Below are 131,516 nucleotides of genomic sequence, written 5' to 3'. Positions count from 1 at the left end.
TGGTGCTGGCCGGCCGCTCGTGTCTGCGGCCTGAGCAGGCCTGGTTGGGGGTTCCCCTTTCTGCCTGTCCACTGGGGGGTCCCAGCTTCGGGGGAATGACACTTACAGGTAACTCTGCCAGCTCCCCCAGATTTTATCTTTGCACATAAGCCATAACCCATACTCAAGGCTGGTGCAGGCAGCAGGGAGGCCCCAGGGTCAAGAGGGTGTGGCCAACTCCCCGTCCCCCCAGCAGATGAAGCCCTGAACGTCAGGCCAGGCTGTGTGCACCCTTGCCACCTTCCACGAAGACAGACTCTTTTTGTAAGATTTTGTTAATAAAACACTGAAACTTCTTGGCGTGCGTGTGCTGCTGTTTCTCTGCCAGCCGGGGCTGGCTGGAGGGGGGCTGCAGAGGGAAGCAGCTCGGGGCGGCCAGCTCCTAGAGCCCAGTGAGTACAGACTGAAGGGCCTCTGGGGACCTGAGACAGCCAGCGGTGGGAGTGACTGGGAAGGGCCGCTGTTCACGCGGAGCAGAGGACAGGCCCCCCGAACCCTCTGTACACTCTCCCACCCACTGCCCGCCGGGGTGGGCGTGGCGGGGGTGCTGGGCACTCGTCTGCTGCCAGGACTCAGCCCGCACAGAGGCCTGTGGCCCAGGGGGCCTTCTTAGGCCCTGGATCCCTGGTGGGTGGGGAAAGACCCCTGCTGGGAGGGGACCCTGGCAAGTCCTGGCTGCAGGGTCATAAGCTTGGTCTCTCTGGGCCTCACATTCCCCATCTGCAAAACGGGCGAGCCATCGGTAATATAATCCATGCTGGGGCCCAAGACCTTAGAAATGAGAGCCGTCCTCGCTGGGGGGGTGGTCTCGACCTCACCTGCCTTCATGGGGGATGTCAGGTCCCTGAGAGAGATGGAGACGTGGCCTGGAGCGGGCTCGGACCCAATACCAGCCACTTGAGTGAGAAGCAGGCCTGGGGAGGTTAGACACCGAGAGCTTTGCTCCGAGCAGTTGGCTCACTTGACCGTGGGGTGGCGGGGCCAGTCCAGAGTCCGCAGGGCAGGTGGGACTCTCAGGCACGGGCTGGGCTGCCGTCCACAGGTGGGATGTCTCCCTTGGTGAAGGCTCAGCTCTGCTTCTCAGGCCCTTCAACCGATCGACCCAGGCCCACCCCGATTCTCACGGACCATCTAGCGTCAATCACACCCACAAAAGACCTTCAGAGCCACGGGTAGATTAGGATCTGATGGAATGCCTGGGGGCGGTGCCTAGCCAGGCTGACGGGAAGAGTCCCCTCTCAGCCACCGTGGTCATCCACGGGTGCTTGTCGTCTGCCCTCAGAAGGGGCTGCTTTGCCGGGGGCGCCCGGCCAGGCGGTGCCAGCTCAGCCCCCCGCCCCCCGCAGGGCGGGGCTGCCCCTGCTGAGAGGACGCAGCCGGGACGGGACGCACGGGGGACCTGGGGGCAGGGCACCATCAGGAGCCGAGAGCCGCCCGCTGGCAGGAAAGTCGCCACCCTCCACGCAGAGGGCGGCCCGAGTGTGATGCTCCCCGGTGGAAGGCCGCCTCTTCCCTGTTCTCCTTTATTCCTTTTAAATGATGAAAGCGCTGACAAGATGGGGAAGGAAACTGACAGGAACAGGAGGCTGGGCACCATGGTGATTCCTGAGAGGCGGTAACTTCTCCGGGAGAAGTACTACTGCTCACATCAAAAGCTGGGAGCTGTAGATGCCTTTTCCTTTTAATAAAAAGTTCCTGTCTGTAATTGGATGATTGCGGAACAGGCAACCTGAGATGCAGCTCTGTGTCTCTGTGTCCCAAGAAAAGAGGTGGGAGGGCGGAGTGGGGTGTGGTGGCGGGGGTCGGGGGCCAGACCCCCAGCAGACATCACGAAGCCCACAGCCCAAGCCCCGGGACAGGCCCGTCCTGCCCATCCACATATCACAGACCCGGTCTCCTCTCCTCCGTGGAGGGCCGGGAAGCTGAGGCCTGGGAGGCAGAGCTGGGACTGGGGCTGGGGGTGCCAGGAAGCCCTGAGAGGCTAACCCTGCACACCCAGGGGGCTTCTGAGCCACGTGGGCTTGGGCTCACGTCCCAGGGCCACTCTTTCTATAAAATCAAGTCTGCCTACATAGCTGATGTGAGGGTTCAAGGGCACCGTGCCGGCCAGAGCAGGCGCTCAGGATGTCACGTGCGGCTGCCCCCGAGGCCCAGCCCAGGCCGTCAGCAGGGCCCTGTGCCCCCGGTGGGCTTTCACGGCCCGTCAGGTTGGGTCTTATTGTGTGTGACTTGGTTGGCCACCAAGGGGTGTCACAGACTCTCTGTGCCTGCGGGTGGGGGGCGCATAGCCAGTAGCTGGCCCACCTGAGGGTTCCAGAGGCCCCCCTCACTGGGTCCAAGGTGTGATGTGTGCTCCAGCCTCCCTGGGCCTCCCACCGGCCCTCTCCCTTCTCTCTGCCTCAGTGAGCCCACACCCAGCCGTCTGGGCCTGAGACAGGAGGCAGGAGGCTGGGGACACCTAAAGCCACTCCCCACGGTGAGACCTCAGGTGCCCCCAGGTGCGCCGGCCCAGGGGACCAGGGCAGGTCTGGCTTGGGCAGTGGAGCTCAGGGGCCCAGGGCACTGCTGTCTCTCTGGATGGGCCCTGCCTCCTCCTGGGATATCTGTGGTTTCCCCACCCGCAGGAAGCTGCCCTCCTCCAGGCCAAGGGTTTCCCCTACTGCCAACGCCGGGGTGCAGCATCAACTCTGCCAGCAGAGAGGTGGCACAGAGGAGCTGCTGGGGCTCCCCGATGATGGGCTCCGCCCATGACGGGGTCACACACGACGGGCCCCTTTCCACAGCCCCACCTTCCCAATGCCGAAACTGAGGCTCGGGGAGATGCAGGGACCTGCCCAGGATCCTCTGCCCTCCACGCCTCCTGGAACATGCTCAGAATACTGACTTCCTTGAAGGCCTATTCCGGAACCCACATGTGCCTGACTCTGAGATCCAAGCTGGTTCTACCACCAGGGCTGCTGCTTTAAAGCCTGCTTCTCTTCCTGCTGGGGACAAAGAAAGAGGCAGGCACTGAGTCTGCAGTGGCTCTGCTGAGGGTCAGAGGACCGTCTACTGGAGGACAATGTGCTTCCCGGTCCCCAACGAACCCTGGCCCTGGTCACCCACGGACCCCTCCCCTGGGCCACTCATGACCCCTGCTTCTGACCAGTCGCTGGCCCCGGCCCGGCCTGCCCACCGGCCCAAATTACAAGGCTCCCCTCGTGCCTCTTCCTCACTTCCGGTCCCCACCCACCCGCCCAGGGGCCCCCGCAGACCCGCCAGCACCGCTCAGGGGCTCTCCCACGCTGCCTGCCGAGCTCCCAGCTGGCGCCCCACTTCTGCAGCAGCCGGGGCGGGTGGCATACATTAGCCTGTTTCCTCAGGAAGGAGGCCAGGCAGCCCCAGCGCCCAGCCCTCGGGTCTGGGGGGACCCAGATGTGAGGGCAGCTGGAGGGGGCTCCTCTGGCCCTCAGCTACCACTCCTCTCTGTGATGGAGACTGAGAGCTGGAATGGCCTCTCCTATGGATGGGGAAACTGAGGCCCAAGAGAAGCAGGAGCCCCCAGGTGCACCAAACGGCTTCCTCTGCACCTCTGCTGGCCTCGGGCTGGCCCATGGGCCAGGGGCAAGGCCGAGGGAGCCAGCGTTCCTTCCTCGGGCGCCATCCTCTGGGTCCCACCTGCCCTCTGTCAGTCACCCTGAACCGGCGTCACTCTGCCCATCCAAACTAGCTGTGCTCTCCTCTGTACCTGCCACAGAGAACTCGTCATCCGCCAGCTTCGGGCATCACGGAACCCGTCCCAGAGCGGCACGCCTCCTGCCTCTCCCCAGGAGGCCAGATCGCCATCTCTGCGAACTTCACATTCCGTGTTCAGTTATCCCAACCTGGCATCTTCCAGGCCAGAGAATTAGTTCTCCTTTCTTATACAACGTTTTGTTTCTTCCTGGGATCTCGAATAGCTCCTCTCGTTCTATCTACCATCACCACACACTCGCTTCCCCCTCAGCGATGCCGCCGTATGACACGTCCCACTGGGGTTTGCTTGTGCATTTAGTTTGCATTGCTCTGTTTCCCGGAACCCCCTTCCTGGGATAAAAAGATCTTTAAAGAATAAAATCGCTACCAGGCAGGTCCTGAGCCCAGCTCTCCAAATGTCTCCCAGAAGCCCTAGTTCCAAGCCAGCCCCCAGGGCCCCACAGTGGAAGGTGACACCTACTCCCCGGCCCCCCTTTTGCAGCGGTCCCCATCCCCCCTTGTCCCCTCCTTCTACACCCACCCCTCTGCCTCTGCCTCCTCTGTCTCCTGCCCTCTGGTTCCTCCCCATCCCTCCAGGCACTGTCCTCCCAGAATCCCTTAGAAGCAAACCTCTGCCACCATTCTCTCCCAAAGGCCCCTGCCCGCTGCCGGGCTCTCATTAGCTGTTTCCTGCCGCCCACCTCTGGCCACCAGGCACTGCGGCAGAATGCCTCCTTCCTCTGACTGCTCTCCGTGAAGGAGCCCTGGACCTCGGGCACGGCCCCATCTCAGGGCCCTCCAAGCACAGCCTCTTGAGCTCAGCACCAGAAAGGCCCAGGGCTGCCAGGTGTCTGTCCCCTCCCATGTCCATGGCTAAGCCCCAAGCTTGGCTCTGACCCATGAAGCAGCCTCGAAGGCAGCTGGGGCTCAGCTGGAAAGGGCAGGGGCGGGGGCCAGCCGCTGCCCTGACTCCGAGCCATAGCCCCGTACAGAGCACGCCAAGCCTGGCTCAGGGCACCCACGGGAGGAAAGTCTTGCCTGGAGGCTGCTCCCCAAAGAAAGAAGCTTCCCGAGGACAGAGTGAGCTCCCCACACTGAGGGTCACCAAACGGCTCAGACCAGGGACCTCGGAGGCCCCCTCCGACACCACGCTTGCCTGCCTGTCTGACTGTCCCACTGGGAGCTGCCCATGGTACTCCTGCCTCCACCCCTTCTGCAGGGAATGGCCTGTCTGCCAAACTCCTACTCATCCTCCAAAGCCCTGCTCTCCTCCTCTCCTCCACGGAGACCTCCCTGCCCCCCACCCTTGATGGCACCTCTTGGGTCCTCCCCATCCCATCCCTCCTTGTCCCGGAGGTCTTTCCCGAGCACAGAGGCCCCCGTGCCAGCCCTGCACCCCTTCCTGGCCCTTGCGCACGCCAGGGGTCTGCCCCTCCTCTCCTCGGACGGCCCTGGGCTCCGTGCTCCTGCTGCTGGATTGTCTGGCATCTTCCGTGCCAGGAGTCTGGGCTGTGAAGGAGGCTATTTTTAGCCTCTGTTATCCCCGTAATTATCTTGTCTTTATTTTGCCCTGATGCTTTTGGTACATTTCTGCTGGAAAATGTTAGTCTGTCTCTGTGCACTCAGGAGAAATGGGGACGAGGGGCACCTGCCCTGGAGGGAGGGTGTCAGGCATGGTGGTCAGAGAACCTCCTCTGATCACACTGTTCTGTCCGCTGTGGCTCCACTTACAAAGGCCAGGAGGGGGCCCTACAGGAGGTTCTGACACCTCCCAATCAGAGGGCACCGGGGGTCCCAGACGATGAGCCACTCTTGTGCTCCCATAGCCTCAGGAACAACCTGGCGGGGGAGGTGCACTGGAACCATTTGTGCAGTGGATTCTCCCCAGTGAGGATTCGGACCTGGTTTGGGGGGCAGAAACACTGCTCTCCTCTGGTCCCTGGATGAAGCAAGAGCGTGTGGTCCTCTCAGACCCCTACATCTCCTGGAGCCCCGTCCTTGGTGGGAAGGACCCCGTGTTCCTGCCGCTCCTTGAAGCCTGTGAGGCGACCTTACCTGGGGTTTGCTCGTTTTAGCAAGTGTAGGAAAACCCGTTGCTCTGCGGGGCTTCCCCAGCAGGAACAGATGGGGCGTGGGCGCCCACACTGCAGGCTGGGGCCGGGATTCTGAGTCCTTCCTTGGGCTGGAGGTACCTATGGGAAGGGAACATGAAATGAGGCGTCTCAGCCAGTGGTGGGGGGCAGGTGACACACCCAGAGATCTGGGGCCAGCACCCGCCCAGGATTCCAGCTCCCGCCCCCCAGACCACAATGCATCCCCTCAGACCTGCCTCCTGAAGGTGTCTGGTAGCCCTGCTCCTGAGGTACCCCTGGCACCCTCCTTCGGCCCCCTTGGCAGGTCTGCAAGGCCCTTCACCCGCTCCACCCCATCCCCCCCGCCGCCCTGTGCAGACCCCACGCACTGCCTGGCGGCTTCGCTTGGTCACGCCCTCCTCTAGCCCACTGCTCCCACCACAGCTCCAATCCTTCCATCTTCTGCAGGCAGACGCCTGGGCTGCCTCCTCTAGGAAGCCTGCCATCATGCACACTCTCATCCAGGTGCGCCCAGCAAATAAGTCACCTCTGACGAGCCACTCACATCACAGCCCTGCTCCGGTCCTGCCGGTCTTCCCACTGCAGGGACAGCAGAGGTCTCCCAGGCTGGCACTCCAGGCCCCCAAGACCAGCTAATCCCTCCTCCCCTCAGGATACTCCTCCCACACACCCGGCCTGGCCACCCCCACGACGGACTCAGTCACGTTGCATGAGCTGGTCCTCTTCCAGCAGTGCCGTTCTGCGGCCAGCGCTGGCCAGTGGGTTTGTGTGAGTGACGGGCAGAGGTGCCCTCAGCCCAGGGCTGGGCCATCCCTCCAAGATTATTTCCCCCTGAGTGCTCATTTTTTAAAGTTGTTGTTCTTTATTTAGTGTTTCTCCGCATTTCCACTCTTCTCCCCTCCCCCACCATCTAGGTGTTGCTATGGGAACCAGGCTGTGGTACCCACAGCATCTGTGATGGACAGATTTCGGGGCACCTGTGTGTGTGCATGTGTGTCTGTGGGTGTGCATGTGTGTGCGTCTGGAGCGTGTGTGTGTGCATGTGTGTGTGTGTCTGTAACTGCGTGTGTCGTGGTATGGTGGGCGGGGCTTGAGAAAGGTCCCCGAGGTTTCCTGATTGGGGTCAGGAGGTCCAGAGGGGGGATGGGGCTATTAGACCCCACATTCCTGTGATTCTCCCGCATCCCCACCAAGGGCACACCCCGTCACGGCCACCCTCCCCTTCCTCATGGTTGCATCGTCCTTGTCACCATCCTGTGGCCCCGGGTGACATCAGCCTGGTCATCCCTGTCCAGGAAGGCCACGGCAGCAGCGTCGCCCTGTCCCCACTGCCCTCGCTGAGGTCCCGCTCCTTTGGCCTCTGGGGGGAGTTGGGTGGCCCTGGCTGAACCAGCCCTCTCCCTGTCGCGGCTTTGGGATGGTACTGGGCCTGTCTCCCCGGCAGGCCGCGGTCAGGATCAGATCAGACTCAGTGCCCAGTGCAGGGACGCTGGCCCGGCTCCCCACAGACTCTCTGGGGACCAGTGCCTGCTGTCGCCTTGGCTCTCCTCCTCCCTCGTCCGTCTCCCCATCCCTGCCGCGGCAGCACTGGCCCGGAGGGGAGGGGGCCTCTGTCAAACGGCCAGAGCCCTCTCGGGACACAGGCCACCGGACCCAGGGGAGCTGAGGGGAGAGGGGCTCCCAGCCAGGGTGGGGTGGGGGAAGCGGGGGTCGGTGCCTGCACTGCTGACAGCAGCCCCCGCCCGTCATCTGGCCTCCCGCCCACCTGGGAGCTCCGTGCCTGGAGTCCCGATGAGCTGCGTGGGTGGGAGAGGAGAGCCGGCTGGGCAGGGCGGGGCTGGGCCTTGCTGAGCTGCTGCCTCACTCCTCCCTTTACCCCGCCTCCCACCCCGCCCACCCAGCCAGTGGATGGGGTGCCGGGGGGTGGAATGCAGGCCTCAGGGGCTGGTGGGGCTGCTGCAGAGCCAGCCAGTAGACGGGGTCTCATCCCACGACAGCGCTGTGTCTCCCTGTTCTGTGCCGTCAGCCATGTTCCCCCACCAGCTCTGCACACCTGACAAGGGGCCATCCTGATCGCATCTGCCTGGAGGATGGAATACTTCCTACACTGTGTAATATTTTGGATATATTGGGTTAAATAAAAAGTGATTAAAATTAATTCATCTCTTTGTTTTTTTTGGTGACTACTAGAAAATTTGAAGTCCCAGTTTCGGCGCACTCTGTCTCTCTTTCTCTGCCTCGCCCAGAGTGCAGAGGACAAGGACCTCCACTGGGGGGCGCTGAGCTTCCTTCGAAAGCTGGGGGTGGGTGGCGAGCAGGGCCGTCCAGGGGAGACCTCAGGGCAGTGGGGGGCACCGGGTTTGCTGATCCTGACGGCCCTGGGGGAGGGCTGAGTACTGGGGGGTCCCTGGAGTTCTGGCTTCCCCACCTGTCAACCTGGGGACCCCAGAGGGCTCCATGCTCTGGGAAAGGCCCTGCCCAGGCTCCAAGGCGGCCAGGATCTCCGCGGGGGTGCCGTTCCAGAGCCTGAGGCCCTGAGCGGTCATTGCCAGTGAGTGACTGAGGACACCTTGGGGCGCCAGGCTGCAGCCAGGTCATCCCCTCTCCTGGCTTCCAGCGCCTGAGGCCAATTCCACACCGTCTGGCAGAGGCGTCCCTCCCAGATCAGACTGGGCTGTGGGGCTGGAGGGGAGTCTGGCAGCCTGGTGCCACCTCGCCGACCTGCACAGGGTGTGCCCAGCCCTGGCTCTGCGCGCAGGCCCGTCTGTCACACCTGGCCCTCCCTCTCCGTGCTCAGGGCTCAGCTGCCCCTGGGGTCAGTCTCCCTGACCCAGGGGCTCCCGGCCATGGGGAGGGGTTTCTGGCCCCAGATGTACAGGGACGCCCCTCATAGGCACTTCAGCTCCCGGAGCTTGGGTTAGAGACGCAGATTCCAGAGCCTAGCCCGAGGCCAGCTCTACCAGCATCTTTTTGGGGTAGAAGGGTGGCATCTGACTTTCAGGCCCTGTGGGGGTTGCCCTGTCCCTTCCACATGGAGGAAACCACATGACGCCATGCGCTCGGCCTGGGCACCCTGATGGACAGTCCTCGCCAGTCTCTCCCCTGGGCTGGTTGTGGCCCTTTTGTTCTTGCCCCAGGGCTTGGCCCAGAAGACCAGCAGGGGCTCAGCCAGGGACGCCTGTAGCCTCCGCCTGGATGGTGACCCCTTGGTCCAAAGAGGCACCCCTGTAGCTGGACAGGAGGGGTCTGGGAGGGGTCTCTGGGCCCAGCCCACAGAGTGGACCCTTGCTCATGACCTCCTCTGTCCCCAGGCCTTGGACACCAGGCCTGGTGTGAGGGCTCTGCCACCTGCCCTGTGGGAAACTTCCTAACCCAGATGCCTGTCCCCAAGATGCCAGCTGTTCAGAGCACCCAGCCTCAGGCTGCCACGTCCCCAGTGCCCGGGCCCCAGCCCCACCCTCTGTCTGCACTTCACCACTTCACCAGAGAGGGTGGACCACTGTCCCAGGTGGCCTCCACCTTCCATTGACTCAGAGCTACTTACATGTCAGCCGGTTGTAGAAAACCACCCTCACACAGGTGATCGTGGCCCACAGGACACACGTGGCTCTTGCTGCGTCTCTTTGTCAGGTCATTTCAGCATTTCTTCCGCCCTGTTTATGTGTGTTCCCTGGATTTTCCTTTGAACTGGTTGCAACATTTTCCTGGGTCCCTCACTGGTGAAGGAAATAACGCCTTTGACACGTGTGCGTTTCATCGATGGCCAGAAAACCAGAGCATGGGCTTCCTTTCACCCACAGAGACCTGGCCCTATTTAAACTCAAGCTTCCCTGGTACCTCAACCTCAGGTGCCTCAGGCCTCCCTGGGGGGTCGCCCCTCTTCTCCTGGAGAGAATAAGTTAGGGTTGTTCCCAGGATGCAAGGCTGGCTCAATATTTGAAAATCAAGCAATGTAATCCACTATGTTAGCAAGCTAAAAAAGAAAAGTCACATGATCATATCAGTTGATACTGAAAAAACAGTTGAAAAAATTCAACAGTCAAGTCATGATAAAAATGCTCAGAAAAACAAGAAGAGCGGGGAATGCTCTCAACTTGATAAAGAGCATCAAAAAAACAAACAAAACAAAACAAACAAACAAAAACAACAACAAACCAAAACCTGACAGCCAACCGCATGCCATTGGGGAGAAAGGCTGAATGTTTTCCTGTGATCAGGAATAAGGCAGCGATGTCTCTCTCTCCACTCTCATTCAACACAGTAGTGGAAGTTCTAGCCACTGGAATAAAGCAAGAAAAATAAATAAAAGGCATAGAGATGGAAAGGAAGAAACAGAATTGCTCCTGTTTGCAGATGACATGATTGTCTGTGTACAACCTCCCAAGAAATCAACAGAAAAATCTCCTAAAGCTAGTAAGTGAGCTCAGCAAGGTTGCAGGATGCAAGACCAACGCACAAAAATCAACTGTATATTTCTATGTATTAGCAGCAAACCTCCCTCCCTGCTTCATTCATGTGCCTGGAGAGAGAGTAAGTTCCCCAGCCTTGGAGGTAACCAACCGATGGCTGGCGGAAGGGACTCCTTTCGAGGAGGGTGGGGGACTGGCCACGAAAACTCTCTTCAGTAGGTTAGGGAAGCTGAGGCAGCTTCTCCCAAAGTGAGCTGGTCCTTTCCAAGGCTGATAGGTGGGGCCAATTCCAGCCTCAAAGAGGTGGCCAAGGGAAAGGTGAAGGAATCAAGTGACTGTCCAACCCTGGCAGATGGAGGCTGTGGGAGCCTGGCCCCCAGAGGAAATACCCACCACCTTCCCTCACACAGCTGTCACCCCACACGGTCACCGGTCGCCAAGGTGGTCCTTGAAGGAGAAACAACGCCTGTCACCAGCTCTGACTCAGGCCAGGACTTGTGGGTTATGCGTGTGAAGCATTTTAGGGCAGCATTAGGTCGCTGCCCCAATACACTGCTAATGATCCTGGTGCCCTACCCGTGGCGTCTGGGGCGTCCACTTGCTTGTGCTGTGGCTGAGGTCGAGGGGGCGGAGGATGTGACCCCAGAGTCCACACCCCTGGTGGGCGCCCAGCCCATGGAAGTCCTCACACAGGGCACCGTCACTGACCCCGTGCTGGGGGCTCAGAGGTGACTTGAAGGGCTCGCGGTCAAATGGGGGGACGGGCCACACTGGCAAACTCAGTGTGGGCCACTTGGACGCAGTGCCCAGGGAGCAGGTGAGGACAGAGTCAAGCAGTGAAGTGGGAGAAGCGGGGGTTTCTAAGGAATCATCACAAATAATAACATCTACCTCCCCTGCTGCCTGCCTGACATCCGCGCCCCTGTCCTTCCTCCCTGAAGCCCTGACTCTGTTTGAGGCGGCCATGTGGCCCTTCACAGAGCCCCTCCCCAGAATCTCTAGCCATGTGGCCCATTTCTTGCCAATGAGGAGTAAAAAGGCCCTGGGGAGGGCTTACAGAAAGCTCTTGTTTTCATCTGACACAGACCCTTTCACCCTTTTTGCTGCCTGGAGTGGTGATGTGATGGTTGGAGGCAAAGCAGCAATACTGGAGGTAAGAGGTATAAAAAAAAATTTTGTTTTTTTCTTTTGCGATACGCGGGCCTCTCACTGCTGTGGCCTCTCCTGTTGCAGAGCACAGGCTCCGGACGCGCAGGCTCAGCGGCCATGGCTCACGGGCCCAGCCACTCCGTGGCATGTGGGATCTTCCCGGACCGGGGCACGAACCCGTGTCCCCTGCATCGGCAGGCGGACTCTCAACCACTGTGCCACCAGGGAAGCCCTTTTTTTTTTCATTTTAAGAAGGTAGAAGGAGGCAGGGTCATTGTTGGGGCACAGAGCTTCCAAACCAGCCCTGGGCTGCCCACTCCAGACTTCTGATTATATGAGAAGAATACCCACTGCCGCTGGGTTGGGGTTAGCCCCTGCCACACCCTCTGAGCTCATCTCTGACTTCTGCTACAGCGGACGGCAGCACCTGCGCAAGCTCATGACTTTGCATTCAAGCCTCCCCCTTTCTTCCTTGCTCAGGGCTACCTCCAAAGAGCAGGGCTGGAGCTGCAGGCCTGGCCGGGAAGTGCAGAGGAGTCAAGACCGGCAGAGGCCGCCTGCACTCACGCGGGCAGCAGTGGGTGGACAGGTGGGCCACTCTCCTCTGAGTGGCCAGTTGACCACAGCACCGAGCTCCGGTCCCCCGTAAGCTTTCTGTCCTTAACTGACGAGCTGCCAGCTCCAGGGCCAGTTGTCCTGCCTGAGCAGACGGCTCGGGGCTGGTCTGCGGCTGGAAGGCAGGTCTAGCTCCCGACCCCTGACACTCGTGCAGTGGGTACTGGGGAGGTGGCGGGGTGGGCCAGGCTGTCAGGGCTGGGCTGCCGGGGCGCACATGACACAGCTGGGCTCGCCCGGAAGCGCTGGAGACCCTGACGGGTGGGGAGGTCTTAGTGCCGCTGCTTTAGCAAGGGCAGTCGGGTCATCTGGGGGCTGCCGACGGCCAAGGCCTGCTGGGAGAGCAGCTGTTTGAGGGATGGCCCGGGGCTGAAGGAGGCTGACCCTGGCCCTTCAGACTCGGCCAGCCTGGGATGACCACATCCTGTGCGGCAGAGGCCGGGGCTGGGGACGAGAAGGCTTGGCCCACCCAAAGGGCACTTAAGGAGCCTGTGCCTGGCTCCACGTCCTGTGGACACATATCGGAGGAGGAAGAGGCAGCAGGATGGACGGTCATCCCCAGAGAGAGCAGTGACCGGAGGCTGGACGTGCCCTGGAGCGCGTGAGCCAGGGAAAACACACACACTGACGTACGTGCAATCCCATTCCATCCTGAGCTGCCAGAGCCGCATGGCTTCTCACAGGTCATCCTGTCCAGCCTCCACCTGTCAGACAGCGCCTGATTCTGCGAGCTAATCACTTCCAGCCCCCTGCCTGCGTGTCCAGCCTCCACCTCTCAGAGAGCGCCTGACTCTGCGAGCTAATCACTTCCAGCCCCCTGCCTCCGTGTCCAGCCTCCACCTGTCAGAGAGCGCCTGACTCTGCGAGCTAATCATTTCCAGCCCCCTGCCTCCGTGGAGGAAGGAGAGCAGGTTTGCCAGCAGACACGGTGCCCGCCCCTCGGCCGGAGCTGGGGAGCCGGGCAGCGTCCAGTCCTCCACCATGCCTCCTGGGAGCAGGGTCTACAGGGGAGGGTGACACACAGGCCGTGGCTTCTCCTGCACCAGCCTCCAGGGTGCTGGAGGAGGTCTCCCCCGCCCACTCCAGGTCCCCGGGCTCTGGGGAGGCAAGGCCTGGCCCCGGGCGTGCGCTCTGGAGCCTGGACCGAGCGGAACAGCTGGGAGGACGGTGCTAGGTCAGCACAGATAGCGGGAGGCCCAGGGGCTCTTGGGCTCTGGGCCAAGGGCTCCTGGCGTGGCCAGAGCGGGGCCTCCCCACCGCTTCCACTCCCCATGAGCCGGACTTGCTCCAGAGCCGAGTCCCCGCCCAGGTGTCAGGCCTGGCCGTGGCCGGCCATGCACACGCCAGCTGTGCCCCGTCCTTCTGCTCACCCACCTGTCCGTCCTCCCACTCGTTCATTCAACGCTCATGGCGCGTCACAATGTGCCAAGAAAGTAAGACAAGGACTCCTTTATTCCCAGCTTCCTCGAACCTCCTGTGAGAGAGACCAAAAAACGAGGGAAGAGCCTTCGCAGGTCAGATGTTATTGCCATGAGGGCAAAGAAACGGAGGGGTTGGGGGCACCGTCCCCTCTGAGCTGCAGCGGCTGGTCTTCAGGCGGTCCTTCGCGCCTTCACTCCTTCGTGCACTCCTTCCACATGCTGGGCCCCCGTTAGTTCCACAGGTCAATCACGTTGACAGACGGAGCACCCTGGCTGGCACTGGGACCCAGCGGTGGACACAGTCTCTGCCACCACGTGGCTGCGCGTGGAGGCGTGGGCGGGACAACCCTAAGGGGCAGATGGCCGGGCTCTGAGAGCATCGTCTCATTCGACTCCGTTTAAATTTATTTATTTTATTTATTTATTATTTTTGGCTGCATTAGGTCTTCGTTGCTGTGTGCGGGCTTTCTCTAGTTGCGGCGAGCAGGGGCTACTCTTCATTGTGGTGCGTGGGCTTCTCGTTGCAGTGGCTTCTCTTGTTTCAGAGCATGGGCTCTAGGTGCGCGGGCTCAGTAGTTGCGGCTCGCGGGCTCTAGAGCACAGGCTCAGTAGTCGTGGCGCATGGGCTTAGTTGCTCCGCGGCATGTGGGATCTTCCCAGCCCAGGGCTCGAACCTGTGTCCCCTGCATTGGCAGACGGATTCTTAACCACTGCGCCACCAGGGAAGCCGTTGACTCTGTTTAATTCCCATGTGATCCAATGGCAGATGAAGACACAGGCTCAGAGGGAGGGCTTGCCCAGGGCCCTGCAGCCCAAAGGGACAGAGCTGCCCCTCTTCCCAGACACCCTCTCCCTCCCGGGGTCAGCCCCTCGGACTCTGCTCCCCACCCGCCCCTTCCCAGGCCTCCTTCCTGCCGCCACCCACCTGGGACAGCATCCTGGGCTGGGAGGCATCTGCGAGGTCCTCCTCGGCCTGCCTCAGGGCACAGCTCCCACCCCCACAACGTGGGAGCCGCTGACCTCACCACTGACACCAGCCGCGTGCATCGTGGGCCGCACCCTCCGATTTCTTCACTGGGGAACCCCATTTACCTGGAACAGGCACAGACGCTCATGCCGTGTCCTGGGTCACCCAGCTGGTGAACCATGGGACTGGCCGGGGTGACCCCAGCGTCCAGCTTTAGAGCCGAGAACCTGGTGGGGCTCTTTCCAGTGGGCTCTGGGCCGCAGGTGAGGCCCCTGCAGGGCACCAGGTGGACGGCACCCCTTCTCCACCTGCCGCCCGCTTACTCCTTTGCTTCTCCCCTCCCCAAGTTGGCCAGGATCCCCCTTTTTCTACTGGCCTTCTGTCGGTTGGCCTGTGTGGGGACCCGCCGGGACCCTGCAGGTGGAATAGGGAGGCAAAGATAGGCCGGCGCTGTGGTCCATCCTCAGGGTGTACTCCCTTAGCCAGCGAGCGACTGCAGGTGAGTGGGCTCCGTGGGCCGTAGCTGACCAGCCTCGGTCCCGGGACCGGAAGGCTGGCTGTGATGTCAGGCTGGGGCACCTGTGGCAGCTAAACCACTGGAGGCCATCTGTGGCAGCTAGACCAGGAGCCCCGCGAGACAGCAGTCCCTCCCCCACTGTGCTCAGGGGGGCCACCCCAGTGCCTGGCCTGTGCTGGGCACTCATTTGACATTTACCAGGTGAAGGGAGGGAGGGAGACAGGAGTGGAGTGAGGACAATAAACACTTCTCCAAAGCAGGCTTCATCTGGCCGTGTGGCTCCCCTGCCTAGATCTCACCCGCTCCTCCCCGTCCTGGGGTCGAGGCCTTGGCTGGCCCCTGCGAGGCCTCTGGTGCCCGTGCTTGTCTCTGCCTGGAACCCGCGCGCCCGGGCCCTCCAACCTGTGCTTGCCGGCTCCTTCCTATCCCCGCCCAAGCACCACCATCTCAGACATCATTTTCCCGTTTACCAAACCCGAGGACAGTGGCTGCGTCTCTTCTAGCCCCTTGTCCCTCCCCCACCCCTACCACACCTGACGGTGACTCAGGGCCTGTGCTCCCCTTCTGATTTCGTATTTCTATCCTATTTCTAGCAGAGGTGGTTCTGAGCCCAGGGCTGTCCCTGTGCTTTATAAATAAATGCTCAGTTAATCTTCATCACAACCATCACAAAGAGCAGGTGCTGTTTTACAGGTGGGGAAGCAGAGGCACAGAGTGGCTCAGTAGCCTGCCCAAGGCCACACAGCCTGCAGTGGAGGAGCAGATCTGAGCCTGAGCTCGGAGCAGGAGGGGCCTGTGGGACTGGACCACAGCTGGGATGACCACAGGAGGAGCCAGCCCAGGCCCGGGCCACTCGGCCGTGAGCACCTTGATGCCCCCCATTCCCCACGTCCCAGGTCCCTCCCCAGCACCCGCTGGAGTGTCTCTGCCCAGCCTGGCCTCCCCCTCCCGCCCCAACCTGGCCCCCCTCTTACCCTTGGGTGTCTGGGAGGAGAGTCGGGAAGAAAGGGGTGGGAAGGAGGGAGGAGTGTGAGGTGGGAGGGGGGCCCTGGGGAGACAGACGCAGGAGCAGCTGGGCCTGGCATGGGCCGGAGCCCGGCTGGAGGAGGCGTGTTAGCAGCACTGCCCAGAGGTGGGAGAGTCCTGGAGTCTGGTGGGGCCCCTTGACGCCACGTGCTCTCTGCTGGCCTGGGCCACGTGGACGCTCAGAGTGACCACGGAGTGACTGCCCGAATCGAGCGGAAGGAAGAAGGTGGCTGGGTGGCTCCGGCCTGTCTGGCCTCTACCTGGCGGCCCTGCTGGCTGGCCTGCTCCATCAGGCCGCCCCCTGATTGCCCCACGTGACCTTCCTCAAATCAAAGCCCCATTCGCCACTGCTGCTCTGAAACCCCAGAAGGCTCCCTACTGCCAAAGACAGAACCTAAATCCCAAGCCCTACATGTTAATAGGACACCAGCCCACTCCCCCTGCCACGTGGGCCATGTGACCCCCCCACAAGCACCTCCTTTGCAAGAACATCCCCCACCCCAACCCTGGGACTTGCCTTTGCTCCCGTCCCACCTGCCCTGAGACCTGCTGGGTTTTCCCAGCTCCACGCCTTTGTGTGCCATTCCCTCTGCTGCGATTCCTCTTCTTTCCTCAACATCTGGCAAACTCTTATGCATGTTTCAAGCCCCAGCTCAAATGCCCCTTCCTCTGCAAGGCCTGACCTGAACTTCCCAGGCAGAAGTGGACTGTTTCCACTGAGCACCTGTCTCTTTGAGTGGCTGTCCGTTTATGAGTCTGTCTCCCTACCAGGCTGTGAGCCCCTGGGGGCACAGACTGCCTTGCTCACATCTTTTTCTTCCTTTTCCAAGCTGATAGAAGACAGTACATTCTGGGTGCTCAATTATATGTTGAATAAATGAATGAGTCAGATGGTGACAGCCTGTCATGGGGAGCCGTGGGCTGCAGCAGGACTCAGAAGAGCCTGTGTCGTTTCCATCCTGTCTCCCCACCAAGATGGGATCCATCTGAAACTTGAGTTCCATGCAGCCTCCGACATCCTGCCCAGCCCTGCCCCACCCCCACGTGGACTGTCTGGCAGCAGGGAGCAAAGCAATCGCGTAAGATGCGCCAATTCCCAAGCACCAGCACAGCGTGTGCCTTGGGCAGAGCCGGCCCCTCGAGGGGGGAGCAGCCTGGACTGCCAGACCCCCAGCCTCTGTGAGGGTGACCGTGCCCCGCGCTGCTCTCCCCAGCGCTCATCCAGATTTCTACATGCCAGACTCTGGGCTTTCCAGCTCTGTGGTGACCGGTGCACACTGAGGGGTCAGAGGCGAGTTCCGGGGCGACAGGGGGCACGCAGGGGGTGGGTCTGTCTTCGCCCCTCCTCTGGCCCCCAGCCTCCTGGGGTACCCGGGGGCTGGAGCCTGTTCCCTGGGAACACTCGGGCCACCCCAGCTTCTCCCTTGCATGGGTGCCAGCACCTCCTGCCCGGGTAACTCACAAGTGCTTGAACTCCAGCAGCCGCAGGGGGCATCCTCCCCCACCCTGAAGCCTGCTTGTCCCTCGCCGCCATGCTCACCTCTGGATTCCACCAGTGCAGCGTCCGTCCGTAACACCCTCCTCCCCTCCCCCGCCACTGAGCAGGTCGCACCACCTCCCAGGTATTGGCACCCTCCGCCCTCCAGCCACACGCAGCTCACACCATTTCCCCAAGAGCGCCCTCCCGCCCCCGGTCCTCTGTCCCTCTCCTGCCTCCGCCAGAAGCCTTCCCAGGCCGTGCGGGCTCTGTGTCCTCCCCATGGCAAGGGGCATCCCCAGCTCGCTCGGACCTCTGGATCCTTTGTCCCTGGTCCCCAGACCAGAGCACACTGGCAACACCACAGGCACCTGAGCTCTCCTAAGAATCGCCCTTTAAGCCCTGGTCACCCACTAATGTCTGACCCCAACTGCGATGGACCCTGTCACCTCTATCCCAGGGTCCCTGAGCCTCCATTTCCCCACCTCCTCAGGCCCAGCCTCAGGCCTCTGTTTCCTCTCTTCCTCCTCCCAGGACGCCTCCATCCAGGCTGGTTGAGGGCTAGGGGCAGAGCTCTCTGGGGGAAGGGCGGATGTGGCCTTGGAAGGGGGCTGTGCTGAGTAGCCCCTCGGGGCTGTGCTGGGCAGCAGGGCCCTGGGTGGAGACTTGGCAGGGGGCACTTCCTAACTCTCGTCCAGGAAGGGGTCGTGCTGTGTCTGCCTCAGTGACCCCCTCTGCTCAGCACTAGGGCTGCACCCCTTGGTGTAGACCCCCTGCGCTGAACCTGCCACTGGGCAACTTGCTTTGCCCTAAAAGGGGCTGCTCCCACCCCCCACCTGCCGTGGTGCTCAGAGCTTCGAAACAGAGGCCCCCAGTGCCCATGTATCACCAGGGCCCTCAGCTCAGCCCCTCCCCCTCAGCGGCCTCTGTTGCCATGGAAATGGCACCAGCCTCCAGGAGCCCCACGGACGGAGGTGCTGATTCAGATCTGGGGCCTCTGAGGACCATGCATCCTCCAGGGTCACGTAGCCCCAGTGTGGCCTGGTGGGTCCAGCTCCACCCCGCTGGGATCTGAGGGGTATCAGGGGTCTTTACAGGTCCCCCCGTTACACACCGCCGGGGCCCATTCTGGTACCTCTTCCAGTGGCAAATGGTCCTGCCACAAGCCCAAAGGGTTTGCAGGGACCGGGAGACGCCCGTGTGTCCCTCCAGTGCCCCAGAGCCTGGACTGGGCTGTGTCAGGGTCGTCTGTCCTCCCCCAAATACCCACAGAGGCCAGAGCGACCCTGCGGGCCCTCGTCTGAGAGCATCGGGCAGGGCCGAAGCCTCCAATGTGTCCCCACGTCGCTGCCACTCCCAGGAGGCCTGGTGCTGTGGGCCCTCCCTCTATAGTGGCTTTCTGGCTGCAGGGAGACTGGCCAGCTGCCCGCGCCCCCCGCTCTTCCCGAGCCCCGGGGTCCACCTCTCCAAGGTGCTGTTGGCATGGGGGCACTTATGGTAGAAACCCCCCCAAGTGATCGTCTTGTGGGCTTGCCCCCTGGGTTCCTCGGGGACCTTGCTGGCGGCTGCGGAGCCCCGAGAGCCGGGGTCACTCTTCTCGCCTCCCTTCTTCGTCCCCCCACCTGCCCAAGCCTCAAGCCACCTGCGGGCCCACCCCAGTCCAGCCCTCTGTCCGCGGGTGGGCGGGGGCCCTGTTTTATCTCAACGGTGTGTGGCTCTGAGGTTTCCTCAGCCCCAGGAATCGGGGAGCCACGCTGCCGGGCAGAGATTCCCTCCAAAGCATCCCAGACGCCAGCTGGAAACCTGCGACCCCCTCTCTGAATGGGCAGGGCGTCCCGGAGGAGTTATCCCTTCAGACTGCTACAAGAAAGAAAGGCGACAGGGCACAGACCCTGCTGCGGAGCTGCCCTGTGCTAGGGTGTGGGGCAGGGAGGAGGGTTTCCTACAATTTTGCAGATCCCTGGAGGGGTTGGGGGGCCCAGGCAGGGATGGGCTGCTACCCAGATGCCCCGCCCCAGGAGGGAGGAAGCAGCTGGTGTAGCCACGCCCCCAGCTGCGCTCCGGGGTGTGACCGGTGGAGGCGCCAGTCTTGCGGGGAGTACTAGCCGGGTCTGGCCAGGTTCCTGCTCTCCTGGTGGCTGAGAGCCAAGGCTGAGGTCAGGGAGGCAAGGGGGGGACCACACACTCTGGAAGGAACCCGCGAGCCCAAACCCATGGAATGAATGCAGGCGGGCAGCACCCAGCGCTGGTGGTGGGGACATGCGCCGGGCCCTTCCTGCTGGCTGGCGGGAGTGGGCGCGGGAATCCGGAGAGCGGAGCCTGGGGCGGCAGGGCCTGTCCTCGGGCCGCCACCGTCTCAGGGAACTGTCTGTGCCCGGATCGGATCATTCTGGGCCCCAGAGAAGCAAATTCAGGGCCACGCACCTGAAGGACCCCTCAACTGTCACTGGCAGCGGTTGGAGGATGGAATTCTTACGCAGGGTGGCCTTTGGGAAGCAGGAACTGTGGCTTCAGGAGCCCTGGGACAGGACTCGACTCACAGAGGGGTCTTTCGGGAGGTACCCACCCTACCTATGCCGGCCCCCCCCATCCCCCGCCGCCTGCCCCCTTCTGGGCTCCCAGCGTCCCCAGACCCCCCCACCGCCAGGTGCCCATTCAGCTGCTTTGCTCAGAGAGTGACACCTGCCTGCCACCATTGGCGACATTGACCATGACGTTGGTCTGCCCACTTCAGTTGTCCTCAGTGGGCCCTCCTGACCTCAGAATGACCTTGAGAACCTGCACACACTGCTCCTGGTCGGGGCCGCTGGGTCTTGGGACCCTGTGGCTTGTTTCTGCCCCCACCCTGTGAACTCATAAAAGTCCTCAAAACCTCCTGCCTTGGCCGTCATCAGCCGGGCTTTCTCCGAATACCTTCCTCGCTGCTCTGCCGGCTGCCAGCGTCAAGTGGAAGCCGCAGCCACGTGGACCCAGGCCAACCCGCAGGGTCCTGAGTGACCTCGGGCACAGCCGCCTCCTCTCAGATGTCCACAGGGTGGGCAGCACGTTTACCACCGGCCAGAGGGGCTGGGGTCCTGCCCCCTCCAACCTCTCCCGCCACACCAGCCCCTCCGCGGCCTGAGCCCGGCATCGAGTCCTGAGCCCTCTCCATCTTCTCAGGACCCTTAAGGCTGCCAGGCCCTCTGGACCTCAGAGCTGGGCAGAGCCCCGTGCCAACTCCCCCTCTGGCCCCCTGCCCAGCCCGTCCCCAGGACCTAAGATAGTGTCTGCTGACGTTTTTCTTTTTTTGCTTAAACCTCACGTCATCTTTGGTCTTAAATAAGTATTTTTTTTTTCTCATAAGGGTAATCCATTCTCATTGCAGACAAGTTGGAATTTGAAAAGGGTACAGGAAGAAAAATCCCCCCACTCCCAACACCCAGAGATAACTCTTAATTTTAAATTAGAATCGTATGGTTTTTCATTCCACGTGGGATCCACCTCGTTCATCTTCAGAAACAGGATTTTGAACCACTGCCTCTTCCTCCTGTATTTTTGCACATGCGTGGCTATTTTAAACCAGAGAAGAATCCTTGAGTAGTGAATTTTGTATGGAATTCTCATTCATTCCATTGATTGAATTCCCAGAAGTGGGATTCTCGGCCAACTAGTGTGTGCTCCTGGGGGGGTCTTATCAGAGACTCCCCTCTGGGGGAGGCTGTTGTCTTTTATAACCTTTTAAACAATCATTACATTTGAATAGCACCTTCTGTAAGTGATTTCCGCGCTTGCCTGGAGCTCATTTCTGAGTCCAGGGCTGAGTCCTTCTCCAGGCACCTGACCCTCGTGTTTGGGGATACTCTTCCCTGCTGTGAACGTAAAGCTTCAGGGAGACAGACTGAAGGCCCACCCTAAAGGGGGATAAAGGGAACCCCAGGCTTGGAAGGATGGGGAGGACGGGGGGTGGGGGGCACACAAGGGGCAGAAGGGCAGGAATGTTCCAGGCATTAGCACAGCTTGTGCAAAGGCCCCGTGGCAGTGGGAGTGGCAGGGCTGAGTGCAGGAACGGAAAAGAAGGCCTTTATGGCCTTTGTGGGCGGGCCCTGGGGGCCAGCAGTGGCCAAGGCGGCAGGATGGGCAGGCTCCACGGGGCTGCGGCGGTTCCCTCCCTTTGACGGCAGAGGGAAGCAGGTGGAAAAGGAGGAGGATAGTGTTGGTGGGACCAGCGAGCAGCGGAGCTCGAGGCGCCCGCGCTCTCCCCTCCGCCATCTGCTTTACCAGCGGACCTCTGCTCTCCGGCCAAATTATCCTCTCTGGGGTTCAGTTACCCTGGGCCACCCTAACATTACCTCCTTGGGTTCACCGTCCCCTTTGCTGACTTGGGTCTTACCTCCGCAGACTCTTGCCCACTGTGACTTCCACCCCAGGTGTGGAATGGATGACAAGGGCCTATCCATCCTCCATGAAGGCGGTTTGGGGAACCAGTTTGCAGAAGGGGGGGTTCAACCTCCGGAGAAAACTGTCTCCTCTAAATAGGGCAACAGCCCCCCAGCCAAAGCCAAGAGCCGGTGTGCGTGGAGGCGGGCGCTTCTGTGGGCATGGCTGCTGAGGGGGCACCGCTAAGAGTCACACGAGAGTGGGGACCGCTGGGTGGGCAACAGGGCCGAGGGAGGAGTGGACGCTGCCACTGAGGGGGAAAGGGCCAGCTCAGGGGCGGTGGGGAGAGAGGAGGGTGGGGCAGGGCCTGGCACCTGGTGGGGCTCGGAGTGTGAACCCGGAAGGGACAGGGCCCTGGAGGGTCTGGACAGGAAGGGCGGGCCAGAGGTGTGGGTTCGGAGGGTGGGGCTGGGATGAGGGGAGAGAGGTGGGAGGGGAGGGAGACCTGTGAGGCTGCAGGAGTCCTGAGATGCAGGTTGGGCGCATTGAACTGGGGGTCCCAAGGACGAGGGTGGGCCCCACCCACCCAGGGCGCCGGGCTGGGCGGGGCAGCGTGCAGGGGTGGGTGCCAGGCATTCTTCTGGGGGTCCTGTGGGAGGGAGGGAGGGAGCTGGAGCGTGGGCCATGTGCACTCAGCTAGTGGGGGGCCTGGAGGGAGGTGCTGAGAAGAACCAGGCTGGGGCACTGGAGCTGAGAGGTCAGGGCCAAGAATGAATGGGATGGCGGCATCAGGGGGCATCAGGGTCTCCTGGGGGCCTGGGGAGAGACAGCGCAGTGGGATGGGCTGAATGGGCAGTTTCGGGGAGTCCTTAGGAATTACGGCTGGAAGCGGAGGGAGCGGGGGTGGGGTGGTGGGTCGGGGCGGCTGGTGGTCACGGAGATGCCGCCTCCCAGGGGAGGAGCTGTGCTGTCGGGGCCCTGAGGGAGGTACACCTGCCGGGTCTGCAGCCACTACCTGGGTCCAGGTCAGCGAGGGACCTGTGGGGCCTCCTCAGCCACCCGAGACGGGCAGCGTCTTGTTAGAGACGGAGGCTTGTTAGAGACGCAGATTCTGGCCTGGCCCAGACCTGCCTGGCCAGAAGGGGCAGCGGAAGATAAACGCCTGCCACCCGTCATGCTGGGAAGCGCAGTGGAAGCGTGGGCGGGGAGGGAGTCCCGGGGGCCCCCAGGGGTCGGCACCGTCTCCCAGGGCAGGTGACCTGTCCACCCGGGCCCAGACACCCGGGCGCAGTCTGGAGGTGGGGCGGGCTGGGCACCTGGGCTCTGGCCAGCGGGTCCTGTAGAGGCTCTGCTGAGCTCCTCGGGCCGGCCCTCAGCCCCTGTGCCTGGCGGCCCCTGTGGTGGCCACGCCTGAGCTGTGGGTCTAGGCGTGAGGGGCAGGTGGCCACTGCCACGTGGACTCCAGACTTGGAATCACGGAGCCGCTGGGGAAGGGAGCCTGCGGGGCCGGCTGGGGCCGAGGGGCCTTGGAGGACGGGCAGCGTGAGGGAGGAGCTCGAATGTCAGCCTGAGTTAGGAAACAACTCCTTGTCCTTCCCCAGGTCCCCTGGAGGCCACGGAGCCGCTGATGGACTGTGACGGCCTGGTAGGTCGGGGTGAGGACCCTGTGGCAGGAGGCTGGCAGGTCGGGATGGCTGACTGAGGTGGGGGACCAGGTGGGCTGGCCCTGCTCCGGCAGGTGTGAGCGATGTCGCCCACCCTCTGTCATCCCAGGACCCGTCCCCCAGGAGGGGCCGCTCTCGATGGCAGCCACCCCGGCGACGGCTTCCACCGCCCCCCCGGCGGTCCTACCGCCTCTCGCCCGAGGAGCCAGAGCTGGACACTGGTGACAGGGCTGGGCGGGGCCCCGGGAGGCCCGCTGAGCTGTCTCTGGGCAGCGCTGCCCAGCCCCCGGGGCTCCGAGCGGATCCCCTCTTCTGGGTCTTGGTTCCCATCACCATGGCTAAGCATTAGCTCTGTTCACACCCTCCCCTCCGGGATTCTCTCCCGACACTTTGTGGGGGAGCGGCAGACAGAAACTTCTGGAAGGGCTTCAGTGATCACCAGGGACCAGCCTTACAAGGCAGGCGAGGTCTCCCCCGTCACCCTTGAGCCCAGCAAAGGGCCACAGCTGTCCCTGCACCCAGGAGGTGAGCCCAGGGGCCTGTCGCCCGGGCTGCGAGGCACCTGGTCCCCCCTCCGTGCCGCCCTTCCTCTCCCCTGTGAGGGAGGCACAGGGCAGTTACCCATCACCCTTCGAACTCTGGGGGCACAGACCCTCCCCAAGAGCCAGGTAAACACGAGCCTTTTGCATTTGTTTGGGGCTCCAGGGCCTGGCAGCTCACTGCCAGCAGGGAGGCCACCTAACAAGCGCCCCTGCAATGTGACGTGGCCCTGGCTGTGGGTGGCAGCTGGGGCCTTCCCAGAGCAGACCGCCGCCTGGGCCAGCACGAGCCCAAGGCTATGGGGCTGGCTGGGGAAGCGTGGGGCCCTGCAGAAGGTGGGCGACACTCGCACCTGGCCACAGGTGGTACCTGAGAGGGCGGGGCCCGTGTTGCACCTGACCACCTGACTTGTTTCCATTCCCAGCGGGACACTGGCTTCACAGCCCTGTTTTTTTGGATCAAAGAAATATTGATTATCTTTGTGAAAGTGAGGGACAATTAGAAACCCGTCCTCACCGTTATAGAGCTTCCAGGCTTTCTTCTGTCCATGAGAGAGGAATCCTATCAGCTGAGCGGTCTGAACATGCTTTTTATTTGCATTTGAGAACGGTTGCTAAATTATCTTTCAAACGAATGGTTCCTCCTCCCACCCCCAGCCGCATGAGGAGGTCTGTCTTCACACTGGTTCATCTTTGTCTCGCTGACAAGAAAAGAGCCTCTCTCCTCATTCCAGTTTGTGTTTCTTTCCTCACTGGTGAGGGGACCCCCTTTTGGTTTAATTATTGGCCAGCAGGATTTCTTCTGGAAGCGTCCTCTCCATCCCCTTTGCCTGAGTTTGAAATGATGGTGCAAATCCTTACCAACTGAGAGATAGGAGCCTTTTATAGATTGGTAGTAACCCTTTGTTATAGATGGCACAAACATTTTTTCAGTGTTTAACCAGTAAACACTGAATATAAGGCTTGCTTGGGCCCCAAGTTCACGTCGCCAGCTCTACAAGTTCCTTCCCTTCGGTTTCTGCCTTTGCGCCATATTTAGAAAGCCTTTCTCTATCCCAGGATTCAGAGATACAAACCCCTCGGTCTCCTCTGAACGTTCACGGTTGTAGTTCGGAAATTCAGATATCAGGACGGTCTGCTGTTTACCTTGGTGCGAGGAGCAGGGTTGGGATCCAGGTTAATTTGGGCCCCAAATGATTAGCAATTCCTTGGCACCCCCTTCTCCCCTTCATCGGAGGTTCTGAGTTCCTGCCCTGCGCCGTGTCCCCCTTTCCTGGACTGGGTGCTGGTTCGGCACCGCGCCTCCTGATTGAGTCTCAGCTTCTGGGGAGGCGTGGGCCCTCTGATGCTGTGTTTAGAGTTTCCTGGCTACATTCACAGCAGGTGCCTTGTGCACCAAGCAGCTGGGCTGCTGTGACTTGGGGCTCCAGCTGGAGCTGGAGCCGGGAGGCCTGGCTCCTCCTCGGTGCCCCCAGCACTGCCGCTCTGCTTCTCTGGGCTCTGCAGACCACTCGGGCAGCGTGACTCTGCACAGGCCCTTGAGCGGCAGCCCGCCCGGGGAGGAAGCCCTCGTCAACGAGATCAGGACCCGGTCAGCCGTGGAGAGGAGCTGGTGTCGGAGTGCGATCTCTGCTGCGTCCAGCAGCGCGGCCAGGTGGGCCGCTGGGAGAGGCCTGTGCCCTCGCGGAGGCTCACACCCCCCCTCTGCCGCTGAGGGTGGGGTCTTCTGGGCCTCGGGGTCCACTCCGCCCCTTGGCTACCACTGGCCTCTGCAGTCCCTGAAGCCCCTGACCTCCTGGCACATGCAGGGGAAGGTTCCCCAAGGCAGGAGGGAGTCAGGGCACGAGTGGAGGGCAGGTGGGCACACGACCCCACACGTCAGTGCCCATCAGCCGGGCGAGGGCCTGGGCGCCACCTGGAGCCAGGGCCCCGGGGCCCTGGGGGCTCCCGACGACTGGGCGGCACTGGCCCACCTCTGCAGCGCGCAGGCGACTCCTCGGCTCGGGCCTCCTGCGGGTGCTCTCAGACCGATGCGAGGGGACGCCGCCCGCGCTCCGGCCCTCTGTCCAGCGTGAAGGCCTGGGCTGCCGCCGGACTTCATTCCTGTCCCAGATTCTCTGGGGGTCTGGGGCTGATGGACAGGACCAATGGGGAGGGGTCACAGCAGGGCGCGTGTGCTTACAGAGGGGGACAGGCTCCAAGCATAGCTCGGCTCTGCCTCAGGGGCCGGGAACCTGGCTGACGGCTGACCCAGGCACAGGAGATCTGGCTCGGGGTGGGGAGAGCTGTCCAGCCATGGGAACAGCCTGTGCAAAGGCCGTGAGGCTCGAGACAGCAGCACAGAGGGGGGGGGAGTACTCTCTGCAGATACTGCAGGGCCAGGCCGGTCTCACCAGCCACATCAAGGGACTGGGCCTCTGTCCTATGGGTAGCTGGCTGCCAGGGGTCAGGCAGGGGTGGGCATGGCCAGAATCCACTTAGAATGAGCGCCCTGGAGGGTTGCTGGAGGGGTAGCATCCTGGCCCTCACCTTACCCGTTCTGGGAACAAGTTGTGTGTTCTTTGCCTGCCCAGGGGTGACTGCTGGCCCTGGAGATTCCCAGCGGACTTGGCCTCCAGCTCCCTGTCTCAGTCCTGGTGGGGCCCTGGCTGCCCTGTGCACTCTGGTCTCTGTCCCGTCAGCCTTGGGGGTGGGGGGTCTGTGCACTGCGCTCTGCCTGCAGCTCATCAGGAGGGAGAAGGTTCTAGATGCCAGCATCCAGGAGCTCCTGGAGCCCTTGAACCTGGACTTCAAGTCTCCTTTGGAGAAGGTCGGTGCCCAGGTGGGACTGCCAGGGCTTCCCACGGGTGTGGCTCGGAGACCCCTGGGGGGCTGTGACTGCACAGATCACCCCCCCGTTCCCAAATGCCAAGCCCGGCCCGGAAAGTGCTGGAAAGACAATGGAGAGGCGTTGCTCATACCTTGGCAGCTCCAGGACACCCAGACCCAACCAGCGGGGCAGGCCACCACTTTCTTTGACGTTCAGATCTGTGAAAACAAAGCCAGCCAGCCATAAACCCTGCTCTGGCCTTCCCCATCCTAGGAGCCCCCATCACTGAGAGACAGCAGATGGGGAGGCAGCCAAGCAGGCACCTGGGCTGGGCCCCTGGGAGCAGACTGTGAGCTGGGAGGCCGGTGTAGATGTTAGAAGACAGGTGGGGTCCCAGGAGAAGTGGGCCACCTCTGGCCCTGGGGACACTCAACTGGGGCATTGTCCAGCCCCTGAGCTGACCAGTCACTGGCTATGGCTCCCTCGGTAAAGGGGCATAATACTGAAGGGCAAGCCCGAGCTGTCGGCAGCCAGGAGTGGGTGCCTGGATCCTGGAGGGGGCCTGGGCCAGCACGCACGTTCACCCGTGTGTCTAACTGGAGCCAGTCCTGGCGCATCGGAGGAAGGGCCACGGGACGTGACACTGGGCAGGCACTGGTTTTGGTTTTTTAACAGATTTGACAGTTGAGGTATAACTGGCATACCAAAAACTGGACATATTTGAAACGTACAATTTCACACGTTTTGACCTATCACTGTGAAATTATCACCCAAATCAAGATAATGAGCAGATCCATGACCCCCAAAACTTCCTTGTACCACTGTGGAACCCCTCCTTCTCCCCCCCTCGCCAGTGAAGCCACTATCTGATTGCTGTCACTATAGATCAGCTTGTATTTTATAGAAGCCTGTACTAATGGAATCGCACACACACAGTTACCCTTGCCTGGGGTCTTCGTACTCGGCACAATGAATTTGAGATTCGTCCACGTTGTACGTGCATCAATATCGATAGTTCACTCCTTTTATTGCTGAGCAGTATTTGATGTTATGGCTTTACCACCATTTGCCGATCCACTCGCTGGATCATGGGTGTTGGTTTTGCTCCCAGTTTGGGGCTGTTACACACACCGCTGCCGTGGGATTCATGTAAGGTCTCTGTATAGACATATGTTTTCACCTTTGTTGGGTGAGTTCCTAGGGGTGAAATGGCTGGGTCATTTCAACCAGTTGCCAAGTGTCCTCCCACCCCTCAGGAGCGAGACTTCCAGCAGCTCCAAATCCTCACTGAGACGCGGTAAGGTGGGTCTTTTAAATTTGAGCCGTTCTAATGGGCTTGTAGTGGTGTCTCGTTGTGGTTTAAATTTTCATTTCTCTACTGACTAATTTGGGGGACATCTTTCTATGTGCGTTTTATATCCTTATATCTTCTTTGGTGAGGTGTATGTTCAAATTTTATGCCTAAGTTTTAAGTCGCTTTATTTGTTTGGCTATAATCTCTACGTGAGCCCTAATCAGTTATGTGATTTGAAAGTATTTTCTCCCAATTAGTGGCTTGTCTTTTTATTCTCTCACTGTCTCCTCTGAAGAGCAGAAGTTCTTAATTTTGAGGAAGTTCAACTCATCTATTTCGGTTTTTGGTATCGTACAGTTGACCCTCTGCATCCATGGGTTCCACATCTGCAGATTCAACCAAACTCAGATAGAAAGTATTTGGGGAAAAAAATTCCATGAAGTTCCAATAAGCAAAACTTGAATTCGCCAGGCTGGCAACTATTTCTAGCATTTACATAGCATTAGGTTACTTATTACTCATAAGTAATCTAGAGACGATGTCCAGTGTATGAGAGGATGTTCATACGTTGTGTGCAAATCCTGTACCATTTTATACACTAAGGGACCTGAGCATCTGCGGGGGTCCTAGAACCAATCTCCCACGGACACCAAGGGATGAATGCATCTAGGAAATCTTTGCTGAACCCAAGATGAGAGATTTTCTCTATATTTTCTAAATTACGTTTTCTTCTACAAGTTTTGTAGTTTTCGGTTTAACACTTAGGTCCGTGATCTCTTTTTTTTTTTTTTTTTTTTTGCGGTACGTGGGCCTCTCACTGTTGCGGCCTCTCCCGTTGCGGAGCATAGGCTCCGGACGCGCAGGCTCAGTGGCCATGGCTCACAGGCCCAGCCGCTCCACGGCATGTGGGATCTTCCCGGACCAGGGCTCAAACCCGCGTCCCCTGCATCGGCAGGCGGACTCCCAACCACTGCGCCACCAGGGACGCCCCCATGATCTGTTTTGAATTAGTTTTTATATGGTATATGGTATGGGTTGAGGATGAATTTTTTGCACGTGGATACCTAGCTGTTCCAGAAGCCCACTTCTCTATTGCATTAACTCTGCACCTGTGTCAAAAATCAATTGACCACAAGTCTGGTTCTGTTTCTGACCTCTTTATTCCGTTCCACTGATCTAGAACTGTCTTTATGCCAACACCACATTGTCTGCTCATGGCAGCTTTATGATAAGTCTTGGAAGTTGAGCGGTATGAGTCCTTCAACTTTGTTCATCTTTTTCAAAGCTCCTTCTGCTATTGTAGGTTCCTTGCGTTTCCATATGAATGAGAATCAGCAGACTGGCCGCTACTGAACAGCATGCTGGAATTCTGTTTCATCTCTAGATCAGTTTGGGGATAACTGACATCTCAACATTGTTTTACCTTGTGCTCTGTGACCTCTATCCACCTCTCCAGTTACTCAGGCTTCTTTAATTCCTCCAGACCATGCTTCTCATTTCTTGCATATCTTTTGTCAGATCTTTCCAACGTATTTCATGCTTTTTGGACTTTGCTGATGATATTTAAAGTTTTTATTTTCCATAAAAATTAAAAAAAGAAGAAATATTTTAATTTCCAGTTGTGCCCTGTTGGTATATACAAATGCAATTGATTTTTGTATATTGATCTTGTACCTTCCTGCAACCTTGCTCAACTCACTTATTAGCTTTTTGGATTTCCTGTAGATTCCATAGGATTTGATGCATGACTTCTGTGCATAAAGGCAGTTTTATTTAATAAAGTCTTCCTCTCCAATCTCAGTGCCTTTTCTGTCTCATTCTTAACTTCCTGCACGCGCTAGAACCTCGAGCACAGTGCTGGCCAGCAGTGGTGAGAGCAGACCTCCCATCTTGCTCCTGATCTGATGGAGAAGGCACCTGTCTTTCCGCTCAAGCATCTGCTAGTTGTGGTTTGTGGTGGGTTTTTAGAAGCTCCTCGTCAGGTTGAAAAACTTCCCTTCTGTTCTTAATTTGTGGAGAGCGTTTATGAGGGTGGAGGTTGGACTTTGTCAAATGCTTTTGCTGTAACTACTGTGATGATCAATTTTGATATGTTGTACTTTCCTTTTCACTTAGTTCAAAATACTTTCTAAATTCAGTTTAGATTTTTAAAAATTTGTTCTATGATTTATTTAGAAGTACGTTAATTAGGTTCTAGTTTAATTCCTTTTTTTGTCAAAGAAAACACTTTATACAAGTGTGAATCTTTTAAAATGTATTAGCCCAGACTACAGCCTGTGTCGGTAAACATGCTGGGCAGGCTGACAAAGGCGGTGCCTCCCACTCTCCCTGGGGCGAGCCCACGAACGCCAGCCAGGTGAAGGCGGGGGTAGCGCTGTTTAAATCTTCTGTGTACTCACCAGTTTTGTCTCTTCTATCGGTGACTGAAAGGGGTGTGGAAATCCCAGTACAACTGTAGATTGTCTCTTTCCTGTAGCGGCATCAGGTTTGCTCCGTTTACTTTGAAGCTCTGTTCCACAGGTGTCTTAGGACACCTGTCCTCTTGGAGTAGGGACCCCAGAACCACCATCCTCACTACGGGTCTGTTCTTTGCTCTGGAGTCGACTTTGTCTAGTGTTAATGTAGCTTCTGATGGTGTCAGCATTACAGGCCTTTTTCCTTTTAACCTATCTGTGTCTTAGAGTGGGTTTTTTTTCATGGGAAGCATAGAGTTTGGTCTTTGCTCTTCGGATGAACTGCCCGTAGGGGGAGGGGAAAGATGGTCCTCCTGTGATCAGGAGGTGCTGGAGAGGAGGTGGCCCTCCCCTGAGGAGCACTGCCTCCCAGGGACAGAGGTGTGAGCCCCACAGCACCCTGGCAGCATGGACTCAGCGGGAGAGGCTGAGGGCTTTGCAGAGCGAAGACCAGTCAGGTTGTTCCCAACTCAGCAAGGAGGGAGAGGCCAGGCTTGGGAATGGGGCCTGTCTTAGCCAGCTTGGGTTGCCGTAATGAACCACCACAGATATTGCCACTGAGATCCAGACATCGGCAGGGCTGGTTCCCCTGAGGCCTCTCTCTTTGGTGTGTAGACAGCCATCTTCTCCCTGTGTCCTCACGTGGTCGTCTCTCTGTGCGTGTCTGTGTCCTGATCTCCTCTTCTTACAAGGGCACTAGTCATACTGGATTAGGGCCACTCTCATGACCTTGCTTTAACTTAATCCCCTATTTAAAGACCTTTTCTCCAAATACGTTCATATCCTGAAGGACCGGGGGTTAGGACTTCAACACAGGGGTCTTGGTGACACAATTCTGCCCATCACGGAGATGCAGGGACTCTCTAAAGGGGTCGTGAGACCAGGGCCCGTGGCTGCTGAGGACTGGTGAGTGAAGGGCCAGCACTCTTTCCTTGGGCGCCCGTCCCCTGGACCTTGAGAGAGGCCGTCGGGGTTGGGAAGGAAGTCTCCGTGGCCAGGGCGCCCCTAGCCTCTCTGGAATCTTCCTGTGAATCGGAACAGGATACCCACAGGGCTTGGGGAGTGCAGACTGTCATCGGGGCACCGCTTCCACCCTCGCGAGCACAGCTGCGAGTGGGGTGCTTGCCGGGCCCGGGGCCTCAGGCAGGGCCAGGGGGCACGTGGGCCCCCGCCCGATGCCGACCCCATCTCTCCTCCCCCCCGGGTGGAAGGCAACTGCAGCAGCGACCACCAGTTCCTCCTGCAGGCGCTGGTGCCCCTGGACAGCCCCGACAGGCGCCTGAAGCTCCCGGCCAGGCAGTTCATCGGTAGGTGCCGGCCGCCACCCCGCCTACGTGGCAGCCACACTTCTGGGCCCTGGGGTCCACTCCAGCGGGCAGTCCCGTCAGCCAGGCACCAGCCCCCTGTCCGTGCCCGGCTCGCCTGCCGGGGCACCACACCTCCACCCTCCCTCCCCGCAGGGGGCATCCTGCAGGACTGCTTCACCGATCTCTGCTTCTGCCTGAAGAAGGGCGACGTGAAGACCCTCGAGAAACGTAAGCACGGGGCCACCCTGAGCCGGGCTGGGACCCCACACGGGGCCTCTCGTCTGACGCTGGGGGGCCTCTGCTGGCTTGTGTCCAGCCTCAGCCTCACCCACGGGCAGGCCAGCATCTTGTCCTTGAGAACTGCTTCCGGGACAGGCCGTGACCATCCCCCGACACACACACCCCACGTGGGCCCGGGGACAGGCCGGGACTCCCCCATGGACCCCTGAGACGGAGCCCCCTGGAAGGGCAGTGTCTGCACAGACCGAGGTTTCCCGTCCCCTCCATCCGTGCCTGCCCTCGGCACCACAGCAGGCCGCGCTGCGGCGGGAGTGGCCGTGCAGTTGGGCACTTGGGTCTCCTCTGCAGACTTCGAGATGCTCGAGCAGGACCCAGGCTCCGTGAGCCGTAAGTTCTATAAGAGCTTCTTCGAAGACATCGTGGAACCGTCCCAGCATGTGCTGATCTTCTGAGTCCGTGGCTGCTGATGGCTGCGGTTGATTTCGTCGTGTTGCGTTGTGTTTTTTGGTTCGGTATTAAATGTGACAAATTCCCTCCGGCCTCCCTGGGCTCTTCCCCCGCGCCCTCCTGCTGCCCCTTCCTCAGCCAGGCCCTGGCGGCTCCCCCTCCAGACCCAGACACTAACTGGCCCTGGGGCCCAAAGGGCCTTGCGACACAGGGTCCTCAGCAGCTCGGCTGGGTGTTTCCTTTGGTCGCATGAGCCAGGGACTCACCCGCGGGCACTGGGCCCAGAGCCTTGGGGGTCATCGTTGGCACCCATTCCCTGCCTCTCCCCGGCCTTTCCAGATCCAGGGATGCTTTCTCCCAACTGCTAGAATCTTCCCACATGCTTCACGTTGGTCCAGGGCCACGAGCCTCCTGCCCTGCGCCCATGCATTTCTAAATGCACGTCCCACCCCACGCCTGTCCTGCCCTCAGGGTCCTGTTTGACTCTGGAGCGTGGCCCTGGGACCCTTGGCGATCTGGTCCCCGCCTTCCACTGCCTTCTGACCTGAGGTCTTCTCCCTGCCTCCCCAGTGCCCAGTGGGCAGTGCCTGGACCTTTCCAGAGCGGTCCTGCTGCCCGACCTAGGCTCCACCACTTCCAGTTTGGGGTCTTCCCTCCTGCCCCAGGCCCAAGTGGGGGGTCCTCGAGCAGTGTCCCACGGCCCCTGAGCTCCCCGAGGCTGGTCTGGGAATGGCATCTACAGCTGCTCCGAAAGCTCCTGGCCCGAGGTCATCCCTCAGTGAACGCGAATCCAATGAACGAGTGAGGACGGTGCCAGGGATGCGGTTCGTGTCTGCACGGGGCACCATAGGCCATTTTGGGGAGAAGCACAGACGTGCCCCGGACAGCTGTGGGGAATGGACCGTGTCGAGGCCCCAGCATCCCCAGAGACTTCCACATCCAGCCAGGGCAGGGAGGGAGCTCGGTGGGAAGGGCCTGCTGTCCCCGGCCTGGAGGAGGTCCACACTGAGGGACAGGGGGTGCTGGAAGGCGCTGAGCTGGGAGCCCGTCTGGGCAGAAGGTGCTGCTTGAGGGGAGGGGAGGGTGGATTGTGGGAGTCCGGCCGGAAGGGCAGGCCGGGGCCAGGCTGGCAGCTGAGGGTGCCCGCCTGGGGGGTCTGGACCTGCGTCTGCTGAGGATGTGGGCCCGCGCGGGCACTGGGCGGGAGAAAATCCCCCCACGGCCCTTCCCCGACGGAGGCCAGAGCGCTCCTCCTAACAGTGCTGGTCCTTGGGTGCTCGGCCGGCCCCACTGCGGCATCCAAGCTCCATGTGAAGGTGGTGCTGAGGGGCGGGGGCACCAGTGCACCTGGCCGGGCAGAGAAGCTGAGGGCAGCAGGTGTGGGCCTGGCGAGGGAGCTGTGGAGAGGCGCCTGCAGCACCAGTGCACCTGGGCCCCAAGGAGAAGCAGGCCGGCCAGCGTCTGAGGAATTCCTGCTTGTCAGGGCTGGATGGAGGAGAGCAGCCCAGCGGGGACGCTGCCTGAGAGAGGAGGGAGCGGGGCAGCGTGGGGCCTCAGGAGCCGCTAACGGATGCATCTTCAGCCAGACGGGGGGCGGGCTGTGCGGAGCGCTCCCGAGGCTGGGGATGAGGAAGGCGAAAGGGCTGAGCTCTTCCCGAGGTCACTTCGGGCTCAGCAGGTGGGGACGGAAGTTTCCCACCTCCGCGGCGCACAGACTAGATGCTCTGAAGATGCCTCCCACCAAAATACAGCCAGATCTTGGATAAAGTACAGTAACTGTACTTTTTAATGTATTGCTGCCTCTCAGAAACACTGGTGTGGGCAAGTGGAGAGCAATCTGACCCCTGGACCAAACTAAGAACACACGTATCTGATAACCCAGGGATCCCACTTCTGAGTTTACAAAACAGAGCAATCCCTGCCCAAGTCCAAAAGGGGCTCGTTGTGAGGATATACGGCACAGCAGTGCTGGTGATGGTGAAGCGTTTGAGAAGCGGACAGACGGAACACAGGGAAAGCTTGCCACGTAGATCCCCGCCCGAGACAGTAAGAAATAATGGAGAGAACCAGCCCCGATCTGGGCAAGAGGGGATGAGCACCCTCCACACTGCTATCCTGTGAATGCAGCTAAAATTCCTGGACCACGTGCACGGAGCAGCTCCCTGAGGACTTTGCAAAGTAGATACCAGCATGTGGATTGTGGAGCTCCAAGTACCGCTGAACTGGTGATAAATGTCCTGCTTTATCCTCTGGTATTTCCAGACCTGGATGCGTTCACCAGGTGTAGACAGAAAGAGCTTCAAGAGAAACCCTCGAGGTCTGGTCCAAAGAGCTGGAAATTGGGTTCCTACGTGGCAGGGGAAGAGGTGGGGACGTCTTAGGCTTCTGTTTGTTTTCTGTTCTCTGCCCCAGGCCCCAGAAAATCTGCAATGAGGCCGTGGTTGTGACCGAGCCTCTGGCAGTACAGGCACCTAAAAGCGACTGTGGGGAGAGAGGGCCCATTGCTTTTTTGTTTTGCTCTTTCTATTGTCTTGGCACTTGGTGTGGGAGAAAGAACCACACGCAGAAGGTGCACAGCAGGGCGGGAAGCTAAAAGCCCAACTTTCTAACCAGAAGGCCAGGATGGGGGTGGGGGTGGGTCCCCTAAGAGCCAGAAAGTATAGGGAAATCACACAGAGGGTGGAGTTCAGGGGAGCAAACACACGAAGTTGCATGTGCACCCTTGGGCTCCCCCGATCTCACTGTTTGCATCCGACCCTAAACAACGTACCATAGCCTTTCAGAATTGATCTAAAGGGTAGACTACTGCTCAGGTCCCAGACTTGCCAGTGGGTGATGCATACATAAGACACATCTGAATAGCTCTGGAAACCTCTCTGACCTGAAAGTGGGACCACAGCTCACAGAAAGTGGGACCAGCAGCTGATTGCCCACAAAAACAAACCCCCAAATCAACATTCTTCATGGAATCTGAACAAGACCCAGAGTCTCACAACCAAATATTTACAATGTCCAGGAGGCAGTCCAAAATTACTAGGCATATGAAAAACCAAGAACGTCTCAACTGCAAGAGAAAAGGCGTGCAACAGATACCAACTAAGAGATGACACGGACGTTGAAATTGTCAAAGACTTTAAAGCAACTGTTGTAACCATGATCTAAAAAGCAGTGCCGCGAACAGAAACCTAGAACAGAGAAATGGAAGACAGACGAGAGTAAAATGCCAAGACTGTGGTATTGGCGAAAGAATCCACACGTGGGTCAATAGAACAGAACAGAGGGCCCAGAAACAGACCCACCCAATTACACTCAGCTGATACTCGATAAAGGGGAAAAGTCAGTTCAACAGAAAAATGATAGTCTTTTCAATAAATTGTGCTGGAACAATTGGACATCCATAGCAAAAAAAAGGAAGAAAAGAATCCAGACACAGCCATTCACAAAAATGAACTCAAGTGGATCTTGGAGCTAAATGTAAAATACAAAACTATAAAACTTCTAGAAGTTTACATAGAGAAAATCTGGATGACCTTGGATGTGACAATGAGTTTTTAGGAAGAACACGAGAAGCACAATCCATGAAAGAAAAAAATGATGTTAGAGTTGGTTTTAAAATTAAAAAATCCTGCTCTGCAAAAGATACTGCTGGAAGATTGAAGAGACCAGCCAGGGACTGGGAGAAAATACCGGCAAAACATATATCTGATGAAGAGTGTTGCCCAAAATATACGAGGAACTCAAACTCAACAATGAGAAAACGGATGCTTCCGGGCCCCACTTGTGTGAAGGTTATGAGTGTCTCCCTCTAGACCCCACCCCAGTCCTACTGGCTGCGAGAGTTATACGTTGTCAAAACTCATCAAATCCTTAAAATGGGTGAAGCTTCTTATATATACATTGTACCTCAACGAAGCTGAATAAAAAAATGTAAAATTCAAGGATATACATCAGCATTAGTTATTATGCACAGAGAATGCCGTTATGTACAGCTCCATGTAATCTGTGCTACACGTTTGGCAGGATTTTTTATTAAAAGAAACTATGTCAAGAAAAAAAAAGAAAAAGAAATAACAGATCAGATGCACACATAGCAACCCAGATGGATCTTTAAGAAAAAAAGTGCTTAGTGGAAAAAAAGTAAAAAACAGAATGAGATATATAATTTAGATAAATTTAAAATATATCCCCTTGGTCACTGTGGTTATAGAAGATGCTCACATTAGACGAAGCTTGCAAAGGGTGTAAGGAAACTCTCTATACTATCTCTGCAACTCTTCTTTTTTTTTGGTTAAAGAAGAATAGTTTTTAATATTAATTAATTAATTAATTTTGCTGCATTGGGTCTTTGTTGCTGCGCGCGGGCTTTCTCTAGTTGCGGCGAGTGGGGGCTACTCTTCGTTGTGGTGCGTGGGCTTCTCATCGTGGTGGCTTCTCTTGTTGCGGAGCACGGGCTCTAGGCACGTGGGCTTTAGTAGTTGTGGCGCTTGGGCTCAGTAGTTGTGGCGCATGGGTTTTGTTGTTCCACAGCATGTGGGATCTTCCCGGACCAGGGCTCGAACCTGTGTCCCCTGCATTGGCAGGCAGATTCTAAACCACTGCACCACCAGGGAAGTCCTATCTCTGCAACTCTTCTGTAAGCTAAGATTATTTCAGAATAAAAAACTTTCAGAAAACACTTCTTTTTTTTCCCCAAGAGCACTTACACACCAAAAAGGGCACATTAACTAAATTAGGATAGTTGCTTATAGGTTGGTGGGAGGATTACGGGGATAAAAGAGAATAAATAAACACATAAATAAGCCGGAATGGGACACGCGTGGGCCAACGGTGATAACGTGCCGGACTCCAATCCTCTACTTGCGGAAAGAAGAGAGCGTTTACCATCAACAGACTGAAGGACTCAGAAAAATGCACTTCAGGAAGAAGGAAGGAGGCATGAGATGTATCAATAAGATGACGTGCTGTGATACGGTGATTTATAGTAAGAAACACATATTTGGTCTTCCTCCTTTTCCTGGCACAGAGTTCCCCAAACCCTTGGAAATTACTAAGTGATGACAGCTTAGAGGAGTCTTTCGTATGCTAAAGAGGTGACTTTTGGACCACCAGAGGATGGGGCTGGTTGCCAGGAGAACTAACCTTGGTATCAGAGGGCTGGAACTTTCAATCCCACCCCCACCTCGGGAAGGGAGAGGGGCTGGAGGTTGAATCTTCTGCCAAAGGCCAGAGAGTTAATCAGTCGTGTCTCTGTAATGAAGCCTCCACACAAACCCAAAAGGATGGGATTTGGAGAGCTTCCACGCTGGTGAACACGTGGAGATTTGGGAAGAGCAGGGTGTTGAGAGAGACCTTGAGAGCTCCAGGCCCTTTTCCCGTGCTTTTCCTCTGCATCTTCCAGCTGGCTGTTCCTGAGCCTTTCCCTTTTATCACAAACCAGTGATCCAGCAAGTAAAATGTCTCTCTGAGTCCTGAGAGCTGCTCTAGCACATTAATCAAACCCAAGGTGGGGGCGTGGCAACCCTCAATCTGTAGCCGGTGTTCAGAAGCACAGGTGATGACCTGGACTTGAGATGGGCGTCTGAAGTGTGGGTTGAGGGGGCAGCCTTGTGGGCCTGGGCCCTTAACCTGTGGGATCTGGTGCTATCCCAGATAGATGGTCAGAACTGAGTTGAATCAGGACACCCAGCTGGTGTCTGGAGCATAGCTTGTTGGTGGTGTGGGGAAACACCCCCCTACACACCCACAAATCGGAACTGGGTGCAGAACCCGGTTAAATGGTGAGCAAAGAAACTGTTACACACATAAGTAAATATAACCAAATGGTGCTTATTGTTTTACAAAGATGATAATAGTGTCTAACTGATGGCAGTAAAAAAAAAAATACAGGACGAAAATCATAGAAAATGTTACCATGTAAGCCCCAAGAAAATTATTTAAATGTTCTGAGGTCCTTGTATTGTATGAAAGGGGGTAATATATTGATAGATTTTAGTCCTTGTTAAGTTATATAACTGGTTAAATTTCAAAGGTAAGCTGAAAGGGAATAGAAAGAATCTGTACAGTTTACTGACCAATAAAAAAGTGGATTCAAACTAAATATTTTAAAAATGTAATCACTTCAAAAAAAGCAAGAAAGAGGATTTTTTTTAAAAAAAGGTAGAATGAGAGCAGGGCCAATATAGAGCACTAAAGTAGATGGGACACAAGCCCAAAGAGGTCCGTGATTATAAAAAAATAAGTGAAACACCAAGCCCAGAGTTTGTGCTTTATAACTGAAAAACAAGAACAAAAGAAAAGAGAGGGCGAAGGTGCGATTCAGACAACGAGGGGTGACAAAGGGGACCCAACTACAGACACGTCAGAATCAAAAAGCAACGGGAATATTATGGGCAATTTAATTCCAATACATTTGAAAACTTAGTTGAAATAGATGAATTTCTAAAAATAACTGCCTTACTAAAAGTGACTCAGGAAGAACCAGAAAGCCTGAATAGTTCTGCAATTAAATGCTGATGAGCAGGACTAGTTAAGGGAGACGGAGAAGAGAGAGGGGGAGGGGGAGGGGAGGAGAGGAGGAGGAGGGGAGGGGGAGGGAGAGGGAGGGGAGAGAGAGGGAGGGAGGGGGAGAGAGAGAGAGGGAGGGGGAGAGAGAAAGAGAGGGAGAGAGAGGGAGGGAGAGAGAGAGGGGGACAGAGGGAGGGAGAGAGGGAGAGTCAAGAGAGGCAAATCCCTGGTGTAAAGGGCAGACAGGCGGAGTGGAGGGCGTCTGGGCACGGGGAGGGGTTACGGGGAGGGGTGCGGGGAGGGGTGCGGGGAGGGGTGCGGGGTGGGCAGGTGGAGTGAAGAGAAGCTGCTGTTGCCCTCCGGCCTGAGACCCGCATCAGGGCCAGGCTTGGGTGCAGGCGAAATGCACGTTCAGTTGTGCCCAGATGGCCAGCACAGTGCTGTCACTCCACTACCTGCAGGCCAGTCTTCTGTGAAGGCGGATGATAGGAGCAGCATGTGCCCCGCTGCCACCACCCCTCAGTCCCAACAGACGGTCCTGTGATGGCTCTGGTCCTCGCTGAGGTCCACCCGCTCCAGGAGCCTCTGCCAGGAGCCCTGCACCCACCGTCACCGCCCTGCAGGCCTGGCGCACAGCAGGCACCGCGTCGATGGGCCAGTGAGACCAGCGGAGCAATTTGCCTGGACTGAGGCTGCCTTGGCTTCGAATGTCCGGAGCAGCCCATGCCCTGGAGGCCTGGACGCCGGCCTCTGCCTGTCCTGCCTCACTCTGCTGTCCCCCTCCTCTGGCGCACGCCTGGAGGCAAGTAAAGGTGGTCTGGGGACCCTCCCCAGCAGGCTCCAGGGGCTGCTCCCCCAGGTCCTCTCAGGCCCCCGCAGCTGTCGGGAGAGTGGATCCCGGCTGCCTGCTGGGGTTTGGGTTGGCCCCTGTCCCAAGGGGGACCGGACGCCCAGGCCAAAGCCTGATGCAACACGCGGGACTCCGGAGAGACTCAGGACCAGGGAGGGGCAAGGACGGGAAACTCCAGCGAGACTGGGCCAGGAGAGCGTCTGGCAGCCGAGGGCGGAGACTGCTGGGGGCTGGCCCGCCCTCCCGGCGTGGGGACGGGACTCAGGGTTTCTGGGGCTGGCCGAGCAGCAGTCCTGGACCCAGCGTGTGACCCGGGCCACACCTCCCTCTTAGCCACTAGGTGGTGACCTGGGATGGGCCCCAGAAGGCTCCTCATTCCCCAGGGCCAGGGTCCAAGAGTGGACTTTCTGTCCTCCCAAGTGCTTGCGCCCACCAGCGGGCCCCAAGCCTGTGTCCAGGCGGCCCACCTGGGTGTCCAGCTCCCGCCCCACCGCGCTGCGGGCTCAGCCTGTCCCGTCCTCCAGGAAGCCTTGGTGGCTCACGTCCCTGTCCTGGCTGCTCCCGCCAGCTCTCAGGGTCCCATCACCAGCCGGCCTCCCCTTCCTCTCCTCCGAAGAATCGGCACCCCAGCACCTCTCCGTCCCTCCTCTTTCCTGTCCGGGACCCCTGCCCCCCCACCCCCCTCTGGCGTAGAGGCTGCCTTTAGGAGAGACTGGGGTGGAGTCTGTCAGCTGCTTCCCCTCTACGGGTTGGGGGACCCTTAGCCTGGAAAGGATCTAGGACACAGGAGGTAAGGCGTGGGGATGGCAGATGAGGACAACTGCGAGGGGACGGGGCCCCTGAGGCCACCACCACCCACCATCTGCCACCCAAGGAACTCGCAGTGGCGGAGGGAGGAGGGAGCTGCCGGAGGAGGAGGGAGCTGTCGGGGCGCTGTCTTCTGCCTCAGGCTGACTCCCGTTGGGGCGGGGTCCACATGGCTCCCGGAAAGCATTCTGAGCAACACCTCCTCCGCCTTCCTGGGCCGGCTGGGCCCCACTCCCCCGTGGCGGGCTGTCCCCATCCCTAGTCGGGGTCCCTGCTGACTGGGAGGGCGGCTGGGGCTGTGGGTGTGGGGAGGGGGCAGGAGAGGAGCCCTCCTGTCCCCTGAGCTGGGGGGAGGGGTCTGAACTTGATGGTGCTAAGATTCCACAGTGTAAAGGCAGGTTTCCAGACCAGTCAATGTAGGTTCTGTGTTTTAAATTCCGGGAGCCAGTGCTTTTTCATCAAGCAGTGGTGCCCAGCCCAGGCAGCCTCCGGGCATCCAGCCTGAGCCCGACTTCCAGGACCCCTGGGCCGCACCCCGCCCCAGGCCTGACCGCCTTCTGGGAGAGCCCCGGGGCTGGCATCCCTGGGAGGAAGTTTCTGGAGCTGCACAGCTGGGGGCTGACGTGAGCAGTACCAGCTGGGGGCCCGCTTCCGACTCTGCTGAGGCCTTATTTGGAGGCGCTTCCGCTCCGAGTGGGGCAGCGACTGACACAGTCAAGAGTGTTCAGAGACACCCCTCCTCTCCTGGTTATTTTTAGGGCCTGACAAAATAACTCGGGAGCTGCTGCTACCCACGCGCGGAGACGCATGGAGTCAGACTGCGGGCCCAGAGGGGTCTCAGCAGCTCAGCCCTGCTCCCCACACCGCTGCGGGGGAGACCGGGCCTCTCTGAGCAGACCCGGCCAGGGGAACGGACGCCCCAGTGGGCAGGGGTGCAGCAAGCGAGGACGCATCGGAGGACGTCCTGCAGGGGCCAGACTCACCCCCACCATCTCCTATGGGTCTGCAGGGAGGGGGCTGCGGAATCCCCGCTCTGCGGGGCGTGAGAGACCTCCCCGGCCGCAGACCGCAGGTGGCAGAGCTGAACCCTCACTTCCCTGACTGGTGCACTCTGAGGTCCGGGGGCAGCTCCAGGCAGGGCCTTGATGCCCAGGGCCTGGGAGTGAGAGGATAATGCCTTGAGCCAGGACACTTGTTGGGGCCTGGGAAGGATGGCAGGCAGCTCAGGCCTCCAATTTTACGTTTACCAGAAAGAGCGGCCTGGTCGCCTCCCAGGGCGGCAGATGGCCGAGATGTGGCACTTTCCGGGCTTCTTCAGTGGGACCCCAGCTGCCTTGTCACCTCGGGGTGTCACACAGCGAAGGTGCAGGGAGGTGGCAGCTCTCCCAGCCCTACATGCTCCCACACAGGGCCTGGTTTCAGAAGGTCACGGTGAGCTGGGGACGGATGGAGCAGGGCTGGGAAGGACACTCCCAGCTAGTGGAAGATTCTGGAACAAGTCCTGGAGCATGAAGCGCACGTGGATTTGCTGTGGGAAGCCTTGGGGGTTCCGTCTTTCCTCTTGAATGAGACCTAGAGGAGCCAGCAGAGGCTGTGGGGTGCCCTACTGGTGGTCACGGAGCAGCCCAGACGGCACTGAGGGACTGGTTGCCAGGCTGCGGGGAGGGTGAGAACTGAGTGCATGTCATCTAATGCGGACATGAAGCTTTCCCACTGCGGCATGAATTTAGACCACAGGAAGGACTTCCCGACAGAGAGTGTGTTTGTGACTGCGTTGGGGCCAGGAAGTAGGCATGGAGAGGCGGGTGACCAGGTTTGGCCAGAAAATGTCTCTACCTGCCTGGAGGGAGGGCCGCCCCAGGGAAGGGTGGGGGACTTCTTGGGTCTCCCTCTGCTCCTGCACTGTTGGCGTCGGTGACACGAAAGGGAGTGAGCAGATGGAAGCCAGGTGAGGAGCTGCCTCCCGTCTCAGGAGTGTGGGTGCTGATGGAATGCCAGCACCTGGCAGCTGCCACTCCTGGTGGCTCCACCCCCAGGTGACTCAGAGGCTCTAGTCACTGTCCTTATGCATCCCTCCTTCCACCTACCAACCCATTCACCCTCCACATGCTCCCAGTCTGTGGGCGTTGGGGACAAGGTGACCTGGTGAGATCCTATTTTCAATCCCAGAAGCCTCACCATCAGTAACATAGATCATGGTGGCTGCCATCTTAGGCATAATCAGCACCAAGATCACTCAGCACCATCACTACTTCCATCTGCAGCTCCACCAGCACCACCACCATCACCAGCACCACCAGCACCACCAGCACCACCACCATCAGCAGCATCACCACCACCACCACCACCACCACCACCACCACCATCACCACCACCACCACCATCACCACCACCACCACCACCACCACCACCACGACCACCACCACCACCACCACCACCACCATCACCACCTTCACCACCACGACCACCACCACGACCACCACCACCACCACCACCATCACCATCACCATCACCACCACCTTCACCACCACGACCACCACCACCACCATCACCACCACTACCACCATCACCATCACCACCACGACCACCACCACCACCATCACCATCACCACCACCACCACCTTCACCACCACCACCATCACCACCACTACCACCATCAGCAGCATCACCACCACCAGCATGACCACCAAGACCTGCAGCTCCATCCACAGAACTGTTACCACCACCCTGGGCTGCACATGTCCCTGCTCGTCATGGTAACCACACCACACTTAGCCCCCCCCCCCCCTTGGGCATGGTGGTGCTGCTGATGGCAGATGAAGGGTAGCAGAGGACGTGTTCTCAGCTTCACCAGTGACAGGTGGCGTGGCTGCCCTTGGGTAGTCTACCCATTGAGGGGAGGATCCAGGAATTAGAACCAGGAGAGCTGGGTTCAGACGCAGTCCCACCCTCACTACACGTGAAGCACCGGCAGCATCCCCTCGCCGCCATGAGTTTCAGCCTTCTCATCTGAAGATCCATCAGGACCAATGCCCTTGTCCTGCGTCGGGAGCCCAGCAGTCTGAACAGCTGGATGAATACAGAGGCAAACCTCAACCTGCAGTGGTCCCTGCCCCAGCACTGAGCACCTCACTGTCTCTGGCCCGAAATGCTGCCCAGCACAGGGCTCACCACCAGAAGGTGATGGAGGACCCGAGGCAGGGCCCGAGGGTTTTGGCAAGTCTTGTGGGAACATCCCTGGCAGGCTTCTTGCAGTGAGAGCAAGAGAGCAGAGAGCAACTTCTGTGACTGGTCACCATGCCAGGCTGTCACAGAGCATTGAACTGCTGTGAACGTGGGGCCCAGGCAGAACAAAGTGTGTGGCCTATCTCAGAAAGACACAGTCTTCTTGCAAAGAGGACCTAGGATGGAGGGGAAATTGGAGTCTGGTCACAGAATGATTCTGACCTGGTCACATCCTGAGCCCTGACCCTGGTCACATGCTGACCCTGACCCTGGTCACATGCTGAGCCTGACTTTTGTTCCACGGTGAGCCCTGACCCTGGTCACATACTGACCCCTGAGCCTGGCCTCTCACTAAATCCTGAGGCTGGTCCCACGCCAAAGCCCTGACACCAGCGGTTCACACCACCGGAGTCACTCCTTTTGGAGGCAGGGAGTGTGTGGTTTGGGTGCCTCTTGTCTTTTTCGTTTTTCTTTCCGTTTTTCTTTTGCACGTGGTGCTGGGCATGAACAGGGCAAGGGAGGTCAGGGAGCTGGCAAGACCTCGCGCTGGTCACTCCGCAAGGACGGTGGCGAGCCCTCTGCAGAAAGCCAGCCTCGCAGACCCTGGCCTGGTGCTCTGTGCTACCTTAGCAGAGGGCGTCGCTGGGGGCTCGGGACATCGTCCACCTGGACCCTCTGCTCCTAGGTACCCTCTGGCTTCCTTCTGTAACAGCCAGAGGACGAGGAAGCCAGCGCAGGCCACGGCCCTCATCTGAATCCCCCAGACCAGATGGGCTTGGGTTTAGAGCTAGTACCGCGCACGTGTGAGATTTCACCGAACACCCCAGGGGGAACACGCTGAAATGTGCATACGTGCATTTAGTGGTTCAGATGAGCTATAACAAGCTTCAGTTTGGGTCAGGTCTTGCTGCCAAATCTCACCGATTTTGGCTTTTTGAAGTGTTGAGAATCGGACTCGGACACTATGTGCCCTCGTGAAGCGCTGGCCCCCGAGCGCTGGCCGCGTGTGGCCGGAGGGCTCAGCATCACGCCCTCCTGCCGTGGCTGCTGCGGCCACACTTCCCTCCCTCGCTGTTGTCCACTCATGTAGGGCCACTTGTGGTCACGCACGGTCACGGCCACTCAGCCCCTCCCAGGCACGCGTGGCCACCAGTGTCTCTCTCCATCCTCGGTCATTCGTGATCACCCGCGGTCACTGTGGTCACTCACGCAGCAGGCAGCACCCAGCGGGCCCCTCCCCGTCCCATCTTCACCTGCTGGTGAGGACTCTGGATGGGGGGTGGTCACAGGCGCATCCACGCCCGGTGAGATTCCCTCAAGCCGAGCCCTGAATGGGGAGAGCAAGGCCGCCATGGGAACCCTGTGCCAGGCAGTGCCCCCGGCCTTTCTGCCGGGCCTGCCATCGGTTTCATCTTGGATCACACGGTTGGGGGCCCATAATCTCGGGGTGCTGGGCCTCCAAATGGCCCACCTGCACACCTCCTCTTTGGACAGGCAGCCTCTGTCTGTTGCCTCTCGGAGCCCAGGGGTTCTGTCTGGTTTCCCGGGGTGGGGTGCACAGCCTGAGGGGAGGAGATCTGCATGGCCGCCCTCCACCCCCAAGCCTGGAAGTTCTCCAGCCAGCTCCCTGCGGCGGCTCCGGCTGCCCCCTGCTGGAAGCACGGAGGAGAGGCGGGATCCCGCACTTGCACTCTTGGCGAGCATTTCAGAGCTCAGGCTCAGAAATGGGCCTGACCGCAGGCGGGGCGCGGTGCCCACTAGGCCTCCCCAGCCCCTCCGGACCCAGGGACCGAGGTCAGCAAAGACCACCCCCAGCCCGCCAGGGTGCTGGCTTGTGTGCTGGACAGAGGAGGGCCACACAGTGAGGACGTGGGTTTTTAATTCTTTTTATTGAAGAAAAGAAAAGGAGAGAAAAAATAGATTCCCCACCCCTGCTTCTTCCCGGAGTGGGCTTCTGGTCCTGCCCCTGGGGTGGTGTAGGTGGGAGGGCTGTGCTCTCCGCCTGGGTCTGGGGAGGGGCCCCTGGGCCCTGGAAGGGTGCGGGGGGGCTGGCTGCTTCCCGAGGGGTGGGGGGGTCTAAAAAACGGTGCCAGGCTGGCCAGGCCAAGCAGGCTGGTCCTCTGCTGCAGCAGCTCAGGTGGGCACCCCAGGGATGCTGGCCGCACCCGGCCTGGCCATTGTCCACGGCGGCCTGCCCGCCCGCCGGGGCTGGGCCGGAGGAGGGCAGAGTCTGAGGCACCTTCGGGCCTCTGGAGCCCTGTGCCCACCGGGGCCGCCGCCTCCTGTCCCGTCTGGCTCTGGTCCCAGCACTGCGGGCCTCTGCCTGGCCGCCGTCCGAGCGCCCTGAGGCCGGGGCGCGGGTCTTGCCCGCCGCCCGTGAGCGTGTCTGTGCCCGTCCTGTGGCAGGAGCGGGCAGAGCAGCATCCCTCCTCCGTGGCCCGGTGCGTGGCCGCCGCCCGCCCGCTCAGACCTCGGTCTGGAGGTCGATGATGTCCTGACCCACCAGCGGGATGGTGGCGCCTGACTTCTCCCACTCCACGCTCCGCAGCTCTAGCGGTGATGGCGGCAGCGGCTCCAGCTCTTTCTTCACCCAGGCGGGGGGCCCGTGCGCTTTTCGGAGACTCTCCCAGGGCCGCTTGTTGGGCGTCTGCTGCTTTTCTGGCTGCTGGCCGGCGGGCAGCGGAGCGGGTGAGGGCCCCGACGCAGAGACACAGAGCAAAACAGATGGGGAGTGGAGAAAAGAAGGCGAATAGTGAGGAAGGGACCAGACAGGTAGGTGCGGGCGGCAAGGAGACCCCGGCACGGACGGGTGAGCGCGGGCGCAGAGCCTTTCCTGGACCGCGCGAGGGTCGCGACCCCTGCCGTTGGGTGAGTCGGGCTGGCCTGCAGGGAAGGGCAGCTGGAGGCCGCCTCCCACCCAGCTCCCCTCGCTTGGCTCTGAGTCCAGCTTACCCAGGCTCCCCCAGCCCAGCCACAACCCAGCTTCTAGATGGCCCCTGGGACAGACCCATCCACCTGCCCTGTCCCTCTAGGGTCTAGCATGGGCTGGGTCAGGCCAGTCCTTGGGAAAGGTTGAGTGAAAGAACAAATGAATGAACGAAGTAGGGCCGGAGGAAGGAGAGAAGAGCTTACCTAAGGGCTGTCCCACAGCCCCGCCCAGGCTCCGCCCCTGAGACCCTGCCCCCCACCCCTCCCCACCCTCAGCCCCGCCCTCCAGACCTTGCTGTCCGGGCCCAGCGGCGCATCCTTGTCCTTCTCGGCGGCGTGCTGCAACTTCCGGTTCAGGTCCTGGAACATGTCCTGGTGCCGCTTCCGGGTGTGCATGATTTTCTGCAGGGGGAGGAGGGGCGGCGGTCCTGAGCCAGGAGAGGGGCTGCCCTGCCCTGCCCCCGCCCAGCGTAGGCTCCTGGGGACTGGCCTCCCCGTCAGGGCAGGGTCCTCCTCCCCAGCCCCTCCCTGCCTGTTGGAAGGCCTGGGCCCAGGTAATCGGGACGGGGCACACCAGGACCCACCTCGAAGTCCAGTTCCGCATAGCGCGATTTCCGCCGCTGTGGGGAGAAGGGTTCGTGCACGCTCGCAAGCAGTTCCCCAAATCCCCCAGCCCACAAGCTCCTGCCTGAGGATGAGGGAGGCCAGGGCCCCTCACCCCTGCCCACCCTTGGTCCTGGCAGACACACCTCTGACTACACTGAAGCTATCGGTCTCAGTGCCCAAACCCCCTGTAGGCCAGCCCTGCCCGGAGACACCGGGAGCCCAGCCGGGGGCCCTGGAAGAAGAGGGTGGATAGAAAGAAGGGCCACTGGACGTAAGGAAACAGAAGCCCAAGGACCCAGAAGGCAGGGGCACCCTGTGGGCGAACCCTCATTCACCTTCTGTGCCACCCTGAGGCCAGTGCCAGGGCTGGGCAAGGGTGTCCAGCTCAGGCGGCCCAGGACACGCTCCCAGGCACAAGGAGACCTGGACACAGGGCCGTGGCACTGCTGGCCGGCCACAGAACTGGTACCCGGGGCTGCATTCACCAGAGGCCATGAGCCAGGAGGTGGGAGCCCAGCCTGGGGAGGGTGGGGCTCCCCGAGGGTGCTGGGCCTGGCTGCTCCCCACCCCGCCGTCTCCGAGCCCCTGTCCTACAGGCTGAGCAGGGCTCGGGGGTCAACTGCAGGTTTTAGGTTGGTCTAAGGGAGCCTTGCTGCCGCTGAGTGCCCAGCCATGGAAGGAATTAGACTCAAGCCGCTTCAAGGCTAGCTCAGTGTCCAGGCCGAAAGCTCTCGAGCCCTTAAGTGATGGGTGAGACCACCACCGAGGGCGACCACCTGACAAGTGGCCATTTCAGCACAGGCGCGAGCTCCCGTCACGGTGGCCCAGCAGGCCCGGCGGTGCGGGGAGCGTGGCTGGAGAACAGGTAGATGCTGCCCCCTCCAGGCAGAGCCCTGCCACTCGCCCGCAGGGGAAGGGGGAGGGGGAGGGGAGGGGAGGGATGGGGAGGGGGAGGGGAGGGGAGGGAAGGGAAGGGATGGGGAAGGGGGAGGGGGAGGGGGAAGGGATGGGGAGGGGAGGGGAAGGGGAGGGGGAGGGGGAGGGGAGGGGGAGGGATGGGGAAGGGGAAGGGAAGGGATGGGGAAGGGGAAGGGGAGGGGGAGGGGAGGGGGAGGGAAAGGGGAGGGGGAGGGGGAGGGGAAGGGGAGGGGGAGGGGGAGGGGAAGGGGAGGGGGAGGGGGAGGGGAAGGGGAGGGGGAGGGGGAGGGGAAGGGGAGGGGGAGGGGAGAGGAAGGGGAGGGATGGGGAAGGTTGGGGAAGGGGAGGGGGAGGGGGAGGGGAGGGGAGGGGGAGGGGAGGGGGAGGGGAGGGGAGGGGGAGGGGGAGGGATGGGGACGGGGAAGGGGAGGGGGAGGGATGGGGAAGGGGAAGGGGAGGGGGAGGGGGAGGGGGAGGGGAGGGAGGGGAAGGGAAGGGATGGGGAAGGGGGAGGGAAGGGGGAGGGGAGGGGGAGGGGAGGGGGAGGGGAAGGGGGAGGGGAGGGGAGGGGAGGGGAGGGGAGGGAGGGGGAGGGGGAGGGGAGGGGAGGGAGGGGGAGGGGGAGGGGAAGGGGAAAGGGAAGGGGGAGGGGGAGGGGGAGGGGGAGGGGAGGGGGAGGGGAGGGGAGGGGGAGGGGGAGGGGGAGGGGGAGGGGGAGGGGAAGGGAAGGGGGAGGGGGAGGGGGAGGGGGAGGGGGAGGCAAGTCCTCCCCTACACAGGCCTCAGGTTCCCTTCCTGCCAACAGGACTCATTCCAACAGGGGTGATGCCAGCCCCCGGGCTTCCCAGGCCTGGGCTCCTTGAGGGTGACTGCCAGCCCCACCTGTGGAGCCACCGCCCAAACCCGCAGTGCCCACAACGCACCTGTCCCTTGTCCACTAGCCCCCAAGGCTGCCCTTACCTCCAGGGAGCTCGCGGACAAGGTGGAGACGTTCTCATTCTTCGTCCCGGCCCCCGTGCTGGGCCCCGGGTGGGCAGCGGGCTCCCCAGACTCCCCCAGGCTGGGGGGCGCTGACTCCAGGGTGGGGGGCGGGGGCAGGGGCTGCTGAGGGGGCGGGGGCGGCGGGGGCGGGGGCGGGGGCGGCTGGGTGGGGGGCGCCTCGGGGGGCTGGCGGGAGGGCGGGCTGCGGGCGGGGAGGCCGGCGTCGGGCGCCATGTTGAGGTGGATGAGGCGCGTCTGGGGCATCTGGTCGATGTGGATGCTGTACTTGGGCTCCTCCTGGGGCTTGGGCCGCAGCACGGCTGTCGCCGTGGGCAGGATCACGTAGCTCGTGTCCAGGGCCTTCTCCTGGGCTCGGCTCAGCTCCGAGTCCAGCTTCTTGAAGATGTCCCCATCGCCGACAAAGGACGACTTGGGCACCCTGTCCTTCTTGAGGGTCAGCGAGTGGTTGGGGAAGTCGGGCAGAGGGCCGCCCGGGCAGCGGGGCGAGCCGTGCAGGTGCAGCTTGGACACGTTGGCCGGCAGGCTGTTGAAGTTGGGGGGCGCCTTGGCGTGGGCTAGCTTCAGCTTCTCTTCCTCGGGCAGAGATGGTCGCTTGAGCGTGCCCGTGATGGTGGCGGTGCGGCAGGCTGCAATGTCTTTGTTCAGCACTGTAGGGACAGGCGAGGGGGGTCAGGGCGGCCGGAGGCGGAGGGGCTCCGGGTCCCGCTGGGTCTGACCTGCCGGCAGCTCTGGGCACCCGCCCTGTGCTCGGTGCTGCCGCAGCTTCTCTGTCCTTTCAAACAAGGCCGGGACGCAGGGGCGCCTCTCTGTCCTCTCCACGATCCACAAGAGGACAGATGACCTCCACCCACAGTAGCTGGGAAGGGCAAGTGAGAGGCGGCCTGGGCCACCTGGAAGTGTGGGGACCCAGCCCCTCACTGCGGGCGGGACAGCCGTTCCCGGGGGCCAGCCTCTCTTCTGTTCAGCAGTGGGGACCAGGCTGCCTGGACCTCCGACCTGGGCTCAGGCTTGCCAACCGCCCGGCTCGCCCCTGCCAGTCAGTGCAGTCTCCACTGGCCCACAGAGGGCCCAGAGCTGCAGTCCGCAGCCCGCTCGGGGCTGATCCTCTGGAAACCCTCTCACGCTGGCACTGCTGGGTGGACAGGCCCCCACGTCACACCCTCGCCCGGCCTCCAGAGCTCACCAGCTGCTCCCCGCGGCCCACCTCCTCAGCACACACCCTCCGAGCTGCCCAGGCCGCTGGTCACTTGCCCGCCTCCCCGATGGCCAGAGGTCTCGGGCCCCTTCTCTTCTCCACCCTCCGGATGCCAACACCAGCACCCAGGTCTGCAGTCCCGCTCTGCCCCCAGTCCCCGTGGCCCAACGAACCTACCATCTTCCCTGCCAAACCTGCTTCCCACCCCTCGCATCAGGGTCAGGGTCAGGGTCAGGGTCAGAAAAGGCTCCCTCCCTCGCTGCCTCTCCCTTGTGTGTCCCTTCCCGCCGGCTGTCTAAGTCGGAGCCAGTGTCGAGCCCCGTGGGCCTTCCCTGCTCAGATCCAGCTGCAGGAGGCCTCCTGTGCGCTCGCCGGGGCCCCCAGCTGCCCCGTGCCGGTCCCTGCCCTCTCTCCACCCAGCACCACCCACCCACAGCTGCAGGCCGCTCACTCCTCTCGAGCCCAAGGGCCAGGCTGGGCCATGTTACTAATGACGAAGGAACTGGAGGCTCAGAGAGGCCGGTACTACACAGGGCTGTGTCCAAGCCCCCAAAGGCCCCTAAGTCTTGGGGTCACCTCTCCTCTCAGGGAGGTTGGCTGGAGCACACAAGACTAAGATGGGGCAGGAAGGATGCCCTGTTCACCTCCTGTCCAGCCCAAGCCAGAGGTCACCTCCTCAAGGAAGGCTTCCTGAGGTCCACCTGGCAGCAGCAGACACTCCCCACCCAGGGCTGTAAGCCCCTCCCCATGGCTATCTCTAGGAAACATGCTCCACAAATATCTGACAGAGCAGAGGAACCCAAACCAGCTAGTCGTCCACAGCCCCAGACACGGCCTTCCACTGCCGCAAACGCCAAAACCAGCTAGTCGTCCGCAGCCCCAGACACGGCCTTCCTCTGCCGCAAACGCCTGACTCATAAGAAACGACGCCTGCCAGCTTCCTGCTATTAGGCGGTTGATTCCCTTTTTGCACTTTCTTCCAAGAAGCTCATGGCTAGCCTGGGGCTCAGCAGCGGGTCCTTCTCACTGCTCTCCTCCTGCTTCCACTAACGGCCCCCAATCTGAAAGCTCGACCAAACCCTCTTCCATGGCTGGAGTAACAGTGAAGAAAAGGAGGCAACACAGAACATGGGCCCTTGAGGGAGGGCAGGCAGGGTGGGGGAGGCGGGGCAGGGGGCAGGGCAGCTCCGGGACTCACAGAGCTGGCCCAGCCTCACTGTCCCTACAAGGAGGCTGGTGGGCTGAGGGCTGGGGCGTGCTGAGGGAGAGGAGAGGGCCAGGGCTGGGGCGGGGGAGGCCCCAGGTGGTTCCTTCCAGCGCTAAGGGCTCCACCACCACTGGACGTGCCGCGCACCTGCCAGGCCTGAGCCCCAGGACAGTCTTCTGCTCCTGCCCCCACAGACCTGCCGGCAGCCTCAGGGGAGCGGCTGGGGGATGGGAGGCATGGAGGTGGTTGGCGGGGGTGGGATGAGGACAGACAAGCAGACAGACGCACGGAGAAAAGAAAAGGCAGGGGGCCCGGGGAAGGGCCACCTGTCGCTCTCACCTGTCAGGCGCTCACCTGATCTACAGGCCAGATCCACATCCTTCTCGAAGTCGGTCTGCAAGGCAGAGACGGGGCAGAGTGAGTCCGAAGGCGAGCGGGCAGGGCTGGGCTGCTGCCCCGCACACCGCGCTGCCTGTGGGCTGCGGGCAAGGGCCGCCCCGGAGCTGCAGCCCCGCCTCGGAGCGGCGCGTATGACGCCGTGTGTGGGCGCGCGCGCACGCTCCTGAGGGCCGAGGGTGCCCACGGGCTGACGTGTTCACCCACAGCGAAGCCCCGTGCGCCGCGTGTGCACAGCTGTGGGCGTGTGAACGTGCACGCACGTGTGAGCACGCGCTCCCTCCAGTGCATTCGTGGATCAGGCAGAGCTCACTCATGCCCTTGGCCTCGAGTCCCTCCAGTGGGACGGGGCACACAGAGGGCCCCACGCCAGAGGCCCTGCTGCCCAGGCCACCACCACCCACTGATGTGCCGGGAGGGGGGGCCTGTCCCACATCACCCCTTTGGTCCTCACCACAGACCTGGGGACGAGGAAATGGAGACCAGCTGGCCCAGCAGAGGCAGAGTGGGGTTGGGACGCAAGTGTCCAGTGCCAGGGTGGGACCAGCTACCCCTGGAGCAGTGGCTGTAGTGCCTGCCGCAGCACCTGCCCCGTCCCAGGCTAGGAGCTGGGGGAGGCGGAAGTGGGTGACCTCGGCCCCGGGCCACCCCAGGCTGGAAGGTGGCCTTCTCCAGGGACTGTGGGGCCTCAGGGGATGGTGGGGCCCTCAGTCAAGCCTGGAAGTTCCTTCCTGGCAAACGCAGACGTCAGGTTGTCGGGAAGATCACAAGATCTTTGCCCAGAGGTCAGGGATCAGGCCAGGAGAAGTGTCAGGAGGTCCAGAACCTGGCTTCCTCCCACCGTGGGCCCCCGCCTCACCCTTGAAAACGCCTCCCTGAGCCTGGCTGCCGGCTTCTGCCAAGGCCCTGCCTGTGACCCTCACAACCGTCATGAGGTGGCCAGCAACCTAAAGACCGAAGGAGCACCTCCCACCTGTCAGGGGGCACCCAGCGGGCCGCAGGCATCAATGACAGCACAGGGAATTCCCCCAGCACGTTACCAACGTCTGAACAGGTGGCCTGATGGGGGTCAGGGAGGGCTGCCTGGAGGAGGTGACACCTACAAAGTGGGCAGCAGGAACAGACAAGGGTGTGCAGTGCCTGGGGCTGGACAGTGTGTGTAATGCCAGAAGACCAGGGAGTCAGGTCCTTAGAGGATCTGGTTGAGGACGAGGCCATGGTGGGGTGGGGAGTGAGTGGACAGGCTAGGGCCCGTCCCGGGTGGAGTGCAATGAGAAGTCTGGAAGACGTACAGAGTGGGGCAGGAGCCGAGATGAGGGCCGGACACCCAGAGAGTGGTGTCTGGCCAAAGGGCACAGCTGGTACCGGGGGTAAGCTTGGGTGGACGCCAGCCCCGCCCAGATCCCTCGTCACCTGGACCCTGCCCATCCTCAAACCCTGGACTGGGGACTTCACCTCGGCGAGCCTCCGTTTCCCCAACCTTAAACTGGGCTTGGAGGTCCTCCTAATTGGGCTGCTGGGGCCTGGTGGAGACGCCCAGCGGGGGTGCCAAGCAGGGGCAGCCTGCGTCCCGGCCCCGAGCCCTACCATGAGCTGGGCGTGGCCATTCTGGAAGGAGCCCCCCGAGTCCCCGTTGCCCTCCTCCTGGCGATCCACCACGCGGCACTTCACAGCGTCCTGGACCTGCGGAGCAGAGCAGAGGCGGTCGATGGGCAGCCCGGCCCCCGCGACCGCGACGGCAGGAAGGGGAGGCTGAGTCCCACCAGGGCAGCATTTCAGCGAGGGGCAGCCCTGCCCCCCGGACGCACACGGGCCCATGTGCCGTGGGGAAGGGCCTGCAGTGTGGGAGGGGGTGCTCCCAAGAGCACAGGCTCATCAGCGAGCTGGAAAAGGGACAGCGGCTCGGGGCAGCCTTGCCAGCAGCCAGCCTTGGGGCCCAGCCTCTCCTCTGACCTTTGACACCCTCTCTATGCCCGTTTTGGGTGAAAACTCAAAACCATGGAGCTCTGGGCCCCTGATAATACGCTGCAGGCCCTCCTAGCCGGAATCTGCCGTTAAGAGCCCACTGTTGGCCTAAGTGGGTCACCTGGTGTCCAGACCTGTCCTGAGTCACCGTGACCTGCACATCCCTGAACGTCCGGGGCAAGCTGGGGTCAGGCCCCCATTCCCTCATCCCTGAGACCAGCGTGCTCCACCAAAGGGAAATGAACAATTACGGCCTCGGACTTTTCAGAGGGGACGGTAAGGGAGGCTCCAAGCGAGGGGCCGCGCGAGCAGCCAGCCCAGAGCTGGTCAACAGAAAGGAGCTGCCAGAGGAGGAGGAGGAGGCCCGTGTATCCAGGGACGCTGCCGGTCAATGCGGGCAAGAGCCACGGGCGGCACCTCCACCTGCCATGGAAGGCGCCGGGCACTGGGGGCAGCAGTGAGCAAAGTGCCCGTCCTCAGGGAGCCGATGCTTCAGAGGTCACCGAGGGAAGCAAAGGGAATAAACGAAGGGGCAGCCTGCTCAAGCACGGAGGGTGGGGTGGGCTGAGCACAGAGGGCTTCCTGGAGGAGGCGTCCTGAGTGAAGGTGGGGAGAGCTGAGAGGAGGGCTCCCAGTAGACCCACCATGGACCCCCGGACTTGGTCCCACTCACCCCGGCCACTGAGCCTGTGCTGCTGTGAGGGACTTGGCCAGAGGCAGGGCCAGGGTCTTGCCGGCCTCAGAGCTCCGGACACTCAGAGCAAACCCACCACAGGTGTGCCTTCCTCCCATCCTCGCACTTGCTGACCCGGCTGACAAACACCTGCTAAGCCCTGCCACGCGCCCAGCAGGGGTGGGCCCGCACCCAGGGGACGGCAGACGTGAGAGCACGTCCTACGCTGGCCTGAACAGCAGTTGGGGTTCCCCGATGCCTAGCGTCCCCACTCTGCCCCCCTCAGGACGTCCAGGCTCTGCTGGCGCAGACGAGGACCCTGCTTGTCCACCTGCTGGAACGGTCCGTGCCCCCGGGGCCGGCCGCTGTCTGCCCCTCCTGGCCCATCTTCCCCGGCATGGCCGAGCTGGCCCAGGCCGGCCGAGCTGGCCCAGGCCGAGCATGGCCCATCTTCCCCGGCATGGCCGAGCTGGCCCAGGCGCCAGCCAAGGGGCTGCATGGGACACAGGACCCTAGAGCTCACAGAGGGCAGACCGAGAAGTCCGGCCCGCGTGTCCTCGGGCCCAGCCCCCGCGGGCGTGCTTGGGGCTTGATCCCGACCCCCCTTCTCGCTTCCCGAAGGAGCGGCCGGTGCTCCGGACACCCCCGCGCCCTCCCTCTGCAAGCCCTCCCTCTGCACCTGCTGTTCCCGCTCGGGGCTCCTTCACCCGACCCCACCTTCTCATCACTTTCCGTTTTCCACCTTCCCTCCTTTCAGGGACACGGCCCCCGTCCGCCCTGTCTGCTGAGCATTTCCATTCCTGCTCTCGTAATTCCTACAGGCTCTCTTTCCGTTCTTGGGGTGTCCTTTCGTCCCAGCTGTGGGCCTTGCTTCACAGAAGCGAGGCAGCCGAGAACCACGAGCCTGGGCCAGCCCCCCTCCCGCCCCGTCTGTCCAAGGGGAGCAGGCAGTAGCTGCTTTGGGGGGCTGTCCTGAGACTCCCTAATGCGAGGAGGTCGGGGGCCGGGGGCACGAGGGCGTCAACGTGGGTCTGTGGGGTCGCCTCCTCCTGGGCTGTCTCCGTGGCTCCAGGGCTGGCGGATCCGCGGCTTTCCCGGGGAGACTCTCCTCAGGCCCTCAGGACTTGAGAGTGGACGCTCGGGACCGGCTGGACATTTGCGGGTGGTGGAAACGCCGTTTCCACATGAGAAACATCAGGTCTTCACTCCTCCTGTGTTTCCTGCAATGGGAGCCCCTGGAGAGGGGTGGCCCGTCTCCCCCAGGTGTGAGCTGCGTGGCCACTCAGCTGTTCCCAGCGTGGCATCCCCATCTTCAGCTGTGCAGGCCCCCAGGCCAGGGCCCTGGTGTCCACCCCCTGGACAGGAAGTTCCAGGCGGGGGAGGCTGGGTGGGCAGCGCTGCCTCAGCAGACAGATGCCCAGTCGTCCACTCCAGACTCTCCCTCGGCACCCGGGGACGCTCCGGCCTCATGCCCCTCGGCTGCCCTGTGCTCCCTGCTGCTCTCCCCACGACCCTGAGGTGGGCTCCCACGCGCCGACGTCCAGAGGCGTGGTTTTTCACATTCCCACCCGCCTCACATAGGGGCCCGTCCTGAGCCATTGCTACCGGTCAGGGAGCAGTCGGGATGGTTTGGTAAAAACCTTCTCTTGAACCTCCTGGAGAAGCCCAGAAAACGCCAGAACGGGAGTCTCAGGTGCCACAAGAGCTGTTCCCACCTCCGGCGGCTCCCATGCCCCTGGGCCCCGGGAGGACAGAGCCCACCCGCTACCTCGGTCTGAGCCAGCGCGGGGCACCAGGGCGTCTTCTAGAAGAAGCTGTCACCTTAACGAGTGACCATTCCTGGCAGCCGTGGCCGCGTGCTGGGCCCAAGTCCAGCCTTGCGGAGAGTCTGGGCCAAGGAAGCGGCCCCTCCCCACTAGCGGGCCTCCTCCCAGAACCTTCCCGCCGTAGCACGTGGGGAGGTGGCGCCTGGAGAAGGCTGACTGCCCGCCCGTCGGCCCACCTCTCTCCGCAGGATGCAGTGCACCATCACGATGACGAAGCCCTCCAGTGAGTCAAAGACGGCAAAGAGGATCTGGAAGAGGGCGGATCGGCGGTCGGTGACAGCGAGAACGGCCGACATCCAGGTCAGCGCCAGCAGCGGCAGCACCACGCAGGAGCTCCACAGCGAGGCCCTGCGGACGGGGCGGCGGGCGGGCGGCATGAGGGCTGCCCTGGGCCCTGCCACCCACGCCCTGCCCCTGGGAGGGGCCACCCAGGCCGGGACCCGGCCTCAGCCCAACTCCCTCACCGGGGCCGGGGCCGGGGCCAGGCTGCCCGTCCCACCTGGGGCACATCTCCCTTGGGGCCCCACTGGGCCTTCCCTGCCCTGGGCTGCATCCTCTCCTCCCCATCCCCTTAGAGACCCTCTCCCACTCAGTCCCGCTGCCGCCTCTCCTGGGGAGCAGAGTTCTGCCCCAACACCCCCAGCTCGAGGGCTCCCAGGGCGGCTGGGGACTCAGGATGGTGGTCCCAATGGGCTGGGCAACAGTGAGGGTGGGGGTGAGATCTCTGGAAGACAAAGGTTCCTGACTGTCCAGGAGGTCCCAGGGAGCGAGGCACACTGGAGGGAGGGGGGACAGCTGGGGGAAGGGGGAAGAGGTTTCTCCTCCCAGAGCCCTCAGGCCCCCAGCCAGGGGTCCAGGGCCAGAACTGCAAGATGGCCACAGGGGAGGGCGTTTGGTGAGGCCTCTGAGCTCTGGACAGAGAGAAGGGGTGGGTGGGTGGGTGGAAACCAGAGAACTCCTCAGGGAGAAGGAAGGAAGAAACCTGTGAGGAAAGAAGACAGATGACAGACAGACAGGGCCAGGCGGGGAGGGCATGGGGCGGACAGACAGACAGACAGGAACAGAGACGACAGGCGCTTCCTCCTCTTGGCGGGCCCTGTTCTGCCCTCCCCAGGGGAGGACCTGCCTTTGCTCCGAAGCCTTTGCCCCTTGTTCCAAGTAGTGCTCCAGGAGCACCCCCAAGGCAGGCATGGCCCTCCCTGCACTGCCTACACACATGGCCACTCTGAGCCTGTCTCCTGGTCCGCACAGCAGGGACACTACGCCAGCCAAGGGGCTGCATGGGGACAGAAAGCGCACCCGCAGGATGCCTGAAGTACAGTGTCGGGAACCTGCCTGACCCACCCCAACCCCGTCCCTGCCGCTACCAGCAGTCTCAGGGCCACTGCGGCCTGAGGACCATAGCCAGGGTCAGCTCTGCCCCCCGGGCCGGCGACTGCCTGCAGGGGCTCCTGGCGTTCCTGCCACTATCACCAGGGGTGGGGGCATCGGGACCCCCTCCTCCCTCATGGATCACCCTGGTCAAAAGGAGAGGCAGGAACACGTGGGACAGAACCTCAGGGAGGCCACCAGGAAGGAGCTGGGGGCACCGGGGCTGGGGGGAGACAGGCTGGTGTCTGGCCAGGTCAAGGACCCCCAAACCAGCGGGGCCTTGACCGGGGTGGGGGCAGAGGTCCCCCCCAGACTGTACACTCTGTTTCTCCACCCTCTCCAGCCTGGCTCAGCCACTGAAGCCGCGTCACCCCTGCAACTGGACCTGCAAGGGGCCCAGCCCCACGGGGAACTTCTGCCCTCCCGCCCCGAGGCAGGGCCCTGGGCCTCCACGTCCGCCTCAGCTCGTCTCTGTGACCCGGGTCCCCCGTCCCAGGGCCAGCCCCGTATCTCCTCCAGGACGCAGCCTCTAACCCTGCCCCTCCCAAGGCCTGCCCCAGCTCAGGGGACAGCTCTCCAGCCCCTGCCCGGCGGCTCAGGCCAGAGCCACCGCTCACCTTGAGGCACCCACGCCTCTTCCCTGGGCACAGCCCGGGCCCCAGAACTAGACCGCGGACCGCTCTCCTCGCCTCCTCTTCCCTGGGCACAGCACGGGCCCCAGAACTAGACCGCGGACCGCTCTCCTCGCCGCCCCTTCCAGGGCCCTGCTGCCCCCTGGCACTGAGGACAGGCGATCCAGGCGGAGGCCTCCGGGGCGGGGTACCTGCACCTGCGGGCGTTCTCCCCTCCATACCTGCTGTGCCGCACCTGGCACAGGGCCTGAGAGAAGGGGGCCTTCCCGTGACGGCAGCCTGGCCTCAGTGTGCCCACCACGGCGGGTGGGGCGCTGCAGTCTGTCTCCTCCCTTCCAAAGCAGGCCTGCTCGAGCCAGAGCCCTGGACACGGCTCCTCGTGTTCTGAGCAAGAGGCGCAGACCCCCCCCCCGAAACTTCCCATCCCACCGTGAGTCATCTTCCCTTGGGCCTGAGGCCTGGCATTTACTGCCTGATGCTGCAGCAGGCTGGCAGATGGCCGGGGCTTGGGGACCGTAAATTATTCAAATTCTTGCAGCCCAGCCTCTGCAGTTTCTGAAACATTTCTGCAGAGAGCCTTGTGGAGGGGTCACGCAGGTCCAGGCGTGACTGCTGGGGAGGACAGGAGGCGGGTGGGGGAGAGGCCCGGCAGCTGCACCACCCGCCCCCCTTTGGAAACTCAGATGCCTCTGGGGGAGGGGCTTTGAGGGTGGATGGGGGCAGGGGGGCGGGCAGGGCCGCTGGGAGGCTGTGTCCTCCACCCCACAGGCCTACGTGTGTAACAAAGGAGACCCAGGGCGTCTGGGCCGTGGACCCCAGCACGGAGGAGCAGCCCGCCCTCCCGGAGGTTTCTGGCTCCACCGGACAAGTCCCCACCCCGGAACCGTGTCCACCTCTGCTCACTCGCTCCCCGCGGCCAGAATGCCCTCTCCACGGGGCCCCTGAATCCCAGGAAGCAAACAGGAGGGTCCCAGGGGACCTGTGTGTCTGGGGACAAGACGACCACTCTCGGGTCATCTGAGCCAAGGTCCCTCCGGATTTGGCATCCACCCTAGACCCCAGGTCGCACTGGCCCTGCCCCGCTCACAGACCCCTGGTGGCGGCCCGGGGTCAGCGAACAAGCCAGCTGCCCCAGCACGTCCTGTTTCCAAGGTCACGCCTGCCTCTCGCGCTCACATTCAAATTCGTGACCGACACGCACACGCACACACGCCGCACTCCTGCACACTCATGCAGAGCGCTGCGACCCCAGCGTGACCACACGCTGATGACGGCCACCAGCTGACCGTGTTCTTGCGGCCCGAGGCCTGGCCCGGCTCCCTGCCCTCCGGTCAGTCTGATACCGCGAGGCCCCGGAGGATGGACGGGGGGAGCCTGGCCGGGGAGGGGTGCGGGCAGGGCAGGAAACGAGGTGCCAGAGCCTGGGGAGGGCGGGCAGGGGCTGCCTAGGCCCCCTGGGGTGCACGGCAGGGATGACAGAAATGACAGAAAAAGCTTAAAACAAACAAAATGTAACTGAGGCGAGCAGAGCCCGGCGGGCGGGCGGACGGGCGGGCGATGAGCGGCACTAACATGGCGTTACTGGCGGCTTCGGAGGTGGCGGCGGCCGCAGAGAGGGCTCCACACTCGGCACATTTGAGGGCGCGCCCGAGGGGGGCCCGGGGCAGCTGACTGCAAGTGAAATTAAAAGACTGAAACGAAAGCAAAACTGTTCTCGCAGACATGGGGTGGGGGTGGGGGGCGGGGACAGCAAAAGCAACCAGATGGCGTCCAGCCCGAGCCTCCCCCGGTGGGGACAGGGTCCCGGGGCGCTGTGGGCGGGGACGGGGTCCTCGGGCCTCTTTCCACCTGACGCACCCGGAGCCCGGCGGGGGCAGGGGTGGAGAGCGGGGCGCCGGCTCTGTGGCTGGACGCGGCTGGCCTGAGGGCAGGGCAGGGCTGGGACCGTGCGCGTCCACGTCCAGCGGGAGGGTGACACTATCCGCCCACATTCACACAAAGAAGCAGGACACCTGGGCGCAGCCACTGTCCCTTCCCTCTGGTCGGCCCACATCTGGTCTGACCAGGCACTGCCCCCGCCAAGGAGCGAGGGGTTCGCCAGACGGTCAACGGGGGCGTCTGTGAGCTACCTGGGCAGTGGCCTCCCTGCCAGCCCTGAGCGTGTGTGCCTGTGTGCGTGGGCAGAGAGCACGGGGTGCCTCCTGTCTGGGTGGGAGCAGGGCTGCTGCGACCTCACGGGCGGGTCCGCGCGAGCTTCCGCGCCATGGCACCGCTGCACCTGGGGACGGGGCCCAACGGGGCAGGGGGCCGCCCGGACACACTGGGCTCTGATTCAGCGCCCAGCCCGGCTCCACCAGCCGCTCCCAGGCCTCAGCCTTGGTCTGCTCGGCTGTGAAGTGGGCACAAGACAGCAGACCCTGCCTCAAGAGTTACTGCAGGGAGCAAATGAGACAGTGCTGCGGGGTGGGCGCGCCGCGCCTCACTGGCGCCCTGACCCCCTGCGCACCCCGGGGCCTCCTCCGTGTGTGACCCACTGTTCTGGGAGCACGTGTGGGTGGCACTGTGCGCTGGGCTGGGCTGGAGGGGGTGAGCCTGCCAATCCCCACTTCACAGACTCAGAGAAGAGGCCCAGAGAGTGTAGGATCCAGGCCCACAGACGGCCAGGACAGGCTCCCAGCCACCGCAGGCTCTCCAGGGTCACACTCCTCCCCCAAAGCAAGTTTCTAACCAGGACAGAACCCACCAGGGACCCAAGGGGAAGGATTCCAGAAGCTCTCGTTCCCGGGGAAAAGCAAGAGCAGGAAGACAGGGGGAGGGAGAGAGACGATGAGAGACAGAGACCAAGCAGGACTGGCATGGAGGGGTGGTGGACGAGGGGGTGGGGACCCCCACGCAGACACCAGTCAGGGCAGAGGGACAGACAGAGCAGCGGGCAGAGGCGAGGTGAGGACGGCTCAGTGCTGGGGCAGGAGAGAGGGGGCCTGTCCCAGCCCACAGTTGGCCCCACCCGTGATGGCAGGGCCGCCGAGACCAGGGTGCTCCTGTCCCCTGGCAGCCAGAGGAGAAGCGCCCTTCCAAGCTTGCTCCTCCCCCAGGGCTGGGCACCACAGCCACTCAGGACCGCCCACCTGCAGTGCTGTGCGCCCTCTGGCCAGGCACTGCCCTCTCTGAGCTCAGCCTCCCAGGTGGGAGGAACATCCGGCCCGGCCCCTGCACTGTCCCCATGCTGAAGGCATCACAAGGATGGGCAGGCCACGTCCTGGTTCAGGGTCATCCAACCCCACGGTGGGGAAGGGAGAAGCCCGGGGCACCCTCCCCCTACTCTGGTGGGCCTGGGGTCTCCAAAAGTGATCAGTTCCACCGTTTCTGAGAACTTACGGAGGCCCTGCTTTGTCATGGGGCAGATGGGGAAAGTGAGGCACAGAGCAAGGCGGGGCTGGCCACGCAACCCTCCGCGCCTCCGTTTCCTACTTGCTTGGGAGGGGGGTGGGGCTCGAGGGTGGCTGGGCTCTGGGTCGTTTCGACTGCAGGTGGGGCGTGGCGCGGCGGCCCCGTCCTACCCTGCTCTCTCCTTCAGCTTCTTGTCAGTGATGCCGTCCTTGGACACGAGCTTGTTAAACACCAGGATGCCGATGACCATGTTCACCTGCGGGGCAGGGAGGGGCGGCTGTGGGGGGCCCCCGGGTCAGGAGAGGGACCATGTTCACCTGCGGGGCAGGGAGGGGCGGCTGTGGGGGGCCCCCGGGTCAGGAGAGGGACCATGTTCACCTGCGGGGCAGGGAGGGGCGGCTGTGGGGGGCCCCCGGGTCAGGAGAGGGACCATGTTCACCTGCGGGGCAGGGAGGGGCGGCTGTGGGGGGCCCCCGGGTCAGGAGAGGGACCATGTTCACCTGCGGGGCAGGGAGGGGCGGCTGTGGGGGGCCCCCGGGTCAGGAGAGGGACCATGTTCACCTGCGGGGCAGGGAGGGGCGGCTGTGGGGGGGCCCTCACGCTGTCGTCCCTTTACCCCGCCGTCTCCTCCCACAGCCCCAGCCGCTAGGTGGGGTTCTCCGTGCCACACGGTCCCCCCCCACCCCGCCCAGGGCTGGGCACCGCGGCTCGAGCCTCCCACATGACGGGTCCCCAGGCCCATGGCCATCGCCACTGGGGTCGGCAGTTTATGAAGCTGGGATTCCATCAGGGATGGAGTCCAGAGGTCAGAGGTCGGGCTGGGGTCACGGTGAGGCTGTCCCTGCCCGGAGTGGGACTGACCAGAGCAGTCAAACAGGCGAGCGGGCTGGCCGAACCACGCTGCTGGGGCACTTGTCCCACTCAGACCACAGAAGGGACCTCAGGGGACCTCCAGTCCAGCCGCCGCCCACGCCCAGGCTCGCCCCGCGTCCCCTCCTTAGCGCCCCTCGTGCGCCTTCCACACACGAGCTCGCCCAGCTCAAGCGGGACCTGACGCCTCGGGACACCTCCTGTCTGGCTCTGCCGGGGCCACACTGCTCTCCGCACCGCGCAGCCCTTTCGGGACCTTAAGCCAGGGCTGCCACCCCACAGGCGTCTTCCCTCAATCCCCCACCGCGGGGCACCCGGCCCTGGAGGTGCTTCTGGGTGTTGAGGCTACTCTCCTACTGCCCCCCAGACTGCCGCCTAGACAGAGAAGCTGCCCCAGCGTCCCAGCCATCCAGCTCCTCCACGGCCTGCAGGCCCTGGTCTCCCCTCCCCTCTGGCCTCGTCGCCTGCGTGGAGGGGGCTCCCAGCGCACATCCTCACTCCCCTAGGGCTTCCACTCTGCACAGAGGCTGCCTGACCCCCAGCCACGTTCCTGCGTCTCAGGCGGGGACGGGGACTCCATGGGTCCCTGGACCCAGAGGTCTGGGGAGGCCGACTCCCCGCAGCCCCCCAGAGCCAAGCTCGTGGCCGCACACACACCCCAGCCCTGCCTCCTGGCCGTCTGGGTGAAAGCAGCTTTCCCGGGTGGCAGCGCTGGGGCGGGAGAGGGCAGGACACCAGTGGCCGCCGCCCCGCCTGCAGCAGGCTCTGTGCCTGCCTTTCCCTGCATGTCCCCGTGTTACGGGAGGAGCCCCGGGCAGGAGCGCACGGCGGGTCAGGACCGGCCCTGCCCTCCAGATGCTTTGTGGGAAGGGACCTGGGGGGCTCCTGCCTCTGACATCCCCCCTCCTGCCCCTCCTGGGGCGCCTGCCCTTAGAAGGCCCGGCCCACTGCCTAGTGGCATTCAAATGCCCGGCCCACTGCCGCTTCCCTGCCCGCCGTCTTCTAGGAATAAAGGAGCTGGTTCCGGCTGGGGCTGGCCCACGGATTCTGCCCACTAACGCCACCCCCACCCGGCTCCCCCAACTCATGCCCCCTGCAGGCTCAGCCTCCCCTGGGTGCCCTGGGCTTCACTTTCCTCTGCCCTGTCCAGCCTGCGCCCAAGCCTGGCTCGGATATAGCAACAAGGAGGTGTGGCCCTGCCCGGACAGCAGGACTCTGCAGATGTGATGCCCTTTCCTGGGGGCAGGCAGCAGGGGAGGGCGAGATGGGCTCTGAGCCAGGCCTGGCAGAAGCCATTGATCTCGGGATACCCCCCAGCCTCGCCCTGCTCATCCGTAACCGGGTGACAATAACCCCGTGTGCGTGTGGCACCGTCTCTCAACCCTCGCTGAGCGGACGTGGGCACAGCGGAAAAAAACCCACTGAGGGTCAAGCAAGGGGAGGTGCTTCCCTCCTCCGGGGGCGACGGGCTCCCCATCGAGGGAGAAGTCCCAGGCCCAGCCGCGCCCTGCGGCCCCGGTCATCCGCCTGTCCGCCTTCCCCGCCCTACGGTCACTCGCTCATCAAATCCGTGAGGCCTCCTGGCAGGTACACCGCCGGGGTCCAGCCCTCAGGCAGAACGTGCTCAGAGAAGCACAAGGCCGCCAGCCCAGCCGCGCCTCCGCACCCCTGCGGCAGGTCGGGGGCGATCTGTGGACACCACCCACCCCTGGTGACCAGGGCAACCCTGATGGGGCAGCAGGTAAAAGCCAAGTCCGACCCAGGGGGAGGCGAGGGGCTCAGCCTGGATGTCGGGACGGGGGTCAGTACCAGCACGACGGCCGCGGCCGGTCCCACGAAGGCATACAGCAGTCCCCCCTCCAGGGAGAGCCAGCAGCTGGGGAGGGAGACAGGCTGGTTAGCGGCCAGGCGTGAGCCCCCATCCAGTCACACCCTGGGCACCACCAGCTTCCCAGGAGGGCGGCGTGACGCTGAGAAGGGGCAGGAGGAAGCCAGGTGACCGCACGTTCTTTAGCTTCAGAACCCACGGGAGCCCCCAGGCAGCTGACAGACGAAGTTTACGGATGAAGAAGCAGGTCCAGAGCAGGGGACCACACAGCAGAGGGCCAGGCCGCCAGAGGAAGGGACCCTGACCGTCCCCCTCCCCCGACTCTCCCCCCAGGCCTGGGCTCCCCAACTTGCCTCACAGACCCTCCCCAATCTCACGTGCAGACCCTCTTTCCTGACGTGATGCCAAAATGTTGGGCTGGGTCCCCGGCCTGGACTTCCACCCACCCACTCAACCCAGGCCCTCTGCATCAGGGCCCCTGCTCACACCATGACCTGGGCCCTCCACCAGACTCGGTCACCAGCCCCAGCCTTACTTCCCCAAATCTCCTGGGCACCACCCAGGGCGTCCACAGGAGCCCTGAGCCCAGTGAAGGCTGCTCGGTTTCCTGCACGGCCACACCACGTGCCAAGTGCACAGCTCTCCACCCTTCAGAACCCGGCTGCGACACCCCGCCTCCTCCTGACGCACCCCTGAGCCCGGCAGGCTGGGTGCTCCTTCCTGTCAGCCCTGGGGACGGTGTTCGTACTTCCTTCCCAGTACTCACCCCACGGGTCCTCATTCGAGTGCAGGGGGCGCCTCAGGGCCTGGTCACGTCCTGTCCCCCTGGGGCTCTGCAGTGGGCCAGGCCTGCGCAGCCCTGCCGGCCCCTCCTCCTGGCTCTCGCTGCCCGTTCTTCCCCACATCCACAGCCATGGCCCCCTAGGCTTTGGCTCCTTTCCCCCCGTCTTGGGAAGCCACACGGCCTCCAGGATAACCCTGAGCTTCCTGGCTTGGCATTCGAGGCCCCTGGAACTGATCCAGCCGACCCTTCAGGGCCTCAGTGACTTCATCTGTGAAACGGGCACCCCCACCTGCCCCGCCTGCCCAGGGGCCATACAGCCCCCCTTATCCCCACACCGGCGCAGGGGCGCATCCCCTATCGTGCAGATGGGGAAACTGAGGCTCTGAGAGGCTAAGGCATCTGTCCAAGGCCATGGAAGGAGGAAATGAGGCTCCAACCGCCCCAAGCCGTGTTTCTCTTCACCCCGCTGCCCACTGCCGGGAGGAGCTGGCTGATGGGAGGCAGGTGCCTCCCCGGGGCCCGGCCTCCAGCTCCCGGGGCCCTCACTCTCGCCCAACCTTGACTCTCTCATCTGTGAGATGGGCGCCCAGCCAGCCCTCACCTCCTAGGGCAGGGGGAGGGTCTGGGGGAGCCGTGCGGCCTCCACCACGTCCCCACCGCCCCGACTCACTAGTTCATCGTGCTGTACCCTCTGGCCTTGGTAAATCCCACGGAAATGGCCACGACCAGCGCAGGAAGCCCTAGGGGAGGAGCAGAAAGAAAGGGTTGGTCTCCCCACTGCCCAAGGCCCCGCCCGTCTCAGGAAGGGGAACAAAACGCACCCCTGAAGCCCCTGAACAGAGGGTGACACTGAGCATGTGAGAAAGGGGACAGAAGGTGGACAGGATGAGGACCCACAGAAATGGGGGGGGCGCCGGATCAGCAAGTAAGATGGGACGCCTGGCCGCGTCTGAATTTCAGATAAAAAATGGGAAAACTTTCTATCAGAAGTATAGACCCAATACTGGATGGGGCGTCCTCATACCACAGAGTTATTCCCTCACCTGACATTCAAACACAACGAGGCAACCCCTTGGAGTGGAGGCCTGGAGGGAAGCTCAGAGGAGAGAGAGCTGCCAGGGGCCAGGAGGAGGGCCGGGTCAGAGAGGGGGGCCCCGCCGCCCGTGGGCCCCGTGGCGCTCACCCCAGCCCAGGCACAGGAAGCGCTTGCGGACCAGGCGGTTCCGGAGGCGGCCCGTCACGGCCATGTAGGACTGCCAGGCCTCGGTGAGCACCCAGCAGAAGGAGGACAGAAAGAAGAAGTGCAGGAAGGCGGCCACCAGCGTGCACACCACCTGAGCGGCGGGAGAGGCGGAGAGGTGCTCGCTCACCCGACCCCGCCTGCCCCGGCGACCCCGCCTGCCCCGGCGAGGGCCCAAGTCCAGCGTCCGCACAGTGACCAAATCAACTCCCCAGGTAGGACGCCAGCCAGCGCTCACCCGCTCCACCACCCTGCGACGGGCTGTGGTACATCGCGGTCCTGGTGGGTGCTTGCGCGACTCCACCCACCAATGCCAGGGACAGACACCCCTCTCCCCGGCTTCCTCACCCACTCACACATGCACCGAATGCCGCAGGAGCCCACCCAAAAGCCCCGGTGTGAGCCCACCCGCTCAGCAGCTGGTCCCCCGGAGGCCACACGGCGACAGCCTGGTACCGATGGTGGGCCGGGGCCGGGGCTTGAGCGGGCTCGTGTCAAAGCGCCAGTCCAGCTGGAGGCTACAGACACCGAGTCCCCACCCCTGGCCAGGTGACGGGCCCCTCCGGACTGAGCCACGCGGCTGCTGCGGCCAAAGGACAGCAAAGGGGTCCGCACGGCTGTGGCACCCTCCTCCCTAAGCTTCTGCGTGGAGGCTCACATCACCGCCACCGGCGCCCCCCAACCTGGGACGCGGGGGCGCGCGCGCGGCACAGCACAGGCCGCTTACCTTATTGCGGGTCTGGGTCTGCCCGATGAGGATGAGAGCGTTGGAGGAGATGATGGACAGGCAGAAGTTGATGAGGATGACGGACCGCTCTGAGCGGATGTACCTGTGCGAGAGGGTGGGCGGCCATGATCGGCGCCCGGAAGGGTCTCAGCTTCACAAGAACCGGGGTGCTGTGGCCACTAAGGCCAGCGCCCCCTCCTCCCTGCGGGCACCGCTGCCAGTACCAGCACCGTCATCCCCACCATCTCCAGCTCCACCACCACCACGTTCTCTCTCAGGGTCGCCGACTCCACCGGGTCCTGAACACAGCTCACAGGGAAGGAGGTGTTTGAAGACCGTGGGCCAAAACCTCAGAACCACAGCTGCCTCGGGGGAGGGGCTGGGCCAGGGGGCCAAGCACGCCTCCAGGGGATTCAGGACGGATGGTCTGGGCAGGGGCTGGTGGGGGGGGGCACTGGATGTTTCCGGGTCGCTGACCCTCTGGTGCCTCTGACCTTGGGCAGGATGGGGTGGTGGGGGGCAGGAAAGCAGAGGCCACCCCTCCCCCAATGGCCACATCGACCCCTCCTCGCTGGCCTCTGGCTGACATCGTGCTGCCCTTGGAGCTGACACACTGGGAATCTGGCTGGGCCCAGCGGGTGGCTGCTGGGCGGGTGACCTTGGCTTGACCCTCCCTGTCCTACTGTCCCAAACCCCTGCTCCTCCGGGCCCAAAGTGGGACGCTTGGGGGAAGGGAGTCTGTGCACACGTGTCCCTTGCCCCAGGGCTGGTGACCGGCAGCGACGGGGTCGCCCCACACCCCAGGGGCCAACACTGGTCAGACAGCACCCAGGGCACAGGGGTCTGTGAAGAGGCCTTGTGGCCTGGGGCAAGGGGTGTGGGGCAGGCGGCCCAGCAGAGACCCCCATCCTGACACTTGACCCCGGGCTTGGGGAGTGACCCTGCACATCCACGTGACGGAACAGACAACAGGCAGGGAAGTCATGATCTTGGGGTCCCCGTGGTCACGGGGCAGGGTGCTCAGCTGGGGAGTGGGCTCGGGGCGCACCTGCCAGCCCCTGTGAGCGGTGGTGCGGGCCCAGCGCCATGCAGGAGCAGGCAGGCCTGGCATCCCTGGCCTGCACCTGTGCCCCCGCCATCAGCGCCACGCAGCCTCCACGGAGCAGCCACCAGGGCGGGCGGGGTGGTGGCGACGACGGAGTGACAGGTGCTGCTAACTGGGAAGCTGGGGAGGAAGGATGCTGGGTCCCCGCCCCCCACGGCTGCCCTTGATGGGAGAAGGGATGCGACTCGACCCCAGTCAGCCCCTTCCTGGGAAGTGCCTGCACCGCCCGCTCCCCTCCCCCTCCGCTCCCCTCCCCCTCCGCTCCCCTCCCCCCTCCCCCCTCCCCTGGCCCGCCGGAAGCAGCACCTCCACACGGACACGTAGATGATGATGAGCATGAGCAGGGTCAGGGACGACACGCCGCAGCCCACGATGAGCGCCACCGACGGCACGATCGCCTTCTCCATGTTCTGGTGGGTTCCGGAGCCGGGGACAGAGAACAGGGTGAGGGGGCCCAGGCAGACATGCAGACTGAGGGTCCTGCAGGCCGTGGGGGATGCCGGGGGAGCCTTCCCCCGCCACCCCTGCATCCTCCGCAGGCGCCCCTGCCCAGCAGCCCTCGGCTGCCCTCCTGCAGCGCTCTGAGCCCCCCCCAACGCCAGCACCTTCTGGCCTGGGCTGTCCCCGGCGAGGGGTCTCATCCCCTGCTGAGGGCAGGGTCTTTGTCTGTGCCCCGCCCCGGCCCCACTGGTAGAATGAGTCGTGTGCCCAGCCTGGCAATACGCCCCCCACCAATCCCAGGGAAGGACTCCCCCACCCTGAGTCACAGGTGAGATCACGGAGGCAGCAGGCCCAGCGCCCCGCCACGGACAGCTCTCCCCGGCTCCGTGGCTCTGCAGTTCCGGCCGCGGGCAGAAGCCACCGCTCTCTGAAAGGGGCCCAGAGCTCCAGCTGCATCTAACGGGGCACTCAGCGCCCACCCCTCCAGACCTGGCCCCTCCCTGACAGCCGCTCCACCCACAGCCTGCACCAGGCGCTCATCCACCTCCTCCCTCCAGCGGGGCCCTTCCGTCTGGGCTGGGCCTCTGCCCTCCATGCGCCCAGGCCAGCCCCCGGGCTCTTCCCCAAGCAGGAGCCAGTCTCAGAGTCTCCCATGCCACCCCACCACGGCCCAAGCTGTGTCCGAAGGCCCCAGAGGCCACCAGGTCTGGCCCTGCCCCCCTTCAGCTCGTGAGACCAGCCCCCCGCACTGGGCTGCCCCCTCGTTCCCACTCAGCGCCTGGCTCAGCCATGCCCTCTGCCAGGAAGCCCTGCCCAGCCGTTGCGTGGCAGTGCCTCGGGCCGTTCTGGTCTTGTCCCCTCTCAGAGGGGCCAACGGACCCCACTGCTCCCCACCACGTGGCCCAGCGCAGCCCTAAGCACCGGCTGGTCCTTGCTTACGCATCCCTGTGTGCCCCGCGACGTGACCGCGTGAACCACGGCCACACCACAGCGCAGTGCCCGGCACACACGGCAGGCGGACCGCGTGTGCTTGCCGAGGAATGACCCAGGTCCCTCTGTGTCCAAAACCCAAAGACAAATGGAGGGACTGGAGAGAGCGAGTGCCCACCGCTTCCAGGGCTGGAGATGACGGGAAAGCTCGGCCAGGGGACAAGGGGCTGCTCGTGGGCTTCCCCGCCCCAGAGCTGACACCTTCCTGCCCGTCCCAAGTCTAACTTGGCCGACACCCTTCAGACCCCCTGCTGACCCCAGCACGTGGCAGAGCGAGACTCCCACCCACTTCCTAAAGCCACGGTGGCTCTTTCCGCCCTCAGATGCGACCTTCCACCTTCCTTGGGAGCCTAAGGTCCCGGGGCTCCTGCACAGGGCACCCCAGGGCCCACCCCACTTGACACAGCTGCCTCCCCCCCCCACCACGGTGACCGTGCTGTGCTCTCCATCCGAGGCCTGGACTGCCCTTCCCCACACCGGAGGTACCACCTCCCGCCCCCAGGTCCCTCTGCTGTCCCTCTGTCCCAGCCGTGTCCCATGGCTGGGGGTGCCTGTCTGTCCCTGCAGCCCCGCCTCCTCATGTCTGTGAGCCCCCTGTGGGCAGGCCTGGCGTGGACGCTCGGTCAGTGTGACTGGCTGGATGAATGGAGACCAGGAAGGCAGAGGCTCCGGGAGAATCGAGAAAGTCGTTCAAGGTCACCCAGGCATCCGCGATCCCCGGGGGCCTGGCCCGGGTGAGGCGCCAGCACAAACTTCTGCGTTTCCATGCAGGCGGTTGGAGGGCTCCGGGTTGCGGCCAGCACCCCTGAACTCACCCGGTAACCTCAGAGGCCCGGCCAGCCACGCAAGTCATGGGTGGCCGAGTAAGTGGCTCAGGCCTGCTTCGTGGCTGGCTCCGGCCCCGACCTCGGTGGCCATCTGCCTCCATCTGCCCTCATTAGGCCTGGCAGCCGCACGCCCGCCAGCTCGCCCACCTGCCCTCCCGTGCCCTCCTCCTCCTCTCTGCCTGGCTCATCCGTCACTCCTGACAGCCCTAGCCCTGCAGGTTCTCAACAATGTGGACAGGGGTGTCAGGGATCTCAAGGTCTTGTTGGGAGGGCTGGACCGGAGACCTTAAGGGTGAGAGACTGGTCCCAATCCACACAGAGATCAGGCAGAAGCAGGCCGGCCTCCTGCTGGAGACTGGCTCCCCAGCCAGGCTCCGAGCCACCCCAGGGCCTTTGCACATGCTGGTCCCGCCACCCAGCGCTCTTTCCCTGATCTTCACACGGCTGGCTCTTCTCTCGCCTTGGCTGTCACCTCCGCACACAGGTTCTCGCTGGACATCCAATCTGAGCCAGCCCCTCATCTCTCTGCCCGCCCCCTTGTCTTGAGTCTCTTCAGGGCACCAGCCCCTCCCCCCCACCTTTACTTGTTTGTCATTTACGGGGTTGTTGTCAGTTTCCACCACGTGAATTCCCTACCTGCAATCCTCTCCCAACTCTTACATGTCTCATGTGCCCTGAACACTGATTTCCTTCCTATGGTGCTGTCTTTATCCCGTCTGCGCTCCAACACCACACGTGGCTCACAGCTACCCACGCGAACGAGCCCTACTCCAACACTGCCTGACCCCTGACGCCGGGCACACGCTGAGCCTTGATTCCGGTCAGATCGGTAGCCCAGTTTGGGGCACGTCACGGAAGCGATGCCTCCCACAACTACGCCTTACAGACTGTTTACTACACGCCAGGCTGTGTGGCTGCTGTAAGTACCTCACCAGGTTCGGTCCCCACCAGGCTGAGGCAGGTGGCCTCGCCCCCTCAGATGTGACTCAGAGCAGTTACTCAACCCTCCGTGGTCACAGGCCTGCAGCGGCACAGCCGGGACCTGACACTCCGGCTGCACGCAGGCGGGGGATGCCTGCGTCTCATCCTCCTCCACTCCATGCCCACGGATCTAACCCTTCCCTGGCTCCTGGGCTGTGACCACAGCACCCCTTCTCTTCCGTCCTCTCTGGGGGCCTTGCTCTGGACTCTGGTCCCGAGACCACTCCATACCCCGAGATGCCAGCGGCCTCTGCCTGCTCAGACCGAATGCCCACGCCCCACGCACACACCCGACTCCGCGGGTGGAGACGGGCAGCATCCGCCCCACCCACAGCCCAGCTCTCCGCTGCCCCCACCCCGCCTGCTGGTGGGTTATTCTGCCCTCACGCCTGCTGGGATCCCTCCAGGACCCAAGCCCACCACCTCCCAGCCACCCAGCTCCCCGGACCTCGGGCTGAAGCTCTAGCTCGCCGGGCCCCCGCCCTGCCTGCCCGCCGAGCTCCACCCGATCTTCCGCTTGCTTCTTGCCTTTCTCCCCGTCCCTGGGGCGACCATCCCTCCTCCCCGCCAAGCCTGCTGGGAACTCCTGCTCACCCCTCAGGGCCCTACTCCGCACCTCCTCCTCGTGCCCGTCTCCCAAGCTACTCCTGGAAGGAAGGAGGCTGGCGCTGAGCCCCCAGAGCACCTCCTCCCTCCAGCCTGGGCTTGTCTCCCCGTCAGACCCCGTGCCCCTCGAGGGCCCGGTCGCAGGCACTCAGAGGGGTCGGCACAGCGTGATGGGCTGCAGGCCAGCAGTCTCCCTCTCCCTCTCGGCCCTTGCCCACTCAGCATCTCTGGGGCCCGAGCTGGCTGGGAGAAGAGAGGAAGGTGGCGACGGCTCTGAGAGCAGGTGAGCACAGGCGAGCAACCCAGCACAGGCCAAGCCCCCCCCCCCGCCCTCCCAGCATGCTCCTCTGAGCCACGCTCAGGCCTTCAGGGGGTCACAGGTCAGCCAGAGCCCACTACGGTGCCATCGCACAGAGGAGGAAACCGAGGCTCCGCGGCCAGGCAGCCGCCTGCCCTTGGTCCAGGGCCAGTGGGTGGCTCTGTGGCCACTGACGGCTCCCGAACCCTCAGACTCGGCTGCCTCTTCTGGGATGTGGGGATGGGGTGCCCCGACCTGCCAGCCTGCGCCTCACCCTCCCGTGCAGATCAGGCTGACACCAGATGCCCCTCTGACTGCAGCTGCTGAGCGCCCTGCCAAGCGAAGCCTTGAACCCTTCCGAGACCAAAGCTCTGCCGGCCCCTCCTGGCACAGGGCTCCCGTCCGCGCACCCTCAGAGGCGCCGCTACAGGTCAGCCCTTCCGAGAAAGGCCCCCTGGGCACCCCACTCCTCCACCCCCGAGTTCCACCAGCGCCAGCTGCTCACCCCTCACCCAACACGCTCTCCATGCCAGGTGGCCCTGGGCTCAGCCCCCGAGCGGGATGCCACCTCTCGAGGATGCACTGGCCCTGCCACGCTCCAGGCCCCGTCCGGGAGGGTCCCTGTCAACCGGCGAAGCCCTCGCAGCCACCCGGAGCGGCATGGGGCCATTTCCGTTTTACAGGTGAAGAAACCGAGGCTCAGAGAGACTGAAGGCCAGTCTAGGGTCACCGTGTGTAAGGGACAAGCCTGCATTTCAAGATTCGACTGGCACTGACCTCCTACAGGCCAGACCCTGGGTTGGGAGAGGGGATCTGGGCATGTGTCCCGCTCTGGAGCACCCCCCGCCCCCCAAGGAAGGGCAGCCCCCAAGGAGGGCCCTGCCCTGCTTGCTCCGGCCTCGCAGGGGACCCAGGAGGTCCCAGCCCCACTGGTTGCTCCCCTGTGCAGAAGGCCATCTCTTCTGGGGAGCCCCCAGCATGGCCCCGGCTGCTGCCTTCAGGGGCGGGTCCCCAGAATCAGCAACACCGACAGTCCTGTCACAGGGACAGCCTGAGGGGGAGGGCACACTGGGATCTGGGCCAAGACCACAGACCCCTCCAGCAGAGTCACCCCAAGACTCTGAGCAAGCCCCCCACCCCAAGCCTCGATTTCCCTGCCTGTCCATAGAAGGGTTAGCGGCAATGACCTCTAAGGTCCTGTCCAGCTCTGACCCTCCAGGGAATCCTGGCTGACAATATCGCTCTCTCTCCCCACGTCCCAGAGGACAGAGGAGGGGGGCAGACTGTTCTCAGAGAGGCCTGGGACCATCTTCCACATGGAAACTGGGGTTCCATGAGCAGAGAGCTGCGCTACCCCCGTCTGACGAGGGCCAGCCACCTCAAACACCCCCAGATCGGTGTCCCACTCCCAGTCCGCCCTCCATATCTGCCGCCTGAGGACACTTCCACACCAGGCCGGGGCCAGGGGCCTCAATGAGCAAAGACCCCTACCCTTTCCCTCCTCGGGGGGCCTAGTGACCCGGCTGGGGGATCCGGCTTTCCTAGATCCAGCGAGTGCGGCTTGGCCCTGGGCAGGAGCGCCCACCAGCCCCAGTTGGCCGGCCCCGGCCAGCAAGCTGGCCCCAGATGCTGTCGCCATAGAAACTGGCAGCCCCCACAAGAATCACGAGAACAAAAAGGAGGCCCCTGAGATGATGGGGCCTTCCTGGGGAGGGCTGCCAACCTGGGCCAAGCCCAGCACCCTCTCCACCCCCGGGACCCGTACTTGGGGACGCAGCTGCCTCCAGAGCCCACGGTCCACTTGGGGTGGGTGGGGAAGGACTCCAAGGAAGGTGGCAGCTCCTCCCCCTCCGTGTCCCAGGCAGGCCAGGAGCCTGCAGCCAGCTGGGGGAAGGAAGCCCACTAAGTGAAGGTGTCTACCCGCCTCTGCCAGGCCAAGCCTTCCTCCAGCCCCTAGGGCCGGGGGCCCAGACTGCCCGGCTCCCCTGAGGATCGGCTTCCTCCAGGGTCCTAGGCCCCCAAAGAGATTGGGTGGGGGACTCACTCACCCATCAGTCACTCTCTGGGCCCCGGCCTGGCTCCTCCCAGGTCAGTCCCCAACTCCACATCGCCACCCACTCAGCTCCCACCCGCCCTCTCTAGAGGCCCGGGCCCCGCCGGCCAGGCCACGGGGGGCGGCGGGGCGCAGCCGCCCTTCCCCACGCCGGCCCCGGCCCGGAGGCGACAGTCGGCCCCGGAAGCCCCCGCCCCGCGCGCCCCCGCCCCGTCCGCCCGCCCGCCGCGCGCCCGGTTGGGGTCTCACCGCGTCGGCGCTGAGCTGGGCTAAGATGGCGAAGGTGGAGAGCCGGTCACAGAGGCAGCGCGTCCGGAGGGCATCGAGGGGCACCGTGCGGCAGCCGCGCCACGACCAGGGCCCGAGCTGCGGGGGGGCGGGGGAGGAGGGTCTGGGGGGCGGGACACACGGGGGGAGGGGAGACAGGGGCGGCGTGAGCGGCTGCCGGCCGCGCCCGGGCCCCGCGTCCCCGGCCCGCGTCCGCACCTGCGCCCGCCGCCGTGCGCGCCCCGCCGGCCCTCGGAGCCCTGCGCCCCATGGCCGCCGCCGAGCCACGGGAGAGCGACTCGCGGGAGCGCGGGCCTGCGGGGCCGGCGGGGTGCCGAGCCCTGGCCCCGCGCCCGGAGAGCGCCCCGCCCCAGCGCTGGGCCGGGAGGGGCGCGTGGGCGCACGTGGAGCCGGGCGCCAGCTGGGGGGCGCGGCAGCCTGCGGTGCGCGCGCGGGCCGGGGCGGGATGAGGGGCGCCTCTGCGCCTCCGCCCCCGTCCCCCGCGTCGCGCTGGTGACCTTGGGACCACCCCGCTCCCACAGCCACCTCCCCCGGCCCCGATCGGCCTTCTTCCCGCTCCCCCCCCCACCCCGGGGGTTCGGGGAAGCAGCCTGAGCGTGCCCCCTGCCGTCTGACCCAGGGCCCTCCTGCTGTTTGCCGCTGGGGTGGCTCTGGTTTCCTTGAAACCAGCGCTTTTTAGGGCCTCAGTGCGCCGGACTGAACTGCTCTGCGAACCAGTCGCTGTTGCTCTAAGTCCCCCACCCCCATGCCGGCCCACTTGTCTGGCAGCGTCCAGCCAGGCGCGCCCGCAGAAGGTGCCCATGGAGTGCCCTCCCCAGGGCCCTGGGCCTGCAGGCTGGAGGGCTCCAGGCTGGAGACTGAAACCGCTGTTCGGGAGCCACAGCCGCGAGTGGTCTCCTTCTGACCCCAGGGCCGAAAAAGCCCCCTCAGCCCCCAAATAACTCAGACCCGGTGTCTGCCCCGGGACTTTGGGGGGGAAATTCCAGGTCTCTGCGGCAAGGGTCCACCCCCCGCCCGCCCTAGATCCCTCAGCCCCAGCCCCAGAAGGAGGGAGCTGTCAGCCTGTCTCCCCCATCCCAGGCCCTCTGTATGGAAGGCGGGCTGGGGGTGTGCACTCCCAGGGGAGCCCTGACCCCCACACTCTGAGCGGGCGTCTGCTCAACACCTGGATTTGCAAGCAACCATCCTGGGCTACCTCCTGGCTGTGTCACCTGGCAAGTCAGCTACCGGCCCTAGCTTCAGTTTCCTCATCTCTAAAATGGGGAGGAGACGGTCGGGAGGTTGACGGTGGGACACCGTCAAGGCCCCCCCGCCCCCCAGCCCAGCACCTGCAAGAACGTCTTTAGGAAAGCTTAGGGTCTCAGCTCTGGGCATCCCAGAACCCAGAGCTGCTTCTGTTGAATTTGGGATGTTATAAATCTCCTTTCTGAGCTTCAGGCCCCAGGGGAGAAGGGACACACTCTGGGCCGGTCGAGTCTGCTTTTCTCTCTTCATTTTCCCCCCAAGGGAAGGGCCTGCCCCTGTGTTACAGAGGAGAACTGAGGCCCAAGGTGACAGCTAGGCAGAGGCTAGGCCCTGGCTCCGTGGGGTGCATCAGGGCTCTGTGGCATCCCTCTCACTAGCACTGGCCCCTGAGCCCATGGGGGCCAGGGTTTGGGGGGCCCAAACCTCATCCATCGTAGGGGCCCTCATAAAGAATGCCACGGGAGGGCCCCCGGGGCTTCCACCTCTTCGGCTCCTGACCACGCCTCCGCCTGAGCCTTCCCACCTTGGCCCACCTGAACCCGTGCTGGCCCCGGGAGGAGCCGAGGTGTGCCTGACTACACAGCACAGCAGTGCCCAGGCAGGGCCAGGGCCAAGGCCACAGCCTTGACCGCAGCCCCTGGGATGGAGGCCAGGGGCTCGGCTGCCTGTGTGGTCCCACCTCCTGGGCCGCCATCCCGCACACCCGGCATCCCTGGCGTGGAGTGGAGCAGAAGTCAAAAGCTATTAAGGGCCCGGTAGAGACCTCTTCTCCCCTTCCTTCCTCTAGAAAAGAAGACCCCAATGACCACAGAACCAGAAACAAGACCTGGGGGATGGAAGGATCAGGAAAGGGAGTGCGGGGCCCTGGAGAGTCCTGGGAGATCCAGCGTGGTCCCCCCGCACCCTCAGCTGTGCTACGCACATCGCACTCCTGTCTCCCCTCATCCCCCAGCACTACGCAGAATGGGCACAGAGTGCTGAGCCCCAGCTGCCCTTGGTCCCTCCCGGCCCCAGAGCACCCCATTCTCACTCCTGGGGTGCGCGTGCAAGCCACTGACCAGACGCCAAGATGGCCAAGGAAGTGCAGGCCAGGAGTCCCCAAGACCCAGGACGCTCCGGGGAGGAGGCCTGTGGGCTGTTCCGGCCTGGAGACAGCGCCTCCCTCTCTCAGGCTTGTCCACAACATTGGCCACGTGCCCGCTCCTAAGAGCAGGAGTCTGTGGCCGGCCGGTCCTGGGTTCAAATCTCAGCTCTAGTGTTCTCACAGTCCAGCCACGACGCTGCCTCAGCCCTCCTACTCTGAGTGGGGGGGGGACCCCGAACCCATCTTTTCCGCCTGCTGAAGGCTGCTGGGAGGGTTGGGAAGGGACAGCACCCCAAGGGCCGGGGTGAGGGGAGCCAGGCTGGCTGGGGCCGGTAAGCTGGCAGGTTCCCAGGCAGTGCTGGCGGGTCTGCAGGGCGCCAGGCTGACGGCTGCTGGCCACCTCCTGGGAGAAGTCCAGCCCAGCCTGCTGGTTCGCCCCACAGGACTCCTGCTATGGGCACCAATTAGCTTATCAGTCTCCCAGGGGAGGCGACAACAAGGAGCAGGGCCCACCCCGCTAACGGGTTCGCCGGGGCCTGCCCCTGCAGCCTCAGGCCACGGAGGGCACGAGGAGGCGTCCGCCCCTGGTCCAGAGGACCAGCTGCTGGGGCTGGCAGCCTGGGAGGTGGGCAGCTCCTGGGCTCACCCAGACCCTGCAGGACCTCTGCAAGCTCCCTGGCCTTGGCCCCTCCCCACTCCATGGTCCCCCTGGCTCTGGCAGGCCATTGACACGTGACACAGGGACAAGGACCCTCTCCTCGTCCCCTCCCCCACCTCACCTCAATATTAATCGCTTCCTGTGCATTTTATCATTTAATCTTTGCAATAATCCTCAACTCAGCTGTGTAGATAGAGAAACTGAGGCTCTGAGAAGTGGTGTGATTGCCCGAGGCCACGCAGCAAGACAGCAGGAGGGCCAGGATTCCAGTTTTTTATCTGTCTGACCAACCCACAAGGCCTACAGTATTTGAGCCACTGAACTCTGCGGAGCAAATCTGAAGGGACCCTCAAGGATGGCCCAAGGCCCAGACCAGGCGGAGGGGGGGGGGCCTGCCTCAGGCCCATCCCACACCAGGGCAGAGCTCGGTCAATGGAGCTCTCCCAGGCCATTAGCTGTGCTTTCTGTGTTGCGCTGGGCATCAGTTGAGGGCTGGCTGGAGCAGGACAGGTGGGCGGTGGTCCCTGACCCGTGGACCCTCGCTTGCATCGTAGGCACACCCTGAACTGGGAGAGGTCAGGGGACCCCCAGCCCTCTTTCTTCAACAAAACCTCTAGGACGTATCCTCTTATACCCACAACATCTGGAAGTTCTTCACCGTGTCTGACCGAAATCCCTCCTGCTGCAGGTGACACCTGTTGCCATCTCTGCAACACGGGCAGGCTGTTCCCTCCTCACACACTCCCACACGTGGGAGACCATTGGTCGCCTCTCCACTGAGCTTCAGAAACTTGGAATATCTGGGGCACAGAGCCACGCCCCCTCCCAGGCCCAGGCCCGAGGAATCTGGGTCAGTGACACCCACCTGCGCCTCCCCACCCCCAGGTCCAGGGCGAGAGAAGGAGCTGGAGCCGGGGCCCCTGCCAGCACGAGGAGGGCGGGAGCCCCTCCCTGCCTGAGTTGACGGGAGGTTGCAGGGGGCCCTGGGCCCCTCAGATCAGAGCTCCCAGAGAAAGCCTGTGCCTCCCCCATCGACCGGGGCCCCCAGGAAGGTCCAGCCATCACCCACCCTCTGCAGGCCACCAGTTCCTCACCGCAGGCTCCTCCCACCCTGCTCCTAGCAAAGCCCCCGAGTCACCAAACCCAAGGGACAATTTCCCGTCCCTTTTGCTCCACTTCTGAGCTGGCACCCCTCCACACGGGTCCCCACCGTGCGTCCTGACCCCGAGCTGAGCCCTGAGTTTCCTCTGCCGCCCCCGACCCCTTGGACGCCTTGGGGTCAGTCCTGAACACACGGTGCATCCTCCCTCCACCACCACGCCACCCTCACCCACCCACCTCGCTCCCTGGGCAGCTGCCTCCTGCTCCGGCCTCCCCGGCCCCAAGTGCTCCTTGAGAAAGTGTTAGGCCAGTCACCGCCACGGTGAGCGCGGCCCCTCCGGTGGCTGTCCGTGCCCTGCACACCGGCCAGCTGGGTCCGGCCTGGACGGCTCCGCCTCCACGGCCACAGCCACGGGCCAGCGCCCTGGCTCTCACGGCGAGGCCGTCCCTGACCCGTGGCCTCCATCCGTGGGTCCTGCCACCTCGGCCCGGTTCTCCCGCCACGTGTGATGGCCTGATGCTCCCACCTGCATCCTCCTCTGGGAGGGCAGGACTGGGGCCTGGCTGCCTCACCCCGCTGCCCGCACCCCAGTGGGGTCGGAGTGCTCAGCCAGGACTTGCTATGGGTGGACAAGCAAGGCCCCTCTTTACCGCTCCAACCTGGAGGCCGCCTCCAGGACCCTCCCTCCCTCCTTCCTTCTCATACCTACAGACCCATCTGCAACTGACCTTCCTTGCACGATGCACTGAGAGTCTCCCTTCTGCTCCCCACGCTGTGGCTGCCACCCTGGTGGGACCCACCACTGCCAGCCTCCGCCCTGCCCTCCACCGCCTGTCCCCGCGCCACCATTTGAAATATCCCAGGACGCGTCATCCTCTGCTCAAGACCTTCCCCCGGCTCCCTCCTCACTCAGGGACCCCCAGCCCCTGGGGACTGGCCACCCCCTCCCTGAGCCTCCCCGCTCTCCCCCTTGAGCCTCCCCTCCAGCCACGCTCAGACCGCGAAGCCCAGCTCCCCGCAACTTGCGCCCAGTGCAGACCCGCCTCACTCAGCGCCTGTCCCAGAGCCACAGCCGTAACCTGGTGCCCAGGTGAGTGGCTCAGAGCAGGCAGCCGGGCTCCCGCCCCGCGCAGGAGACCCCGCAGGGACCTCCCCTGGGGCCCAGGCTGGGTGGGGGCCAGGGCATGTCGGAGGCCCTGGGAGGAGGCTCGGCCTATGGTGCCCCTCCGTCCCGGTCCCTGCCGTGCCCGGACGTGCTCGTCCATCCCCGCCCCGGGAGGAGGAACTGGGCACCTGAGGCCTGTTCCCACCTCTGGGCCAATTCCCTACCGGCCACTAAGAGCTGAGCTGCCTCCCCTATGAAGTGGGCATAAATCCTCCCCCACATGCTGTCCAGGGAGACCACAGGGACACAATGCCCAGCACAGGCCCCAGCACACTCGTGGGACATCAGGGGACAGTAACAGAGGGTGCGTGGAGAGCCCCCCGCCGGCCCGCTGAGCCACGGCCTCCGCTGCATTCAGGATGCCTCCTGTCGGCCCACGAAGCAGGTGCTATTATGGGACTGTGTGCATCAGGGTCCCCTGGGGTTTGATGGGCTAATTCACACTGGAGTGTGAGTGACTCAGGTGTCCCCCCACACAGCAGAGAGAAGCCAGAGTGGGCACAGCTCACCCCAATGAGGGAACAGGGAGTGGGTAAGGTGTCTCTGCAGGCAGGGGCTTCTAGGAGCCCCTGAAAACTCCTCAGACTGGCCGTTGTGCTCCCCAAACCATGCATTCCAGGCACAAGCCCTGCTGAATCACACTTCACACATCCAGGGTGCCTACCTCCCACCTCCGCCTACTGACCTCTGACCCACAGACCAAGGCTTGTGCTGAGCCTCCTCTTCCAGGGAGCCTGCCTGGATAAGCCGTGAGTTCCTGAGTGTTGCACCTGGCTCCTCCAACAGGTCCTACCCTGCCGCCGTGCTGGGGCTCCCTTCTTGGGTCCTACCTCACCCAGCGGCTGGAGCTCATCATGACTCCCAAGCACCCCCTCACCCCCACTATCCCAGCCCTGGCAGCCCTGCCTCCATGCGCCAGCCCAGAGGAACCACCGGTGACTCAGAACACAGGCGCCCTCTCCTGCCTCCAGGCCTTGATCTTGACCAGTCCCTCTGACCACACACCCGCCTGCCCCCTGGCTGACTCAGCCTCGTCCTTCGGGGCTCCCCCGGGGCATTGCCATCTCCAGGAAGTCTCCTCAGCCTCCTGCTCTGTGCCCAACCCCCTGAGCTGAGACCTGAGTTTCCTCTGCCACCCCCGACCCCTTGGACGCCTTGGGGTCAGTCCTGAATACACGGTGCATCCTCCCTCCACCACCACGCCACCCTCACCCACCCACCTCGCTCCCTGGGCAGCCAGAGTGGGCACAGCTCACCCCAAGGTGAGCTGGTCACTGGCCTGTGAGAACCCCCAGGGCGAGCCCAGGTGAGCTCCATCCCCTCTTGGCTCAGGGCCCGGGGGCAATGCTTGTGGCGCTGGGGACCCTGGGGGATGGATATCCACCTGACCTGGGTCTTGCTGAGTGCATCGCCAGGTGAGAGCCATGCCCCCGCAGGCCTGCGCCCCTGCGCATGTGGGGCTGGCTCTCGCGCCGCTGATAGTGTCTCAGGCTGGCTCAGCATCTGTGGCGCTGTGGCCAGGGCCTCCAGGGCTTCTCACGCTCCCCACGATGCCAATCTCCTGGCTCCCAGCTGGCACCAGCCACGCTCCGAGTCAGGGCTTCCGGCCGCAGGCCTGCCCCCAGGCTAGCAACCTGGCCATCGTCAGGGCTCAGCGGCTCTTCGCCTGACCCACCCCACCCACCTGGGCAAGGCCCCTGGGGCCCCTGAGCTCCCCAGCCTCGCAAGGAAGTCATCTGGCCTGGGAGGGCCAGGGCCCTGCTAAACCCCAGCCTACCTGCCACCTCCTCCCATCTCAGAGCCCGGCACCGCCGGAACCCTCCCTGAGCCCTTTGCCCCTCACTCAGACCCTCGCCTGGTGCACCTCTGGCCCAGCTCTGTCCAGCCTGTCACCTACCCCTACCAGCTGAGGGGCCAGCGCCTCGACACCCCACCCCCTCACGCTCCAGCCGCTGGTGCAGCTGGGGCTCAGGCTGGTCCATCACTCACTCATTCAGCAAGCGCGTCCCTCGCCCGCCTGCTTAGGCCCTGTGCTGGGCACTGGGCACCTCCACAGGCACTTCCCTGGCTCTAGGAGACCCCAAACCTCACCACCCTCAGCTGGCCCAGCTTTGCCTCCTCCAAGACACCCTCCCAGACTGCGTGGCCTCGTGAGCGCTCCCCTCTACCCTCCACCCCGCCCTCTCATCTCCTCGGGCTGGCGTCTGACCCTGTCTGCTGCAGTCTACCTCCAACACTGTGCCATGGGAGCGTCCTGGTTCCCATGGGGGGGGGCTTCAAATCCCCCAAAGAGCTGAGACCACCACCACCTTAACTGTCACCACAGCCTCCACCCTCATGGCTCTCACTGAAACTACCACCAACATCAGTAACATCACCATCACCATCACCACCACCACCATCAACATCAATACCAGCACCATGTACCAGAGAAACGCAAATCGAAACTACAGTGAGGTATCACCTCACACCAGTCCGAATGGCCACCATCAGAAAATCCACAAACAATGCTGGAGAGGGTGTGGAGAAAAGGGAACCCTCTCGCACTGCTGGTGGGAATGTAAATTGATACAGTCACTGTGGAGAACAGTATGGAGGTTCCTTAAAAAACTAAAAATAGAACTACCATATGACCCAGCAATCCCACTACTGGGCATATACCCTGAGAAAATCATAATTCAAAAAGAGTCATGTACCAAAATGTTCATTGCAGCACGATTTACCTACTGTATAGCACAGGAAACTCTACTCAGTGCTCTGTGGTGACCTAAATTGGAAGGAAATCTAAAAAAGAGGGGATATATGTATACGTGTAACTGATTCACTTTGCTGTACAGCAGAAACTAACACAACAGTATAAAGCAGCTATACTCCAATAAAAATTAATATAAAAATACAATTACTACATTGAAAAAGAAACAGCATTACATTATCAACAGCCCCACCACCAGCATCAAGAATGACACAATAATACCACCACCATCCACATCATCAGACCATCATTACCACTGCGTCACCACCATTGCCACTACCAACACCACCAATATCATCAATACCACCACCACTTCCACTCCATCGCCACCATCCCCACTACCAACACCACCACCATCACCACCGTCACCACCACCAACACCATCAGCACCACCATTACCACCATCAGCAACATCATTAACACCGCCACCACCACCAACAGCACAATCATTACTACCACCACCACCACCAACGTCATCAGTACTGTCATTACCACACATCACTGCCATCGCCACTCCCAACACGATCAACTTCAACGCCACTATTATATTATCAACAGCACCACCATCGTCAGCATCAAGAATGACACAGTCATACTACGACCGTCACCATCATCACCATCACCATCATCACCACCACCACCATCATCACTAAGACAGTCATTACTCCCACCATCACCATCACCATCACCATCACCAACATCACCACAGTCATTACTCCCACCATCACCATCATCACCATCACCATCACCACCACCACCACCATCACTACAGTCATTACTCCCGCCATCACCATCACCACCACCACCAACATCACCACAGTCATTACTCCCACCATCACCATCACCATCACCATCACCATCAATATCATCATAAGTACCACTACCATTTCCACTCCATCTCCACTATCCCCACTACCAGCAACACCATCACCACCACCACCACCACCATTATGTTATCAATAGCATCATCATTACTACCACCCTCACCATCATCTCCACTACCAACGCTAACAGCAGCAACAATAACACAACCATTATTACCACCATTGCCACCACCACCACCAATCACACCATCAGCAGCGACACTACCATTGCACCAACATTATCATCACCACCACCGTCACCATCTTCACTACCATCAACAACACACCATTTCCAATGCCGTCACTCTCACCACCAATACTACCACCACCAACAGCACAATCATCATTGCCATGTCACCACCATTTCTCCATCTTTTTGGTCACCACAATTACATGATCACCATGGTCACCAGCCTCACCTCCGCTGTTAGCAATACCACCCTGACTGCCATCACCTCTGAACCGGCACCATGTCTGTGGACCAACACTAGGGTGATGGTAACCCCCATCACCAACACTCAACCCGCCACGTCCAGGGCACCGTGTAGGCGGGACCCATCTTGCAGGAGGCCTCACCACCAGCCCCATCAACCATGATGGGCTGAACCCAGGCAACCACGCCATTGCCATTATCCATCCCACCCGTGACCACACCCCACCCTCCAGGCATCTCCTATCTCACCTGCCTCCCAGGATGAACCTCAAGTTTGTTTCATCATCCCCCATTTCCAGGTGCCTCTGCACCAAGGCCAAGACACCCACGGTCACCCTGCCCTCTCTGCCAAGTTTTCCTGTGTCTACCCCACATCTTGCCCTCCCGCATCCCTAGTCAGCTCCCTGCAGAGATGAGGACATTAGTCCCTGCCCTCCCAATACCACACCAGCAAACCACTGAGCCGCCTGGCAAGCTGGGTTTTTTTTTTTTTTTTTTTTTTTTTTTTTTTTGCGGTACGCGGGCCTCTCACTGCTGTGGCCTCTCCCGTTGCGGAGCACAGGCTCCAGACGCGCAGGCTCAGCGGCCACGGCTCACGGGCCCAGCCGCTCCGCGGCATGTGGGATCCTCCCGGACTGGGACACGAACTCGTGTCCCCTGCATCAGCAGGTGGACTCTCAACCACTGCGCCACCAGGGAAGCCCCAAGCTGGGGTTTTGATTAAGACTTTCCTGCCTCAGGAAACTAGCAACTGCACACCCCGAGCAGAGGGGAGAAAGTGTCTCGAGGGAGGAGGGTCACCGTGCGCCCTCCAGGCCCGTCCCAGTGGCAGGGACCCTGCAATCCCCCAGCCCTGTCCTCACCAGGCCTTCAAGATCACTGGGGCCATCCGGGTTCAGGGCTTTGCAGGGTCAGGACCCGCAAAGGGCTGTGGGACCCGCGCAAGCCTCTCGAGCACTCCGAACCTCAGGCCTCTTGCGTGAGGTCTGGGGCCTGGTCTGAACTTGGAGTGAACTTTTGGCAGAAGGACCAGGCCCAGAGCAGGTGCCCAGGAAGTGTCACTCTGTCCTTCCAAAACCCAGTCCCATTCTGCCTGTGCTTGATTACCTCAAGGCCAGAGAGCTCACCCCTCTCTGCTCCTAAAAAGAGGAGCTGGCGGAGGCCCCCAGGCCCACCTCTCACTGGACCCCTTGTACCCCAGCACCCCAAATGCTCTCTGCCTCGGTGCCTTTGCACATACTGCGCCTTGGGCATGGGGGGCCTCTACTACCCTCCTGCCCCGGGACTCCAGCTCACCCTTCACCATCAGCCCAAGCTCCCCCTCCCCAGGAAGCCCATTCCTAGAGGTGGCCCCTTATTCTCAGCACGTGGGGCAGCCGTGCCCCATCCCCCTGCCCCCGAGGGCACGTGCTTTGCCTGAGTGGCTCACTGCTGTCCCCCCGCAGGCTTCTTGGAACGGGGCGGGGGTGGGGGTAACGACAGCGTCTACTTGCTGAGCATTTCCTGGTCCAGCTCCTTAACACAACAGCTCGTCAAGGAATCGCAGCCGCCCCTTGGACAGATGCAGAAACTGAGGCTCAAGGAGGCTAAAGGGCTCGCCCACAGTCACCCGTCAGTGAGAACAGGGCCAGGACTGGCGTCCAGGCTGGAGGTTAGAGCTCTGCCCCGTCCGCCATGTCACACAGGGCCCCGGACATGTGCCAGGTGAAGCACCTCCCATCTGACACGACCGCGCAGGGAGCGGATGGAACGACCCTGTGGCACTGTGGGAAGAGCAGGGCAAAGGCCTGGCAGCCCGGGCGTGCGGGGGACTCTGGGAGGATGCGAGGCAGACGGGGGCCCTGCGGGAGGTGGCAGGGTCTGGGCAGGGGCAGCCCCCGCACTGACCCCTCCTCCTGGGAGGACGAAGGGGGCCCAAGTGCTGGGCGTGGGTGAGTGCTCAACCGAGGGCTGACGTCACTATGAAGACACGGAGCTCGGGAACATCGAAAACAGAAGGACAGACAGACAGATGAAATCCCTGCCAGGAGCGGCCTCGAGTACCTCTGTCTCCAGCCAGGCCTGGTCCTTCCCGGAGAGGCCCCTGCTCTGTCCTCACCTGCTCCCTCCCTGCACCAAGTGGCCCAAGAGGCAGCTGTCCCCCTCCCCCTAGGCGGCCCCTCTTGGAGCCCCCAGGTCTCAGTGGAGGAGGGAACTGAGCACCCTCCCCACTTCCTGGCACTGCCCCGTGCGCTCAGGGCCCGGCACTGACCTCCCTGTGGGCGCCCCCTCCTCCCTGAGGGCAACGCCAGGCTCTCCTCCTTGTCTCCCCAGCGCCGCCATCACCAGTGCGGGCACAGGAGGCAAGGAGGAGGCGAGGCCTTGAAGGGGCCCCGCCCAGCCCCAGGCCCCGGCGGTGCCACACTCCGCTGACCCCTCGGCCACTTGACCAGGGAAGACAACGTGGTTGACTCAACCTGCCCCCACCCGCAGCTGCCCGGTGCACCCTGGCACCCTCCCAACACCGAGCCACCCAGCACTGCCCGGCGTGGCCCCTGCTCCCATCCAGCAGCCCCCGGCAGCTCAGGGCTGGCCACATCCTGTGCCTCCCCTGACCCATCAGCCCCGGCGCCTCACCCTCGAGTCTCCATGGACACCACGCGCATAGGGGCGCACACCCACACCACTGACACAGGGGCACCCAGACACACGGGGCCCTGCATTGGTGGGAAAGCACAGGGATGGGACGCAGCTGGACACGCCTAGCAGGAGACTCGTGGGCCCTGACTCCGCCCCGGAAAGCCCCCCACGCTCAGGAGACCCCCCCGACCCTCGAGCACACGTCTGTGATGCTCCCAGCCTGCTCCTGGCACCGGACCCTGCCCCCCTCCCCAGACGCGCCTCACCAGGGCACCACTGGCCCAGCAGTGCTCTTTCCAGCCGGAAGAAGAAGAGGGCGAGGGCAGGGGCCGTTAGAATGAGCCCTCCCGAGGGCTTCCTGTGCGCCCGCTGGGCGGGGGAGGTGGCCGGCTGCATGAGGAGACCCAGGCCCTGCGCGGCGGGCCTCACACTCTGAGGATACACGGAGTTGCTGCAAATGGGGGTCAGAGCTGGGAGGAAGGGGACAGGGCTGGGGATGCAGAAAAACAGGCAGAAAGGCCTCCAGGAGCAGGTGGCTTTTGAGGCTGGAGAAGAGCGCACGGGGACCACGGACAAAGGCGCCAAGTGTTCCAGCGGCACCAAAGCGGGGAGTGGCGAGGGGCCCATGGGGCGGCCGGCGGTGGCTGCGGAGCTGGGCTGCCAGCAAGGCAGTGGGGACGCTCACTGCCCCAGGTTCAGAGCACAGCTGCTGTCCCTGGGCCGTGACCTCATGGCTGTCTGTCCCTTCCAGCTCCCAAAGCCGGCAGGGAACACGCAGGCCCGGGGCTCAGACGCCCCTCGAAGAGAGGGCAGGCCCACCGTGGGCCTCTGCCAGCCCCCCTGCTCCCCAAGGACGAAGTAGGGGGCGGCTCAGAGAAGGGACGGGCGCTGGGGTAGGGGCTGGGCTGAGTCCAGAGCAGAGGCTAGGACGGGTGGGTGGTCTCGCCTCTGGGAGCAGCTCTGCACCCCTCCCCCAGCCCCAGCCCCCATCCAGGTGGGGGGAGCACAGCACGTCTCCCCACCTCCCTCCCGTGCTCACTGGTGACGTGGATCCCGAGGCCCTACCCAGGCCACCAGGGAGGCCTTCTGTGTCGAGCCGTCTCCTACCCCATCCCCCTCCGTGTCCCCCTCTGCCGGCCTCCTCTGCCCCCATCAGGAACCAGCCGGCGTGGGAGAAATTGGGCTGGGAACCGGCTGCTGACAGCGACCTGGGGACCCTGCCAAGACTCCCTTCCGCTTGCCCCCCTCGGCCCTGGCCCCTCACCGCCCTCTCCAAGGAAACCAAGGATGGGGGAGGGGCAAGGCTCTTAAAGGGACCAGGACACGTACTTGGGCAAGGAACCCAGGGAGGGGGCTGGGCCTGGGTCCTCAGCGTCCCCCAGGACAGCTGCACCCAGCAGGGCTGGGGGTCGGCACGGGCGGGGAGAGGGCGACCCTGGGCTTGTCACTCTGAGCCCCGGTCCTCAGCCGGACAGAAACCTTGTGTGAGTAAACGAGAGGGTTCTGAAGGTGCCTGGAGTGGGCTCAGGTTTCGGGAAAGGACCCCACAGACTCTGCGGGAACATCACGCCCTCCACCAGCCTGTCCCAGCATCTGCTCTGCTGGCTCAAGTTACAGAGTAAGGGTGCCAAGCGCCCCAACCCGACTGAAGAGGAGGCTGTTGCAGGACTTCTCAGAGCCTTCATTGACTTGAGTGTGGGCCCAGGAGCACGAGACACAGTGGGCATAGGACCCTGCCCTCCCTGGAGCCCACGCGGGACTGGTATCGGGCAAAACACCTCCCGAAAGAAACGCTGGCGCCGCAGGACGAGCACCGTGGAGCGCGTGTGGCCCAGGCCTGGCCTGGCCTGGCCTGACGTCCCCACACCGGGCCTCAGCTACACCATTTCCAAGTGAGGGCAGAGCAAGTGATTCCCGAGGATCTTGCCAGCTCTGACTTTTATGCTCTATGTAACTCTTGTCTGTTTTTAAAAAGGAAACTGCAAAACATTTGCAGCTTCTACCAGTGAGAGATCCAGGGAGCTGTCCTTTCAGAACCACAGAACTTAACTCCAGGGATGTGCTCCTGCCCTTCATCAACCCCCGTCACCACCAGCCCATCCTCCCTGCACCCATCCTCCATCCACCCACCCATCCACCCTCCATCCATCCATCCACCTACCGACGCCCCCATCCTCCACCCCCCATCCACCCCTCCATCCCCCTAAACATTGGAGAATTCTGCAAAGTCCCCCTTTCCCTCCTTAACAGCCCTGCTCCCAAGGCCCTCATTGCCACTGGTCAGGCTGGCGTAGGGGTGAGGGGGTGAGGGGGGGTGGCCTTGAGCCTCGCTGTGAGCAGTCGCCTCGGCTGTAAATGTTGAGTCTGTGTGTGTGTACAGCTGGGGGCGAGGTAGGAGGGGGTCTGCCCTGTGGGTGGAAGCCTCTGACTCAGACTTTCCAAGACGACTGTGTCACATGCTGGACTGTTACGTGTGGCTGGAAGAGGAGGCAGCCCTCCACGCACATGACACGTGAACGACTACACGTGAACATGCGTGATGACTCCAGATGAGACACAGGGTAGGGCTCAGCGTGGGACCAGGGTCAGGGCTCAGAGTGTGACCAGGATCAGGGTTCAGCAGGTGACCAGGGTCAGGGCTCAGCGTGTGACCAGGGTCAGGGCTCAGAGTGTGACCAGGGTCAGGGCTCAGAGTGTGACCAGGGCCAGGGCTCAGAGTGGGACCAGGGTCAGGGCTCAGAGTGGGACCAGGGTCAGGGCTCAGAGTGTGACCAGGGTCAGGGCTCAGCGTGGGACCAGGGTCAGGGCTCAGCGTGGGACCAGGGTCAGGGCTCAGTGTGTGACCAGGGCCAGGGCTCAGAGTGTGACCAGGGTCAGGGCTCTGAGTGTGACCAGGGTCAGGGCTCAGCGTGTGACCAGGGCCAGGGCTCAGAGTGTGACCAGGGCCAGGGCTCAGCGTGTGACCAGGGTCAGGGCTCTGAGTGTGACCAGGGTCGGGGCTCAGCGTGTGACCAGGGCCGGGGCTCAGAGTGTGACCAGGGTCAGGGCTCTGAGTGTGACCAGGGTCGGGGCTCAGCGTGTGACCAGGGCCGGGGCTCAGCGTGTGACCAGGGCCAGGGCTCAGCGTGTGACCAGGGTCAGGGCTCAGCGTGTGACCAGGGCCAGGGCTCAGCGTGTGACCAGGGCCAGGGCTCAGAGTGGGACCAGGGTCAGGGCTCAGCGTGTGACCAGGGCCAGGGCTCAGCGTGTGACCAGGGCCAGGGCTCAGCGTGTGACCAGGGCCAGGGCTCAGCGTGGGACCAGGACAAGGGCTCAGCCTGGGATTGGGAAACTAGGCTCCTTCAGTGACCGGGGCCCAGTCATGGGTCAGAGATCACTGCTTCTCAGCTGATGGTCGCTGACGGCTCTCACCCCCCACTGGCACGCCCCCCCCACAGAATTCTGCAGACACGTGAGACCCTTTCTCATCCAAACACACCCAAACACAAGCCCACACCAGCACAGACCTGATCCCTGGGCACACTGGTGGAAACAGACCTGGGGCCCTGTCCCTGGTCCCCATTTCAGGTCACCTGGGAAACCCTTGGCTCCTTTGAGCCCATTTATGTGAGAAGGGGCCCCGCCCTGCGGCGGAAGGAGGTGCTGTCCCGCACAGAGCGGGGGGGGGGGGGGGGGGGGGGGGGGGGGGAGGGGAGGGCGGGGGAGGGGACAGAGCCAGCCCCCTCTCCCGTGGCCCCTCCCCCGTCAGCCTCTGGGTCCCCAGCTGTCCAGCTCTGCACCAGACGCCTCGTCCCCACTCTGAGCTGGACCACGGTCCTTCTGGGGCCGCAGATTCCCCAGCGGCAACAGGAACAGTCAGCAGGGCTCCCAGGGCTGCACCCAGAACTGAGCGGGGAGCTTGTGGGCAAAATGCACTTCAGGGGGCTTCAAACACAGCACAGCTGTTGTCACCTTCCCACTGTGCTCGGGGCCCTGGAGCGAGGTGCAGAGAGCTTAACAATCCCATCTATCCAGAGGTGACCAGCGGTGGGCAAAGCAGGCCTGGGGCAGTGGGTGGGCTCCCCACACCTGAGGGAGGAAGGGCAAGTGGAGCCCACGGCCAGGGGTGAGCACCCCACGGACCTGGCCGCTGTCCTTTCCCCCACTCTGCTCTCACACGCCACGGGGATGGAAGGCTGAGGCTTCTGGAGGGTGGAATCTGCCCCAGACTATGCAGCCCCAAAGGACAGTGAACTTGACACTGGGCTGGCCAGACCTCTCACGACCTGCTGCCCTGGGAGAGCAAAGGGGACAGGTCCACCTCTCTGGAAAGCAACTTACTACCAAGACCTTGAAATGGTCTGGGGGACTCAAAGCCAAGGAAACAAACAGAAATGTGAGCGGCGCTGTCCAAGCGAGGATGCTGGGCCGCTGGGTGAACCAGGCACCGCCGGGGAGCTGCGGGCAGCCTTTGAACAGCCTGTTGGGAGGGTTTCTGGGCTGTGGGGAGGGGCTTGTGCTGACATCAGGGATGGACTGCAGCCGCTGCACAACCTCCCACGACGGCCAGGGGGTCCAGCCTGGGTACTGTGAGAACGTGGGCCCTCTTTCTTGTTTTTTCTTTTTTCACCCTTTTCCGTTCTGATACCCCATTTTGTACAAAGAGTTTATGCCGCTTGCGAAATCCAGAGAAAAACAGTCGACGACAACCAAAGCCAGAGGGCCAGTTTCCCAGGGTTCCAGGGTCCGCCCCAGCTCTCCCCCAGCCCAGCTCCCGGCCCCAGACCCTGTCCTCACACCCTCAGAGCCAGAGTGGGAAATGGCAGTGCAGTCTGCCCTATGGCCCTGCACACTCCCTGCACACACGGGGCCTTTGCACTGCCTGTTCCTTCTGCCAAAATGCTTGTCCCCAGACACCCATGTGTACAGTGCTGTGTCAGGCCTCTGCTCAAACACCACCCTAGAGAGGTTTCTGTGAACCTGCTCCGAAAGGCACCTCGCCCCACCTGCCACTAGATCCACTGCCTCCACTTCTTGGCACGTGGCACGCCCTAACAGTTTCACAGGGATCTATACGTTCCTAATTTCCTGTTCCTACTCATCAGGCACAGGAGAAGGCTGAGGGCCAGGACCTTGTAGAGGAGTGCCTTCTCAGTGGTCAGTAATCACTGGGGGATAGGTGGGTGGGTGGGTGGGTAGATGGGTAGATTGGTGGGTGCGTGGGTGGATGGATGGGTGGATGGATGGATGGATGGGGGGGTGGATGGATGGATGGGGGGATGGATGGGTGGATGGATGGATGGGTGGATGGATGGGTGGATGGGGGGGTGGATGGATGGGGGATGGATGGGTGGATGAGTGAGTGGATAGGTAGATAGGTGGGTGGGAGGATAGGTAAGTGGGTACATAGACGGATAGAAGGGTGGGTGGGTGGATGGATAGATGGATGGATAGATGAATGGGGGATGGGTGGATGGATGGGTGGGTGGAGGATGGATGGATACATGATGATCACATCCCTCCCCAACAGTTCCCATAGTTCCTGACACACTGCCCCTACAAACTGGCCCCATGGCCCTTGCAGCCTCCCTGCAGCCCTGCACCTCTCTAACTGCCTGTTCTTCCTGGCCACGGCCCGTGTTCCCCCTGTACCTTCCGACCTCCACACTTCTGCTCAAACTGTGCTTCTGCCCGAGACCCCTCCCTCACGTTCTCTTCAGGGAAAAGGTGTCCTCCTTGAGTGTCAGCCACTCCGGGAGCCCCCCCGACCTCCCGGGACGCACCTCCGTCACTGCACTGCCCATAGTACGAGGGACTCGCCGCATGTACCCCCTGGCCCGGGTGCTGGCCTGGGGACTGGCGGTGCCAGGGCTGAGGGAGGCGGGTGGTAACAATGACACGCAGCTCTCTGACTACCCCTTGGGGGGAAGGCCCAGCCCTCCCCAGGCCCACCTGGCCCATCAGGAGCCAGACGTTAAGCTCTCTCCTGCCCGGTCTCCCCAAATTCTGACCCTCCTCCCCTCTGAGGGCCGCCCCCACTTTAGGGCCTTTGCAAACTCTTCCCTGTGAGTACACGAGACCCCACCCACCTTTCCCTTTGCCTCCTTGTGTCTGGGAGGACACCCTGCTCTGGGTGCCCACACGGCCCCGTGACCCCGAATCACAGCCCGGCCAGTCCAGACCGATGCCCCGCGCCCGCCTGTGCTCTCCGCACTGCACGCAGGCCTGCGCCACGTGCCGCACAGGAAACTGGGCCCGGGACCCCAGAAGCCCCTGCCTCTGCTTCCTCTCTGACCCCTCTGGGTGTCACCCAGCTGCCCCGGTCAGTCAGTCCGGGGGACTTCCACACCCCTCGGGACCCCTGACCGTGGACTTCCCTGGGAGGAGTGTGAGGCCGGCTGGGTGGGCCCCCTGCTGCCTCAGAGCCTGAACTAGGCGGGGAGAGACCGTGCTTGACTGACGGGGTCGGGGGGACGGTCGGAAGCCCTGAACCCGAAGCCCGTGTCCCTCCCCTACTGGGTCAGCCTCCTCCCCCATCCGCCCACCAAGTCGGGCCGAGGCCACAAAGCCCAGATGAACTTACACATCCGTCTCATCCCACAGGATACAGGTCTGGTTGGTGGTGCCCTGGAGAGAGGGGAGGGGTCAGGCCACCTGCTGCCCTATGAGCCGCACCCGAGGGACACTGTGGGGTCCACCCGTGGGCGTGCCAGGCGCCCTCCCTCCGCTGTTCCCCAGAGACAGAGTTTTAGGAGGAGGAACTGAGGCCCAGAGCAGGGAAGGGACTGGCTCAGCCCCTAGCCCTGCTGTGTGGCTTTGGGTATCTTCTGTCCCCTCTCTGAGCAGAGCTGGGCAGCAGCGGCCGAAGCCCAACTCTAGACGCCCCGCTGACCAGTCCAGCTGAACGCAAAACGGGCTAACGCAGAAAGCCTGGGGCCGGGGGCACAGGTGGGGCTCAGCAGACACCCCCGTCCCGAGGGCTGCGGTGCGGTGACAGCAGGGTTCCCACTTGTAAGGGAGGGAAGCCAAGGCACAGAGAGGCTGAGAAAGCCCCAAGGCCTCACAGCGGGAAAGGCAGGCCCGGCTCTTCCCACAACCTGGCCCGGCGCCGCCCTGTCCTGGCTGGGTAACCGGGGCGGCTCCCGGCGCTCGGCTGGTCCCAGGGCTTCGTGGCGCCGGCTGCTCTGAGGCCCGAGGGAAAGCCCCAAGGAGCAGGGTGTAGAGGGTCCGTGAGGCCGGGGCAGGTGCGTTTCTCAGCAGAGGACGACTCTCTCTTCCCCGAGGGAACGGCCAGGCCGACGGGGCTGGGTTGAGCCTCAGCTCCCACACGGCCCTGCTGGGTGACCCTGGGCAAGTCCCCGCAGCTCTGCCAGCCTGCACCCCCACCTGTCACTTGGGCGTAAAGGAGCTCTCCCTCAAGGCTGACGCGAGGTGGGGACGTGTGAGCACGCACCACACGCGGGATCAGGCAGAGGGGCACGCGCACGCAGACGTGCACACGGAGGGCACTCACGTTGTACATGTGGGCGAACTCGATCTCCAGGGGTGTGAGCAGGGAGCGGGGAGGGGGCTTCACGGTCACCGAGATGACCTTGGAGTTCAGGACGGTCGTGTTCCTGGAGGAGAGCCGGCGGGCCGTGTCGGGGTCGGGAGCCCTGCGCCCTCACCTCCCCCAGGCCTGGCCTCCCTGACCCCCACCCCGCGTGCCCGCGGTGCCCACCTCTGCAGCGCCAGGAAGCTGCCCAGGTTTCTGTAGAGCACGGTGCCCACCACGAACACAGACGAGTCATCAGCCTCTGGAAGAGAGCACCGCGGTCACCCTCCTCCCGGCCACCCACAAACCAGGACCCTGCTTGGGCAAGGGGAGTGTGTTTCCCCCCACCGACTGCGGACGCAGCACTGCCTGGAGCTGGGGGGACTGCCTGGGTCCTCCTGAGTGCCTCCTGAGACCCGGGGGCTGGCAGGGCACAGTTCATCTTCCTGGGAACCAGAGTCACCTTCTGTGTGACCCAGGCAAGACCCTCTCCCTCCCTGTGGTGAGGGCGTCCATCGGTCCATTCAGCCAAGATTGCCTGGGAGTCTCCCAACACAGGGAGGGCAGGGAGGGCTTCCTGGAGGAGGGGGCAACCTGGGGAACACTGAGAAGAAACGGACGCCACCCTAGCTCTTGAAGCAGCAGGCCAGACTCCAGAAGGAACTTCCTGGGGGGTAGCCTCGGACTCTGGGGGGCCCCTCCCACACCCCGAGGCTCCTCACCTGCCAGCCCCGTGGAGAAGACGCTCTTGGACACAGTGACCCTGTCCTCTGGCACCTTGGCCCAGTCGCCTGTGGCCCGCCAGCCCTTCATAGGGAAGCTGATGTCCGTGGCTCCGCTGGCCGGGAGCTTGTGGATGCTGAGAACTGGGGTTCGGGAGGGAGTGAGAGACGACAGAGACGAAGGGAGACAGAGACAGTGAGACGCGAAGCCGGTTCACGAGAGGAGCCTCGGCCCTGGGACGGGGAGTGGGCCCCGGAGCCCAGGACCGTGACATGGGGGTGCTCCCGGCTCAGAGTGGGTGCAGCGCGCATGGGGCCACCCAGCCAGGCGGGAGCCTGACACCAGCCTCCCCATGAGGTCCAGGGCCCGGGCGGCTTCCTGGTTCCTTCCAAGCCCTCAAATGACACTCCCACCCCAGCAGGAGCCCTATGGCCCTATGAGGACCCAGGCCTGGACCCAGTCCCCGTGGCCCCAGAGGTGCCAGAGACGGGTTCTGCGGGCAGGTGTGCGGCCACAGAGGGACCCACGGGGCGTGGTGTCCACCTTGGTGCCCCTCCCTGGGACACTGGAGCCCAGCCCTCCCCCTTTGGGCTCTGCTCTGTAACAGGGACAGGGACAGATCCCCCCTCACAGGGCCGGGACTGTAAAGGGGCCAGCAGATGGACCAAGGTGGAGTGGGGACCCGGGAAGGAAGGTGCTGGGTGTGGGGAAGGGCTCCACGCAGGGTGGAGGGGGACGGGCTGCGGGGACACAGCACGTATGGGGAGAGGCCAGGGCAGGGAGAGCTGGCAGGGTGTAGCTGTTTCTCCCGAGCTCTCCCTGTGGGCGCCTGGCAGGCCTCCTGAAGACACCAGCCCCAGTGGGCTCTGTCCAGCCCCGCCCCAGGCTTCCCAGAGGTGAAGCGGCAGACGGGCCTGGGAGGACAGGAGGGGGTGGGGTGGGGTCCCATCGTCTCCGAGCCCCTTCATTCCAGGCCCACTCACTCCAGGCAGACACTGCTCCCCTCACCCAGCACCCACGGCCTGGGTCGGGGTCTGCACCGGGGCGGCCTTAGGTGTAGGGGGAAGGGGTAGGGGCTTAGGAACCAACAGCCTCACCTGCCCGGCTGTCACCTGGCCTTCCCCCAACCCTGGGGCCTCTTCCCCAGCAAAACCCCACTGACCAGCTGATGCCCACCTCCATACCTTTGCTTGTGCAGCGCCTGCCCGCACTCTTGTACCCCTCCAGGCCTGGCTTACCCGGCCGTGCCCCCCTCCCCCACTGGCCGTGCCCTGCCTGCACCTGTGTGGTCAGCTCTGGGGCCCAGGGCACCTTCCCTGCAAGAGGGACGGGCGGCCCTCTCTGGGCGCCCAGCCCAGCACATGGCTGGCCCTCTGTGGCTGAGGCCCTCACCAAGGACAGAACGAATAAGCAAATTCATCCGCGCCACACGCTTCCAAACCCCAACCATGTGCCTGGGACTGTTCTAACGCTGAGGATGCAGAGGAAAGCGAGACCCTCTCCCAGAGCTGACAGGGAGCGGAGGAAACAGACAGTGACCCAAGTAGGGAAGAAATAGATGGACTGTGGTCTGTTGGGCAGTGATGACCCCTGGGTGGGGCACTTCCAAACAAGGTGGTCAGGAAGTCCTCCCTGAGGAGGTGGCCTCCGGAGGCCCCTGGAGGAGGTTAGGCTGCTTGGATTCCTGGGGCAAGTGTTCCAGCAGCAGGGCGTAGGGAGCGTATGATGTGTAGGGTGCGTGGGGTGTACAGGGCGAATGGGTGCGCAGGGTGCGTGGGGTGTGTGAGTATATGCATGGGGTATAGGGGGTGAATGGGGGTGCATGGAGTGCACGGTGTGCGGGGTGCGTGGGGCGCACGGGGTGTAGGGTACATGGGTATGTGAGTATATGAGGGGTATAGGGAGTGAATTGAGGGTGTAGGGTACACAGGGTGCATGGGGTGCATGGGTACATGGGGTGCACAATGTGTAGGGTGTGTAGGCGTGTGGGGTACATGGGTGTGTGAGTATATGGGGGGACTAGGGGGTGATCGGGGGTGTGAGGGTGCGTGGGGTGGGATGGCTAATGAGGACTAATGGGAAGGAGTCCAGGGCCTCCTTTGGTGACAAAGGGTGGGCCCTGAGCGCCCCTCCAGGGACCATGGGCGGGGCTGGGCGGCTGGGGAACCGGACTCCACAGTGAGGTCCTGGGCCAGGGGGGCTGAGAGCTGCAGTAGTCACCCGGTGCCATGCCCGCTCACGCAAGGCTGCATAAAAGCCCTCCCCTCTCTGGGCCACTCCCATCTCACCGTGAAGAAAGGCCCAGTCAGCCCGGCGAGGAAGGGAAGGAAGGCAAGGAAGTCCCAGCCGGCCTGGTGCCACCACTGATCCCACCTGCCAGGTGACCTCCATTAGCACCTGACCCCCCAGGCCCAAGTCTCCCCACCTGCGAGATGACGGCTGTCCCTGATCCCCTGGCCTCAGAGGTCTCCCCAGCTCTGGGGTCCTGAGCTCTAAGGCAGAAAGGCAGGGCCAGCCAGCACTCTGGGAACCTGCAGTTTAGCAAACGTTTGTCCCGGCCCAGGCAGGTCCCCAGGTGTGTGCTAAGGCAGCACAGCTGAGCTAGGATATGTCACTAGAGGCCCGAGTGTCTCTGCAAGGGATGCGACAATCTCCCTCCTTGGTGCTGTCAGGACCACAGCCGGGTCCAGCGCCCACTCCTGGGTTCCCCACCGTGAGGAGGAACCCTGACAATGGAGACTGTCGGGGGAGGCACCCCAAAACAGGGAGGACTTGACAAATGAGGCCCAAAAGAGCTATTTAAGAGGACGCGGATGACAATCGTTAAATGTAACTGCTCTAGTACTTGTGCCGACGGTCGCCACCGAGCTCTCAGGTCCCGGCCCACTTACTGCTCCTTCGGACCCACAAGGCCAGCGCCCCTGCCTTCCCATCAGAGAGAGTCGCTCAGTGCCACGGAGCTGGGTGGAGCCAGGCCCCTGTGACGAGGCACTTCGGGGAGCGGAGGACCACGGAGTCCTGCCTTCAAGGTCCCTGCACTGGGGGCCCCGGGGCGGGGTGGGGACAAGTACAAGTGGGCCCCCAGCCCCAGGGAGGTGGAAGCAAGGGACTGGCTGTGGCTGGGACTTCCTGGTGTGTCCCACGATTCGAGCTCTCCAGGACCTTGGATGGGTCTGAGAGCCCCTACACCGACCCCCTCCCGGGGTCACATCAGACCATCATCAGAAGACTCGGGTCTGTGCACCTGAGGATACAGAGGTCATCTTAGAACCCGGCCCGGGGGTCCTGCAGGAGGCACCTGGCGCTGCTTGTTTATAGACAAGGAGACTGACCGAACCGCCCTGCCCATGACTGCGGGGCAGGGGCCTGGAGGTCGGCGCAGCGAGGGCTGGGCTTACCCAGGTTGTCTGTCACCTGGTACGCGTCCCGCAAGTCCTTCATGCGGAAGCCGATGACGTCCACGAAGTCCTCCACCAGCCGGAACAGCTCCTTGGCGTTGGGGCCCATCTGGAGGGGAGGCGGGGGTCAGGGACATAGCGGGGAGCAGCCGCGCCGAGAACGCCGACAACCGGAGCTCAGGGTCCCCAAAGACCCCTGCGCCCCAGCAGGGACACGCCCTCTCACTGCTCTGCCTCTGCCGGCCTCCTTCCCTCGTCTGTTCCCTCCTCATCAGGGTCCTGTCGGTCACTCCCTAGCCCCGCAGGGCTCTGGACCTGACTTGGGAAGCAGACGGGGACCTGAGTCTCCATCGCCACTGTGTGCACGGGAACCCTGAGCCCAGAGGGGCCGCTGCGCTCCAGCCCGGTGGCCAGGGGTCCAGCTGGGAGGAGAGCGGAGGGTCTCCGGCCACTGCGGTCCCCACTCCGGGTGCTGCCCTGGGCACAGGAGTATTGGCAGGTTCCAGGTCAGCCTGGGAGGAAGGGAGGCGGACCAATTTCTCCAGATGAGAAAACGCCACGTCCCGGTGTGTACCCCACGGCCAACACGTTTTCTCATGCCCCTCCCCAAGCCCCGCGTGGTGCGTCCTCTGACGGGCGGGGAAGCCGAGGCCCGGAAGGATAAGTGACGTCCTCAAAGTCACGAGACTGGCAGAGGCTGTGCTGGGATTTGAACCCAAGACCCCACCCTGAGCTGGCCTGGGGCTCAGGGAGCCACCAGAGAGGCCCGCGCCCATCCTGCTGCTCTGGCCGCAAGGGTCCCGGACTGGCATCCCTACCAGCTGGGCCTCCTCCCACTTGTCCCGGTTCTCCTCCGCCAGCAGGTTGCTGATGATCTGGACAAAGTTCTGAAAGGAAGAGGGAGAAAGGCCAGTGAGCAGAGGATGAGGCACAGAATCACGGCCCAGACGTGACCAGGGTCAGGGCTCCATCTGCGGTCAGGGCTCGGTCTAACGCTGGGGGGGAGGACCGCCCTCCTGGTCGCCCACCTGTACATCCCCCGGGGTGGGGCTGTAGTACGCCCTCCGGAAGATCTCTGTCATGTTCCTCAGGACATCGATGGTGGAGAGCAGGTCCCCGCTGTAGCTGGTCCCGTCCTGGGAGATCTCTACCAGTGTCTGGATGACCTCGGAGACCCCCTCTCCGGGCAGCCCACGCTGAGCCTTTGCCAGGTGCTCCCGGGTCTGGGGAGGTGGAGGGTATGAGTGCCATGATTCTGCAGGTACCAAGGACCTCCCATGCCCAGAGGGTCCTCTGCAGCCCGCAGCCAGTGGCCGTGGCTGACTCACGTCCACAGGGTGTGCCACTGGGGACACAGGGCTATGTCTGAGGACGGAGGGCAGAGGCGAGCCCTGGAGTGACGGGTGGGGCGGGAGACCCCGGGGCCGGCCTCACCATCATCTGGATGTTCCGGTAGTCGATGGAGACACAGCGGATGTAGGTGGGGGGCTCCCAGTAGGCGATGCCCACCTCGTCCAGCTCACAGCGTCGCAGGATGAGGCCTGCGGAGACGGTGGGTCAGCTCCGTCTCCCACTTCTCTGGTAGATGCCCGTGTCCCGGGTGGGAGGCCCACCCCCGGCTCCCAGGCACAAGCCCCTCTGGATGAGACCCTGCAGCCCTAGGGGCAGGCACTCGCCTGTGGCCTCATTCCAAGAGCAGAGCTGGCGTGGGGGCCAGGCATCCCTTAGTTTCTTTCACTCAAAACATTTCTTTTTTTAAGTGTTTGTTTGTTTGTTGCTTTGTTTTGTTTTGTTTGGCCGTGTGGCTTGTGGGATTTTAGCTTCCCAACCAGGGATTGAACCCCGGCTCTCAGCAACGAGAGCTCGGAGTCCTAACCACTGGACCGCCAGGGAATTCCCTCACTCGAAGCATTTCTGAGCAGACGCCACAGGCCAAGCACTGGCACCTGGCAGGAGCCAAACCTGCAGGCATCCCACCGGCGTGGAGGCAGAGCCCTGGGCCGAGTGAGGGGCTTCAGTGTCCAGCCCAGGGCCTCTCCTCGGGCCCCTTCCTATCCAGAGCCCCAGGGAGAACCCAACGGCCCGGCCCCTGCCTAGCTCCACTCCTGGGATCAGGGGGCCCCCGATGGCCCAGGTGTGCTGCGGACACTGGGCAGCCTCGGGGCTGACTGGCATCAGGTGTCGACGGCCTGGAACACAGGCACAGCCTATGACTCAGAACTTACTCCCAGGGAGCCAGGCACAGCTGTGCACACACAGCGGTGATGACCTTAGGGAACTGCCACAACCCTGTCACCCAACAGGAGCCACGGGGCAGGACAGGACACCACACCTGCTGCACAGCATGGCGCAGAGTCCAGACGAGAGGCCGCACATGCAGACAAGAGGCCAGGGGAGTCACACCAGTCCGTGACGTGTATTTATTCATTTGGCTTCCCTGTATTTGTAAGACGCTACCCAGAACATGTATTATTCTGGGTAGGGGGGCTACAACCACAGCTGGAAATACACAGCCTCTACCACGTGGACCAGCCCTGTCGGGTGGTGGGGAACTCACAACACACTTGTTTTACAGAAGGAAAACCAAAGTTCAGAGGGGTTAAGTCACTTCCCGGATGTCACACAGCAAACAGGGGTACAAACCTGCATGCACTCCTCAGATAAGAGGGGCAAAGAAAACCAAGCCAAGCTTGATGCGTCCGGCCCCTTCTGGGAGCCCACCCTGCTTCTTCCACACCTCCCATCACTCCACAGGGCTGCACGGGGATTAAGATGACCGTGTTCAAAGCCAATTTCCTACTTAATGGCCCCCAAGCCCAGGGCAAGTGTGTTAATTCCTCTGTGCCTCAGTTTGCCACGTGTAAATGGGTGACTTTGTGGGACATCGCACTAAAGGGCTTCACGCTGGCGCTGGCTCCTGGTGAGCTCTCAGGACGCGGCGGCCCCGGACCCCCGCCTGTACTGTGCCAGGCTGTGTGCGCACACGGCTGCCTGGGCAGGGTCTGGGCCACGTGCCCTGAGCTGACAGCTCCGTGCGCGGGCCTGAAGGGGCATCTCGGCGCCTCCCCTGCACCTCTGTGAGCAGAGGACAAGAGCCCCGCACAACACCTGCCCCACCGGCCCTCACCTGTGGCGTTGCGAGGACACCGCACTGCAGCCACCTCTCCGGCCGGGGTCTCCTTCCAGATCACAGCGCCCAAGCTGTCCTCAGCGCAGATCTCATGCGGCTCTGCCAAGGGGCTAGACACGTGAGTGGGGGTGGGGCACGGGGGGCGGGCCGAGACCTGGCAACAGGGTCAGGAAGGCCAAGGCCCTTGCGAGACATCTACCCTCACGAGGGGGAGTCCTTCCCCAGCAGAACTAAGCTCCAAGCTCCCTCCCCCGCCACTCAGGAGGCCCCTCCCCAGAGTCCAGCGGTGGGGTGGGAGTGCGGGACGCTCACCGGGACACCGCTGGGCACTGCACTGCCGGTATTCATCTTGTGGGCCCCGGCAGGCTGCTCCCCCGAAGAAGGGCCCCAAGCAGGCGCGCTCCCGCCGCTGCGTGCCACCTCCACACGTGACGCTGCAGCCGCCCCACGGCGTCCAGGCCTGCCACTTCCCGTCCACTGTGGGACACGGCCATGCACAGAGCCACGAGGATGGGGGTGAGGAGGGTGCGGACACAGGGACGCAGGGGCAGGAAGCCACGAGGAGAAAGAAGTCGAGACCCAGGGCGGGGAAGCCAGAGCCCAGACTGATACAGGATCAGACAAATGCCTCCTGTGCACTGGTCCCTCACGGTCACCCCCCCGCCCCCCACACCCCCAGGGCCGTGTACAAGGGCCCACCAGGAGCCCCCCGAGGTCTCACCCCTCCCGAGTGGCTCACGCCCACCAGATCCCCCCACCCGCAGGCCCTGGAGCATGGCCCTGACCTGGACACTGCTGCAGGAAGCAGTCTCGCGTTTCCACCCAGTGGCCCTGGCACTCGGCGCCCCCGTACGAAGGCCCGTTGCACTCGCGCGTGCGCTGCTGCCGGCCCTGAGAGCAGCTGGCGGAGCACGAGCTCCAGCTTGACCACTCATTCCAGTTTCCATCCACTGCCCGGCCCAGGGGAGGAAGGGGACAGGAAGGCAGCGTGAACACCCAGGGCCCACACCCAGCCTGGGGCACAGGTGTGAACACCCCACAGGTGTGCCCCCCCCCACGAAGTCTGAGACATGGGTGTGACACCCAAGAGGGCCCATCACCCCAACGCCCACGGTACGCGAGTGAGAACGCCCCAAGGTCTCCAACCTTCAGCCTGATCACAGCCTGAGCTTCCAACCTGAGCCCCCTAGCAGGTGGGTCTGAGCGGGCAAAGCGGGGCTCCTAGGGCAGGGCTGGCCGGTGGCCCACTGGGCCCTTCCCTTCCCTTCCCGCCCCTGTCCCACCTCACCCAGCGCCCTCCCTCTCACCTACCAGGGCACAGAGCGATGTTGCAGAACTTGGTTTGCTTCTCCGGGCCCTCACAGGGGTTGCCTCCAAACTGGGGTGGCCTGCAGGTGCGCGTGCGGTCCCGGAAGCCGCGGCCGCAGGTGCTGGAGCACAGGCTCCAAGGCGACCACTCGTCCCAGGCGCCATGCACTACGGAAGGAACAAAGCACTCTGCGACCCCTGTCTGCCCGAGCCCGCAGCCCGGTCACCCGCCCCTGATGCCCCGCCCTCTGACCCGGACGCCCCGCCCCCTGCTCCTGTTATTCCCCCGCCCCCCACGGCGCGCCGCCCACCTGGACACACAGCGGAGTTGTTGCACAGCCGCTGCTCCCGCAGGGGCCCGCTGCACTGCGTGCTGTAGGAGGACGACACACAGAAGCGCGTGCGAGTCTGCCAGCCCTCACCGCAGGTGCTGGAGCACACGCTCCACGGGGACCACTCCTCGGCCGCGGGGTCACCTGTGGGCCCAGACCTACAGCATCACAGGCCTGCTGCTGCCCCTGCACCCGAGCTACGGTCAGACCGTCAGGCGGCCGCAGCAAAGCCCTTGAGCACCCCACCCGTTTTTTATTCTCGACAGTCCCCTTCTCCTCACACCACTTCCCCTAAATCCAGTGTGCCTGGAGACAAGAGCCTGGCACCTGAGAGGTTAGTCTAATTATGGAAAATTATTACAGTCATTACTTAGAAGCAACAGCAATTAATAACGTATAGTACTCGCCCAAAGACCTAGTCCCCTGAAACCAACTTTCCCCACTTCCCAGCGTTTTAGTGCATTTGCGTTGTCAGCCCCGCCCAGCCGCTGCCACTCACCTGTCTGCGGGGCAGGAAACCCAAACTGCTGCAGCTCGTCTCCCAGCTCCTCGCGCCGCCGGGCATCCGTGGACCGCAGGGACTGGCTCCGGGAGTTGGTGCGCCCGGCGGCTGCAGGGCGGGTTCAGGTAAGCGTCCAGGCCGTGGCCTGCAGCCCCCGCCCTGCAGCTCTAGAGGGGCGCTCTCGGCCCTTGGTCCCTCGGTCCCCAGCCGCAGCGGGGTCCGGGCTTGTCAGCACCAGGGCCACTTGGCCGCACCGGACAGGTGGGAAACTCGGGACCAGGGCACCCTGGCCTGGCGCCAATCCCTGTCTGGTCCAGTCTCCCCTGCCCTGCGCCCCTCCCTCTCTTCCTCCGGGGCCCGCAGGAGTCACCTGCGGGTCAGCACGTCTGAATGGCTACTGCTCTCCGCTGCTGAGCATCCCGGCAGCGATCCTGCCCCCCGCGGCCCAGCCCCGACACCCCAGGGCCCTCTCCAGGCTTCGGAGATGAGCTCCTCTCCCCAGGAAAGTTCGTCGGGGAAAAAACAACCCGAAGAATGACAATCTCATTATAACTTGATTTAATTTTATGGAAGCAGCTAAAATATGCATGAGGTCATTAGAGAGCCTTATTAAAGAAATACATCCTGGAGGCAGCATCCGGCTGGGACAGTCGGGTCTGGCCAGGGCTAGGGATGGCGGTGGCGGAACAAGCCCCTCAGCCGGCTTTCCACGTGCACCCCAGAATTCCCAATCCACAGTTGCTAAGAAAGGCCCATCCAGTCCTAACACCGGGTCCCACCCTTCCTCCTGGGCCCTTACTTCTACTGGTCCCGCCCCTGGAAGGCTCCACCCTCTGACCCCGCCCCTGTCCCAGGTCCCGCCCCTCGTAGCCCAGGCCTTGCCTGGCCCGGCCCCGCCCCGAGCGCCCTCCCTCCCTCCCTCACCTGGCCAGGCCCTGCCCGCCCCTCCCCGCCCTTTTCCCCGCCCGGCCCGGCCCAGTCCGGGTTCCTGCCTCCACCTGACCCCGCCCCGAGCCCCTCCCTCCCCCGGCTCCGCCCGGGACCCGCCTGTCCGCGCACTCACGGCCGCAGGCCTTGCGGTTGCACAGGCGGCCCTCCTCCAGCACCCCCTCGCAGCCGCCGCCTTCAATGCCCGGTGCGGGCAGGCAGGTGCGCGTCCGCGTCTGCAGGCCTCCCCCGCAGTCCCGCGTGCACTCGCCCCACAGGGACCACAGCTTCCAGCCGCCTGGTGGGGACCAGAGGGCAGGGGTCAGGGCCAGGGGCAAAGGGCTGCGGTGTCTTTCGGGGAGTGACCTCTAGGGGTCTCCCAGGCAGGGATCTGGGGCACAGCAGCCCCTGCGAAGAGGCCTCCGCGTCGGAACCAGCATAGCACCCTGGAGGGTCAGCTAGGAGGCAAGTGTGGGCCTGGACGGGGTTGGTGATGGAGTGTGAAGCAGAGGCCGACAGGGCCGGGAGGGGCAGAGGTGCCAGGCAAGTTGTGGTCCGGGGCCCACCCCACTTCTCTCTGGAGTCTCTGTGCTCTCCGGCTCTGTCTACAGGCACCTGGGCCAGGGTCTCCACTGGCTTTGAATCCAGGTCCCCAGTGTGGGGCTGGACACAGAGCTGGAGCCCCAGGTGGGTCTGGAGAATGAATGAATGAATGAATGAATGACACCCCTGCCCACCCCAACGGCTGCCTTATAGCGAGGGCCGGGTGATGGGCTGGGGGCAGAGGGGCTCTCCTGCCTGGCACCGAGCCTCGCGCCCTGCTGAACCCCCTCCCCATGGTCCTCAGTCCAGTATCCTCTGAGCCTCAGTTTGCTCATCCCCCCATCCCCTGCCATGACCCATGTGCTCATTCCCCCAGCTCCCGCAGGGACACCAGAGGTGACCGAGGTCCCACCCCTGGTAGCCGAGTGGGGTCTCACACCCAGGGCCCCGCCAGACGGAGCGTCCCCCAGACCCAGCAGACACTGGCTGCTGAGGGCCTCCAGGCCCCTATGGCCACCCTCCTTCAGCCCTCTCAAGGGTCTTCTCCATCCCGGCCCCGTCCCCCCAACCATCATGACCTCGTGCCCCTGAAGTTCTGAGCCCCTTGGTGGCCCCAGTGCCACCAAGGACACTAAGAGGGACAGCCTCAAAGTACTGGGGAGCCATTGAGGGGTGAGCAGCAGGGAGGCCACACATCTTGGGCCAGAGCTGGAGGCTGCACTGATTCGCTCAGGAAGGGGCCGCTTCATCCAGGCTTTCTGTTCAAAGGCCACCCTTAAGGTGCCCAGATCACTCCTGCCTCGAGGGACTCTGGTGCCGCCACCCCATTTGTCCTGGAGAACCCCAGGGCCCCTACACTCCCAGCATAGCAGGGTCAGGGCAGACTCAACAAGGGCACGCAGCCTCACCGAGCACCTACTTTGCGCCGGGCACCCTGCACACAGCCAGCCCCCCGACACGGCACCCATGTATGAGGAGGCGAGGAGATGGCATCGCCAAGGCCCAGCACTGGGAGCTGCACTAGAGCTGGGCCACTGCCCCATGCTGCCTGCTCACCCGGGGCTGGAGCAGGGGAGCCAGGCTGGCCGAGGGCAGGTCACACCTGGCCCAGCAGGAGCGTCCCTGATGCCTCCTGGAGGCTGGCTTATCTGGGGAGCACATAGGGTGGGAATGAGGACTGTGCAGATCCTGGAGGGTGGGCACTGGAGCCGAAAGGCCAGGGTCACATGGTGGCCCCAGCACCCACGACCATGGGATGGTTAAGTCCACCCTGCCCTGGCCTCACACCCCTCGCCAGAGGACGAGGGCACTACTTCCTAGGACTTACACCTGTGAGGGTAAATGGCAAGAAATGGCTGGGCGACGACAGGTGTGGGCGTCACTGGGGTCGGAGTCGATCCCAGAGAACTCTGATGGGCAGCAACTTGGGCGTCCAGGTGCTCTGGTCTGTGGAGGGCCGCTCGAAAGGTGCCAGAGCCCCTCCCAGTGGTCCCTGCGCCTGTGCTGGGAACCGACCAGCAGGGGGCGCCGGAAGCAAATGAACGGGAGGCGGGGGAGGGAGCCCAATTTCCCCGGTTTGGAAGGCGGGGCTCATTTCTCCCTCCACGCCCCCAAGCCCTTGAGGAATCTTCTCTCCCCTTGCAGAACCCACCCTCCCATACGTCTCACTTCCCCCTGAGCCCAGAGACGAAGAGCATCAACGGGCCAAGGGCACACAGAAGTCAAGCCTCCTGTCCTCCAGACTTGCCATGCTGGTGGGTCACGCAGGTGGGTGGGGCAGGTGGGCGGGCCGACGCACCCAGACAGGGACCCGTAGCGGGGGCCGGCTCGGACCTTAATCGCTGTCGTCTGGGGGTGGGCGTGGACCCGGCTCTGCCCCTCGCGCACGCGCAGTAACACTTGGTTCCTAGCCGTGCAGCGGCGGCCCAGGGAGGAGCTTCTCACTCTGTGGGAGCCCGACTGAGCTTTGCAGGGACCCTCGCTTCAGGGGGCCGAGGGGCCCGGTTCTGAGCCCCTTCCTGGGTCTGGGCGTGACGGCTTGTGCTCCCACAAGGGAGGCCTCTCTGCTCCCATTGTTCAGATGGGAAGATCGAGGCCTGCCCTAGTGACGGGATGCGCGTACTCCCCCAGTTACGAGGGGGCCGAGCAGGAATCGCCCAGGTTGTTGGACCCGGCCCATACACCCTTCAAGGACGGTTGCTTCCCTCAAGGCCGGCTCTCAGGGCGGCATCCTGGGCAGGCGAGTACTGACTCCCCCACCCCTGTCTCCCCCACTCCGTGCCAGATGCCTCAGGAACCTCGAGTCCCAGTCCACCCAGGAACCAAGTGCTCACCCCACTTACAGCAGAGCAAACTGAGGCTCAAAGAGGGGTGGTCCAGACAGTCAGGGGCTGGCGATTCCCCCCCCCGGAAGGAGGATCTGCCCTAGAGTTGAGGAGGCATGGAGGCCCGAGCCTCAGAAGACAGGCGCCAGGGTCCCCAGGGCTGAGTAAGAACCAGAAGTATGGAGGACGCTACACAAATACGACTTCCTTGTGGACAGAAATGTCCATGCCCTGGGGGTGAGAGACAAACAGGCCAGGGCCCCGGGGGAGGGGGTGGGGAGCCCCCAGGTGCACACGGCAGGACTGGTGGGCAGGACTGGTGAGCGGCTCGGCCCTGAGGCTGCGCAGATATGGGGCCCTCACTGCTGCCACTCTAGGCGCCTTCACTCTGGGGACCATCAGCCCCGCAACCACGCCCACCTGGCAGGTGCAGACAGGGAGGCCAAGTTACCCACCGGACGGACAAGGAGAGGAGCTGGGACTGGACCCATGATCAGATTCCAAGCGCTCCCCCTACACTGCCCCCCAGGCAGAGGCTGCCCGCCAGGACCACCCCCAGCCTGGCACTCCAGGCCTCAGTGGTCTCACCTGCTGAAGCCACCCTGTCCCGTCATACTGAGACAAAGGAACAGGGAGGCCTGGAGTCCAGGGAGACAGGCCTGCCGGCAGGGACAAAGTGGACACGTCCTGCCTGGCCCCCCTTGCTGCCCCAGCCCAGCCCCTGCGCGGAAGCCTGAGTGACGCGGAAGCTGGAAGTGGGTGGGAGAGAGAGGGTGTCCATGCTGGCTAATCGCGGGATGCCACTTGGTTCCCATGGCAACTGCCGCAGAGCTCAGTCTTTCAGGATAGACTCAGGTTAGGCCTCCGCTGCCAAAACACCCACAATTTCAGGGCTGGTTACCTTGGTGACCCATGGGGTGGGGATGTGGTGGGGGGAGGGGGAGGAGAGGAGGGGTCATATCGGGAGAGGCCAGGCAGGGGGTCCACTGGCTCAGAGCACAGACTGCCCCCCAGGCCTAGCCCTGACCCTGACCACACACTGGGCCTTAATCCTCTTCACAGATTGCCTTCTGATCCTGGACACAGGATCCCTGATCCCCTGTCACATACTGAGCCCTGATCCCAGTCACGGACCGATCCGACCTTGGCCGCACTCCCACCACCGATGAACACTCGGTTAATGGTAGCTGCTATCTTTGTTATCATTTTTATTTTTAACGTGTGTCCCCCCCACGGCTGACACCTGATAAATGTTTGTCAAGCAAATGCAGACACGACCAGGGAATTACCCAGGCAGGGCTCCTGGGGCCCGCAGAGCTGGGCACAGGGGAACTCAGGCCACCCTTTCCTGGGTGGCCACGGTGCTCCTGGGCCGGGTGGGCTTTGAGGGGGCAGCAGAGGAGTGGGCAAGGCTGGGGGGTGGGCTGCCCCTCCAGGCCCGGAAAGAAGCCGCCATTCTTCCCGGGCTCAATGCCCCCTCTGTCTGGAAGCCTCATTTCCATCTCATTAAGGGATGAATAGAGCCAATTAATGGCCGCCAGGCAGCCTTGGCCGCCCAGGAGAGAGAGCACACGGAGAGGGGGGCTCCTGGCCCCCTTCCCACCCTGGTGCCCCAGCCTTCAGGCCATGGCCTCCCTGGTCCCTGCGCCCTCAGTCAGCTGGGATGAGGGCGCTGGGGGGGAGGCCCTCTTCCCGCTGGGCCTTCCCGCCTCCTGGGTCCCCTTTGGAGGAGGGGAGCGGTGCACTTCCCGTCTCCTCCAGCAGAGGTCTCCCCAGTCTAGCAGGTCAGGCAGCACCCGGCTGGGGGGTCAGCCCCTGCCCATTCCCGCCCCGCCCCTTCCCCGACCGTCAGGCCGGGTTCCGTGCACATCCACCTCGGCGAAGTCCAGCCCCTGTGCGGACCCCTACCCCCCACCGAGTGAAGGTGTGTACTGCGGCATGCAGGCTCCTCCTCTCAGCCCCCTACATGGATGTGCAAATGAGGACCACAGGGAAACTGGACAGCTCCCTGAAGCCCCTCTCCAACCCAATCCCCAGTCCACAGCGCCCCTGGCTCCACAGGTCCAGACCTCGTGCATCCTTCACCAAGGCCTGCAGCTCTCACTATCGGGGCCCGAGTGACCAGCAGTCTGCCCAGCTGCCGCAGGCACCCCTGGATCTCAGGACGGGCTGAGAGCCGTGCCCACTGCCCACGGGGCCACTTGCCAGAGAAGGAGGACAAGGGGGTCTCCTCCAAGCGTGGCAGAGGCGCCAAGACCCTATGAGCAGGAGCTGTGCCATCCCTGTTTTCACAGAAGGGAAGCTGAGGGGCGACTTGGCCCCATCTGCGGGGTTGCTCACTTTCTCAATGCTGCTTTCCCTGAGCCAGGCAGGTGCCCCCTAAGAAGGGTGCCCGTTACAAGCTCGAAGGGCTGGGTCCCACCTGGCTTTGCCCTTCGGCGCTGGATGACCTGGGCAGGTCTCTTCTCCTCCCTCAGCCTTGGCTATACGACCGACAGCGCTTCTCCCCACCTTTTAGGGAAGTGGGACCCCAGCAGGGCCACAGCTTCCAGTCTCCCTGGCCACCGGGTGGTGTGGGGTGAGCTCTGGCCTCTCGTGGCAGTTCCTCTGTGGGTGATGCCCCGTGCGTACTTATTGTTTTCATGGGGTCACATCTTGCTATTTCCATCTGGAATGGGGGCTGTCTACAATGGAGCCTGAAACCTTGTTTTCCAGATTTTTCTAAATTGCCCCTTGTGCAAAAGCGCAGCTCCCCTGGCTGGGATGACAAACCCAGTCCTGGCAGGGAGGCCCTAACCCTTCCTACTCCCACCCCGACCCTGCTCCCCACCCCCAAGCGCCCAGTTGCCCCCAAACTCCAGAGACACGCCCTTCCCCCTGGGATTCCCCACTCGTCCCTCCCCCCAGCCCAGCTCCCCTCCACAACCTGCAGGCCCCAGAGAGGGCCCGCAGCCTCCCCCTGAGGGAAGTTGTGGGGCATTTAGGGTTGGAAAGACTCCAAATCCCTTGGGGGGGGGGGGTTTCAGGGCAGGGGCGCCCCAGCTGAGAGGCGAGGGGCCTGGAGGAGGCGGGTGGAGCGCTCGGCATCTCCCCTGGCGTGTGGCCTTGGGCAGGTCACGGCCCCCAGGCCGGCATCGCGGCCCAGCACATGCCCGGGATGTCACACACTCACACGCTCAGGCTCCAGCCCACCCCCCACCCCCCGCCCCATGCAGGCATATGGAGGGGGCACATGGGCACACACACACAGGGACACACACACAAGGAGACACACGCACGCTCACCCCCAGCCCTCAGGATGCGGCTTCTTCATTATCTTACATGTCACTTCTGCAATAAAATTCTTTAATTAAAACGTGAATATTTAAAACAACCCTTGAGAGAAACGGCACATCTCACCAGAGGCAGAAAAACGCAGAGAGACTCTGGGAGGGGGAAGGAGGGACAGCCCGAGAGCACGCGGGAGCAGGCAGGCAGCGCAGAGGGGCAGCCGGCGGGGCAGGGGAGAGGGAACAGTTGCTCTGGCCTGAGGAACGCTTGCCAGTCGGATGCGTGACGTGGCCATGTGGCATTTGGACAGGCCGGGCGGGGGCAGGGCTGAAAATGGGCCACGGGCTGGCCTGGGCCTCCTGCTTGCTCCGGCTCTGGCTCCGTGGCTATGGAGGGACGCGCCTGACCCAGCCTCCCCTGGCATGCGTGAGGGGACGCAGCTCCCTGGGCACAGGCTCGGCAGGCAAGATACGGGGTCTGGATCTGCTGTGTGTCTTCTGAATTACTGCTGGACCTCTCTGGTCCGTATACCACCCCACCCCTACGCACACATGAACACACACACACACACCCTCTCCTTCTTGCAGGAGAAGCCCCAGGCAGGACCACCAGGTGACCAAGAGCTGGCTCTGCTCTCTGTCTCCCCCTTACAAGCTGTGTGACCCTGGCTGCTGCCTTAACGTCTCTGTGCCTCCTTCCACTCAACAAGAATTAATCAAGGGCCTGCTGTGTGCCAGGTACTGGTCCACACACGGGGCTTCGTCAGAGAGCAGGGCAAACTCCCCTGCCCTGTGGTGGGTACATCCTGGCAGGGGCGGAGAATAAGGACACAGGAAATTCTCCAGTGCTCACAGGCGATACCGTGTGGGAAGAGAGAGAAAGAGGGAGAGAGAGAGAGTGTGAGGCGACAGCAGGGCTGCGGCTGCTGCCGCTTTCTGCAGCAGGGCCAGGGCGTCTTGAGAAGGTGCTATCTGGGCAAGCACTCAAGGGAGGGAGCCCTGTGGGCACGTGGGGAGGGTGTTCCAGGCCAGGGAACAGCCCATGCAAAGGCCTTGGGCAGGGAGGTAGGTGCCTCGCTGGGGAGCCATCTCTGGGCAACTGGCAAGAGTTAACTGGTTAAGATGTGGGTGCTTCCTACACAAAGGAAACACGCAGAACGCGGCTACTGCCACTACTAAGATCAGGTTTACTCCCAAGGTCTCAGAAGCATCAGGACCTTCTGAGTCCAGGGCATGGGCACGGGGTCTGAGCTGCCTGTGGGCCTGGGCGACCATGTCCCGTGCCCCCCGCCCCGCAGAGTCGAGCTCCTCGCTTCATGGTGGCAGCCCCAGCCCTCATGCCCTCCGAACTGTCTTCCACGAGACTGCCAGCCCTGCCTCGTAGCCTGGACTTCCGCTTTGTCAGGATTGCTGAAATCGGCTCGCACAGAGCCAGCCTAACACACACACACACACACACACACACACACACACACACACACAGCAAGTACATACCACAAGTGCACACCTGCACATGCTCACATGCACACGCGCACAAACACGACGCACTGCACACAGGCACGCACACATGTATACACCAACCATACACTCATGCACAGACTCACACACATGCCCGATGCACTGCACACACGCACACATACACCGTGCACGCACAGCACACATACTGGCAACGTGCATGTGAACACACATAATACATGCCGTGTGTACACACACATGCACGCATGCATACTTGTACACATGGATGCATGAACACACACATGCTCACGTAACACACGGCACACATACATGCACATGGACGCATGAGCACATGCACACACACACGCACGCCTGCCCACCCCTTTCCAGCACCAGTTCCAAACATGCCCATTCTCAGAATCTCTGTGCAAGCCCGAAGCACCCAGCTGTGGTCTCCAAACAGCTCCGCTCCTCCAGTCTGCCTCTTTGCCCCCCAAGCCCTCTAGATCCTCTACCTCATAGTAAACACAGATAGTGGCATTTCATCACTGACGTTGCTTCTGCTTAGAAACACTTTCACCCCAGTTCTCATTCCTCATAACAATCAAGAAAAGAAGACTTTTTACTCTTTCCATTTGAAAGACAAGGCCCGGGGACACAGCGAGTGTGGGGCGGGCTGGGATTTGAACCTGACCTGGTCCTATCCTGGGGCGCCAGGTCCCAGGCTCCCTCTCAAACGACATTCCCACCAGATGACCCACGGGCCTGTCACGGTCAGGTCCCGCTCTGTCCTCTGGATCTTCCACCCCAGCCCGGTCCTCCCCGCCACTTCCCCACCTCGGCCGAGGTCCTCACTCCTGGCCAGAAACCTGGGAGGGGTCCAGCCGTCTCCTGCCTCCACGCCCACATCATTTGCATCAGCAAGTCCGTCAGCTCCACCCCCCCCAAGATCCTCCCCCTTCCTCCCACCCAGGCCAGCGTCTGCTCCCTCCTGGATGCCTGCAGTGCCCTGTCCCTGCCCCGGATTCCCCCTCTGAGCCAGACATTGCATGTACAGCCCCAGCGATGTCACCCTTCTGCTTAAAGCCCCCCATGGCCCTTCAGCTCTCATGATAACATGCAAACTCCGGCCAGGAGGCCTGTCCACCACCGTACCCGACTCCAGCAGCAGGGCCTGCTCCCTCCAGCACCAACGTCACAGCACCACCAGCTCCTGCCACTTGCCACACATGTATCACACCAGCCCCGTCCCCTTGACCTTCTCCCGCAAGCTCCACACGGCTCCAGCTGTACCAGGTGTCTACCCGGCACGGTCACTGCCCCGAGATGCTAACAGAGAGCAGCTCTTGCGCTTTGGTTTCCAGTGTGGGCCAGGCCCCAGGGCAATCAGGTCTGAGGTGACTGAAGAGTCCCTCAAAGCACTCAGCACTCTGCCAGCGAAGACGCTGAGACTCAGGGGCAGGTGACCACTGGGGAGTGGCTGAGCGACATGTCCGGCCAGGCCCCTGCCCCACTGGTCCTCCTGCATCCGCCCACCTCCCAAACTAGCCGCCGGCCCGGCATCTCTGCTCCATCCTCCTCCCTGCCACACCCTGAGGACCACTCCCACCACCACGCTGTGGGGTCTGCCCACGCCAAGGTCACAGTGACCTCTACCTTGCCCAGCCCGAAGGTCAGCCCTCCCAGCCTCCCACGCCATCGCTGGGGGCCCTGACACAACTGATGGAAGATGGGGCTTTTCTGCCGGCTTCCTGGACACCACACCGCCTCCACCTCCCGGGGCGCTGCCCGCTTCTTCCCTCCTCTCCTGATCCCCTCCAGCTATGCTCACCGCTCCACGGAGGTTTCTAATCTGGGATCCACGGCCCGGGGCCCATGAATAGAACCATGTTCCAGGATAGCTGGTTTCCTCTGTAACCCCACGTAGCTTCTCTGATGCCTTTACAGACGTCAGTCGGAGGAATCCATCGGCCTTACTGGCTCCGGAGACACCAAGAGCCCTGGACCATGTCACCTGGTCTCATGGTGACCTGCCCGCATGAACGCCCAGCCCAGCCTGGCCCCGGACGCCTGGCACGCTGTCTGGTGTCTCAAACTCCACGTTCGGTGAAGAGCTGTCCCCTGACGCGGCCCCAGCCTCCCGAGACACCCTGGGCGTCCCGCTCCAAGCACGCACAGGGTCTCCCTCCTGCCCGATGCCAGGGGGCCCGCTCGGTGTCCCATTCCACTGATGGCGCCCTCCTGTGCAGGTGGCCGTCTCACTGAGGAACCCAAACTGCTAAGAAGGTGGGACCAGCTGAGCACACGCCCAACCCCACCTTTGCCCTGCCCTGCCCTCTGACCCGCACGGGGCTCACCCGCACCCCTCCCAGAACCTCGAACATGGCCCCCTGACCTCCAGGTGACATGCAGCCCCGCCACCAGGGTCCCTCCCCCTGCGGTGTCTTCATCACCACCTGACGTGCCTGTTTCTTGTGCTTTGCCGTTTAACACCGCCCAGACCCAGAAGGCAGCTCCACGAGAGCGAGAGCGAGAGCGAGAGCGGGGCTTTTGTTTTGTTTTGTTTTGTTTTTGTTGTTTCTTGTCTTCCTTGCGTGTCCCCGGCGCCTAGAACACCTCACAGGCGCTGGGTAACTAACTGCTGCTTGACGGTTTGCATGGCTGTAACCATGTGCAAGCCCCACACTGCATCTCCTTGACCACATGAGTCCACTCTGCTCACTTTTTCTCCCGTGTCCCAGGAGGCCCCTGCAGACCCCGGCCACAGGCCACAGCAGCCTGCTGGCCCATGAGAATGGTCCTGCCTGCGAAAAGGGAGGGACCGGGAGGGACCCTCCCTGCAGCCAGGAATCTAAAACTCCCTCATCCTGGGAGAAATGAGACCCGCTCTTCCTTCCTTCCCTCCCTCCCTCCATCCCTCCCTCCCTTCCCTGAGCACTTAGCAAGCACCACCCATGAGGCAGGCACCCCAGCACCCTGGGGGCCAGAGGCAAGCACCCAGGCTGCCCATTCTCAGCGAGCCTGCAGAGAACTTCTCTCTTTGCACTTGGCTTCCCCGAAGTGCTCGGGGGATCGGTGGCCAGGGCAGCCCTGCAGAGAAGACCCTTCCCACCCACCGTATGCCCAGAGAGCCACCCCAGGGCCTCTCCTAGCCGTCACTCACCTGGAGCGCCATCTCCGCCCCGGTCCTGGGTCAGGCTGGTGAGGCAGTTCTCGGGGCCACCAGCCACGCCGTCCCTCAGGCAGACATCCCCGCGAGGCACCAGGGAGCCGGAGGCAGGGTCGCCGGTGTCCCCGCCCAGGCAGGCACAGGGGGTCTGCATGATGCCACAGGGGTGTGAGCTGCGGCTGCCAGCCAGACAGGCGTCCAGCCAGCGGCACAGCATCTGGCAGGCGGCCCGGCTGGGGTTGCGGTTGCCCACGACCAGGTACTCCACAGAGAAGTCGTCGCTGGGACCGGGGGGCCCGTCCTGGGGCGCGGGGCCGTCGTCCTGCGGCGGCCGCTGCCGCTGCATCTGCAGAAACTGCTTGCTGGCCTGCAGGAAGGCCAGGGGCGCCGAGGGGTCGCAGAGCCTCAGCACCTCGTCGAAGCTCTCCACGCCCAGGTAGGTGCGTGTGGACTCCAGGAAGGAGTCGAACTGGTAGGTGCGGACGCGGCTGGGGCCGCTGCAGGAGGGCGCCTTGGCCACCTTCACGTAGAGCGTGTAGCGGCGCGGGTCCGGGTTGCGCAGCGTCCAGGAGCAGCGCGAGGCGTTGGCCGGGAACACGGCGGCTGCCGAGAAGTACCCGAAGAACTTGCCCTGCACCAGCGTGGCGCACGGCTCGGCCCCGGGCCCCGCGTCTGTCCCCGCGGCCGTGCCCGCCTGGTGCCCCAGCAGCAGCAGCAGTGGCCCGAGGATCCAGAGGGCGCCCGGGGCGGCGGCCTGGCCCCTCATCCTAGCTCGCGGGGCCGCCAGGGTTCCGCCGGCTGGGCAGGCAGGCGCGAGCCAGGCCTTGACATGCCAGGGTCCGGCAGCAGCGAGCGGAGCGGGCCGGGGCCGGGGGCAGGGCCTTCAAGCGAGGGCAGGAGTAGGAGACGGCTTCAGGCCACTGAGTGGGCAGGGGCGGCTCCTAACGTCCGGGGCCCCAGTGCCTGCCTGTGGCCGCCAGCAGCAGCTGGAAGAGAAAGAGCAGAGAGGGTTCGTGTGAGCCCCCGGGGGAGGCTGGGACTTGGCACGCTGGGGGCAGTGCCCGCCCCGGGCTCTGGGCCCCCGACACAGGCCCTGGCCTCGCTCTCAGGCACCTGCTCTGCCCACCTGTCTGTCTGCCACCTGCCAGCATGTCCACCTGCAGGGGCAGGAGCCAGGGGCCAGGGCCCCTCCTCCCCCACCAAGCCTGAGCAGGAAGCGGTGGGCTGCCCTGGCCAGGGCCGCAGGCCACAGGGGCCTCGGCTGTGCCCGTCTGGCTGGGCAGCCTGGCGTGGCTCCATGGTCTCTGGCCCCGACCGCCTGCCATGGGGTGGCCACGGAGGCCATTCTGCCCCTGTGGCCTCTCAGACCGTACCCCTCTCCAGCCCTCTTTCAGGGAAGCATCTGCAAACCCAGCCAGAGGGGAAGCAGGGCAGGGGAGCAGAGGAGACAGGTCATTCCTGCCGTTGCCTAGCTTCCCTGCAGCCCCGCCCCTCTGGGCCTTGCCCGGTGCAGGTGCAGAGACCCCTCCCACTTCTGCTTCGTCACAGCAGGAGTGACCAGTTTTTGGGGGGTGAGGGTAGGATTGGTGTCCCGTCTCTGGGTCTCTGGCTGTGACTGTGACATCCACCCACCTCCTATTGCCCCCCCTTCCTGCTCACACAGCCACTCAGGTGCCCCCTTTGGCCCACCAGCCATGTTCCTGCCAGGGAGCCTCCCTCTCCCCGCCCCGGAGTCACCTGCCGCCACCGGGACCAGGCTTCGGCCTGCCCCTCCCCACTTAGCCAGGCCGCTCCCTGCCTCCCATCTCACGATGAGGAAATCAAGGCTCAGACGGGGTCACAGGCAGGGGGCGGCAGTACCCACACTTGAACACCCCCAGATTGACCCCAACCTTGTGGCCCTGGGGTCACCTGCGCTGCACCAGGAGTGGGCACTGGCTGCGTGCCGCCGGCTCACACCTGCGGTGGGGGCAGCTCCCGGGCCAGGTCAGCAGGGACACAGCGGAGCCGTCCCGGGCCCGGGGAGCCAACGCTGCCCGTCCTGACGCGCCTCCACGTGGACCCTGCAAAGCTCCTTCTGCCTAAACCTCAGCTTCCCCACCCTCCCCCCAGAGCCCCTGCTGGGCGTCGTCCGGGCAGCAGCAGCTGAGCATGTGGGCAAAGGGGGGGGAGCCACGGCAGCCCCCCGCAGCCCGCCTGGCCTGGTGCCGGCGCCTCGGCTCCGCCGACCGTGCACACGCCAGCCGCCTGCCCACAGGGACTCGCTGCTTCTTGCTGCCTGGGCCCAGCTGGCCGGCGACACAAGGTCGGTCACTGCTCTGCAGTCCCCTCCTGGCGTCCTTCCTGGCAGGCCTCGTAGGCAGAGAAGGGAGCTGGGCGTGGGCGGCCTCGGGCTGGCCAGGATGGCTGGACACGGGCTGCCCCGCTCATGGCAGTGTGGACCCGGCCAAGGCCCTCGCTTCCCAGCCTCACTCTCCCGGCACGAGGTCAGCGCTGGACCTGCGGGTTTACCCAGAGATGGGGCAGCAGGCACCCGCGGTAGGGGCTCCGGATCACCAGGGGCGGCCCTGTGGGGCTCTTCAGTGGCCAACGCTCAGGTGCCCTGAGGAAAGGACTTGCAGACCCCGCATGCAGACCCTGCACTTGGCCCCTGCCTCCAGGAAGCCCCTCTTCCGGTCGCGCCGGGGGCCAGCCTCGGACGCCAGCATAGCAGAGCCACCTGCCCTGGCCACCCACTGCCATGTGTGGGAACCGAGAGGCTGGGGCCAGGGTCTCACAGTCAATCCCAGACCTAGGAGGCTGCCTGCAGGGGTGGCCATGGCATCCGAAACCTCACCTGAACCCCAGCCCCGGCTGCAGCGCCCCCTCCCTTGGTCCCAGGCTGGGACCTAATGCAGCCACCAGGCCCCCAGCTGGGGCCCCAGCCCCGGGACAAACCCTCTCCGATGCCCCGGAGAATCGCAGGTGGAAGTCGGCAAAACCCAGCAGAAACCCTGATCACAGTCGGGCGTTTCCCCAACACCACCCTGACCCCCGCCACGCGACAGCCGACCCCTTCTGACTCACCCCCCTTGACCTGGGGTCAAGGCCACCCCAAAACACAGCACCTTCCCCCAGAGGGGCCTGCCCGGTCCTGAGATGGCCCAGGCCGGGCCCACACTCTCCCCTCCCCACCCCAGCCCCTGGCGGCCCACGCCACAGCCCTCCCGTGTGGAATGTGGGTACAGCCTGGCGCACACACCCGGCCTCAGGTGTCTCAGACACTCAGCCTCAAGGCTGCACAGCTGCCTCCACCACCCTGTGGGCTCGCAGGCCTGGAGGGGCGTCCCAGCCAGGCCCAGCGTGGAGGGAAAGCACAGGAGAAGCAGGGCTCATGGCAGGGAGGGGACCAATGTTGGGCTCGATCCTGCGCGGGGCACTCTGTCTCCGCAGGAGCAATCCGGGGGCCCCTGCTATGGCGCGGTTGTGCGGACGGGCACGTGGGGGCCACAGACGAACAACCCTGGTGGGGGCTTGCTGGTGCTGGGCGCCTGAGGCAGGGTCCGGGCCCAGGTCTGCCGCACAAAGCCCCTGCCCTCTGAGAGCTGGCATTGCCCTAGGCCCGGCAGAACCGGCCCTGATCCTGCCCCCGTCCCAGGGCCCGCGGGAGCTGGGCCGAGCCGGGGCCCTCCTAGCATCCCTGCCGGCTGGCCCTCATCCACGCCAGCTCACTCCGCTCCTTGAGGGCCTGTCAGGGGAGCGAGGCCCAGCCCAGGGTCCCGCACAGCAGGCGAGAGGGAGAAGCGAGGATGAGATGCAGGGCAGCGCCCTGTTCAGAACTGCCCCGTAGAAGGGCGGCAACACAGGGCTTGGCCTGGGGGGCGAGGAAGGAGGCAGGGCAAGGATGTGCAGGACTCAGAAGAGAGCGGCCCCGGCCCCGGCCCCGGCCCCGGCTGGGCGCTGCGATGTGGAGGCGACGCTGCTGGCCTGGACCCTGGGGAGGCGGGAGGCGCCCATGGGGACAGGGGCTAAGTGGCAGCTCAGGACGCCACACACCCGGGACTGAGGCTCTGTTATGAGCCTTCAACAGGCTCCTGGGGCCAGGAGACGGCCTAGAAGGGCCCGCCCATGGGGTGTTCACACAGGGTTCCACAGGGCGGACCACTGGGGCCACCAGGGGCCAGGCCTCCTCTACACCTTGAACAGCTCCACACCCTGGGCCTTGGGCAGGGCTCTGCTGGCCAGAACGCTGTCCCACCTCTGAGTCTGAGTGCCACAGAACTGGCCTGGCCCTGCCTCTTCTGGCTGGGTCTCGGGGCAGAGCTGGGCAGGAGGCCCAGGCCGTCAGCACGGACAGCTCCCGTGCCTGCCAGCGGTCACTCACCCTCCACCTGCCCGCACCCCACACCCTGCCCTCCGCCCCGCCCCCAACAGACCCACAGGTGCTTTCCAGAGGCTGAGGCCTCTCCATCCCCATTAACTGCCTGCCTGAAACGCTCCAACAAGGCCTTGGATAAATGGCTCAGAGGTCCCCTCTAGCCTTGGTCCGGGGGACGCCCGTGTCAGGCCCCAGGTCACACAGCCGTGGTGGAGGCCGCCCAGTTGACTCCCTCCCAGGCCCGGGCAAGCAGAGCTGAGACGGGGTGGGGCGTGCAGGGGAGCCCCTGACCCCACCTGGCACCCAGGGCTAGTGTCCTGGAGGGGGCAATGCTGGGGAAGGGTTCCGGGATGAGGGGGACAGCATCGACCTTCACTGGGGGGATTCCTCTGACGGGGGAGGGGGCACAGGCAGGGAGAGCCGGGGGGAGGCTTGTGTGGTGTCTGGGCCGGGAGGGTGGTCAGAGGACAAACAGGGTCATGGAGGTGACCAGGCTTCTAGCTTGAGCATGTGGGCCATAGGTGGTGGGGACCCTCGCTGATCTGGGGGGAGTAGACGTGTGCCCGTACCTGTGCACGCACGTGCGTGTGCAAACACCTATGTCTCTGTGTGTGCACACGTGTGTGCGTGTCTGCACACACGCACACGTGTAGTAGCACGCTTGTACAAGGCTCCCAGCAGGAGGAGGGCTCAGCGTTTAATCATGGGATGTGCAGGGCAGTGGGACAGGGACTGGGGCTGGGAGAGGAGTGCTTGCCTGGAGGGGTAGCCCATGGCCAGGACGGAGCCCCACGGAGGCCAAGGCAGGGCCTCAGAGAAGGGCCAGGCCGGCAGAAGGCCGGCTCCACACTGGGTGCAGGTGACTGGGGCTGTGGCTCCCCCGGGCTGGCTCACGCCTGCTCCCCTCGGCCACACCCAGTGCCCAGGCCTCCGCTGGGGGTCAAACTCTACAAGCCTGGCGACCACAGGTGAGGGGCCTGGAGGAGGCTCCTGGCCTCGGTGCCGGGGTCCAGCGAGGCTGCGGGTCGCTCCTCTCCAGAGGTGCTCACGGGGGGACTGTCTCCCTGGGGCTGCAGGCCCCCGGTCTTGTCCTTGGGTTCCCATATCCCAACCTGGGTCATTGCGGCGTCCATCGCCCCTGCCCATCTTGGGGTCCCAAGGACGGTGGCCAATTAGCACCCAAGCCCCCTCAGGCCCCCGCCTCTCCCATCACCTTCTCAGGGCCAAACTGCCCTGCTGCAGGGAAACCCTCCTGGTGTCTGGCCCCCACCCCTTTGGCCAGCCTCTGCCCCGAACCTACCACGCGGCCTCTCAGAGCCTGCAGGGCGGCCTCGGGGTGAGGGGTGGGGGACCCCAGAGAGCCGGCCACGGCAGGCGGAGGACGGGGATCTGGAGTCACGGCGACGAGAGAGGGAGACGGTGGCTGCTTACTGGGCGCTGACCGCACACGGGACCCCAGGAGGCAGGAGCAGCAGCCGCCCCACTTCACAGCTGGCAGGGTCGCCGCCCGCTGAGGGGTGACGCGCCCTCCTCCCACCACCGTCCCAGACGTATCTGCGCACGGGGGACCATCCAGCCCCTGGCCTCGATCAGAAGCCCTGGGCGCCTCAGGGGCGTGGGCTGGATGCCCACCCATCAGCCTCCAGAAGCCTCCAGCCTCACCTCAGTCCGTGGGATCCCCCCCCCGCCGCCACCCCACCGCAACTGCTCAACACACAGGCCTGACCCAGGCCCTGCCTCCATCCCTCCCCACCCACCCCAGGCCGCCAATGGCATCCCCCGACACCAGCCACAAAAGGCGCTCTGTTGTCCCGCCCGGCACTCTGAACAGTGCCCGCCTGTGTGTCCTGGGGAAGGCTGCACTGGGGGAGGGGCGCGTGGGCATCCGTGGCTCGGAGCCGGCGGCCGGGTGGGGCTGGGAGAGCACGCAGGGGAGGGCCCCCCGGGGGCACCTGACCGCCCAGCGGGGGCCGCCCTCCTGGGCCGTGGCAGGTCAGGCCGACAGGCAGAGCCTCCGTTCATGAGCAGAGCTGGGGGCGCCGCTAGGAGATCCTGCCCCCAGCCCTCCTGACTGGCGTGTGGCGCACCCCAGGCCTTCCCCAAGGAGGCCCCGGCCATGTTCCACTCACAGCAGAAAGGTGGGAGCTTGCCAGGGAGGTATCCCCGCGGGGCGGGGAGGGGCCGCCTGGGCGGGGCTGGGCTGCCGGCAGGGAGGCCTCCTTCCCCTGCCTACCTGCCTGCCTGGGCATAGGGGCTGCCAGGGGAATCTGGCCAGAGGCCAGGCAGAGCTCCCCAGGAGGAAAAAGAAAGGTGCCCCGGAAGGTCCACTGCTGGGGGGTGGAGGGAGGGCCCTCTGGCTCTGCTCCAGGCCTCCCCGTGCACACCCTCACCCTCATCACACCTCTTCTTGCCCAGGAGCCTGTTACCCCAAACCACCTGTAGGCCTTGAAGACACCCCGTGCCCTCAAGCTCCCGGGCTGCCCCCGCTGCCCTGGCCCCTGCCCAGCAGACACCCACCTGTCCTTCAGGACACGGGCCAGATGGCTGTCCTAGAAGCCTTACCTGAGCCTGCCGGACCCCTCCCGCTCTGAGCTCCACTGCGTCCTGCGCCCCGGGCATGCACACACGTGGTTGCATACACACGCACACGATGCCCTCGCGTGCACACAGACACGCTCTCTGGAGAGTCCCAGGCGGGGACAGTGAGAGCGTCTGCCCCATCAACTGGGGCAACCCCCGGAGCGGGGAACTCTCCTGAGGAGGGGAGGCTCCTGAAATTCTGGGTGTGACATACGTCACTGCCCTCTCCCCTCTGTGTCCCCCTGCTCGGTACCCAGATTAAGCCCCTGTTCCCAGAGAGGGAGACACACCTTCCACGCCCGCTCAGCGGCTGGCCTACAAGTGATGCCCACCCACACCCCACGCCAGGATCCGTGCCTGAGGTTCCCAGGAAGGGGGGCTCATCCGAGGTCACCTGTCCAAGGCCACACGGGGAGGGTGTGAGGACGGTGACAAGATCGGAAGAGGCGGTCGGGAAGGGCCCTGGCGGCCGGCAGACAACACTGAGGTCCCAGGGACGTCCCGGATAGGCCTGGCCAGGTGGGGACGCAGAGGTCCTGACAGCATGGAGTGGGGAGGGGGGATGACAACAGAGGAAGGGGGTGCTTAGCCTGGACGTGCTTCAGGAAACCCAGGGCTCCTGGCGTCCCCTGGGCCCACCCTAACGGTGCCAGCAGCTGTGGCAGGACTGGCCGCCCCAAGGCGCACCTTGGTACCTGGTGCCCAGAGGTATCGAGGCTCCGGACCTGGGCCTCCCCGAGACCCACGGGGCGCCCTCTCCCCTCTCTCCAGGACGGCCGAGGAGAGCGAGGGTGGCAGAGGGCGGGCCCGGAGGAGAAAGGGCAAGCCAACCTGCAGCCCACGGTGAGCGCCGGGGAGGTGGACCCCAAGACCGGGACAGGACTGCGGAGGGACCAGTGTGCGCGCGCGGGGGCGCCTATGCACACGCGTGTGCAGTGCGTGAGGGAGCGTGTGCGCAGCAGCAGGGAGGGTCGCCGTGTACGGGGTGAATGTGTGCAGGTGTGCACGTGTGTGCGTGGAAGGCTTTCCGGAGGCGCCCCTGCGCGCTGGGACCCAAACGGTCAGGGCTCTGGCGGGGAGCAGGGACAGCGCTCTCTGTGTTCTGAAGGCACTCGCATCCCTCTGGGACAACTGGGCCCTCCCCGAGACCTGCACTGGCAGCCCCGCCCCCCAGGGCGGCACCCTCCCGCCTGCGGTGTGCTTTCCCCGGCGGGCGGCGCCCGTCCTCCCTACCCTGGGAGCCAGGAGGACACTGGGACGCAGGGACGGCTCCCTAAGAGATCTGAACCCAGGGGTTTACACTCAGCTGAGGCCACAGGCCCTGGGGTCTCCCTGCGAAGCCCCGCCCTGCAGGGGGCGGGCCTTGTGCCTCTGTCGCCTGCAGCTGCGCGGAGGCAAAGGCCTGGAATCAAAGTTCCAATGGGAAGCTCTTCCCCTCTCTGGCCTTACTTTTCCAACAACCGTAAATGGGCAGTGGGTGGGAAGAGGGGCTCTCCCGGTGCCCTGCGGCCCCAGGGTCCTCGGAGCGACACCATGTCCCCGGACATGAATGTCCACCTCGGGGCCCAGATTCCAGGGTAGCGCACGCTCGCGTTCTGTGCTGTGCTGTGGGCTGTTTGTGGTGCACGCTGATGGGGCTCTCGGGTGGTATCAGGGTGATGGCCGTTCTGTGGTGACAAGTGAAGTCTGGAGTCCAGCGCAGTTGTGGGCGGGGCAGCCCCATGCAACCTGGCTGCCCCTAGGAGCACCCGCTATCTTTGGCGTGTCCATCAGGCCAAGTCATCACCTCTGTTTACACCCCCCCGTGGCCCCCACCACTCCCAGGACATAGCCCGAGGCCTACAGGGATCTGCGGTCTGGCCCCGCTCCCTCTGAAGCCCTGGTCCTGCCATTCACCTCTTTTCCAGCTCCTGTCTACGCCTCACACCTGCCACAGGGCCTTTGCATGGCTGGTCCCATACTGAGACCCTCCTCGTCGTCACCACCACCACCGCTCTTCTCCCAGCTTAGCTGCCACTTCCCCGTGGAGGGTTCTCGGGGAGCCCCACCTCTGGGCTCCTGCAGGCTGCTGTCTTCCACCCCCAGGGTCCATTCACTGAGCCGAGCAGTGTCTCCTTCCTCCCGTATTCCCACCAGTCTTCACACCGGGTGGGGGGCATGCCCTCTTCCTCGTCGGGGCTGCACCACTAGTGCGAGTGTGTACACGTGGGCACCCACACATTCAGTATGTGTGTGCGTGCAAGCTGTGCACAAGGGTATCCAGGCCGTGTGTGTTTACACAGAAATCACAGCTCTGACCGATGGCGCAGCTGCAGCCGTGGAGGCTGGAGGCCAGAGGGTTCCAGAGGACAATGGGATAGTGTGGGTTTGCTGGCTCGGATAGAGTTAACAAAACCCTCCAGGTTTGAGGTTTGGGGGGCGGGGTTAGAGCTTTACTCCCAAGGGTCCACCTCTTGCACACAGCCAGTTACAGGACCTGCCACAGGTAAAATGTGGTGCGGTTAAATACTGCCATCCAGGGCGCACATTCACACAGACCCGCTCCGCGCCACACACACACACACGTGGCAGTTTGCATGCCTGCCCACACATGCCGCCAGCCTGCCGGCCGGACACACACCTGCACGCGTAGCACACATGTACACAAACATGCTCCTCACGCCCGTGCACAGGGCACGGAGGTCCGGGGGCCAGGCGAGCGTGGAGAGACACAGGTCACAGCGCTCCCGCCCAGACGCGGGAGCGGAGGGACCGGCGGCACCGGCGAGAGGGCGGGGGCGGCCAGGGCTGCCCAGGATGGGGCGGGCGCCTGGGCCACGGAAGAGACGGAAGGGGCGGGCAGGCGGCCGGCGGCGCGGGCGCCCTCTCTCGGCCGAACGCGACAGCGCGCCGCCCTCCGCCACCGCCACCGCAGCCCTGCGCCCGCCGCCCCTGCCTGAGCTGGAGGCGTCCCCAGGGGGCGGGCTTGGGCCCCAGGACTCGTTCCGGAGGCGGGGCCGGACCGGGCAGGCCGGCCAGGGGGGCGAGGACTCCACGGGAGGTTGCTCGAGCCCCGCTGCTCGTCTGGCTTTGCCAGGTCCGCCTCGTGCCCGTCCCCGCGGCCGCGCGTCCGCAGGCGCCCAGCTGCCTCCGGACCCGGCCGGTCGGGACGCCGCAGACCCAGCACGCTGCGGGCCCAGCACGCTGGACATCGGGACGAGCGCCGAGGGCCTGAGCCGGAAGGGCTCCGAGACCCCCACCCTCGCCCCCATTTCACGGACGCGGCCACAGAGGTCCGAGAGGGGCCGGAGCCGGACAAGGGAGGGCTCGACAACTTGGCTGCGTCCCCTCCCGGCCCAGGGTCTGGAGGAGACCGGCGTTATGCCGAGGGCGACGAATCGTCTTTTCCGCCCCCGCGCGGGAGCGTGGCGGGGACAAGCGCCCTTCTCCGGGATCGGAGGCGGCAAACTCCCTGCTCGAGCCTCCGCGCCGCGCCCGCCCGCGGAGCCGCGCGCCGCCCTGGCGCATTCCCGCCGGCCTCGCGCTCGGCCCCCCGCCGCCCGGGCTCCGGTGATCCCAGGCCGGCCCCCCCCGTCCCCCGCATCCAGGAGCAACAAGTCTGAAAGCAGCGCCGAGCGCCAGCAAGCTAGCCGGGAGGAAGGGCACCGGGCCGGGCGCGGGGCGCTCCGGGATCCCGGAACGCGCGCAACGTCCGCCTCCGGGGACCGGGCGCGGGCAGCGGGCTCTCGGGGCTGGCTCGGTGGGCGGCCCACACCCCCTCCCAAGGCCCCGACTCTGCACGGGCGGGGGCGCGCCCAGGAGCCCCCGCCCCCTCCTTCGCCTGCTTGACCTTGCTCGGGTACTCAAAGCAGGACCCGGCGGCACCCGGGCGTCCGGACGCAGAGTTTCGCTGCCGCCTGCGGTAGTGAGGGAGCGGCTCTCTCCCTCGACCTCCCTCGCTGCCTCCGCGGCGGCGGGGGTCGCCAAGAAATGGAAGGCTTCGGGTTCTAGGAGACGCTTTGGCCGCCTCCTCAGACCCCAGATACACCGTATGCCACCTCCGGATGTGAAAAGGGACCCCAGCCTCCCGTTTGCCCTCTCCACCCCGCCCGCGCGGCCGCTGCTCGTAGGGGGCGTGTGTCTGTGTAGTGGCGGAAGGCACTGGGGGTCCCCGTAGGTCCCGAAGGTGGGTTGGGAGCGCAGACCTCCCGGCTCCCTCCCCACCACGTTTGCCAATCCGCTCCTCTGGGGCGTGGGTGCGCGCCCCCTGCCCACCCACACACCTGCACACCTTTCAACTCCTCGGTAGTTGCCGCTAAGGAATCCTCGACCCAGACCCGGGGGAATGGGACGTGTTGGGGAGCGCGCGGAGGGAAAGGGTGCTGAAGGAGGGGCGGGTTAGGACTCGTCCGGTCCCATCCTGCCTCCCTGCGCTCCAAGAAACTTGGAAGCCGAAAATAAAAGTGGGGAGGGTAAGGTGCCCAGCGGGCCGGGGTTTGGGTGCCTGAACGGGCGCTTTCTCTAGGCTGCCTGGGAAGTGACCCCAGCAGGAGCCGCCGCGGCCCGGCAGAGGTACTGGGGCTGGGAGCCGCATCCTCTGACGAGCCTTCCTGGCCACCTTGCTTCGCGGCGATTTTCAGCTCCGCCGCCCCCTCCCGAGGCAGGCCCGAGACGCGTTCTGCCCTGCCCAGGGGGCCGCGGAGACTAGTGGGAGAGGGCACCCGGCCGGGCCCAGAGCCCCAGCCTGCCCGGGAGGGGGCGGGGGCCAGGCTCATTCCTCGAGGCAGCTCCGCGCGGCTCCAAGCGAGCGCGGCGGCCGCGGAGGGCCGGCGGCCTCCGCCCGCTGGGAATGGGGACCGAGGAGTGCCCGGCGCCTGGCCTCCCCGCTTCCCGCGGAGAGGGCACAGGGCCGACCCAAAGTTCGGAGCGGCTTATCCGCGCGGCCTGTCCGAGCGAGCGGAAAAGAAGCCGAGAACGGAACGAGTCAGGGCTTTCGTGTGTGTGGAGGGGGGCGGACGGGCGCTAGGGTAGCCCTCCGCCCGATCTGGGGATAAGAGAACCTCCGGGGAGTGTCCACCGCCAGTGCCGGGTCTACCGTGAGGCTTCGAGGGAGGCACTGTGCGTGGGGGAGGACATCTCGGGCCCCTACAATGTCTGTAGGGGCTCTGGCTATGATGAGGGGAAGGGGGACACACTGGGGTGTCCCTCCTGAACCTACCTGGGTCTGCGTGTGGCTGTGGGGACATCTGGGGCTCCCTGAGGCCCCTGCCAGCGTCCGTATGTGGTGAGGACACAACGGGAACGCCTTCCCCAGCCTGCCCTGAGTCTGTGCCTATGACGGGGAGGGGGTGTCTTCCCCAGCCTGGCCTGCCACCCCGGCCAGGCTGCGTGTGTGTGGACTGGGGGCAGGTGAGCAGCGCCGAGGAGCCTCTCCCACGTCCAGGTCGCCCCCTCCTCAGCCTCCCAATGCGGGCGCGCGGAGACCTGCCAGATTCCGTCGCGGCCGCTGGAGGAGGCAGGGGGCGGGGGGAGAGGGGGGTCCAAACTCCCGAGCTCCGAGCGCAAACCTCGGAGCTGCGAAGCTCCAAACGGCGAAGTTAAGAAGTCCGGGCGTCCGCCCCTCCCCCGGCCCCCTCCCACCCTCGCTGCACCCCCTCTCGCCGCGCCCCCAGCCCCCAGCCGCCCGCCGGAGCCTTCCTTACCTTCCCGGCAGCAGCGGCCCCGCTGGCGAAGACTTGATCCGGCGAGTTGCAAATACCCAGGGGCGCCGCGCGTCGCCGGCGGCCGAGCCGGGCGTCCGGGCGGACGGGGGGGTCCTCCTGCCTCCGTCGCCCCCGGCCCGCTCCAGGCCTAGCAGCGACGTCCCCGGGAGCGCACCCGCCGGCGCGCGCAGGCCCCCTCCCCTCCCCCCGCCTGCCGGCGCCCCCCGGGCGCCGGGGAGGTCCGGATGCCCGGGCTGCGGGAGATGCGGAGCGCGCGGGCCCGGGCCCGGCCAGGACGCGGCGCGGCCGCCTGTGTTCCCGGCTCGCCGGCTCCACGCTCGCTCCGCCGGGGCCGCCGCCAACGCCGCGCCCGCCGCCGCCTGCGCCCGCCGCTCCCTCTCCGGCCGCCGCCGCCGCTCCGCTCCTGTCGCCTGCCCCGCTCCTCTCGCCTTTTTTCCCCTTCCTGGGGGGGGGCGGGGGCGAGCCGAGCCGAGCCGAGCCGGGGGCGGGGCGGCGCGGGGAGGAGGAGGAGGAGGCAGAGGACGAGGAGAAGGAGGAGGAGAGAGGCGAGCTGCTTCCCCCCACCGGGCTGCCGGCGCTCCCCAATCTCTCCCTCTCTGAAACTGGATCCCGAATCGGGAGCCAGAGACTGCATTACGGATTACATCAGGCTTTATAGAGCTTCCAGATCACACATTAGAGGGGAGCGCGAGCGGGGGGCGGGGTGTGGGGGAGGGGAGAGAGATAACGGGGTTGGGGGCACGGGTAAAACGCACACAAGCGCGCACACCGAGGAAAGCCCAGCTCCTGCCCCATGCAGCAGGAAAACCAAGAGTTGGGTCTCAGCCCTCTGCCTCTTCCAGGAGCCGAGGAGTGGCTGCCGCTGGCCGGCTGGATAAATGGATGGGTCGATAGGTGGACAGGGGGATGCATGGGTAGACAGAGGGCAGATGGATGGAGGGAAGGAAGTTATATGGGGTTGTGCGTGAACAATGCACAGAGGTCCATGAGAGGATGGGATGTGTGGAAGGGTGGATGAGGTAAGTGGGTGTAGATTGAGGAGGTGCTCCGGAGGCTGGGTGGATGGACAGATGCCTAGAGAGACGGGTGGGACGGTAGATGGAAGGGTGGAGGGTGGGTGGATGGATGGAGGAAAGAGGCGGCTGAGGATGGGCAGGGTAGGTGGGTGCATAGATGGATGGATGGCACATGAGTGGAGGGCTGAAGAGATGGGGTGGGCCGTGCAATTAGAAGGGTGATGCATGGATAGGTGGATGAGAGTGGGTGGGCGGGTTGGATGGAAGATGGAATGAGTGATGGGCAAGAGACAGAGTCAGAGGCACAGACTCTGGACCCCATCCAAGAGGGTCAGAGGTTGGCGGACGTGGGAAGGGCCAGTTTGAACTGCCCAGGTTGGATTTGTCGAGTCTCCTCAGGGGTACTCTGTTCTGAGAGATGCTGAGGGAGGGGATGGGAGAAGAGCCAAGGGTTTGAAAGTGAGGTCCAGACCACCATTTACCCCGTGGAGCTGTCCTCAGCCATTCCATCCACATTCACATCCTCCATGCATCCTCCTTTGACTTGGTGACAGTGAGGACATCCCAGTCGCATATTTAGATTTTGTTTTCCATAAGCTGATGGAAATGGCCCCTTTAGCTGCTTCATCTCCCATCTTAAAGTGACAACAGTCCCTCTTCTTCTGAGACCTTTGGCCAGATACCCATAGGGGGCCTCCCTAGAATGAAATACAGAATCTTGGAGGAATGACCTCAGGGAGATTACTTCAGGGTCCTTCTCTACCAGGATGTTTATGCCTCCCAGCCCCTTGCTTCTTTTTCATAACTTGTGGTCCACTCTGAATGCAAAATCTTCTTTGGGTCCGCCTGAATATCCAATACTATACACATTTATCATCTTAGCAGTCCACTAATGCCTTTGCTGCCCAAGCCCAGCATCTGGTCCAACTGTCTGCTTTTCTCAGCTTCTTCCCAGGAGGCTCCAGCAGGGTGTCATCACTGTCACCACCAAACATTAATCCGCAATCATTGTCACCATTCTCAACCTGAATGTCAGCAGCCACTCCCACACTGCTCTCTCCATGACCATTGCCACAACCCCCGAACAGAGCCACTACATCACCGTCACAGTCAGCACCGTCTCTGGTCACTGCACATTGCTCCCCTCATCGGGTGGAGCTCCGTCCAAACCGGTCCCTCTCGAAAGGCCAGCCTGTGGCCTAAGCCTCTAGGGGTGTCCTGAGGGACTGGTCGGAAGAGCTAGGGAGACACAGATCCCAAGGCAATTGGGAGGGCAGGGGAGGCCCCTTTCCCAGTCAACCTCCAGGCCAGCCTTATTCTTCCCCCTCCCTCCCGGGGAAAGGACCTTCTTCCCAAAGTCTTTGAACTGGGGGAAGAGATGGAGGTGGTGCCCCCGGCGGGGTGGGGGTAAGGTGCTGCCCCATCTGCGCCTCCCACCCTTCCTAGCCCAGATCCTCTCTGCCCGCTGCCCTTGCTTCCATCTCCTCCCTGCACTAGCAGCTCGTGGCCACCAGGGGTCCTCTGGTATTAGGCCACAAGGCCCCGCCAAGGGTGCAGGTAGCTCTGAGTCAGGATTTCAGCTGCCGCTTTGCCACCAACCTTTCTCCCGTGGATGGGGGAGGATAGCAGCCATCCCACTCCTCTGCTTTGGGACCCCCGCCTGGGGTTCCCAGGGCAAGGCTGGGACCCCCTCCACCCAGGCCATCCAGCGCAAGGTGGTGTCCCCTCAGACGGGGCTTCTCAGCAGGGCCATGTCTCCCCCTCCCTGCTCTGGGACTCCTTGCCTCCCTCCATTACTTGCCCCTTTTAGAAAAGTGTCCCCTTGCCCCAGTTCCTGATCCAGACCCCAGACAGTTCCCCCTCCTAGAAGCAGAGGTGCCTAACTGCCCCCATGCTCCTCCTTGAGGAGGGAGCAAAGTCAGCATGGCCCCTGAAATTCCAGGGCAGGGCTTCTATCCACTGCCCCAGGCCCACACCCAGCTGAGCGCCCTGAAATGAACAGAGTCACACCGGCCCTGCTGCAGCCTCAGTGTCCCGATGGGCGCGTGAGTACCGGGACAGAAGGGTTCTGAAGGTTTCTTGCAGCCCAGACACCCCAGGATTCTAGAACTCTAAGCCAATGGCCACTCTTCCAGAGATTTGCTACCAGTTTACATCCAGCACCCTCCACCAAAGCTTGTGCAAACCCTTGACCATCTCACAGCCACCTGAGGGCGGGGCCACAGCTTGAAGAAACCCGGAGTGGGCTTAGCACAGGAGGTTGAAACTGACGATCCCC

At 63.4% G+C, this 131,516-nt stretch overlaps 1 protein-coding gene across 3 annotated transcripts; it reads right to left on the bottom strand.

Moving 5' to 3' along the window:
- Positions 1-45,812: 45,812 nt before the first annotated feature.
- ADGRB1 (adhesion G protein-coupled receptor B1) lies at positions 45,813-128,311 on the bottom strand. Of its 3 annotated transcripts, XM_060127808.1 has the most exons (31): positions 128,202-128,311; positions 115,578-116,569; positions 104,960-105,121; positions 103,894-104,004; positions 103,374-103,538; positions 103,066-103,230; positions 102,540-102,704; positions 102,067-102,231; positions 101,752-101,853; positions 100,059-100,165; positions 99,653-99,847; positions 99,443-99,511; positions 98,625-98,733; positions 95,226-95,369; positions 94,690-94,765; positions 94,483-94,585; positions 93,553-93,596; positions 75,031-75,172; positions 68,892-68,995; positions 67,481-67,583; positions 66,697-66,847; positions 66,184-66,253; positions 64,711-64,777; positions 62,202-62,287; positions 56,815-56,986; positions 53,762-53,857; positions 52,118-52,172; positions 49,335-50,023; positions 47,435-47,470; positions 47,142-47,252; positions 45,813-46,584 (listed from the first exon to the last, which is right to left on the bottom strand). In XM_060127808.1, the coding sequence occupies exons 2-31, from the start codon at positions 116,347-116,349 to the stop codon at positions 46,387-46,389; spliced, it is 4,734 nt and encodes a 1,577-aa protein (XP_059983791.1). In that variant the 5' UTR covers positions 116,350-116,569; positions 128,202-128,311; the 3' UTR covers positions 45,813-46,386. The 3 variants fall into 3 exon arrangements, with proteins under 3 accessions (XP_059983791.1, XP_059983792.1, XP_059983793.1); XM_060127809.1 differs by lacking the exons at positions 99,443-99,511; positions 99,653-99,847; positions 100,059-100,165; ... (7 more) ...; positions 115,578-116,569; positions 128,202-128,311 and having other exon boundaries at positions 98,641-98,690; XM_060127810.1 differs by lacking the exons at positions 75,031-75,172; positions 94,690-94,765; positions 95,226-95,369; ... (11 more) ...; positions 115,578-116,569; positions 128,202-128,311 and having other exon boundaries at positions 94,483-94,575.
- Between the last annotated feature and the right edge of the window lie 3,205 nt (positions 128,312-131,516).

The sequence above is a fragment of the Lagenorhynchus albirostris genome, chromosome 17 (genome assembly GCF_949774975.1).
Source record: "Lagenorhynchus albirostris chromosome 17, mLagAlb1.1, whole genome shotgun sequence".
NCBI lineage: Eukaryota > Metazoa > Chordata > Mammalia > Artiodactyla > Delphinidae > Lagenorhynchus > Lagenorhynchus albirostris.
Note: the sequence above shows the minus strand (reverse complement) of the source record. Positions and strands in the feature narration are given on the sequence as shown.

Excerpts from the sequence above, each read along its gene's own strand:
- ADGRB1 (XM_060127808.1), bottom strand. The coding sequence starts at position 116,349 with ATGAGGGGCCAGGCCGCCGCCCCGGGCGCCCTCTGGATCCTCGGGCCA. Across the intron at positions 100,166-101,751 it reads GTGTCCTCGCAACGCCACAG|GCCTCATCCTGCGACGCTGT; the intron begins GTGAGGGCCGGT and ends CCGTCTCCGCAG. Across the intron at positions 94,766-95,225 it reads CTTCTCCACGGGGCTGGCAG|AGGCTGATGACTCGTCTGTG; the intron begins GTGAGGAGCCTC and ends GCTCTCTTCCAG.